Here is a 144,179-nt window from a genome sequence, read left to right on the forward strand (position 1 = left end):
AAAAAGAGTTAGGATTAAACATTTGGGAGAGGTTGAGTTCAATGCAAGTTGAGAGAAAAGTCTTTGAGGAGAAGAGAGTTAGTTATGCCTATCTTGAGAGAGGTATACTATATTCTCTATATAGGAGAGATGAGTTGACTTGTGAGAAGTCAATTGAAGTCTATGAGGAGAAACTCCCTAGGGTGATTGAGAAGAATGTATGCACTCATGCACTCTTGAGTGCCTTGCGTGCGTCCAATTGTCTGTGTGACATGTATGCACACATGCACTCCATCATCTAGCCCATAGAAAACCTATCTGCTGCGGTTAATACCGGAAACTCCTCATGCAAGGATGCTACAATGTAGTCCTTGCTCCCCTCTGGTATGTTCTTCCAATGATCCAAGATGTTGTGCCGAAAAACTTGTTGGCACAACTTTCTCATGCGAACCATCACCCTCCTCCCCTCATCATTCATGATGATGGCTCCTGATCTATCATCTATAAGGTAGGCATACCCCTTTGGGGTATGCCTAAGATGGGTCCTCTCCCACTTGTGACTATGCTCCTGGGCATATCTAGGAGACCCATGTACATCTAGTGTACCTACCGGGGTAGTATCTCTCGGAGTAGCACCTATAGGGATGCCACCTATACAGACGACTGAACAAAAGCCGAATTGACTGGAGTAGACGTCCCCACAGGTGTAACAAATCTCGGAGGTGATGCAACTCCAGCAGAACGACAAGACGGAGACACTGCGTCGGCACCTCCACAGGAACCACCTGAGCCATGCTCTCTCGAACTTCCACAAGAGTGAGAAGTAGCACCTGTATCTCGAGCCAACTGCGGGCTCACTGCATCATGATCTTCGCAACATCCCCCTGAACCACTCCCTCCATCTGGCCCAAGTCTGGAGCGTCGACCTCGTCTGCTGCAAACTGAAGCATCAGAGCCCGTTGAAGTAGATCTAATAGAGCGGCCTGATGGTGCCCGAGACACCTCCTAGTCCGCCATATCCCTGAATCTCGCCATCTGATCTGGAGACATACGCGCGAAGATCTCCTGTAGCTCCTCGTCGCTCATCTCTCGACTCATCGTGATGATCTAAATATCCACAAAGGTCACTTGCACAGACAAAAATTAATGTTAGCATAATCAATATAAATCATACAAAGCACGGTAATATAAATCTTTAAAAAAATGATCTTACTTAAAATGCATATCTTATGTACCCTTATAAGCGATTCGTCAAAAAATTGAGTAGGTGGATGCTCCAACTATGAAGCATCCTATGGTCCCATGTCAATCTCTTGACACAAGTCCACATACACTGAAAGGTCCATAGACATGTCGCCACAAAAGGATGAGTCCACCTCGTTCCAAAGAATTCTTGGACACCTGTATTTCCATCATTTTTACCCGATGCTGGCTCCTCTACATGCTCCAAGCTTTTGGTGGCCTCCAACCCTTGCAATATCGACCCCTTTATTTGCATATTGTCCTCATCTATGCTCAGAACATCACTTTGATCATATACTCTCGCACTTCGGGGAGCTGAAGGTATAACGTACCACCATTGAGGTTGTCGGGGGTATAAAAAATTACCCTGTAGGAAATCACGTACAAGAGAGATTTAACTATTGTGACATATACCATGTCATAATACAATTAAAAAACGCATGAGTTCGTGCACCTGCTCACAATGGGCCATCAACACAAACGTATCGCACAAATCGGTCCTTCTTTTTTTAATCTATTTCGAGAAATCTAGATGGACCTCGTCGAACTGTTGCTCCAACTCCCTCAAGTACCACTTTGAACCACTGCACATTGAATAGGATCATGGAGAAGTTATGGTAATCCACCATGACAATACTTTGCAAGTTCCCAAAATACTCCATCTCATTTATAATCGTGTTTAGATCTGTTGCTCGTCGTCGGCTCTCTTGCTCAAACCTTGCCATGATACCACAATCTGTTGTGGAGCACATTTTATCAATACGCTCCACATGGAAATGCCATCCACATGACCACACCACACTATATATTTTGTATTATACATTGAAACACTCAATTAGTTGTCGCACATAAAATATAGATACGACAAACCCTAAACACATCATCACCTTTGGACTACATCCCCTCGAGAATTTTCACTCCTCGGTTGAGACCTCCGCCCCTTCACGAGACGCTGATGTCAAAGCTCCATGCAACCATCATGTTGACCTAAACCTTGGCATCTTCTCCATGCCCTCGGGATATTGAATCAGTCGATAGCGCATACTACGTCAAAATTTAGATCGCGCTTCCTCTCGATCTTTCCTAGCTTGCTAATATCTAGTGAGCCACGTCTCCATAGAGGCATGGTGCAACATACAAAAGAGATTCACTTTCTCATCATTGCAGCATCCATTCTTTTTTCTACCCCGTTTCCAACCACCACATCTCTGGTCGGTCTATCATTGTCCTTCAGTGACCATAGCATACTGTTGTCTGAGTCCACCGTTGGTAGCCATTGTGAAATATGCACTAGCGCCTCAGCCACCAACCAACCTTCAGCCATGCTACGTTCTGGCCGAGCTCATTGTCACACAAAGTCTTTCAGGGTTTTCATGAAGCGCTCCAAGAAGAACATCCATCACATATGGATAGGTCCAGCAATCTCCACTTCATCTACAAGATGCAGAAGAACGTGAATTTGTATCGTGAGCATGTTGGTAGGTAGGTATTTCTCAAAGAGATAGACCATCTCCAATGCTCCCCGTCTTGCAGATTCAATAGAGGACATCTTAATCTCCTTCTATGAGATCCATTGCACTAAAGTTGACAACCTGTAAATCGCCCTGCATATTTCTGGAGTAAGGCATCCTGCGATCGCAATTAGTAGTACAAACCGCCACAAACGAGGAAGCATTATAAACAACGACTACACTCTAGATAGCAAAATACGCAGGCCACTTATAATCTATTCGTAGTACAAACCTGACATATCTTATGCTAATCATGGGATTTTAGCCCTAATAATTGGTCATCTTTAGAAAATGCAGACTTGAGAGAACGCATAATACCTATCAGAGTGTAGATAAACTTGACTGTTTGCTTCACAATGCGCTTTTCGTTAGTGGACAAAACCCAAGGAGTGCTAGGTAGCTGCAAGCGACCATCAACACTCGACTGTGGCCAAAGCACCTCCATCTTGCCTATCTCCTTTAAATCCTTTGAATACAAACTTGAACGAGCTATGATAGATATTACCAACGAAAAAAGAAGCCTACTTACCTAAGCACTCTCCGAATCCCAGAAAGTCATGCATGGTTCACATGAGAATGGCTCGAATATTGGCGAATCGTCGACCATCGCACTTGCTCATATCTTACACGGTGACCCCTTCCTCCCACAAAATCTTAAGCTCGTCGACTAATGGACGAAGATACACATCCATATTTTTTACTTTGTAGCGGCCAAGAACGAGCAAGCTAAGGATGAGATGTCCTTTCTTCGTAGAAAGCCATGGAGGGATATTGTAGTTGACAAGGACTATAGACTACACATTGTAGGAAGTTGAGCACAGACCGAATGGGTTCACACCATCCATAGCAAGACCGAGCCGATGATTCCTTGGCTCTCGAGCAAAGCCTGGGAAGGTAGAGTCAATGTGGCTTCATACGTGTGAATGCGCTGATATTCGTTGAACTCCATCTGTGGACCTATTCTCTTGCATGCCACGTTGTCAAGCTTGCCATGCCGGACGTACGAAACATGTGGTTTATGCAGGGGATAAGCGAAAAGTGTCTAAGAACTTTTTGAGGGATGGTTTGCCCTTGCAAGTCTTGTCGATACATGTGAGCACCACGCTTTGGACATGTCTCCATAGTCTCCTATTCTCCTTGAAGCAGTATACAATCGTTGATACATGCATGGATGTTGTTGTAGTCCATGCCAAGCTTTTGTAAAAGATGTCGCATATCATCACGAGACTCAGCCATGGTATTTACAAGTGGTAATATATGATACTTCAATAACCTGAAAAAAAATCATAAAACACATTGAAAAAGCACAAATATTTTTAATGATAATGCCAAAAAGAAATCAACGAAGCGTACGTATAGGGTACATGAACAACTCGGTCACACTCGCATCACTCCACCCATATTTTGCTTGCACACTTAGGAGTGCAAGCAGTGTCTTTAGGCGAGATACTCAATACCCATCATATAATGGTATGGATGCTCCTCTCTAAGCAGATCAGAAGTCTCGATATCCATGGGCATTAACGCATCGATCATTGCCTCCATCTTAGGCTCCAAGATTGTAGGTAAGTCTAGAAGACTGCCTGTCTCCTCTAGTATTGATGGTATAGATTGGGTAGTACCTTCCAAGTGGTGGATTGGCCCAGGCACTCCATCCATTGCACGCCCACGAACTCTTTTAACTAGCCGCAAAGGGTGCACTCCTCCTTGGGATGAGACGTCACCTCCTTGGATAGAAAATTTGCTAGCCACACCCAATGTTTTTGTATATGGTATTTAGTTAGCTTGCGAATATAATGCATGATTGATATACACTTTTCTTAGTGTTTGCTCAAAATCTGAGATCGCCTCATCAATGATCTCGGATTGAAACTCGCCGAAGTGTTGTATGTGTTCTATAGACAATCAACATTTTCATCTAATTGCCAGCTTACATTGAGAGCAAGGACGTGGAACACGCTGATTAAGATATGCCTCACGATCTTGAACATCACAACCTTCATCGTTTTCCATTTGGTCTACATTACGACAAATAATTTATTTTTGTTATCATTCTATTTTTCTTTCTTAAATTGTTTGAGAATGGATTTCTTCTCTTGTAACTCAGCAAAATTAACATATGTAAAGTCTCCACCCACCCACAAATTAACGTATGTCAGAGTATTTCCCGTCTCGTGGTATTGCACTGGACCTCGCCACCACTCTCTCTTTGTTTTTTATCCATTCATTCTCTTCTCTCCTTCCATGTCTTTCTCTTTTTCTCTTTCTTTATTATGTTGTATGTTTATTCCCTCTCTCTCATTCCTTCTTCCTTTTTCTCTTCCTCTCCCTCTCTTATTTCCTTTAACAAAACATCTCTCTCTCTCTACTACCAATTTTCTTTAACAAAACATCTCTCTCTCTCTACCACTACCACTACCACTACAATAAACAAGAAAAGAAGAAAAAACTACTACTACTGCTACTGCTACAAACAAGAAAACTAAACAACAATAAACAAGAAAAGAAAAACTACTACTACTACAAACAAGAAAACTACTATTACTACTACTAATACTACTACTACAATCACGACTATGACTACCACAACAACAACAAACAAGAAAAGAAGAAATTAAACAACTACTACTACTACTATCAATACCACTACCACTATTACGACTACGACTATCACAACAACAACAAACAAAAAATAAGAAATTAAACTCTTTCTCTCTTTCCCTATTATGTTTAATGTTTTCTCCTTCTCTCTCTTCTTCCCTCTTTCCTTTTCTCTCTTCCTCTCCCTCTCTCATTTCCTCTCTTTCTCTCTCAATACACATGGTTTTTAACAAAAAAAGTTTTAAAAAATGAGAAAAACAAAAACAAAGCAAGAGGGAACAATGCACTCACCGCAAAGGCCCGAGGATGGATTCGCTGGCTCCTCTTGGCGACGACGGCTCCTCTTCGCCCTCCGTACACTTCCTCCTCTTCTTCGCAAACGGTGACGGCGATGGTGAGAAGCTTTCATTCTCCCTCTTTCTTTCTCTCCCTCTCCCTCTCAAATGCAAGATGGAATTCACTCTCTCTTTCATTCATTTGCACAAAATAACGCGCTCGGGTTTCAGCATGCGTTTTTTCGTCTAAGTACCATCGCTATTTGCGTCGAAAAGCCACGTCGTTATTTTTTCATCTGCGATGCAAATAGCGACGTCATTATTTTGCGTCGAAAAGCGTCGTCACTATGCCTTCGCATCCTTATAGTGGTTTTTTAAAAACTGAAAAACCCCTTTCAAATTGTAATTATATTTGATTTTTGTTAGCTTAGTTGTTTGCATGACTATTTGTGTTGTCATTTCATAGTTGGATTTTCTGTCTTTTTCTAGCTTAGGATTTGTTTTTATCATTTAGTTTGGATTTTTGAGTGTGGAAACTTGATGGCCTTGGTTGAGTTTGGTATTTTTTTGGACACAGGTTGGAGCTAGAGTTTGATAGTAGCTACTAAACATTGTGGAATATGTATGTTTTCTTGCCAATACTCTTACGCATCAAGGGGATTATGGGTTCATGAGCACTTCATGTTGCACTTTTTTGGTACACTTCACTCAGGGGTCATCCCCTAATCTTCTCAAATACTTCCATGCCATGGGTTGGATTGAAGCACATTTTACACCATCATTGAGCACTAGCACAGCATGAGGTGCACTGCAACTATATGCGATAAATCTTAGTTGCATGTGCACATGAGAGAGCACATTTCATCAAGCACGCACTATTTCTTGCACGCAAAAGATCTGTGATCTTCATCACCGACTTAGGAACCTCTGGTTGAGTGGAAAATGTGGTTGGATGAGTAAAAATCCAACCTCGCAATGACATGAGTGGCATGGGCTATAGCATTAGTGCGTGTGGAAGACGGAAGTTGGCGAACAACTACCCACCAAGTTTTGCAAAATTCGGACTGCCAATATGATATAGCCGGAAGCCTGCTTGGAGAAAACTACACTATCATTTGAGGAGAATGAAGCAATTCGACTTGTTATATCATCGTTTGAAGGAAAAGAAGGATCAAGTTGGATTTCTCCTGCTACATCATGTAAATGAAGGAGAAACGAATATTGCAGAGATGGCATCCTGGAACGCAAAATCGACGAAGATCTAAAAAGCAATGACAGTGTTTTATAACACAAGCAACGACAGTGACTGCCATTGATGAAGGGCAAGGTGACAACCTATAGATTGATAGCAATTAGGAGTGATTCGATATGAAGAGTCAAAGGTCACCATTAATGTTGTATAGATGGCCACTATTGATATCGATGAGGGCCAGTAGTGTGATGTAGCAGTTAGGTTGTTGATGACGTAGGCATGACAGTGGCATAATCATGGACAATGATGATGGCTACTGATTTCGAAGGATGGTGACGTTTGAAAACGTGATGACAATGGTATTTTTAGAAAAGCATGTGTTTCTTACACTTGTTTTAAAGCCTTTATGACTTTACTCTTGGTTGAAACCCTTTAAGGATTTTAATTTTTGGTCTTATGATTGAGTTCTTTGAGCCTTAAAGAAAAACAAAAGCATTGAAAAGCTTCCATGCTTTTCAAAAAAGCCTAGAACACAAACGTGAGTACTTATGATCTATAAAAGAAAGGTGGAAGAAGGTCTAAGGGACTTCCCCCTTGAGTGCAATTTGATATCCTGTGAGAGGAGGGTCCCATATGCAAGTATGAAATTTTTTGTGGAAGATTGTTGAACATTGCGAGAGCTTTAGTCATTGCCAAGATGGTACTTGGTGTATCAAATGTTTACAAGGTATGAAGAAATAATTTCTTTGAACTCAAGATTTTCATGTTTAAATGTTGTTGATACTCTATTTTGGGGTTGATTTAAAACACATTTGAGCTACAAGAGGCATTATGTGGCATTTGGTTTTGTGTGTGGCTTATGTAGTGTTTGCGATAATTTTGAATTTCTCGTGTTTGTGTTGTTTCTAAACAAAGTCAATTACCCTAACCAGCACCCCTTAATGTCTCATTATTAGGATGTGAGTGAGGCTTGCTCTCAATCACTACTCATGTAACAACACCTAAGAGCTTGGAAAAAGGTCTATCCTTACCATATCATGGGGAACCTTTTTCTACTGCTCGATAATTGTTCTCCAATGAGGATATTTTGAAATTATTGTAGAAGTAGACTTGGGATATCTTGGATCCTAAGAGGGTTATCACTACTTCAGGCATTAGTGTATCCATGATCTCCAATGCAATCTGGAAGCAATTGTGCCAGTTCCTTCAGGATACGTTTATGCCTGCCAAAACCGCTTCTAACTACCTTTCGAAGGAGTTATTCATAACTTCCCAAATGGTATTAAAAGGAATTACCATTGATTGGAGTTTCTATCTCTTAACAAAGATGGATCGGCATTTTATTAGAGCCACGAGGGAAAATGTGACTAATGTCACATTTGGTTCTTACCTTTCTATTTTCTTGGCGTATGTTGCCCCTGCAAAGGAAGTCTCTACATTACTACTTGATCCTCCAAAGGTTTCTCCTCCTCCTACTAAAGATACTGGTGTTATCATTGAGGATATTGATCCCCTCCCTCCTCTAGTTGAGGATATTGATCCCCTCCCTCCTCTAGTCATTCAAAGGGAATGAGTCAAATGAGTGGTTGAATCCGTTCCAATTCCAATTCCTCTAGTTTCAATTCTTGTTCAGTCTAGCAGTCAACTGCATGCTTTCCTCACAATGCCCAATCTTTTTAGAGCAGAAAGAGATGGTACTCTGGAGATTTTAATTCCCTTTGTGCAATGCCTAGTGATAGTAGACGCAATTCCTTTGGCAAAGATATCCAGAGTCCTATTGAACTCTTAGTTATTGCCTATATCCAACGTCAGCTTTATTCTTCTTGTTATAAAGAGGTTCAGCAATCCAAGGAGGAGTTGAATAAAGTGAATAATGAGCTAGCCTCTACTCAAGAAAGATTTTTTGACCTTTGTACACAGATGGAGCAACAGACTAAGATCTTTGATGCCCAAAAAGAGGAGATTTCTAGTTTGCAAACTTAGTTGGCTGAGACTAAATCCCAAGTGATTATTGTAATTGAGGAGAGAGATAGGTTATTAAAGCAGTCTCAAGAGCTAAAACCTTTCATAGCTGTCTAAACAAAAGAGCTTACGTCAACTACTACCATCCTAGAACAAAGCAATACTCAGATTCAACAACTTAAGGAACAATTGACTCAGTCCCGTTCTACTTCACAAAGTCCTTCTATGCATCCAGTTTCTTCCTTATCCTGTGCGAATTTAGCAATCCTTCAAAGTAATGCCACATTACACCCTTTATTTCAAGCCAAGGTGGAAAGACTTTAGTCAAGAATAGATTTGTTGTGGTCTTCATTTGAGCAGTTTCAAGAGTTTGTTCCTCCCAACCACTCTTTCTTTGTTCATTATCAACAACACAAGCTGGCATTCTATATCAAGCTTTCATGGATGAATTTGCCTCTTCCAAAGTATCTTATTATCAACAGATGGCCCATAGATATGAATTTTATCTTTCCCTCTATAAATCTAACTCACAAGTTATTTTACCTCTTCTTTTTCAACACCAAGGTGCTCCTCAAATCCCTATTTTTACTCAGTGTTCTTTTATTAAGGATCAAGTATTTTTCCCTCCTCCGTCTTGTCCTTTCCCACCATCCATAACTATTCCTTTCACTTTTCCAACATATTTATTTATATCCTTTTTAGCGGATTTCCCTAAATTCTCAGCTAATCTCTCTTTAGGTCATTCTCCCTTTTTTATTTTCCTTATCCATCCCTTCATCCTCTTTCACTTGTTCCTCTTCCCTCTCCTACCACTTCTATCCCTCATCCCCCTCAGTTGGTTAGTGGTTATACATGCTTTGATCAGAAGATTCCCAAATTATAGGAATGGAGTTCAAGAGATTCACTTACAAGACCTCGAATCAATTGGCTGTTGATTCCAGGAGAATGGATGACTGTTAGCCAAGTTTTTTAGAACTATCTACATTTTTCTCAACAATATTCAAAGTCTTCGGATCCTTCAGTGAGATTGACTGCTCATTTTGCTTGTTATCTGGTGTATATGCACCGGCATTTGCATAATGATCAAAAGTCAATCCCAAAGCTGTGCATGAATGTGAATGTGTCTATTGATCCTCGACAACTGGATATCTTGTACTTTCATGCCCTTTCTTTGCCTAGTACATATCTTGTCTTAGTGGAGAAAATGTGTTGCTTGCAATTTTTTTGAAATCCTCCCAAGACTTTTGTAGATGAATCTTTATCTATGGATCGCTTCCATAATCACCAAGCCTTTAAGAGGAATCATCTTCATTGATATCCATAAATGTAAGTTTTTTATGATTCATAATGATGTCTCTCTTTTGGAGGTGCAATTCATATGGTTGTTTTGTGTTTTGTATGTGTGTGTGTGTATGTGATGGTTATTTTGTTCTATGATGGATTCATCGTGGTTGAAAATTCAACATTGCTCAAGAAGATATCTTTTTGAAGATTCGTGGTGGTGGTAATGATGGATGGATAGCTCAAAAAGAAAAAGATATGGAACCTCTTATATCCTTTAAAAGTTTGTCATGCTTTTCTATTTTTAACCTTTGATAATGGATAAAGGTGTTTTTCTTTCGTTGCATTCTTTATTAGATCCAAGTTATAAGTTGGGGTCGTGCTTGGATGGTGTTTCTTGAAGATGATGTGGAAGACCAAGTTGAGCTATATTTTGAACTTCTATTCTCTCTTTTCTAGGTCGCGAGGATGCTCCCTGATTAAGTGTGGAGATATGTTGAGGATTGAAATGCCTTGATTTTTTGGCTAATTTTTATTGTTTTTTAGGACAGAATGGTTGATTTTTTATAGATTTTGTATTATGATTAGTTATTTTGGGATTTTTTAAGAGTATTTTGGATGAGGTTGATTAGGTTTAAGAAGTTCATGATGTCTCTTAGTGAAGATATGATGTTTTGACATGTTTTGTTGATGTCTAGATAATGGGCCCACTATTCAAGTTGAGTATGCAAGGAAGAAGCATGATGACATCTTATTGGATGGGGGATCAAGAGTCAACATACTTCTTAAACATCCATATTTGGCCACTAAGCATGAGGACCTCCTATGAGTCCCATTTCAGGTTAGGATGGCACACCAAAGAGGTTACACCCATTGTATATTCTTAAGAATTAGCAAATCAAAGTGGCTAGCCAAAAGGCCTGAAGTTCAAGGTAAGTTTTGTTGTGCCAAAGATGTCAAAAATTAGGGATTCTTATAAAATGCTTTTGGGCATACCATGGTTTAAATTGGCCAAATTGAAGTAGGACTAGGGGAATGATTATGTATGTATGCCTAGAGGACTGAAGGAGATCAGATTATCAATAGTTAATAAGGTAATCTTGAAGAGTTCTTCTACTCCTGTGGTAGCTCAAACTATCAACCTTGTAGATGAAGTGGAAGATGATGAGGAAGAATTATTCTTGCAAGAAAATCCTTCTATAGTTCCAGTGTTTGAGATAGATGTTGATAGTATTATCAAGAGTATTAGGATTCTCCCATAAGTGATGGAAATGCAGTTCTAGAACATTAAACTATTCATTTTGTAGGTCTTGAAACTAGTCACAATAGCATTTAGGTAGCCTTCATGAAAATTAGGAGTAGCCTAACTTTCAAGAAATTATAGGGAATGAGGAGCTTAAATTAATTCACGACTCAAGAACTAGTCATCCTGAAAATGGACTAAAAGAGAAATCTAAAAATAAGTAGTTTGAGGATTCTAAGGCTATGGACAACCTTGATAGGCTGTAAGATGATGGACAGAAAGCCATTATTCAAGCTAAGTAGAGGTATGGAAGATATGCAAGAGTAGTTGAAGATGAAGTTCAAGACCTAAATGAGCAAGGAAAGAGTAAACCCATTAAGATGAGCATTTATGTGGAAGAAGCTTTCAAGAAGAATCTTATCAAATTATGTCAAGAGCTTTAGGATATCTTTGCTTGGGATCATACAAATATGAAGGGGTTTGATCCAACGTTGTGTCAACAAAAGATCAATTTGAAGAAGGATGCTAAGCCAATAATTCAAAAGAGATATAGGATGAATCCAAATTATGCCAAGTAGATAAAGAGGAAATTGACAAGTTGTTAAGGGTTGGGTTCATCAAGCCAGTAAATGAGGTGACATGGTTATCTTCTACTATGATAGTACCTAAGAAAAATGGTGAGTATGTGTGGATTATAGGAAATTAAATGTAGCTACAATCCTAGATCCTTTTCCTATATTGTTTATTGATTCCTTATTAGATGATGTAGCAGGACACGAGATGTATGGTTATCTCGATGGGTTTTCAAGATACTCGGATTAGGATGCATTTGGATGACATGGATAAGATTGCTTTTATTATAGCATGGGGAGCCTTTGTTAGTATCATAATGAATTTTGGCCTTAAGAATGGACCCCCAAAATTTCAAGGAGCTGCATATAAGACATTTGGTCCATACTTAACATCTTTTATGCAAGTCTTCATTGATGATTTTTGTGTATTTGGCAAGAGGCAAGAGCACTTGAAGCATCTTAGGCTTTGGTTTGAGTGGTGCAGGGAATTTGATATGTCATTAAATCCTTTCAAGTTAGTATTTGCAGCAAAAAGGGGAGTACTAATGGGCCACATATTATTTGAGGAAGGTATGGCAATAGATCCTAGGAAGATAGCATCAGGCTGGAAGGCTAAAGCTCCATCTAATGTGTAGGAGATTATGAGATTTGTGGGATAGATGAAGTGGCACAAAATATATTTGAGGTATTTATCTCATATTTGCTCACCTCTTACCATGTTAACCAGAAAGGGCATGTAGTTTGTTTGAAGGGAAGCTCTAGAAAAGGCTTTCAATGTTCTTAAGAAGATGTTAGTGATGACTCTAATCTTATAGCCCCCTGCATGGGACCTACACTTCCATGTATTTATGGATGCTTCTGATCTAGCTATGGGAGTTGTACTTATGCAGGATAAGGTATCTGGTTGGTATAGACTGATCTGTTATGCAAGTAGGAGGTTAAGTGGTGCTGAAAGGAATTATTTAGTCATAGAGAGAGAAGCACTTGGCATGGTTTATTCTGTGCAAAAAATTTAGCATTATTTGCTGGGCAATCAAGTGTTTTTCCATGTTGACCATCAAGCCCTATTATTCTTGATCAATAAACCTCACTTGACATGTATATTGGCTAGATGGATGTTGCTGCTACAAAAGTTTGACTTCAAGGTTATTCATACTCTAGGGAAATAGCATGTTGTGGCTGATTATCTCAGCAAATTAGAGAATGATGATGTAGAAGTAGGAGTTCTTGATCAGCTTCTTGATGTTGAACTCTTTGGAGTTCAGGTTGTAGACCCTAATTCATATTATGACAAATTGTTATATTTCCTACAAAAAGGGGTTATGCTGGTACACCTTATAGTTGACCAAAGAAGGAAGTTGGCATTGAAGAGTAGATCCTTTCAGGTTACTATAAATACTTTGTATAGGAGATGAGTTGATAATGTATTAAGAAGGTGTGTACTTGAGTATGAGTAGCCAACAATGCTTCATGAAGCCCATTCTGGATTGTTAAAGGTCATTTTTCTAGGGAGATTACAAGTTGGAAAATTTTGTAGGTAGGACTACGATGGCCTACTATTTTGAGGGATGCTCATCAGTATGCTAAAGAGTGCTATAATTTCTACATGAGGGTCAACCTCTTGATAGGGATAGGATGCAAGAACATTCTGTATTATCGCTTAAACCATTCCAAAAATGGGGGATAGATTTTATTGCATTAGGAAAAAAATGAACTCACAAATGGGCCTTTTAGTCCTCCCTCTCTCCTCCTTAAAACAAGGAAAAGGGGAGAGAAGAATAGTAAAATAATCCTCTTCTCTCTCCACTTTTGCAATCTCATTTTGCCTTTTTTATATTATCTACAAAGATATACTCAAATTCCTTCTCTCTCCTCATTTGAGAAGTCTTTTTCAACCAAATTTTATATTCAAAAAGGAGTTAGTTATGAGAGTGTGGTGCTTTGTTTTCAATGCAAAATGATTAGTAGATACGAGGTAATTGATTTTTTAATCGAGAACAAGGAAAATGAAATTTTAAAAGTTCCTTTTAAGATATTTTGGGGATTTTTTATATTCTAGCTTTTGGTCAAAAGACAAACCAATTTTTGGAGGTAAAATAGAAATGTCTAAAATATGAAAAAGTCTTGGGCATCCCTACCCTCTGAGCTATTTTCCCCCATACCTATACTCTCTCATAGCTCTATTGTGACCTCTTCTCTGTGTTTATGCAACCTTCATTAACAAACTTAATTACTTACACCCTCCTTTCCCTTAGCAATTTTTTGTGCCTCTCTGTGCATCTCCACTCTACCTCTTGTGACAACCAAATAGGCTCCCCGTTTCTACTAATAGTAAAATGAATACAAGAAAGAAGGAGCTGCATATTGAGGTAGAGATTGAATCCTCAAGTTTTACAGAGTTACATGCAAATGGGATTGAAACATGTGGACCTGTGGGTTGATGGGGGAATCTACCCAATTGACCCCTTAAACAATAGACCTCCAACTTTCTCAGGAATCACAAATTTGTTGATGTGTATGAGGGTGAAAATGGGTTGCTCGATTACACTAGGTGGCTCAATGATCAAACGTTCAAAGTATTTACAACTTGCCAAGCAACCATAAAAAATTATCATGATGTGATCGTTGCACATCAACTTCATATACAACAGCTCATAGGACAAGTGATATAGCTAAATGACACTATAACTCAACAAAACAATCAAATTATTTCAATGTAGGACACTATCCCTGACATTGGTATCTCATATAAGGAGGCAAAGGCACAATTGGACGACCTAAGAAAGATCAATAGCAAGCTAACACAGGAGCGTAAATAAAAGAAGAAGCCAATCAATGAGTTAATTGTGAACATCGGCCAATAGAAGCGACATATCAAAGCATGTAAGGTATCTCAGAATGAGTACCTAGGTGAGGGTGAGGTTGGATCGTGTATTAGCAAATTGTTGAAGGCAAGTACATTGGAAAATGCTTTGAGCAATCCTAAGTTTAAGGCTGTGAAGGAAAAGGTGATTGAGTGCACATTAAAAGATGTGTCAAATGAGTTCTCAGATGTGGATGCACAATCCATTTGTGACAAGGACAGTATTAGCACAATGGCTTACTCAAATATATTCAAAGGTGTGAAGGCTGGGTTTGGTCATATATTGAAGAGAAATAAAATCGTGTCTCTTCCTCAACCTTCAAAGTTAATAGAGGCCCAACGGCAACTTAATACAAAGGTTTTGGAGCTAATAGGAGATTCCATGCATGTTCAATGCATGGAAACACTAAAGGTTGGCACCAAAAATGCATATTAGGTGAAGTTCACCAAACTCAACAATTACTATTTAGATTTGTACAAGGTGCAGTCGACAATGGTAATGTACTACAACATGTCTATTGAGGAATGTAATGGTAAATTGTAGTTTGTCATAAAATTAGATGAAAGTGAGCATCAAAGGAGTAAAGCTTGAAAGAGTTAGTATAACTCAAATGAATAGAGCTTTGCAATTCGATAAGAACAACCCATGGAACTTTAGTATTCAGTGCCATGTGTGGTGGCTCACTACATTTGAAGTTCCCAAGGAAACATTTGAGGTGTTGCAATTGTTATTTATGCACACAAGCATTCCAAGCATCATCAATTGTCAGGAACATGGTGAGATGCTCTATGTTGAAGGGTATGGCCAATCCTTGGTTGAATGGCATCTTGTAGGAGACTTGAAAACTTTAAAATGCATGTGTGGAATCTCCAATGGTTCAAATACAAAGAATCTGTGCCTATATTGCTTGATAAAGAGGGTGGAAGGAAAGGACGGATAGAAGAACTAGCAAAGGGTGACAAGTGATGCACCAACGCACAATAAAGAAGATCCCACTTGAAACCCCATCTTCAAGATTCCATTGGATCGTAATTTGTTCATTACATGCTTTTGTCAGAATCATGGAGAAACTTGTATATGAATACATTTTCTTTGATTATAGGATGCAACCAAAAAAATAAGCCATTGCAACATGTAGGAATGTGGAGTGAGTGCTTTCAGAAATTGGGCTACACAAGCATCAAGTGACAATTGAAAAAGATGAGAAGAGATCAGGAAAATCTGGTAACTTACCAAAAAAGCCTTGCTGTGGAGGAGCAAAGGCTAGGAATTTTCTCTCAACACCCATCAATGAGGAAGAGAATGTCATGGTTCGTAGGCCGCAGGACTACGATGGGTGGAAAAAGTTACATTTTGCAGTTCCTGATTGAAGTAATGGAGGAAAAACAAGGTTGGCCAAAGCTAAGGTTTAGATAAGTCTTAACAAATTGGCTCTCTTGCTTCGCAAGATGGTGTTTAACAATGAAGATAAGCAAGAATTTATTGATGATGTGCATAGCCTCTATAAAAACATGGTGGAAGCGTGGGACAAAAGCTCTATTACATGGTGCGCACTAAGTTAATATTTTAAAATTGTATGAATTGTATAAACTATTGAGGATAGTTTTACTCATGTGTAATATATATCTTCGTAGCATATCCTTGAGGCATATGGGCCATACTTTGCAAAAAAGGGAAGGATCAAAATTTGATCCACACAAGGGATGGAAAATTCACATTGGATAGTGTGTGGTGCATACCAAAGAAAATTTGATCATGGTGGAGGGGTGAATGGTAGCAATCCAATGATCCAATTGCTATCTTGGTGATATAGAATTATAGTAGCAGATGAAGCTAAACTCTCGCAAAAGAGAGCAAATGAAAGTGCTGATGAATAGGCTATAGACATGATAGAATCACATCATGTCACTAAAAGAGCGCATTATGAAGCCTCAAGTGTGCCAAAGAAAACCATGCCAAGTGGCTAGAAACAAGGCTTTGATAGACAACAAATGGATTCAAAGAGAGCTAAGATAGTAAGATGAACAATGTATTTAGTGTAAATGCAATTCATAGTTTAAGAGAGAAAGAGAGAGTGTGCATTTATGTGAATGAGTCTGACAGTATAGGGTTATATAAAAGAGGATTTCACTTTCTATCTTATTCATTGAGTTCTCACATCTCTTATGTAGAAAAGATAGCTAGGTCTAAGATAGTTGCAAATAAGCTTTCGCTTAGAGTCCCATATCGTGTTCAGCCCTTTGGAGCATCTACTAGCTCAGATGCACCCCCTTCTCAACCTAACCCAGCTTCCTCAAGCCGCCGTCACAAGGATCCTCCTCAGTATCTCCACAAGAAACGCAAGTGGAAGCCAAGTACAATGGCCCTGAGAAAAATTAGGAGGTATCAATAGTTTTTTTATCTCATCATTCCGAAGGCGAGCTACTCGAGACTTGTTCACGAGATTGTGCAAGACCTCTACTACACAGAAAGCAGGAGGTGGTTTTTTGCACGAGGTTAGGATAGACCTGATCGCTTCACAAAAGAATATCTTTATGCTCTACAATGTGCTACAGAGGCCTTTTTAGTTGACTTGATGGACTGATGCTCAGCATTATGCAATACATGCAAAGCGCATCAATGTAACTCCCAAGGACTTCTAACTTGTAAGAAATCTTCAAGCAGTGAAGGATGCATTTGTTCCAATGGAATGAACACAGTTTGTAATGTTATCTTTTTTGGCATAGTATTCTCCTCATGCATTTGACATATGACTATGTCCCAGTGCAAAACTATGATACGCACCCTTAAAGTATGAATTAAATTTTTTCTCTTGTCCTTCACTCTCAACTTTGACTATGCATCTTCATTATATTTTCAATTCTTACTTACAGTTTTTGCTAGCACTGTCAATTTCAATAGGAAAAACATGCAAAATTTTACCATTTCTTATTGCAAACTTTACTCCTGATGCCTCTATATAGTTTATGTGGTGTGAAGTTTCTAAGGGCCAGTAATCACGATGTTGATTTCTCAATTATCAATCCATCCAGAATTTTGGTGTGTGATAATTTTTAAAATACTAAACTATATCAGAATGCAACGAAACTTCACACATGCACTCATTAGGTGGCCAAGAGCCCAAGTTTCTTTTTTTTTTTTTAAATACATGCAAACCCCTGGACTGAAGTCTGGCGTCTGGAGTTACTTTCTTTGCCTATTATTTTGCCATCTAGAGCCACTTTCCTGTCAAGAAAGTGGCTCCAGATGCCTGACTTTGGACCAAGGGTCTGGATGTATTTTTTTAATAAATAATTTGGGCTTTTGGCCACCTAACGAGTGCACGTGTGAAGTTGCGTCGCATTCTAATAAAAGGTTATGGATTTACGATCACACGATGGATAGTGCATATGAAGCTACATTAACCCTGTTATGGGGTTTAAACGGGTTAAAAGTTCATTATTCTTCTCATTTTCACATCTTGATTTCTTTGCTTCCTCCATTCTCACACCCCCAACCTCTATCTCTTCTCCATCTTGCCCTCCTCGAGCTTGCATGGCATGCATCAAGCAAGCATATCACCGTTTCGGCCCCAGGAAGACCTCATGCCAAGGCTCGCCACCTGGAGCATAAGGTGGAGCCTCCTCTAGTGCAGTAACAACAAGTGCTCCCCATAGAACACAACGACCACCACATAAAAAGAGGAGATGGAAACTGAGCGTTGTTGCCCTTCGAGAGATAAAGAGAATCTAACATGGATACGAGCTTCTCATCCCGAAAAGATCTTTTCATAAGGTTGTTCGGGAAGTCATGCAAGACTTGGAGTTGAAAGGGATGGGAAGATTTTAGGCACGAGTGCAAGATCACCCTCCAGTAGGAAGGTGGACTGCTACAACTATGAAGGCCCTACAAACAGCTGCATAGGGGTTTCTCATCGACTTGTTCGATGATACACAGCTAGCACCCATCCATGCAAAGTGTGTCACAATCATAGATAAAGACATGAACTTTATCGTGGCTTCGACATGATAAGGGGACTCCTCCATAGGTTATGAGATTAATGATGCAAGGTTTTGTAATGAGTGTTACAGCACCATAGCATCTTGGAAGGCCAAAATTTTTTGTATACTCTGCCACATTGGAATATTTATTTATATATACACAATATCTCATGTGATGTGTATTGAATTCAAATAATTGAGTAAAGTTGTTTTGTTTTGTTTCTTGAAACACACGACTCTTAATTTTTGTTTAGCGTACGAATGCATCAAAAGTAGTAATATATACGGATACGAGTTACGTTATTGCTTATGCACAATCACAAGTGCAGTACTATGCATTGCCATAATTAAGTTGGATTATGTTAACATATGCGAATGCGTCATTTACGTATGACACATTATCGTCACACTTATACGAACCACACATTTATTCAATAAATATTTATTTATAGTAATAAAGTAAAATATATTATATTCATCAAGAAAAATACATGTGATGGCAGATAGTGATGGCTGATACAAAAATTCGATAGTCAACAAGAACTCTCAATTGTTCCTTGGCTTTTTCATCGGTGGGAAGGAGGGGCCAGCTTCTGATGAAAATATAAGTTCTTTCTTTGCTTCAAAAATGATTTCCTCCCCCTTCAACTCTTTCTCTAAGAGAAGTGGATCTGACACTTTAGCAAGGTCACCTAATGTAGTAAGCACACACATTGCTCCACCACGCATTTGGTCAAACAAGTAAAGAAGCTTTGGCCGCTTGATTAACACTACCTTCTCCAAGCTAGATGTCACAAGTATCACTCGAAAAAGTCCAAACTTGGTCAAAGCTCGAATTTTCATGATTATTTCTTATCCTCATGATGACCACTTCTTATGGAAAACCACCAAGTTTGCAACAAGGTTGCCAATGTACTCCTTCAAAGCTGAATCCTTCAGTCGATCCACATGCCGAGCTCCTCCTTACCTTGATGCAAACTCATCTATATATAGTATGTCCTGAATGATAAAGTCAAATCAAACAATATATTTAGCAACTGACCTAGAGTTATCAGAAAGTGACGAAACTTGACGATAGGGTGTGTCAGGTCAGAAAGTGGCCCCAAACGCCAAGACTTCGGACAGGACAGCTGCAAGCATCATTTTTTGCCAAGATTTCACTAGTGGACTCGAGGACCCAACGCACCCTACCATCAAGTTTCGTCAAATAAAAATATATGGTAGTTAGAAATCTCACCTTCTCCAAATCATCTTGTATCTTCATTTCGTCATGTGTCACACTCTCACACTCCCTCTCTCAAGCACAAGGTCAAGCAAGCAAGAACAAGAAGAAGAAGAAGAGGAGAGCTACTTTTGGCCACACACAAGAATGAGCTTCTCATTCACTTTTCAACTTTATATACAAAACCCTAAATCCCTTTTGGGCGGTCATCCCCTTTTTTACATGGCCGGGCGTAGCCTAGGCCATTTTTCCCATTGTCCTTCTATCTTCCTAGATTCCTTTCCACCGCCCGTCTACATTTACAAATTGCACGGGTGAGAGCCCGGCGCTCTTTTACATGATTTTAGGGTGCGCCTTTTTATTTTAAAATGCGCCTTTCCCCTTCGACATTCGCCTTGGACTTTTAAGGTTGCCCTTGCGCTTTTGGTCTTTTTTCCTCTTCATCCTTCAGTCGAGCTACCTTTTTTCCCGCCTTTGCCCTACGTCTTTTCCGCTTTATTTTGCTTTCTTCGTGTTGGGGTTACATTACCCCCCTCCTAGACGAGTGCCAATCCCATGGCACTCACCGTCATAGGTAGCAGGCTGTAGCATGCACTGAAGACGTGGGTGACAAGGACGCCGGTGGTTTCCGTGGAGGAGTGTTGGTGGTGGTGTGGAAGAAGGTCCTGGGGGCCTGTTGGTGGCCAGAGTAGCTGGTGGAAGGTTGTTGGAGTTGGTGGTAGGGCTATTGTGTGTTGGGGATTGCATTGAGGGCTAGCATAAGTGGTGGTTTGTTGGGGATTATGCACATGACGATTCTTTGAGGACTTGTCGGATGGTAAGGGATAAGCATTCAGAGTTGGGTGTTGATGAAGAGCGAACGACACTTTCGTTGGAGTCTCCAATACCTGCAATTGAAAACCTCTCCTGTGGTCTCTTCCTAAGGGTAGTGTTAGTCTTCTCTATTGTGCACAAGATAGAGTGCAATTAGTTTGGGAGATAGGTCGAACTCTAAGCAAGCTGAGAGTATTGTCCTGCACTTGAGGACCCAAACTGTGTATATACTTTGGTGCAAATATTATGTGAGTGCTCGTGCATACTTAGATATTACGTAGTTAGAAGACTGTCGACCTGGTTCCTTGTATAGCAATGGGTTAGTGTAGCAAGGGGCTAAGTTGATGGAAAAATTTGTCGATGAAGACAGGAAAAGTACACTTGAAGATTGCTTGAGACATCCTTATGGTCTTATCAAGGCCATGTAGCATAATTGAGCTCCTTGATATCTAGCTCTTGGTAGGTAGTGACTACCTATAGTGCGTGAAAGGTATGGTGTACTTTTCCATTGTCTTTCATGCCTTGCTTGCCACTGTGGATTGTAATGGCATTGAGACTAGTGCAAAAAAATTGTGCAAGTGGTTCAGGGTGACAGGTCTAACCATAGGCGAGGCGAGCTCCCTAGGTATGTCCTGCCCTTAATGTGCCCTGAACAATTGTGGGGGATGTACAAAGGGCTAGGGGATTAGGGATGGAGCTAGCCGACCAAGGTCACTAAACGTACCTAATTTGAGGACCCCTAGATGCGGTGCTGTGATCGTGTGTGCTCTTTTTCTTTTCTTTTCTTTTCTTTTCTTTTTCTTTTTCTTTTCTTTTTCTTTTTTCTCCCCTTTTTTTGTTTGTTTCTTTCTTTCTTTCTCTTTTTTTTTTGGTGGGAAAAATGAATACAATCAATGCCACACATTGAGGTTGTTAGCCTTTCATTTGGATTGAGAAATGTTGGGGTTCAAAGGCTATGAAGAATTGATATTACAGAGATGATTGTGTCACTAGCCTTGATGCTAGAGGAACTATTGTTGAGGTGAAGAGAAACACTTGAGATTTTGCAAACCTCTTTGTAACATGTGAGATATCGAACAATTGAGGTAGCACTTGGAGTGAGCTGTGCATGGTCAAGGGCAGAGCATATTGCGAATTGAATCATGGATGATGAAGAGACGTTGGCCCTTATTGAGAGCGTGGCTCCTATCCGAACATAGAGTTTGGCCAAGAAGGAGGAGGTAATCGATGATTATACTTTGGCCATGCTCAGTCGCAATATGTGCTTTTTCTGCAGAGGTGTCCTTGGGTTCTCATCTAGTGGCGTTTCCATCATGGCTTTTGTTTCTTGGTATTCCTATCACTTCCTCCATGATGGTTCTTTGTGGGGTTGGTGGTCTTGTGGTGACTTGGATGTTAAACACTTCTAGACATTGAGGTGTGTCATTCTGCATCAACTTGTCACTTCGTGAGAGTACATGCTCGCTTGCGTTAAGTACATCGGACCAATGCAATCATGTTAAGACATAATTTTTTAGAATACTATGATGTCTATTGGGATGCCTATTTCATTGCATGTTAAGGTCACATACATTAACGAGAGGTAACGGGAATGTGTATAAGTGGGGATCTTGCCCCTTTACTCATCAAAAAACAAAATGTTCTGGCACGTTGACTTGTTGAGCTACTTGTACATCATAGGGGTTTAGTCGATAGGTACGAGGCGGGGTGAGTCCGGTTGGCTAGGCAACTGGGGCGGTGCTAGTGCGAGGCTCTCGTGAGGCTAGGCACGGAACATGTCGGCCGGGACATGAATGGTGTAGTCTCGGGCTGCTACCCTTTCTAGAATGTCTTGAAACAATTCATTGAATTGTTCCCTTTCCCAAGCTGCCTTTTTTGCCCTTGAGCATCTAGGGCCCGAGCGTGAGCTGGGGGTTCGTGCCACTAGTGCTGCCACCTGTTGCACGTTTTGTGTCTCGACTTTCTTGACTCGAGGATTCTTCGGCCTTTGCCCTGGACAGTGTCGCTTAGGGCCTCGCTTCTTGGCATACCTCTTGATGGTGGGCACATAGCGCTCCGGTGGAGGGGCGCATGCCACATGCTCCCGTCTTTTGCGAAGAGCGTCTTTGCATGCCAGATCTTCATGATTCTCCATGCGTTCTGCCAAAAAAGGAAACCTGCAAGACGCAATCCAAGGGTTAGACCTGGGTATAGGATACAACTGTTTGCATAAAAGGGATTTTAGTGTGGTCTATGAAGCGCATATGACAAGAAGCGAAGGGGTGAGACGTACGGTGTTTATTGTAGAGGAATGGCCCCCATGCTGATGTTCGCATCGCTTCCAGTCATTAGCGGGTATAAGTTTATGCTAAGTCGCGTGGATTGGTTGTCGTGGAGTGGGACAGGGCACATTCTCGAAAGGATAGACCAAGAAGGGAAGCAGGTGTATTGAAAGGGACTACACCCTGTCTACACCATTAGAGTTGTTGGTCAAGGCTTCCTATGGCGGCAAGGTGGGTTGCATGCCCTTCACTTGGAGGTGGGGCTGGTCACACGGTTTTTGAATGTGTGATGAGAGGAGGACTTGAGGAGCTTAGTTTATCTGACCCCACTCTTCTCTCTGCGTTTGACTATCATTGCTTGTGTGTGTTGACATTGTTTATACACGGTGACACAAAAAGCAGTGTTTATTTATATACATGTTTATGAATCCATGTCACTTCACGAGGATAGGAACCAAGTGTAGAACTCGGGGTTGTACCGGAGCGTGACACACACATCTAGTATTCGCGGTAGCTTACTTAATACTGATAGATATTTTGCCACGTCGAGTAGCATGGAACCTTGACCAAGTCTACTAGCAATACGTAACTCCTCCTCAGTGAGAACCTTATCAATCAAAGGGCCCTGTAGCCTAGTTCCAGCTAAGTCCGTACCCCAAATGTCAGTCAGCACTCGAAGGGAAGTTGGTGCCACATAGGTTGGGTCTCTTTGAGACCACCATTTAGCCAATCACTCTTTTGAGACCGTCATGATCTGAGCCCCTAGTTCAACCATTACAACGCGGCTTTCGCACCAACGCTGCTCAAATTGACTCTGGCCTGTTGATAGTTGCTTTAGTTGCTCTATGTCTACAAGATTCGGTCAGCAGAGCATTTCATTGAATGTGACGGTTAAGCGTAGTTCGTTAGCCTCCTCGTCAGGGATGAGTCGCATGCGTTCATGCAGGAGCCTGTCGTAGTGCCCGTTAAGATGTTCTTGTTCTTCCCATGATAGGGGAAAGATCAAGTAATCTCCAAGATGCTCCTTTGGGATTGTGCCCATGTCTGCAAGGATGTAGACACGTGCAACCACTTTGAGCTTAGCATCCAACTCAGCTAAGCATTCTGTGACACTTCTATGTTCAACGAGGGCTTGCTCGATTGCTATCTCATGCAAAGTTCTAAGAGCTTCCTTAGGCTTCAGCATGGCTGGGGGCTCAGGCCTAGATGAGCAAGATTGGTCAACGCTAGGATTTCTTATGCTCTTGGGGTTCTCACGTTTCTCCTGAGGTTTTGCTGCTATTTTGTCATGGTTCTTCTTAGATGTGACTGGTATAGATTTGTCACCCTGTTGTGACGACATTGTATCCACTCTTGATTGGTCAATGCGAGTTTCATTGTCAGTGGATAGAGTGTTGCAAGCAACTGTTGATGGCAACGGTTGCTTGGTTTTTCAAAACACACGGATGTGTCTGAGGTTTCACCTCTATTAGGAGAGGCATCAGTGGGTTCATTGGTGGATGGACTCGATGCTTTATTCATCAGCTCTCTAGCGCCCTTCGTCTCAATGTTCTTGGGGTCCACAACCACCTGCAACTGTTGTTGTTTTCTCTGCTTTCTCCTCTTTTTCTTGGTCAGTGAAGGTGCCTCTCTCAATGACTCAGGACCCTGGACTAGATCAACCGTTGATATGCTTGGTTGGGCCTCAGCCTTCTCTTCCTCTAGTGTGTCCTTACGGGACATGGCCGTGGCCTGCTGAATAGCCTTACTAGGTTGTGAGAGCCCAATTACCTCCTGTTTTGGAGGGTCTAGCTCTTCTGCCAACTCCCTTGAGTTTAACTCCTCTAGCCTAGGCTTTAGGCCCTTTGAAAGTGCTGGAGTTTTCGAGGAAGTTGGTTGCGACATCTCTTCCATAGGTAAACTACTAAGGACACGTTCCACATAGGGCATTGTCACGGCCAAGGGCTGTGACTGCTATGATCCCTGATTGGAAGTAGTAGCAGCTAGTTTAGTGGGTTGGCTACCCTTGGTGGATTGCAGTGCCAGGTCCTTAGGACGATCGGAAGTGGTCGCATCCTCTGTTGCCCTTTGAGCGTTTGTCTGTGTAGATCGGGCATGAGTTGATTTGGTCACATTGGGTTGCACAGGCATATCCTTGGACCAAGAGCTACAGATGGCGTCACGTCCCACCTCTTGGACATTTGGAAGCTTAGATGGCGATAGAAATTGGAATTGAGCAGTTTCCCTCGACAACCGTTGTTGTGCTTCCTATGTCCGTTTGGAAAAAGAGGATGTAGGAGATCTAGGACTCTTATGTGGACTTGGCACTGGCCGAATGATTTACTCAAGGCTATTAGGCGATCATGCCATTTGTTTTGTTGAGCAATTAGCCACCTTACAAGTAGCATGGTGCCCCTTATCCTCTTGGGGAATCAAAGGCTATTTGGGCACTAATGGCTTTTGTGCACGCTCAATGGCTACATATGTCATCTGCTTATTAAGCATGCTAGGTTGACGTTCTTTCTTTCAAACACTCATGTTTGCTTTCTTTCCTCAAGACCTAGAGTTTCTCTTAGATTTCCTCTTGTGCTTCGTTGCTTTTGATGCACTCTGGCCTTCAGTCGACCACGGAGGTTTAGCAAGGGGTTTTGGCACCCAAATCCATCGATTGCCTACAAAATACCCTTGAGCCTGAAGCAACGCCTTGGATATCCATTGTGGCATTGTGCTAGCTTTCCATCAATGCTTGCGTCTATAAGGCTTGGGCTTCTTTTGGGGTCTTCTACGATATTTGTAAGTCCAAAGCCTGTCCTTGGCATTGTCTCTTGACCATCTTGGTTCAGGCATGGCCTCACTCACTGGCTCTCGCTATTCGACCTATGCTTGCATCAGTTTTTTCAACGAGTCCTTGCTCTCGTTAGTAGGCTTGACTATTACGTCAGCACCTTCCTTGCCTTTCCCTTGAGGGTTGATGAGGTCACCCTTGCTAAAGGTTGTGACTATCCTCACACCCGGTAGTGTCAGGTATATCCTCTGTGCTACATAGTCGGCCTCACATTTGGTTGCCTTCTTGAAGGGTCTTCTTAGGAGGGTTTCTTTCCCGTAGCTAGCACTATTTGGAGGAACATGGAATAGGATAGGCAAGCTTTATGTTTCAATTATCGCAAGGATTTTGCACTTCCCTATGAGTACTTGTGGGTGTCCCCCATAAGGGCTAAGCGTTGTACTAGTCGGTGTGAGCTCTGGTTGGCCTAGTAGGGTCCATGATTCATAGGTCAAGATGTTAAAATCTGCTCCTTTATCAATCAGAGCATCAATAGTATGCTCTCTTTTCACGGTGAGTTTGACCCTAAGATAAGCAGGTGGTACTATGTCTTCATCTTCCGGATCCTAGCTTGTAAATTTAAGCCTTTTGACAAATGCCCTTGAGTCCCCACTTGCGTGACCAGACATGGATTCTCCACCAATGTCTTGGGTCATTTGTGCAGTGTTGCTCAAGGTACATCTCTTGTCAAGAGTGTCATGTCTAGTCATCTTGGCATTTGTAGCTTGCTGATGTCGCATTTTGCTTTGACTAGACATGGTCTAAACACAATGTCTTTGTGTTCTCATGGTGTGGCCTTTTTGCCCTTGATGGCTAGATGGGCCCATTCAGGTTCTAGGGTCTCTGTTTGTCTCTATTCGGGTACGGGCTTTTGGTTGCTCTTTTGCAAGTGAGAATCCATGCCCATGTAGGGCCATTACTTCACTAGGGTCCAATTTGGAGGGCATGTCACAGCGCGCGTTTTCTCTCCAACCTACTTGGGGGAGGTGCGGAGGGGGGCAGAGCCCCCTCTGCGGGGGTCGGGGGGCAGTCCCCCCCGGCCTGCAGGGCCGTTACGGTAAAATCCATGCACAATTTGGAGGACAATTTATAGCCAACTTTTGAACTATTTGCTCTACGTTTCAGCCTAGTGATCGATCTATGATATGGTTTTGGCTCTGTATGGTTTCTCAGTTGATTTCACTGTCTTCATGGAGTGAGTGTGTGAGGGTGAGGGACCGAGGAGGAGAAGCTCTCCATCTTCTCCTCTCTTCTTCTCTTCTCTTGCTCGCGGCAATGGAGCTTGGAGCTTGGAGCGGGAGGATCGAGCTTGCTTGAAGCTTGCACTTGGATCATGGAGCTACTGGAGTGTGCGGGAGAGGAGGTAACTCAAACGGCACGGAGGTAAGCTCACTACACCCGTAGGTATGGATGGCACGTCGGTTATGTGAGAGGTAGCCATTAGTGCTCGGCTTGGAACGCTTGAAAAAATAAGTGGTCTGTGGGTCTTGGCGGTTGAGTGAAAGCTCCCACATGCTTGGCTTCATAGAATTCAATATGTCTGCTAAAATTTTTGTGCTACACATGCAAAATGTTGCTACTACATAATGGCCATTCTATGCTATTGAGATTCGATATGTGCATAGACTCAAGGGTTCCATATTCTCGACCCCCCTTGGGCAATATGTACTTGGAGTCATAGAAAAAAACAAGGTTCTCTGTGAGATGCTTAGATGTACGTCCCTCAAAGAGCAATCTATCAATTTCGAGGTGGTAACACTTAAAAGAGCCTATGAAACTCTCAACATTTTGCCACTCACAGCAATCCGAAGGGTATATTTCTGTAAATACAAGACAAGTAGTTACATAGATATTATGAAATTTCTCATTCTCAATGAGTTGCAAATACTTACTGTTTGCAATGTTTCGTTGAAAGGGCACAATGGGCGTAATATGTATTTATTTTTGTATGAATACATGTTGTACAAACACCTCTGTTACAAGGTGAGAATCAACATTCCTTTGTTTGAGAGCTAAAATTTTATCATTCTAGTGCTTTGATATATCTGCAATTGCAGATGCTTTCACCTTGGAAGCTCCCTTTATACTTAGACGTTGTCGTGATGCTATGCAAATACAGTGTGAAAAAGCATGGAATGCATCATCATTTGACTTCTTATTAATCAAGAGAGTCAATATGATTTGAGTCATTAGTACTAGTGTGAGTTGCATGGATTATCCAAAAATACTAGATTTTTAGATAATTTTAGCCTATTTTTTAAATTATTTATTGTAAAAAATTCAAAAAAGTTAAAAAAGATTCTAGATTAGGATGTTATGCAAAAAGCAAGTTGCTTTTTTAGCCATTTATGGAATTTTCATAAAAAAGACAGATTGACGAAATCGCACGCGTCGCGATCGATGTAAGCAGGCTGAAAACTACAATTTGAACTGAAAAAAGAAGAAGAAGTGATCTGAGAGATCCGTGACTAAGTGTCCTTGGGTTTTACTCCCCTTTCAAAGTCAACGGAGCCATCAGATTTGGGTTCCGAGCAACAAAGAAGGAGCAATAATTTTGATGCACATTTTGTTCTATGAAGAAGCTCCAGGAGATCTAATGCCTGGAGATTGCTTCTAAGTAGTGCAAAGATTCGAGGTTCTTTCAATACATATTGATTCAATTCATTGTGCTTTGTCTTTGTCGTGTTTACCTCTTGTCTATTCTCTTCCATCTCCTATCTCTACTTCCTTCTACCTCTGACCCCTGGTGGATTTGACCTTTCGACAAAAACCCCTCTGACATTGGTGAACCCGACATGAAAGGTCATCAAAAGAAGGAAAGACAAGATGGGAGAACCTTCGAACACAATCTCCAGTGATGTTTTACAACAGTTGGTGCAAAATATGAATATGCTTATGCAGGTACAACAACAATAACATGTGATGCGAGCTTCTACTCGAACAGAAAGTGTTGTGATGAATGCTTTGCAAGCAGTTGAGCGTGAGGTGAAGTTATTCAATGGCAAGAATGTATCTGCATATGTACATGCATATGCTCAGAAGATGGAATTATTTGGAGGCTCAACTTGCATGGAGCCGGTATTTTGTACGTGTTACTGTACATGAACTGAAAACACGGATTGCTGAATTATACATGCAGGATGCTGACTGGGTAGTCTTCAAGAAGACACTTAGGGAAGAATTTTACATTGAAGATACTACTTTGATTATGCACAAGACTTTTTAGGAGTGGGTTTTACAACCCAATAAGGGTCTTGAGGCTACATAATTGTTAAGAGAATTTGAAAGTTGATTTGAGCAATTGGATCTTCCAGAACAGCAAGCTCTTGCAAGCCAGAAAATTGAATTGTTTCAACATGCAGCTGATCCTAAGCTTCAAGAGAAGCTTGATGATTTGTTGGAGGATCAGACTACAGAGACAGGTTTGAAAACAGAGTGGAGACATGTCAAGGAAGCTATTACTGCACTTGTGAAGAAGCATAGAAGAAGAGAAAGACTGCATGTCTCTAGCTTTGCCCACTATTACAGGCAAGACAGTTTTTGTATCCAATAAGCCACCTACTTCTGTGGCTAACCTTATGCCTGTACATGCTATTGTTCCCTTTGTTAGGGAATATGTCTTAGATGAATTGGTCAAAAGCATGCGGATCTTCAATTGAAGGTTACAAAATTGGATGAAAAAGGACAAGAGGAAAGGAGACATGTAGTAGCCTCTAAGCCTGGAAAAAGATGTATGTGGTGTGACAATTTGCAACGTGAGAGAAATGATTGTGCTACCTATCATGAGGCCTTAGCACAACAGCTCATCTTTTGGAAAGATGGTAAGATCCATGAACAAGAAACAGGATTGCCTCTTGCTTTGAATTTTGGAAAGGGAGGTATGGAGAAGTTGTTGGAAGACTTGGTTGTCCGAAATGCTTATGCAGCAGCACATACTTCTACTTTTGGTCTAAAGTTGGATAGAATGCATGGCCAAGTGATGGTTGGTCTAGAGACTGAAATATGGACACATGCTTTACATGCAGTTGAAAAGAGAAAGGTTACTGATTGTGAAATGTCTCATGTAGGGCAAGACATTCGTGGCATAACTGGTTGGGAATCACCGGTAGATGCATATTCAATGTATGCATATTTAGCAAAGGTACAAAACACGGATGTACTTGTGGAAGAAAAAAGAAAAAGAGATGAAGATATTGCAAGGACATCTAAAAGAATGACAAGAAGAAGTGTGGATCAGCCTAAAGCTGCAAATCAGCCACCTCTCGAGCATGTTATGGAAGAAGTTTTGCAAGAGCAGAAACATGATAGCAAGCAAGAGGACAAACGACAGGGATATAAGCTACAGTCTAATATTGAGACAGTTATGGATACCTTGGAAGATCCTACACTAGAAGATTTAGTCATTGCATCTATAGATTTTGTTAATGTATCTGAAGAGATTTACGAAGATCATGTTTTACTTGATGCAGGGAGTCAAATGGAGATTGATGACTTGTTGGATGCACATGATTTGCAGGATAAAGTTATTACGTATGAGACAGTTCATGAGCTTGAGGATATTCCTGTATTAGAGGATGTTAGATATGATGCTCCACAGTTGGAAGCGATGCTTTATCAAAGGCCTTGATAGACAAATCAAAGATGCTTCAAGGTATGGATTGTTTAACTATTTTCGGTGATGGTGAGAATGTGTTAAATCCAAGTGAGACTCAGTTTATGTTGGATGAGGAGCAAAAAGGTTCTCAGAAGCAACTTCCCATGCGATGGACTTTGAAAGAGCACGCATGTTGCTATGTATTCGTTGATGGGTGTATTGACAATATGTATATGGAGATTCAACAACCTCTAATCTATGATAAGCACCCAAAGCCTTATGACCCTTATGACCCTAGAGGGGGTACTAAGTATGGCTCAAGAGTTGTACAAATGCTGAGTATTTTGATCTATGATCTAGGGGGATGCTTTCTTATATGCACAATGAGCAACAAGTTGATGCTATGGGTGTTTGATCTGGGTGGTGCATTGGCGGCACATACCGGAGAATGTGCAGGTTCAAAGGGGGTGGATGTCATGATGTTATGTGGACACAGTGTGAAAAAGCATGGAATGCATCATCATCTAGCTTCTTATTAATCAAGAGAGTCAATGTGATCTAAGTCATTAGTACTAGTGTGAGTTGCATGGATTGTCCAAAAATACTAGATTTTTAGATAATTTTAGCCTATTTTTTATATTATTTATTGTAAAAAATCCAAAAAAGTTTAAAAAACTTCTAGATTAGGATGGCATGCAAAAAGCAAGTTGCTTTTTCAGCCAGTTATGGAATTTTTATAAAAAATACAGATTGACAAAATCGTGCGCGCCGCGATCGTTGTAAACAGACTGAAAACTACAATTTGAACTGAAAGAAGAAGATTGAGTGATCTAGGAGAGCCGTGACCAAGTGTCCTGGTGTTTTACCCCCCTTTTGGAGCCAACGAAGCCATCAGATTTGGGTTCCAAGCAGCAGAGAAGGAGCTGTAATTTTGATGCATGTTTTGTTCTAGGAAGAAGCTCCAGGATACCTAATGCCTGCAGATTGCTTTTGAGTAGTGCAAAGATTCCAGGTTCTTTCAATACATATTGATTCAGTTCATTATGCTTTGTCTTTGTCATGTTTATCTATTGTCTATTCTCTTTCTTCTCTTCTATCTCCTATCTCTATTTCCTTCTACCTTAGATTCCTGGTGGATTCGACGTTTTGACAAAACCCCTCCGACAACGCATATGTACCCAAGATGAGCAATGATACATATTAGTGATCCAATTCCCTTCTTCATCTTTTTTGTTACGTACTTCTATCGAGAGAATGCTTGTTCTTCTCTCAGGCATTATAACCTACGCATTAGATGTAAAGAAGTATGTATTAACCCCTAAATTATAAGCATTTTAAGTCTGTCTAGTAATCACCAATATGCCATACAAATCAACATGGCATTAAGAGATGTTTACACTTTTGTAAATAGACACAAATATCGATATCGAAATGCATGTGGATATGTACATCAACACAAAGTATAGATTTAATTTCAAGGCATCACTTTAATCATACCATTTACATGAAATATAATGAAAAGAATTGCACAAGAATACTCAGAGAATTTTGCCAAAGTAAATTTTATTATAATGAATATGAGTCCGATTTGACTCGATACATTATATTAAATGTGGGTATTATAGAGTAGTTGTTACAAGGATAGCAGCCACATGGCATGCAAATCTTCATAGGCACATTGGATTGACGCCTTAGATATCTTATGACTTTACACATTGTGCGTTATATGGATGATATGATAAAGAGTTTCATGGATCATTGCCAATTGGCATGGAGATCCGAATGGACACACAAGACTAATAAAATAGAGCATTTTTGAACCATCGACTTCCAGTAGATCCATATCATCGAGCACAAAGGAATCACTCACCACATCAAAATATTCTATCGAGAATTATGTGCTTCACCTAAACCTTGTACAATACATGCATGTATTTAAAAAAACATGCACGAATCCCTTTTAACAAAAATACTTGCATGAATCCCTTTTAACAAAAAACATCTAGCTAATTGCATGAATAGAAACAATACAAAATATGGCCAATTTACCTATAAGTTGATTTGCTGAAGATAAGATTGAATCGTTGTTGATCAAAACCCATTGCAAATGATGGACATAAGAAAACATCAATCCCATTAAACATAAAAGTCACTAATTAAATGAATAATTTTTGGGACCACAAAATATGGTAAATTTACCCGTAAATTGAGCTACAAAATCTCTGCTCTATCTTATGTTAAGTGCTGCAACAACAAGTGATCCTTAAGTTACAACTAGAATCAAACCCTATTGTAAAGATCGTAGAAAAGGGATAATGTAGAGAGGAAGAAAGAGAGAGTGTGGGAGTACTGGGACAGAGAAAAAAATGAGCACCTATCCAATCTTACCTAAATTAATCTCTGCAAAAGACAATAGCAAGAGTTAGTATTTACATGACGGTATACTGAAAAAACAATAGAAAAGAGGAAACATAGAGAGAGAAAGAGAGAGGAAGAGAGAGATGAGCACTTATGCAATGTCACCCAAAATGATCTCTGCAATAAAACAACAACAAGGGTTAGAACTAACATCATGTTGTATTGAAAAGATAGCAGCAAAAAAAAAAACCAAACAAAGAAAAAGAGATTAACACCTTTGTCACTTGCTCCAAATAAACTCTACAAGAAAACAACAATTACAACCAACATCAAATTCTATTGAAAACAGAACATAAAAGAGAAACAATACATAGAGAGAGGAGGGGGAAGAAAGGAGAGAGAGAGAGACAAGCACCTCCGCCTCCTGTTGTCCAAAACAACCTTTGCAATAAAACAACAATAACAGTAAGAAATGACATCAAACCCTATTGAAAAAATAACAAACAAGAGAAAATGCAAAGAGAGATGGGCACCTATGTTTTGCCCAAAATCTGGAGTTGCATGGAGAAGAAAGTGCAAAGGTAAGAAGAATGCTCAAAACCTTAATTACTCTCAGCAAGGAGCTTCAATGGAGATGAAAACTTAGGAGTATAGAGGAGAGAGGGAAAGTGGTCCGTTACTCAACTTTTGGGTCAAACTGATTTCGTGAGAGGGAAAAAAATTGAAATTGAAAATTCTCCAAAAAAGAGGGAAAATATGAGGTGAGAGAAACTCAAATTTTGTGCACTATTCATTCTCCCTTTTTTTAAAATCCCCCACTACCCCTTTTTAAAATAGAAAACCCAAGATTTGGAGAGAGAAGATTCACCATCCATGGATGTCAACATCTAGCCTTCCTATTGGAAAATCCAAAAGGCCCACATCTTAAACTATATTATTTTTAAGAGCCCATTTGTGAGTTCATTTTTTTCCTAATGGACATATCAAGCAACATCTGCTAACAAGATGGATAATCATTATATTTTGGTTTGCATTGACTATTGTATGAACTTGGTAGAAACTCAGGATTTAAAAGATAACGAGGTAGCCAATGTAGGAAAGTTTTTATATTCTAACATCATGACCAAGTTCGAATGCCCTATAGAGTTTGTCGTGATAAGGGTAATCAGTTCTTGGATCATGTTATTTAGGAGTTGATAGCTATACACATGATTCTACATAAGAAGTCTACTCCTTATCATCCCCATGCTAATGGACAAGCAGAGAGTTCCAACAAGATTTTGCTCCATATTCTGAAGAAAATAGTTGAGGATAACATGGAAGATTGTGATGCAAATGCTGGATTCTCCATTGTGGGCTTTCAAGTTTGCGTATAAGGTGACAATTGAGCTTACACCTTTTAGGCTAGTATATGGATTAGAGGCTGTGGTGCCTATGAAGTTTGTGGTCCTAGTCTCAAGGTTGTTGTAGAACATAAGCTGGATCTTGAAAAATCAATGCAGCATAGCATGGAACAGCTTCTAAAGTTAGAGGAAGATAGGGTGTTAGCTACCTATGTATCAGGAATTACATAGCAATGGAGACAAGCTCGAGTGAACAAACACATCAAAAAGAAAAATTTTGAAGAAGGGGACTGGGTTGTGGTTTACAATTCCCGACTTGGCAAATTTTCCAACAAGTTGAAGCTTTAGTATGCAGCGCCATTTATTATTCGGAAGGACCTTGGACAAGGTACATTTTTCTTAAAGTATTTGGAGGGTAATGTCTTGAAACCTGCACTCAATGGCTTTAGAATTAAAAGGCTTGTTCAACCTTATTATTCAGTTATTAATTTAATTGTGCCCACTTGGACAAAGGAATCTGTTAAGGATGCTTATGTGTGTGAAAGGTCACAAGCTCATGACCATGAAATGACACTTGGCAGAAAAGGGCATAAACTTAATGTGGACTTCGACTTGGACTTTTCTATTCGATGGAGCCTGACACTGGCTATTTTTCCTTATCACCATCATTTTATCAAGGTTGACCTATGACACTCACTATGATTCACACTAGGCACACTTCAGCACACAAACTCTCACTATCTAAGCGCACTTGGCAATACTAAAGCATGTTGGTCATGTCTCCAGCCTGAGTGTTGTAGGTACTCCTTCTGTTTATTTGACTTTGATTCTTGAGGTTGAAGAGGAGGTCCATCGCATGTGGATGGAGAAAATTGGCTTGTATACATATGCCTGATTGCCATGGGATAGATGGGGTTCAAACATTCATGCATTATTGCAATTGAATATTTTGAGGCAATCGAATGGCCAAATTGCAAGTTGGATAGATTTGACTACAACAGTGGTGTTTGCTCCCCTCATGAATGTCAATCCAACATCATGGCGGTGTTCGAAAGAACAAATGAGTTGTGCTTTTGGTAATTCTATAGGTACTAGGAATGTTTATGTTATGAAGAGCCTTGGTGTTGTTCATAAATTGCAAGTATGGTGGTTTATGGAGCACTTCATGATGTTCATAAAGACTGATAGCATTGCTAGAGAGACCCATGGCATTATTTATTATGTTGAAAATCTTGGAATTTTGAATTGGATCATTTTGGGTAAGATTTGGCTATGGAGTATGACTATGTTAGAAGAGAACCATCAGGGTGTTTCTCTTTATTCTTGAGTTCATATCAAGGATTCATTGGTTGATGATCATGTAGATACTCAAGGAGTTTATGCTCCATCTACTTTCAACAATTCTCAAATGGATGGTTTGACACTTGCTAGTGTCACTGATGTAGTGAATGTAATGTAGAAAGTGATGGCTTATTTCTAGTAGCATGGTTAGGATAGTATTCGGACTACAGCTATGGTAAAATAGTTGTAGGTTCAGCTTTGTATTCAACAAAAGAAATATGAAAGTTTTGCTAAATAGTTGCATGAAAAGCAAGCTAAATTTGATGCATTGGAATCACAGCATGTTGTCGAAATTGCAAAAATGCAACAGTTGATAGATAAGGGTAAAATATCTACTGCCTTATTAGAAAGATGGACACATGAGCTTCGAACTAAATGTATGGCATAGATGGAAAGTTTCATGGAAATGTATGTCCCAACCATAAACTTTTGTTTGAGAGATTTTAGCCTCTTCAAGAGGTGGAAAAGTGAATTCTATAAAAAGTTGGAAGTTGATGTGGATGCTTCTGTGGTCTTGAAATCTAAATTTTAGGATATTTGAAATGATTTAGTTGGTGATGTTAAAAATGTGTGGCAAATGGTGGTTGAAAAGCTTGATGGTGTTATATCTTGGTCATGTAACATGCTTAAAGATATCTTTTTTTTTGTAGAATACGATGCATTGGTGGAGGAGAAGAATGCATTGGCTCAAAAGGTGCATGATTTGGAGACTGGATGATTGGATTTGACTTCAAAGTTGGAAAATGCTTTGGAAGCAAAAAGACAAAGTGATGACTATGTGGCTTCTTTGTTACAACAAAAGGAATTTTAGTATGTTAACAAGAATGACGTGCTGTAAGAGATACTTCATGAAGTTAAGGTAGAGCTTAGAGCTATGGACCATGATTCTCCTATACTGGCTACTGCTCACACATCAATCAGTTATGGAACTTCCTTCATGCATGGCTATCATATCCTATGTATCTAGGCATAGTTTCTAGTTTGTAACAATTGTACTTCTTGTTTGGCTTTTGTCACAATTACTAGGTACATTTTGTTGGCACTTAGGACTAGTTACACAACTACATCAAAGGGATTTGAGTATCCTAGAGGGGCTCTATTCATCACTATTGCTTAGTGTGGCTTGTCATGAGGTAAAAAGCCTCTGGCAAGGTATAACTATGTTCTCTAGGTCAGCCTTCATGTCATTAGTTTTCATACTTCATAATCATTTAGTTGCACGTTGGTGGGTTCAGGTCCTAACTAACCCAGCCATCCACAGGGTTGTGCCTGGTATTAGGGCTCAGATTGCATCTTCTATTTAGTACTTTTATACTCTAGTACTTATATGTGTGTGCTCATAGGATCAACATGTGTAAAGTGACTTTAGATGTCATATGACCACCTGAAGTGAAGGCGCATGTCCTAGGTATTAGGAGTTGTAACCTTTCAAAAATTTTGTGATCATGAATGAGAAAAATCTTCAGGATAATGCTTGAATATAGTCCTAATGTCCAGTTCTATCTATATGTGTTGGTTTTCAAAAAACTAATGTTGTCAATTTCAAGTTATTCATTCAGGAATGGTCATGATGATAGTAAACTGAGATATATTTTTCAGGACTGTAGTTTTATATCAATGAATATAGCATGTATTTTGTTCTATATATCGTTCATGGATATTACATGCTTAAAATGAATGTAAATTGATTCAAGAAGTTATCTATAGTAACATGGTAATTTTAGGCAGCCTCGTAACTTGAAGAGCCAAGATTTGATACCAATTGAAAGGTGAGACGGATCAAGCAAGAGAGCATGGAGGTGAGAGCTATGGTGGCTGGAGCAAGAGCAAGAAAGAGAGAGACTCCAAATGTGGGAACTCCAATAGTAACAATGTGTGATTGGCCTTCCCTTTATTCAAATGTCATTGAAAGAATTATTGGTGCCCACTTGTAGTAGTAAAGAAACACGCTTCTTTTGGGGGTTGTTCTTTTACTAGCCCCCTTACCCTAGCCAAAGGCACAAGTGGGTGACTCTACTTCAATCAACACTAGAAGACCAGCTATCAACATGCTACTATCCCTCGTACCAACTTAGCTTTGGCACACTTTCTACAAGCCACATCTCGCCTAGTGCAAATAGGGACAAATGAAAAAAGGTGAGGTTTTCTAAGGATTCCAATTATAGAAGGGAGGCCAAACTTTGTGTTGTGGAGGATTATGACAAGGAGCTTCCTAACTAGGGAAAAGCTTTCTAAAGATCTAACTATTTCCCCTATGTGTGTTTTGTGTAACAAGAAAGAGCAGCCCATTTATCATCTTTTTTTGTGAATGCTATGGGGCTTTAATAAAAGGTTAAGAAGTGGGTCAATAAAGTAGACCTGAATGACAAATTGAATCTTAGGGCTCTTTTTTTAGTGAATCAAGTAATGTTGACAACGAATCAATCAAGGCTTAGCCATGATATTTCTGCATGTATGGTCCTTTAAAAATGTTAAACCCTTTAAGAAGCGCCCCCCCCCCCCCCCCCCCCCCCCATTTAGTAATCTTACTAACTCTTTTGAAAGTTGCAAAGTATTTTTATTCATTTTAATACCTACACTCTTGTCTCTTGGTAACCATAGCCACACCTTTCAAGCTTTCGATCGGTCTCATCCTTGGGCCTTCGTGGGCAACCTCAAGGCATTCATCTATAGGTATTGGAGCTCTCATTTCACTCCTTATTTCAATCCACAAGGTTTGGCATAGTGGAGTTTAGAATCTATTGCTATGAATGTAAAGAAAATCGATTTCAAGTTTAGGAATTGCTTCCCAATTGAGCAAAACACCACAGTCTCAATTCTATCCTCATCTTCTAAACTAGAGATGAGTTGCAATAATTAAAAATATTGAGAGCAAAACAATATGAGAAAACTGCTTAATGATGATGGTTGCAGACCAAAAACCTTGAGCCACTCGAGCGTACTTCACATTCTACCTCCCTTGTTCCATCAGCTGCTACACATACCTTCTCATGTTTCCCTTGGAAGCTCTTTTTCTGATGCTCCAAGACTTGAGTAGATGGAAAATAATTCGCATTTTTTAATGGATGCTTGAAAAGAACAAAAAAAAAATCAAATAGGAAAATTTTCCCAAGAAGGCATAACTAGATAGAGACAAGACATTGTTAAAGAAATATATTAGAGAAAAACAATCTCTAAGTAATTAAAGCCTACAAGATGTTGCTACTACATTGATTGGGACAAGTGTTCTGCTTGTTGCTATTGTTGCAGTGGTTGTAGTAGTTTTGTCTAGCATTGCCTTGCCATTCTCACCATGTGCATCCTTAGCTTGTTGTAAAAGTGTTCACAGAACATAACTACTTTGTGGAGCTCTCTTCCTTTTCTTCTTCTTAACACTTCCTTGGACATATCAAAAGCTTATCTAAAGCAATGCACGAAGAATATAGTAATTAATGTCCATGCTAAAGTTACCAAGGCAAGCTCGTTAAGTGGGAATGAAAATGCAAGAAGTCTTGAGTTCTTGACCCTAGTGAATGTTAGTTTGATATTGTAGATGCAATTGAAGATTGCATTACTTGACCCTACTGCATTTTAGATTGAGATTGTAGATGCAATTTCAAGGGCTACTCTTCTCTACTGTTGGGAAGGTACTCTTCAAAGCTAAAAGTGTCATCAATCGGTCCTCATGCTCCACTTCAAGACATGAGTGCTCCTCAACATCATCATATTCACCAAAAACAAAGTGCAATATTGCTCTTCTCCCTTTCTTTCCACATCATCATTGCTATGTTATCATGCTTAGCCCCCCTTGCATGTGGAAAGATCCTACATTTATGTTGTCTAATCTTTGCGCTCTATCAACAACATCAGTGGCATTTGTATGTAACAAGTTTCAAACTTCCTCCACCGCAACCTACAAACCCCTCAAAAAATTTGCATTTCTACAAGCTATGTTAACACTAGCTCTCTATAGCTCCCCTTGTGCCTCATGAACCCAAGCATCATCAAAACTATCACCATGTACAATACACATATTATGCGATACTAAGCATGTTGCAACCATATTGTGTACATTCTGCAAGTGCATATCACATCACCACACTACAAAAATTGAACTTTCTTGAACCATAATAGAAAATCCAATTTCATGGAGCAATAGAATGCAATTAGGTATATACTAATCCAAAGTTTTGTATGCTACTATCCTAGCTTACAAAATAATGATATTGATGAAAATTTTAGAGTCCTAATACAAGTATGGATGAAGAAGGACAATTTGATAAGAGCATTACATATTCTTTTCCATGACTTTTAAGAGAGTCGAGCAACCTAGACACTGTTGTTGGTTAGGTTTTCTAGCAAAGCAAGTTTTAATGACTCAAATCACTTTGTGATCAACATTGGAATCCTTTTGTTGTGTTGCCATATTATTTGCCATTGTAGTCATATCAAGCAAAGAATCTTCTAAAGGTCTATTCTTTCTGTGGCATTGCTATTGATTTTGCTGTGGTGAAGCCACTTTGGCTATTTCAGTTGAAGCTTTTGTAGCTTTTGAAACACTTGCATTTTCATGCAGTCCACTTGATAATTTTTGGGACACATTGTTAGTATCTTTGTTTGCATTGTCTTCTTCGGTTCCATCCACAGCTCTACAGTCTTTATAGGGTCACCATCATCCACTGTCACCCCTTCAATTGCTAAAGCATGGCATAAGAGTGAATGTACTCATCAACAATGTCAAATTAGTAGCAATTGAATTTTCTATCATTTCCTGATATGCTATTGTAAGACTTGTCCTTTTTGTAGCTATCATAAACATGCCCCCATCTATTCCTACAACTCTCACTATCCTTGTCAAAGTTTAGGAAAAGGGATGCCGATTGGGTTGCTACTTTGGACCACAAGTCTACCCCTTGCTTCACGGTCTTTCCAATTCATTATTCATAGAGCCTTGAATGTGGATCAATTGAACAACTCATGCATCCTTCCAGATCTCCCTCTTTTTATTTTTGTCACATGAATCATCCTTAAGAGTATTCTTAGTGGACTTTTTTTACTCTCGAGTCCTCTTCATCCTGGTAGCTAGAGTGGTCACTGCCTTCACAAGTTGATCACTTTGAGAGTTAGTCCTGCATTTGACATGCATTTTCTAATATTGTGGTGTAGCTGACTCAAATGATTTAGGTGTGGGTGTTCCTATAGTAGGTGTCAACTTGCTGCAACATGGGTTGCAAAAGGCCTTTGGTATGGCTTGAATGCACTTTGTGAAGGTACAACCAAGCATGGGGATATGGTTTGTTGAGAATATGATATTGGATGAATAGGAGGCATACTAATGTGGCCATTGGGGGTATCATGGATGGCCACAAGTGGACCTTGAATTTGTAGCATCTTAACAAAGAAAGGTAGTTGGGAGAATGCACCATACATTTGCAAAAGCTCATCATGTGGATTTTGGGAGTCTATTATGAAGTCCTACAACAATAACAAGCATTGCAAGTCATATAATGCCAATTGCAAGAGCTTATGTTAATCATGCAAACATAACTCACGAGAATTCAAAATGCATTACCTAGGTAATTTTGCAGGTGCAAATGCAATTTAGTCAATGTGAGCAAGAGCAAAATTTTAAAAGGTGCTCTACCAATCCCCCATTTGTAGCATAATGAGAACAACTTAGAATTATTTATTGTGCAAAAACAAAACTACAAATCATCAATACCAAAAAAATGTATCTTCCAGAAAATGCCTAATGCATTTCAACATGCATAGATGAGTGTGGTTCAACATGCATGGATGTTTAATGAAATCAGACAAAGTACTTTGCTTCAAAAAAATCATAGAACAGAGAATACATACATACATACATACATACATACAAACATTCACTTTGATTTATAGCACTCTTCACACACACACGCAGAGAGAGAGAGAGAGAGAGAGAGAGAGAGAGAGAGAGAGAGAGAGAGAGAGAGAGAGAGAGAGAGAGAGAGAGAGAGAGAGAGAGAGAGAGAGAGAGAGAGAGATGCTTTATAGAAAAATGTTGAAGAGTGCTATAAATCAAAGTGAATAAATTTTGTAAAGGATTGTAGGAAGGAGAGAGAGAGAGAGAGAGAGAGAGAGAGAGAGAGAGAGAGAGAGAGAGAGAGAGAGAGAGAGAGAGAGAGAGAGAGAGAGAGAGAGAGAGAGAGAGAGAGAGAGAGAGAGAGAGAGAGAGAGAGAGAGAGAGAGAGAGAGAGAGAGAGAGAGAGAGATTACTTAGATTTGAAGAAATAGCTTTCGCTCTTCAGAGCTTAGATTGTATTTACTAATATTCAAGAATGTAGCATTTGGTTATTGTAGTAAGCAATAGAAATTTAATTACCTTCATCAAGTAATCGAAGTATCTATGATTCAATAGTCACACAAACTACATGCATTAGAAAATTTGTAGAACAAAGTACGTTGAGAGAGAGAAAAAGGGATTAAAGGGACTAGATCATTACAATTTTGTTGGGAATATAGGAACGAACACACACACACACACACACACACACACACACATAGAGATTACTATCAAGAAGTGTTTAATGACTCTGACGTGATCGTATTTGCCTCTAATAGTGAGAATGTTCAACTTGGTTCTCGCAACAATGGAATTGAAAGTTAGTTGCTTCCAATCAAGCAATAGAAGTAGAAATATTAAATGCATGAATGAAAGAGGGAGTGACGAGAAGGACTCAGAAGAATTGTGAGGACATGGTAGTAGAAATGGTGCTTGTCCTCTCTTTATGGAGGCCATAGAGTTTTCCCACCATCTTTGCCTCCATCAGTGCATAATCACAGTGATGAAGGTAGAAAGAGGGGCTTTGATATGATTGGCTCTTCTTCCCTTGCCAAAGAAAGACTATAGCCCAAAAAACTGTCGGGAAAGACCATAACATGGAGATTTTCCCCCTAATTTTTATTTTGATAGACCTTTGCTTGTAAAGAATCGTGTCCATGATGTGATATTTATCACTTCTGATTGGTTGTAGGGGTTATTCACCTTTTTCGTGTTCCCCCGTCTATAAGGGGCATAAGTGCATATTTCGCTGCTAGGACGCTTCAGAAGCCCCCGTTGATCGTGTCAAATAGGAGCAATGCAGGCCACTATGTAAGCACCGTAGAAAAACTTTAGGTTAACCAAGGGCCAATCCGACCACATAAGTCTCACTTTGCCTGGTGAGTGCCACTCACGACGAGGGCGACATGCTGGGAGAGGAGAGCGAAACTCTATCGAGGGAAGAAGAGGAGGAGGAGGAGGAAGAAGAAAAAGACGACGACGACGAGGAAGAGGAAAGGCAGGAGCTGCAACGTGAGGACAAAGAGAAGGTTTCCCAGAAGCAGGAGAGCTCTCGGAAGAGGAAGAAGCATAGGAACGAAGAGGACAAGCATGAAGAGAGACCTTCCAAGCAGCGCAAGCCGAAGTCTCGAGACGTGTCGTTCAGACTCCTGGTGCCTTCTAAAATGATCGGGAAAGTCATTGGCAAGGATGGAAGTCGCATCAAGCAGCTCAGAGAGGAGACCAGTGCTCACATCAAGATTACTGATCAGGTAAGTTACAGTGAGGGACATCATCATCATATTTAATGATTTATTTGAACAATCAGTTTTGTAGTTCAAACGTCTGTATTCACGTAACAGACCTCATACCTCATATAATCTAAAACATGAGATCCCTAGTCAATTTTCTGCACGATATGCAGGAAATGTTAATCACTGCTAGCCATCAGCATATGTTGGCAAAATGCAGCTCTGCACAGAAGAAAGGGTGTTTTGGAAAGTCGCACACACATTCATATCCAAATCCTGGAAACCACAAGCTCAAGGAAGCAAAACATATGGCTCAAACCAGTATTTCCTAAGTGGAACACACAACCCAAATTTTGGAAGGGAGGCAAATATATTAACACGAGTCTTTTCTCTCAGCACTGACTTAGAATGATGCAACTTCTCTTTATAGGCCTACAATTTTGTGAAGTGCACGCTGATATTCAACAATGACATGTAAGTGGAATGTAGGTGAGGACATATGTAATAAAGGAGGCCTAGCTAGCCTAACTAAGGGAGAGAAGAGAGAGATTGCAGGAGAAGAAGAGGAGAGAGAAAGACAAGGAGAAGAGAGAGAGAGGAAGGAGAAGCCATGAGAGCTGAAGAGAGGTGAAAGAGAGATTTCTTGATAATTCCGTGATGCCCGAGGAAACCCTCTTATATCTTTTATACCGTCAGTGTAACTGGTATTTTCCCATATGCCCTATTCATTACAAACCATTCCGTCTCATGAAGTTTTTGTCCTCCAAAACAAGGAAGGAAGAGGGAGGGGAGGCTACAGAGTACTACTCTGCGCGTGATACAAGGGCAATAAGCAAGGGCATCCATGTCATGAAAACAAGGCTCTAGATGGAGTGGATAGTGTGGAGTCCAAGCAGTCCAAGATGGGTATGCTGTAAGAAGTCAGCCATAACTTTGGGTAGAAGACTCCGAACGGAATGAGTGAGGTGTTGTTGCGGAGTCCGCAAGATATACTTTCAGCCCATGTGGGACCTGGGTAAGGTGGGGTTGAAAATAATTCAGGATCAAAACTGTTGCAAAACAGATGGCTGTCCACAAGTAGACGGGGTATGCTGTCCAAGACAGGACTGTGTAGGAGAACAGCCATAACTTCCTATAGGAAGCTCCGATCGGGATAAGTGAGGTGTCATTGCGGATCTCTTAAGGTGTACTTTCAGTCCGTGTAGGTTAGGTGGGGCTGAGAATAGCTCAGGACCAAAATTGGTGCAAAACAGATGGCTGTCTAGAAGTAGCCTGTGGTCCAAACAGGGGCCAAGTGTGGTCAAGATCCAGCCAATGCAGTCTCCTTGAGGTAGGGAAACTCATCCAAAATAGAGGCCGGGTGCCAAGAAGCTTCCTCTAGAGTTAGACCTTGCCATTTGATCAAGTACTCATGAATGGACCTAGTACAAAGTTGCTTTTTATGTTGTCCTATGACCGTTTCAGACACATACTGTATAAGGTCCTCTTCATCCATAGGGGTAGTTCCTCCACATAATCTTTGGGAGTGCCTATGAATGGCTTCAATTGGCTCACATGAAATACATTATGTATCTTAGTGTGAGGGGGGAGTTGGAGGCAGTAGGCTAAGTCTACGACTTTCTTAAGGATTGTGTAGGGCCCGTAGTAACGATGTGCCAACTTGTTGCAAGAGCCATCTTTAAGTGTAGCATAACAGGACTTGGGGACCTTGAGGAGTACCAATTCGCCTTCTTGTGGGAGTCAAGAGGGCACCTCTTTGCATCCACATGGAGTTTCATGTGCTCTTGAGCCTTTTTGAGATTGACCTTGCATTGTTGAAGTAAGGCTTACATGCGGTGTCACACAGAATTCGTGCGGGGGTTCGTGAAGTCGCTCGTCGCAGGGACGCTAAGTGAACTGGAGAGAACTCAAGATAAATTCATGAATATATTCATTTGTTGTTGATTGGGAGCAAGTAAGGCAAAGAGTTCACCTGTATGTCATCATAGATATGGAGCTAAACGAAGGAGTTAAGCTTCATCATGTTATGAGATTCCAAAGAGTTAAAGTATGTCAAAGCATGATCATATTGAGTACAAAGAGGTCAAGGTTAAATAACAAGGGAAGCAAAGCTGGGAGGCTTCGTATTATGCATCAAAGAGTTTCATCAAACATATGATCCTTTATGAAGTAGGGCAATTAGAAATCCTTTCTTGTTGTCTTCGCTTCCTTGCAATTGGGCTTTAGCTTCGACATCTTCATGTTGATTTCTTCAATACCAAAGATCAAAGTAGAAGTCATTTGTTTTTGGTCGTTTGGCGATGTTCTCCACCCGAAGTAGGCTTTCATGCCATTCCCATTCTTCGTTTGCAGCACATCGTGTCTGTTAGCAGAGTATTTGTCAGCTCATGTGTGAGTCTGAGCTTGATCTGAGCTGGGCATTTTTATTAGGTATTTTAGGTATTTTTCTGGTGTGGCATTTTATGCCATTGGGCCATTTTATGCACCAGTCGGCCAGCATTAAATGCTGTCCGACCAGCATTATTGCTCCCCACTTTTTCAGCCTATTTATACTCAGTGGCTCCTCCTCAGTCAATCACTTCATTTCACCATCTGCAGACTCTGTGGAGAGAGGAGCCAGTGCCAGTGCCCACGCAGCCAGTGACTCACTGTTGTATGCGACTGTCTCGTGTTCAGATATATGGATTCCATTTCCCGTGCATACATCTGAGTTCTCATTTGTATCGTGTTCTTTTCTTTTCTCTTTTTGTCTTGTGTTTCAGCAGTTTATTTCAGCACATGTTTATGCTTCCACTGCTGCTCCACTTCTGACATGGTATCAGTTTTCAGGATTTGTGTTTCTGCTGTGTTTTCTTGCTGATTTCAGGACTGTTTTGTACCCCTGCTGATTAGACGACTGCTGTCGCAGCCAGGCGACCTATTTTGGGGCTGTTTTCAGCCTGCGTTTTTTGCAGTTTTGCCATCGCTTGCTGCCTCCGCACCCTCTGCTGCCTACGCACCCTCTGCTGCCTGCGTTTTTCATCTGCAGCTGCTGGCGACAGTTTTCTACCTGTTTTTCTCCAGTTTACAGCCTGCGTTTTGCTGATTCAGCATCTTTCGTGGCTGGGTGACTGTTACTTCAGGCCGTTTTCTCTGTTTTTGGCAGTTTTTGACTGATTTTTTGACTTTCTACAGCAGATTTTGTCTTCTATTGATCAGCTTTTGGGTTATATTGCATGTGAACTCTCTTTTTCTGTAGTCTGTGCTTGTGTTTTGGCTGTGTTTCCTCTCTAAATTCCATCTCTTCTCTACTTCTCTTCTTCTCCTCTCCATATGGCTCCTCCATGCACTTCCCCTGATGATAAGTTGCATGAGACATCCTTGAGATTACAGGGGCGGCTTCCGGCACATTATGGAGGTGAGGCTTATGTAGCTTCAGAGAGGGGTGACGGGAAGAAGAAGTCGAAGGCCCAGTGTTACCACTGTGGCAAGAAGGGACATTTGCGGAAGGACTGCAAGAAGTTAGCGGCTTCCAGGAAAAAGGAGCAGAAGACGAAGCGGGATGCTGACTCTATCGATGAGTCCTCTCCTTCATCAGACTCCGACTCCGCTCCTCCGACCAAGGTGAAGTCCAAGGTGCGGAAGGGCTCCTCTTCTTCGGATCACGGGAAGGGCTTGGTGGCCCCTTCCTCGGCTGCTTTCTAGTGGTGGTGATGAGGTCATCCCTCACGACTCTCTTGTGCCAGAGAGGGAGTGTGAGCGGGTGTTCAGATGGGGCAGCCGCGCCTCATCTATATTTTTATACAGGTGCACAGGTTCCAGAGAGGGACGTCCCTGACGCATCGACTTCAGTCTGGCGGAATCAAATCCTGGAGCTGGGATTGACATCCGGGTTCATGATGAGCTGGTCATCTGACAGAGAGCGGGAGGCTTTCGTTTGGAGCTCACATGAGGGGACACTTTGGCGGTTTGGCCAAAGGCGGGGAATCTGTGGTCACCTATGTTCAGGGGCATTTTTGACAGGATGGTCTTGTATGCTACTGCGAGACATTAGTGATGGACACAGAGACATGCTATGATCTTCTCTATTTTTCAGGTGTTTGGTACAATCGACATCGACATCAAGTTCTCTCCGAGGCACCTTGGTGGTGGCTTGATCACCCACTGCTTGGGTATCCATGGTTCTACTTGGTGGTTCTATGTTATATAGTTTCTGATCCCTTTTCATTGTACTATTGTATTGTATCAGATCACTCATGATTTGAGAGAGGGTGTTAGCAGAGTATTTGTCAGCTCATGTGTGAGTCTGAGCTTGATCTGAGCTGGGCATTTTTATTAGGTATTTTAGGTATTTTTCTGGTGTGGCATTTTATGCCATTGGGGCATTTTATGCACCAGTCGGCCAGCATTAAATGCTGTCCGACCAGCATTATTGCTCCCCACTTTTTCAGCCTATTTATACTCAGTGGCTCCTCCTCAGTCAGTCACTTCATTTCACCATCTGCAGACTTTGTGGAGAGAGGAGCCAGTGCCAGTGCCCACGCAGCCAGTGACTCACTGTTGTATGCGACTGTCTCGTGTTCAGATATATGGATTCCATTTCCCGTGCATACATCTGAGTTCTCATTTGTATCGTGTTCTTTTCTTTTCTCTTTTTGTCTTGTGTTTCAGCAGTTTATTTCAGCACATGTTTATGCTTCCACTGCTGCTCCACTTCTGACAGTGTCTTGTTGATTAGGCTTCTCCTGCTTTTTCAGCCATCAAATCTTCAGTTGTGGTCATTTTAATCTTCACCAAGCTTCCTTTCCATATATATAAGAATCGCAACTCCATGCATCTTGCCGTTTAGCCGGTTTCATTCCATGTCGACTCCCTCATCACAATTCTCCTCATAAATCCATCACTTGCGGCATTGTAGTTCCAGCTTCACATTGTTATTACCACCCCAAATTCTAAATATTTAGCTTCACAATTCAATCCTCTTCTCATAAAATATTTCAATTCAGCTTCCCCCTGTTTCGGAATTGAGTGAAACGATCCGTTATTTGACGACGATCGATGTCCTTCCGAAGTTGTCTCTTTAGTTTGGCAGCTTCTAATTCTTGCTTCCATCTTGATTCATGACTGCCGTTTTCGCCACAAATTCTCATCACAACATATTAAGGCTTTGATTTTGAAAGGACAATTTCCGTGGCATTGATCAAGGCAGTGCAGTCAGGAACACAAAGCTCTCCATGGAAAACAGTTTGATGCGTAATGTCTCCGCCAAGAACGTTGTCTTCCACCCCTGCATACTCAAGGCATGCTATGGTGCGGTGCTTCCAAGCCAGGGCGCCATGCTTCCATGTACATGCTGATGTGCAACCCGAAGATGGCCTCGGTGCTCGAGCACTTCAATTAGCAGGCGACACTCTTTTTAGCTCGCTTGTTTATTGTAGAACCCTTCAGTCCTCCCCTGCGGTTTTGCAACCACCGTCCTCCTTCTCTGTCTTGTAGAGCTTCGCCGGTCCTTCTTCCAACGCTTTGTTATCCCACGTTCGTCTTCTGTTGCTGTCTTGTTCCTGTTATCATCTTCTGCAGTTTCTTTTGTTGCAGGTCTTCATCGTTCCACCATGCGAGCTTTTGGGATGCGGCCTTCAGCATCTAGTTTCGTTGTTAGGACGTCTTTTTTCTCTGCCGGTCCCCCGATCCCTTTGCCACCCAGTCCTTATATAATCAGCGCCATCACCCCGAATAAAAGCTCGTGGCTTTTTGTTTAAAAAAAACTTCAAAAAAGCTTTGATTGACGTCCATGCATATGTCAACTTTGTCACCTTTAAAAAAACATTCAATAATTTGCCTCCTTTCATCCTAAGCATGCTATTGTGACCAAGCTCGTAATTAATACTTGCTTCTTTATTATCGTCCTCTTCTCAAGCCAATATTATAGTTAACGGGCTGCCACTCAATCTTGTGGAATACGTCGCTATGTCTGTCTTAATCCATTGCGTATGCCATTTTTGTCCCGCGTAATATAAACTACTATGCATGTGTTTCAGTGTGTAATTCCCTTCCAAAATCAACAGCAGCTGCCAAATCTTCAAATGTTGGCACCTTCATCATTGTTAAGCCACTTAATAGGCCATCAACCGAATCAAACACCGCCACAATACCTTCCTTCTTGACAACTTCATATGTCAAAGAGGCAGTAGTAGGCTCATTTTTTTATATCCTAATTACCTCAAGATATGCAATTCTTCCTGTGTCCTTGGTGGCTTGATGCTACGATGTGCTAGCTTTCCTAATCACAAATCTTAAAACGACTAAGCACATCACCCTTGAAGAAGAAGTTACTTTGAAATTGTCCTATCTTCACAATTGATTGTCTTCATGATATGATAGTGATAGTTAATGTGCTGGCTCCCAAAATCTTGGTTGACTGCTACAATCCTTCACATGCACTGAACGATGCCCGCCTCCTATTGCTATTTTTGTGGCACGTCTGCCTTTCTCAATCAGACTATGTCGGATTCACACGGTATCGTAATGTATTTCACAGCCCTCCCAAGGCAATACGCCGTAAGTATCCCAATGATGCTAGTTCCGCAATAATCATTGGTTGGTTAATGATGTTGACTATAGAGTCAATGACAATCCTATCATCCACCAACTCTTGTTTGAGTGGCAACTTGAGATGCTGTAAACTGAGATTTTGTAGGGATGAAATGGACTGCTTTAGTGAGGTGGTCAACTACCACATAGATACTGTTCCTGCTCTTCTTGGTTGTAGGCAACCCGGTGATGAAGTCCATCGTAATGTGGGTCCATTTGCCCTCGGGTATAGGCAAAGGTCGCAGTAATCCACCCGGTTTAAGAGTGCTGTCCTTATTTTGTTGACAAGGCATACATCTAGACGCGAAGTCTTTAACATCCCGCCATAGGCCTTTCCAATGGAAGCTTTTTGCAATGCGGTCATACGTCTTAAACACCCCTAAGTGACCAGCAATCGGAGAAGAATGCATCTCTTCAAGTATTCGTTGAGTAAAAGGGGAAGCATGGGGAATCACAATACGGCTATGTGTCCAAATAAGACCATTGTGGAGTTGATATTGGGAGCTGGCATCCATAACACCTTGCTGTAATTTCTGAAAAAGAGGGCTGAATTCAGCATCAAGCAAGCAAGCCTCTTGGAGTTCTATCCAATCATGACGGAGTTCTGTGTGCTAGATGAGACCTTACATGCCCACATGCGAGAGAGTGCATAAGCCACTACATTATCCTTGCCATGGGGGTGAGTAATCTTAAAGTCATAGTTTCGTAAGGTGGCTACCCATCTAGGTTGCTTGGGAGTTAAGTTGGGCTGAGTCAAGAAGTATTTGAGCACATGGTGGTGACTTTTCACTTTAAATTTACTGCCATACAAGTAGTAATGCCACTTTTTGATAGCATGAATGACTGCCAACATCTCCTGATCATGGACATGCAACTCTCTCTCTTTATCATTCAATTTGCAGCTCTCAAAGGTTATCACACCATGTTCTTGCAGCAAGACAACACCAATACCCCGTCCACTAGCATCACACTGAATGGTAAATTCTTTCAAGAAGTCAGGGCACACAAGAATGGGGGTTGAGGTAAGCAATTCCTTCAGCTGGTGAAAACTGCGACCAGCCAAGGCATCCCAAAAGGTGGTTTCTTTTTTCAGCCTATTAGTCAATGGTGCTGCAATTGTAGCATAATGGTGGATAAATCTCCGATAAAAGGAGAGACCAAGAAAACCGTGCAATGAGGTGGTGTTAGTGGGGTGGGCCAGTCCCGAACACACTGTACTTTCTTAGGGTCAGCTTGGATGCTTTTCTCACTAATGATGAGTCTCAATGATGTGTCCCAAGTACTCAACCTCAGTTTGCATTAAAACGCACTTGCTTTCCTTGGAAAACAATCTATGCTCTCTTAGTATATCAAAAACTTGCTTGACATGGTGTAAATGCTTATGCAATGACTTGCTGTAAATGAGTATATCATCAAAGAATACCAACACAAACTGGAAAAGCCATGGCTGCAATATCTTATTCATGAGGCTTTGAAACGTGGGGGGGGCATCAGTGAGCCCAAATGGCATGACAAGGAAGTGGTACAAGCCATGATTAGTCCGGAAAGCTGTCTTAACTTCATTACCCTCTCTCATTCGTATTTGGTGGTAGCCGGATCTCAAATCAATCTTGGTGAAGTAGCAGGCTCCCTTGAGCTCATCAAGCAAGTTATCAATTCTAGGGATAGGATACCTGTTTTTGACTGCGATCTTATTGAGATTATGATAGTCAATGCACATTCGAAAGGACCCATCCTTTTTCTTGACCAATAGAACCGGGGAGGCATAAGGGGAAGAGCTAGGCTCGATGAATCCCATCTCAATGAGCTCCTTGACTTGCTCTCGCTCACATTTAGAGAGTCGATAGGGGGGTTTATTGTCTGGTTTGGCATGGGGCTCCAAGTCAATCGGGTGGTCTACTTGTCTCTTAGGTGGGAGGGTGATGGGGGGTTGAAAGAGATCTCGATATTCAGCCAAGAGTGCCTTTAATGCTGCATCTTTCTTCCAAGAACCGTGTTGGTCCTCAACATCCTTATTCAAATGCAAAACAAAGATCTGTGAGCGCTTCTTAAATTCCTTTTTCAGTTGTCTTGCTGTTATAAGCTGAAAATCCGCATTTTCTTTGATGCCTTCCAAATATACAAGCTGCCCATGCACCACGTATTGAGCTAAAATATGCATTACTTGCTGATTAGCCTCTTAAAGAGCTCCAAAACACACTAAAAATGCTCTTTTAGAGTAAAACCCTAAAACGGGGAGCGGTTTGAGAGAGTTCAGTGGAAACCCTAAAACGGGGAGCGGTTTGAAAGAGTTGAGTGGAAACCCTAATTTTTGGGGCGCCCTTCCACATCTATAAATAGACAGGTTGCCCCCATTCAGCCATCATCCTTGTTTGCGGGTTACACTAGTCCACACACCCTCTGCTGCTGTTAGCGCCCAGTTTTCAGCCTGCAGCCCGTCTACATCTGTTGTCTAGCCATCATTGACTGCAGCCACATTATCTTCAGCATGTCCATTGCTGTAGGTGACATCTTTCAGCTGTTGGCGACTACTCTAGACTGTCCTAGACTGCTGTTCAGCCTGCTGTCCATCATCTCTAGGGTCAGCCAGCCTGGGTTTTCAGCATTGTAGGCCCTGACACTCTCAGACATTGTTTCAGCCTGCTGTTTACAGCAGACTATGCACAGTTTCCGGCCTATGATTGGTGGTACACTACTGCGTTTACCAATTTCGAGCCTTCAGACTATTGCGTTTTGGTGACCAGCCTGCTGCCATTCACTATTCAGCACTCCTACACTCCGACTGGTGGTCACAGACTTGGGATCCGTCTTCGGTGGATGTCGCACTTCGACATTGCTCTGCTCTTGAGCACACTGTACACTCTTACATTCATTTATAGCATTCATTCACTTCAGAGTTGTGTTCTCTCTCTCCCTTCTTCTGTTTGTGTTTGAGTTTTTGAGTTTTGTGTTTAGGGTTTGAGTTTTGCCCTCTGTGTCTAAGTTTGTCTCTTTGTGTTTCTATCGTGGTCGTACACTCCGTGTGTCCTCAGTGCGAACTCTAGCAGTTTCCTTCACACCACAAACTCCATGTACATCTGAGAGAAGTCCATAGAAATCTTTCCCAACTGCTTTAGCCAATTACAGCCTAAGACAACATCCATGGGGTCCATACCAAGTGTAATTAGGTCCATCACTGTTGCATAATTTCCAGCCAATCTGAGAGGCACTTGTGTGCAGACATGGGTGCTTATCTCTTCACTCCTGTTAGCCATTTGGATTTTTAGAGGTTGCTGTAATTCAGTAGGAATACATGTGAGATGGGCAAGGGTGGATTTGTTCACAATATTGTGTGTGTTGCCACTATCTATGATGATATATACATTCTTGTTATTAATGTTTCCATGTACCTGGAGAGTGCTCGGGCTCCTAGAACTTGCTGTTCAGGGCCATATATCTATTTGATGCAGGCGTGTTTAATGGTTTTCTATTTATTAGTGATTGTATCACATAAGTTGACAAAGTCACTGGAGGGAGGCCTTTGCTGTGGAGGAGCTTCTTGTGGCCATTCCAGGTGGTCTCGTCCCCTTTTTGAGTTTTCTTTCCTTAAGCAAATAATGTTATATGGGTATGCAAGGGTTATTTTCTTTTTGTTGTTGAGGATCGATGATCAAGGCATGAAGTCCTAGGGTTTGGTTAGGTATATTTGGGGGAGATTTGAGTAGTTGTCTCACTCCTGATATGGGGGTAAGTTGGGGGGGGGGGGGTAAAGTATCAGTTCCAGCTAAGCCAAATGTGGGGCAGTCACCGGGGTCAAAAGGGAACCCATCCGGAGAATCATAAAACTGATCGGGGTCAAGATCCTCTTCAAATTCTGCATCTTCAGCATGTGTCATCATCGGTGGTGTGTCATGTGGGTCCTCATCCACTCTATCACAATCTTCCAACACATACATGCTATTAAACCTAACAATGGCATTCTTAAATGGGCATTGGGACGCATGATCGGTCGTGTATTTATCCCCACACTTAAAGCATAGACCCTTAGTCTTTGAGTCCTTGACAACATCCGGGAAAATTAATCTTTGGCCATTCAAACCTAAGGCATTCCGAGTCTTACTTTCAGCATACTTTGTGTCACCTTTGGGCGGAGGTGCTGTCCCAAAACTGCCACGTTTTCTCTCAGCATGAAGAGTGGGATAAATCGGTAGCTTGGGGCTGCCATTCAATGCACTGTTGCTGCGATAATTTCCAGCATATGGGGGCTGCCTAGTGGGGTATCTTTGCTGTCCTGAAATGGGTTGCATGCCCTCATTGTGGCAATATTTCCTGCCATACCATTCAGCCAACTCTATGTTGTGAAACAAGATGATTGGCTTTTGAGCCATTACATCAGTTGAGAGATTCGAATCCAGCCCATAAATGTATTTATGCAGTTTGGCCTTATCATTGACAGCTTCCACATACATTGATAGGTTCATAAATTGGTTAGTATACTCCCGCATGGTGAGATTACACAGGTCAACGATATCATTGCCTTGCCAAACGTTCCTTCTCTATTGGGGAGACAAAAACTTGAACCATGTGCATCTTGAATTCTTTCCAATCACGAAACTGATGTGTGACATTAAAGTGACATTAAGGTAAATCTAGGGGAACACGCACGAGGATGACCGTCCGGGCTCTTGGGCGCCCGAACGGGGTTAAGGGAAGCCTAGAGAGTAAGAGAGTCCAAGAATAGTAGGACTCACGAAAAGTGGACGACTGGCAGAGGAAATGGGGAGAGAGGTGCCAGCACTTATCTAGGCGTGGTTGGGAGGAGAAACGGATCACTCGTGCTCACGGAGGAGAACTATTTTCTCTTAAACTATTTCTCTTTTGGCTTCATCGTTTTCTGTCTGGTCCTGAGTCATCTTACATTGGTATCAGAGCCGACAGGTAGTGTCGTGTGGAATTGTGGAGTTCTTCATCGATGGTCTCGTGGTTCGTTTCAATTGACGAGTTGCCAGCCAGGATGCCAGTCGCGTGAGGCTCGCCCACCAGCGTTTCAGTCGACGGGTTTTGTTTTTTTCGTCGACCTGTCACGAATCCGTGAGGTCGCTGGTCAAAGATGTTGGGCGACACGTCACGTAAAGTTTAACGTGACGTCTATGTCACGTCACTTATCGAGGGGGCAGCTACGTTTTCACGCCTGTCCGTGAACGCTGTAGGCTGATTGTGGGCCACCGAATCCTGGTCACGCCTGTCCGTGAACGCCCCTCCATGAACACACCAACGAAACACGCATTCTTCTCCTTTTCACGGGCTGAAGTTGAAGTTATTTTCTGATACGTGTTTGATCAGTCGACTGCGTGTTCGGAATTCTTCTTTTCAGCCTCGACTGCATATACATCACAAGTACAAGCTCAGCAGAGACCAAATTCAGGAAAGGGGCATTGAATTGATGGCCTGCGAGATTATTAAAGAAAGGGGCTGAATACTAGTCGTTTCTGCAAAGAAGCTTCATTTCCTGCGTAACCGACTTTGTTCGGGCGATAAAATTTGTTTTTTACTCTTCGGGTTTTTTTTCTAAACCAGCAACAACTAACTGCCTGCCATTAAAATTAGGGAAGTACTTTACTTTGTATGCAAATTTCTTATCTTTGCTTTCCAATTCCAGTGTATTAATGGCAGAAAAAGGGAAAGAGAGAGTAATGGAAGGTTCTAGTTCTGGGGATCACCCTATGGTAGATCCCCAGGAACCAAAAAATGCAAGAAGAACAGTGGGAAGAATTTTTTGCTACATGAGAGCAATTTGATGATCTTACTGCTCGTGTGCAAGCAGAGGGGGTTCAAATGGAATTTTAAACCCAAAAACACTCATTGAAATAAAATCTCAAGTAACTTTATTGTTAGAAAGAGATAAAAATAAAATAGAAACCTCAAATGTCCCATCTTCATCGAAAGATTTAGATGTGACTATGCGAGATCCTAAGGAACCCCACCATAAATTGAGGGATAATCTAGTTTTAAAGGATATGAAACCACCTCAATTTCACGGGGGGGGGGAAAAAGATAGGAATAAAGATACAATCTTTAATTTCCTCCAAAAATGGGAAGATTTACATAAACTAAAAAATACCCTACCACATCTCCAAGCACTGGAGGCTAGTTTAACTTTGGGGCCCAAAACATATAAGTGGTGGCGAACTTTAAAGGAGGCAAATAAAATACCTGAAACTTGGGCTCAATTTGAATCCGTCTTTTTGAAAGAATTCCTTCTTGAAAATGAAATGGAAAGAAATTGGGAGGATTGGGATTATGTCAGACAAAAGGGAAGACCCCTGCTGACATATCTGGAGGAATATCGTGAGATAATCCTCAAATTGGAAGGAATAGATGAATTCCAAAAAACAAGAGGATTCATTAGGGGACTAGATAAAGCCTGTAAAAAGGAAGTAAAAAGGAGTTTACCTAAGACGTTGGAAGAGGCAATTAAATTTGCATTAATTCATGAAGATAGTATGCGTCCAGGTACACTCACTAGTCTCACTGATACGGAGCCCAAGTCTAAGGAATTGGAAACCTTAAAATTTGTGGGCAAATTTAAAAGGAAAATGCCATTCTTTAAGGGTAAAAAACAACCTTTTGAAAAGAAACCATATATGAGGCCAAAGTTAAGTCTTGATGACTTTGATAAGGCCAAAAAAGAAAAGTTGTGTTTCAATTGCCTATCCCCTAACATGCTGCTTGGAATTGCCCTCAAAAGAAAAAGGGGGAAGACAAAGGAAAGGATAAGGACAAGGGCAAAGGAAAAGAAAAACAAATCCATGTAGTGCAGACCTTAGAATTAAAGGGCCATGAAAAGTACAAATCTTTAGAGGTCTTGCACATGGATGTACAACATAAGTGTTGTATGTCAACTTCTATGTGGCAGCCTACTTTTGGGCCACATGATTTACTTAGAGTACATGGATTGATAGCTGGAAAGAGGGTTAGAGTCATGATTGATGACTCTGCCACACATAATTTTATAAATTATGCACTTGTCAAAAAATTGAAACTTCCCCAACAAAAGAGTAGGCATCAATATGTTATTCGTATGATGCAAGGTCAAGACAATAAAATATGGGATACAATGGTATCCAATTTGGAAATTGAGATTCAAGGATATAAAGATAAACCTGATTTCCAAATTATGAACATGAAAAGAGCTGATATTGCTCTAGGGAGGGAGTGGCTATGGGGATTGGAACCATCCTTAAAACGTAGTTATCACCATAATACACTAGAATTTGAAAGGGATGGTAAGACTTTTGTCATTCAAGGTGAACATGAAGTATCTGATAATCCTTTGTTGTGTTATACTGAAGTTCAGAAGCTGATAAAGAAGGAAGTTTGTGAGGTATATATGTTATGGTCTTTTCCTGTACAGAACACTTTTACTTTCTGTCATATAAAGCAACAATTTTCTTATGTTTGTGAGTTGAATGTTAATAATGAATTAAGTAGTTTGTTAGATGATTTTAAAGATGTGTTTCCTTCTGATTTACCAAGTGGCTTTCCACTAGATAGGGGTGATATAAATCACCCAATTGACATAAATAAGGATAGACACCCTATTTCTAAACCACCGTATAGGTTAAGTGAAACACAACATCAAAAAGTTGAAAGACAAATTAAGGATTACCTGGATAAAGGGTTTATTCAACCCAGTAATTCATCTTGGGCTTCACCAATTTTATTGGTAAAGAAAAAAGACGGTTCTATGCGACTTTGTGTTGATTATAGAGCACTTAATAAAATAACGGCGAAGAATAAATTTCCTATGCCCAGAATGGAAGATCTTTTTGATCAATTGCAAGGGGCAAAATTCTTCACAAAGATAGATTTAAGATCAGGTTATCACCAAGTAAGAATTAAGGCACAAGATGTTCCTAAGACAACATTTCGTACTAGATACGGGCATTATGATTTTTTGGTGATGCCTTTTGGCCTCACTAATGCACCAGCTACCTTTATGAAGCTGATGAATAGTGTTTTACGGCCCTATCTAGGACATTTTGTAGTAGTCTTCTTGGATGATATCTTGATCTTTAGTAAATCAAGAGAAAAACATTTGGAACACTTACAATTAGTATTCCAATTGTTAAGAACACATTCCCTTTATGCAAAGAAAACTAAATGTGAATTCTTTGCACAAGAGATCAAATATTTGGGACATATTATCTCGAAAGAGGGAATCAACATGGATCCACAAGTAAGGGCAATTATTGAATGGCCACCTCCAAGGAACCTGGAAGAGCTGCAGATCTTCCTAGGTTTATCTGGATTTTATCGTAGATTCATTCGAGATTATGCCAAACTAGCTGTTCCAATGACAGACCAACTTAAAGGGAAAGGAAAAAGTTTTAATTGGGGAACAAACCAAAATGAAAGTTTTCAAAAACTTAAGGTAGCTATTGCTACAGCTCCAGTATTATTAATAGTGGATCCCAATAAACCATTTGTGGTTGAAGCTGATGCCAGTGATAAGGCAATAGGCGCGGTCTTATTACAAGAAGGTCGACCAGTTGCTTTTGAAAGCAAGAAATTAGACCGTGCAAAACAGAATTATTCTGTTTATGAGAGGGAGCTGTATGCAATAGTACATGCAATGAAGAAATGGAGGCACTATCTGTACGGTGCCAAACTTTTGATTTTATCGGATCATGAAAGTATTAAGTGGCTTAATGATCAACCGGATTTACACGGGCGTAAAGCCAGATGGGCCGAACTCCTCCAAGAGTTCGACTATGAGATAAGATATAGAAAAGGAAAGTATAATATAGTAGCTGATGCACTCAGCAGAATGCCCATCATTAATGAATTGAGTTTTACTCAATTCACTTCCAACTTGGTTGAATCTTTAAAAGGGAAATGCCAGCTTGATCCGGCATATTCCAACATATGGGAATCAATAAAAAATGGGGATCCAAATGAAAGTGCTTCTATTGAGGAAGGAATATCTGAGAATGTTCAACAAGGAAATGGAGCATCGGGGGTTGCTCAAACTCGATTCAAGTGGAAGAATTTTACCATTGATAATGGTTATTTACTCTACAAGGGTAGGGTATGTGTCCCGAAAGATACAGAAATAAGGTGCCAGATACTCTTTGAGTGTCATGATACCCCTAGCGCGGGACATCCAGGAGTTAATAAGACTTATAGTCTTATTAAACGGCAGTTCTATTGGCCTGGAATGAATAAGGACGTCCTTGACTATGTGGTCAAATGTAATAAATGCAAGGTTAATAAAGCTGAAAGACTGAAATTGGGAGGACTTTTCCATCCACTAGAAATTCCTTCGAGAAAATGGGAGAGTATCTCCATGGACTTTATTGTTGCTTTACCTAGAACACAGAGGGGGCACGACTCTGTGTGGGTGATTGTGGATAGGTTAACCAAAATGGCTAGGTTCATTCCAACTTCAACTGATGTTAAAACACCAGAATTGGCTAGATTGTTCGTAGAGAACATATACCGATTGTATGGCCTTCCGGCAAATATAGTTTCTGATCGGGGTAGAAAATTTGATAGCCATTTTTGGCGTGCGGTATTTAGGAAATTGGATATCAAACTTAGCATGAGTACGGCGGATCATCCGCAAACAGATGGGCAAACTGAAAGGGTTAACCAAATTCTTGAAGATATGCTTAGGGCATATGTAAGTAAAAGGCAAACTAATTGGGAAGAGTATTTACCGATAGCAGAGTTTGCATATAACAGTGCCAAGCACTCTTCCACTGGATATAGTCCATTTATATTAATATATGGGTTTCAGCCCAGAGCTCCTTTTGCAGTAGGACTGCATAAGGAAAAGGTTCAGGCAGCCAAAGACTTTTTGGAGGAATACTATTTATCAAGAATGTTTGGTTAAGTGGAAAGATTGTTCAGAAGAAAGCTCAACATGGGAGCGAGTAAGTACTTTAAAGAAAAGGTTTTCCGATTTACAGTTAAACCTTCCAAGTATCGTTTTCGAGGACGAAACCGATTCTTAAGGGGAAGGAAATGTGACATTAATGTGACATTAAAAGTGATATTTAATGTAACATTAAGGTCACAAATATTGAATGTGACATTAAAGTGACATTAAGGTAAATCTAGGGGAACACGCATGAGGATGACCGTCCGGGCTCTTGGGCGCCCGAACGGGGTTAAGGGGAGCCTAGAGAGTAAGAGAGTCCAAGAATAGTAGGACTCACCAAAAGTGGACGGCTGGCAGAGGAAACGGGGAGAGAGGTGCCAGCACTTATCTAGGCGTGGTTGGGAGGAGAAACGGATCACTTGTGCTCACGGAGGAGAACTATTTTCTCTTGAACTATTTCTCTTCTGGCTTCATCATTTTCTGTCTGGTCCTAAGTCATCTTACATGATGGTTTTCCCTTTGAATGTACCTCCACCATGTGTGGGCAAAGCCCTCCAAGTGAAGGGAGGGGAAGACAATTTTGGCCTCATCGGTACGGGGGTAAATGAGAAAGTAGGCTTTGAGTTTAGAGGTCCATTCCTCTAACTCAACCGGGGATGAGGATTGCCCATTAAATTTAGTAAAGACAATCTTGTCACGTAATTCATTTGGGCCCTGCTGTTCATGCATGCCATGTGCTGCATGCTGCCCATACATGCCTTGCTGACCAAAATGTCCTTGGGTGCCATGATGCCCATGCATTACATGTGGGCCAAACTGATTATTAGGGCCTTGTTGCCCTGAATTTTCATGCTGCCCATGTGCACTTGCATTAGGGCCTTGCTGCCCAAAATTTCCATGCTGCCTATGCAATACATGCGAACCAAACTGAACATTGGGGCCTTGTTGCCCAAAATTGCCATGTGCATGCTACCCATTACCATGTGCATGCTGCCCATGTACACCCTACATACTATGCTACCCAAAATTTGCATTTTGCCCTTGCTTATAGCTTCCACTACAGGGAAGTTGCTGTCCCAAGGATGGGTTGGAAGGGTTCGTCACGGGTGAGGGGAGGATGGGCTCATCATGTCACATAGAGGGCTCGCCCAGCTCATAGGTGCTATGGGGAAAACCATGGGCGCTACCAAAACCTTGTTGGCCATGTCCCGTCTCCAAGGGGGGAGGGCGGTTGGTCTCATGGGTAGGACCATGCTCCTTGGGTTGAGCCGAGGAGGGTGAGAGGGTGGAGATAAGGGTGCCCATGTGCTCTACGAGCAAGTCCATCTTGTCAGAGTGCAGCGGTGCAGAAGCATAGGACTGAGAGAGAGAGAATGTAGAGAGAGAGAGACAATGGAAGATGAAGATCTGCTGTATAAAGTGTGCTGAATACAAAGATATGCAGATATATACACGGGCGCAGTGCGCTGGACTGCGTGTCTCCACCTCGACGATGCAACCTGCTGTTCACCTCGAAGTCCGCTGCAGTCTGCACTGTCTCCTGTCTAAAATCTGCGAACAGAGACGAAATCTGCGCGTGTCACCGGTCTGTAATCTGCGAGCAGAGAAGTGTAGGAGACTGTGGAAATCTTCGGCTATTTATAGCCAGAAAAACAGAGCGCAAACAGGATAGGTCACGTGGCAGTCCGACTGCACAGTCCAACTGTGTAGCCGACTGCCTGCTTGCCTGGCTGTGATCTCTAACACCCCCTCTCAGAGCCGGGGCAGGGCAGAAGCCTGAGGGATCTGGAATGTCTCCGAAGTAGAGCCTAGGGAAGTGCCTTCGTAAACAAATCTGCTGTCTTGCAGTACTTCACAGTGATGATCTCATCCAGAAGCTTCTCTCGGATGAAGTGGTACTGGATCTCTATGTGCTTTGTCCGGGCATGAAAAACAGGGTTCCGTGCCAAGGCAATGCAACTCTCATTGTCACATTGCAGCAAAGTAGGACGAGTCTGGGGGCACCCAAGCTCCTCCAATAATCTCCGAAGCCACACAGCCTCACATGTGGTGGAAGACGCGGCCCGATACTCCGCCTTAGTAGACGAAAGGGCTACTGTGGGCTGCTTCTTGCTACTCCATGAAATAACACCTGCACCCAAGGTAAAACAACAACCTGTAGTAGACCGCTTGTGGTTCACATCACCGGCCCAATCCGAGTCGCTCCAACCTGCAAGTACAAGATCTGAACCATCTGTCCCTGCGGGGTAATGAATCCCTAAATCAGACGTCCCCCTCAAATACCGAAGTATCCTCTGAGCAGCTTGCCAATGCATCGTCTTAGGTTCACTCATGAACCCTGCCAAGAGCCCAACAGCAAAACATAGATCAACCCTAGTGTTGAGAAGCCAAATCAAGGACCCAATCAACTGACGATAGCGGGAAGCATCCGCCAAAGGAGAAGTTGAATGGGAAGTGGCCTTCCAGTTCGGATCCATAGGAGTAGAAAGGGCTCGACAATCCTCCATCTCAAAAGACGCCAAGAGCTACTGTACATATCTTTGTTGAGAGATGAAGATCCCCCTCTGAGACTGATAAATCTCATGGCCCAAAAAGAAATGGAGTAGACCCAAGTCCGTCATCTCGAACGTCTGATGTAAAGCTGACTTCGTCTCTTGGACCTGCTGTGCATCATCACCTGTGACAATCAAATCATCAACATATAAGACAAAAAGCACACAACCATCCTCGGAAGTGTGAACATTAAGCTACGGATCGGCCTTGGAATGCCGATATCCCAACTGAGACTGGAGGAACGAATCGGTCTTCTCGTTCCATGCACGCGGGGCCCGTTTGAGGCCATACAAGGCCTTCTTCAACTTGTAGACTTTTTCATCTGAAGATCCAAAGCCAGGAGGCTGCTCAACATAGATCTCCTCCTTCAAATCACCATTGAGGAAGGCCGACTTCACATCCAACTGGTAAACAAGCCATCTCCTATGGCCAGCCAAAGCAAGAACAGCTCTAATGGTTGCCATACGAGCTGTGGGGGCAAAAGTATCATGACAGTCAATCCCTGGGCGCTGTGCAAAACCTTTAGCAACAAGGCGAGCCTTGTGCTTATCCAAAGAACCATCGCTAAGGTATTTGGTCTTGAAGACCCACTTGACGCCAATCACCTTCTTATTCAAGGGGCGGGGCACGAGTGACCAAGTGCCATTCCTCTCAATAGCCTCCAACTCGGCTTCCATAACTTTCTGCCATGGTGCGGACTGTAAAGCCTCCTTCACGGAGGTGGGCTCTCGATCCTGCATAACACGGGTCATCAAACAATAGTTAGAGCAAACAAGCTCCGTAGAATGTGCCTGGTGCTGCCGTGACTGCCGCGGACCATCTTGCGGTCCCCACTCCTCAGGAACCCCCTCGATCCCTGAAGCATGGAGTGTGTCACGGGCCCAGCGAGGAGGAGGCCGAACCTCCCCTCGTCTCTCTCCATCAGCAGAGGACTCTGGAATATCCACCGGTGGTAACTCCTCTGAGGGGACCGGTGGAACAGTAGACTCTGTGTCAGAAACAGAATCATAATCAAAAGGCACGGGCTCCAGTGGAACTGTAGAAGGAGCCCAACTCTCCCTTGGATCTCCAAGAACGGGAAGCTCCTCACCTGTTGAGATAGCCGGAACCTCCACAAACCGCACATTGCGGCTAGTGTACACATCCCGCTTGACGGGATCATACAATCAATAGCCTTGGGACTGGGAGCTGTAGCCAACAAATATCTGTCTTCGGGAAGCTGCTTCAAATTTATCACGGTGAGCCTTGGGAATGTGAACATAGACATCACACCCAAAGACCCGGAAGTAAGAAACATATGGCTTCGTCCCAAAATAAGCCTCAAACGGGGTCATCCCTTCCACGGCCGAAGTAGGGGATCGATTAAGGATGTGGACTGCAGTAGCCACAGCCTCGGCCCACAGAACCTGAGGGGGTCTGTCGGTGCTCCATCATGGTGCGTGCCATCTCGATCACACTGCGGTTTTTCTGTTCAAGAATGCCATTTTCTTGAGGAGTGTTGGTATTGGCAAACTCCTGGTGAATTCCTTTATCTGCACAAAACCAAGGAAACTCATTAGAAACAAATTCACCGCCCTTGTCGGATCGCAAAATCTTCAACTTCCGGCCCAATCGGTTCTCCTCAAAGAGAAGCCAATCCTTGAAGTGTGAGAAAGCTTCTGACTTTAATGCCAAAAAGTAGGCCCATGTCATCCTGCTGTAGTCATCCACGATCAGCATGAAGTGCGAGCTCCCACGCAAGGACTCATTCCTCATAGGGCCACATAGATCCGTAGATACAAGCTCCATCGGTGAAGTAGACTGCTGCGAAGCTGTGTGGGGAATGGCATCCCTATGCTGCTTTCCCCGAATGCAGGAGACACATGGCTGTTGGCTCACCACTATATCCGGCAACCCTCGAACAAGCTGTCCACGTGACGCCCTCCAAAGATAATCATAGTTAAGGTGACCAAACCGAGCATGCCATAACTCTGACTGTGACTGAGAGGTAAGAAGAAGAGTAGAGAGGGCGGTGGAAGACTTCAGTTTATAAATGCCGTTCTCCTCATATCCGGATGAGAGAACCTTCCTCGATCCACGATCAAGGACTCGCACCGTAGTACTGTCAAACTCCACCAAAAGGCCAAGGGAGCAAAGCTTATGAACTGAAAGGAGATGGTACCCTAAGCCTGGTACATTCAAAACCTTTGAGGTATGGGTACCACCTCGTCCATCGGGAATAAGCTGCATCTTACCCCGACCTGCAATAGATACTGAAGAGCTGTCTCCAATGAGAATCTGCCCACGCGAGGGTCGCAACTGGGCGACACCATCTGATGATGGAGTCATGTGCCGTGAGGCACCACTATCAATGATCCACTCTCGAGCCTGGGGAGCCGTCATCGCAGCATCAGAAGCATTCGGTGAAGCGTCCTCAATGACAGCTAGATGAAGAAATACAGTTGATGAGGGTGCAGCCACCGCTCCAGAATCCTTGGTGTCCTTGTCTTTGTCAGGGCAATCCTTCTTCCAATGGCCAGTCTTTCCACAAATATGGCATGTGGAGTCTTTGTCCTTGTCCTTCTCCTTGTCCTTCTTGGACTTGTTATCCCCCTTCTTCTTCTTTTGGTCCTTCCCCTTTTTCTGAGAGGCTTGACCTGTCAGCGCCTCCGACTTGGAAGCATTCTGTCCCTTTAACTGTTCCTCTTGGTCCAAGACCATAGGAACCAACTCTTTCCACCGAAGAGTAGACTCTCGCCCCGAAGCAATAAGGGCAGAGTAAAATGTACCGAATCGTGGCGGCAACTAGGACAAAAGTGTGATCGCCATGTCTTCGGAGAAAATCGGCTTCCCCGCATTCTGAACCTGCATCTGAAGTTGCCGTAGCTTGTTAATGTGCTCCCGTAGCGAAGAAGACTTGTTTACGGACAAGGTCCGCATCTGTACCTCCAAAGAAACCCGCTTCATAAGGGTCATCCGATTGTACATCTGATCAAGCTCCAACCATATCTCCCAAGCCACCGTCAAGTGCTCGATGTGAGCAATCACGGCTGTAGTACATGATAGAAAGAGAAAGGAATGAATCTTGGCATTCAGTTTGTCCCAATGAGACTGAGCCTTGGCCAACTCCACACGAGCATCGGAAGAGAGTTTGGACTCATCTCTTACCGAGGGCCGGTCGATCTCCTCCTGTACCAGCTCCGCCAAATCATAGGACTCAAGGATGGCCAACATCATGATGCGCCAAATGCGGTAGTTGTCGCCGTCAAGTTTCTGATCTGCAGGAAGAGCCGGTAAGACAGGCACCTTCCGGTCCATAATCGACTGGAACTCCAAGTCAATCTCTGTAGACATCTTCACCTGTAATGCCTTCACAAACGCAAAAGCAGCCCCCTCTGACTGGGAAAACTCAGCGTGCTAAGGCTCTTCTGCGTCTTGAACCTTCTTCACCCGCCGGAGGCGATGAAAAAGCAAAACCTGCACTTGTAGGCTGAAAACTCAAACTTCCTCCGCGTCAAACAGCAGTAAACAGCAGCAAATCCACCACCTGGACTCCTTTCCTGTGCGCCCACACTTGCTTCAGCCTTGTTTCAAGGCGTAGCCCTCTTGTCTGCCCTTAAACGCAAAAAACGCAAATTTGTGTCGCAATGGAAACTCCTCTTTAGGTTGATTTTGCGCTCAGTCAGCCCTCTAACACTGCTCTGATACCATGTCAGAGTGCAGCGGTGCGGAAGCGTAGGACTGAGAGAGAGAGAACGCAGAGAGGGAAGAGAGAGAAAGAGATAGTGGAAGATGAAGATCTGCTGTATAAAGTGTGCTGAATACAAAGATATGCAGATATATACACGGGCGCAATGCGCTGGACTGCGTGTCTCCACCTCGACGATGCAACCTGCTGTTCACCTCGAAGTCTGCTGCAGTCTGCACTGTCTCCTGTCTGAAATCTGCGAATAGAGACGGAATCTGCGCGTGTCACCAGTCTGTAATCTGCGAGCAGAGAAGTGTAGGAGACTGTGGAAATCTTCGGCTATTTATAGCCAGAAAAACAGGGCGCAAACAGGACAGGTCGGCTGCATTAAATGCAGCCGACTGGGCTGTAGGCAGTCGGACTGCCACGTGGCAGTCCGACTGCACAGTCCGACTGTGCAGCCGACTGCCTACCTGCCTGGCTGTGATCTCTAACACATCTTAGCCATCATCTCGCTATGACGTTGATCTTGGCAGTTTTCCTTCTCCTTATGGTGGTGTTCCAGCTCTCGATGCCGCTCAGCATGATGGGTCTCATGTTGGCATAGTGCGTGGTTAAGCATAGCAAAACGGTCCGTCTCGAGGGCACCTTCTTCAAGCATGTCTTCACGATTCTCTTGGGCGGAGCTAGGATCATTCATAGATGCAGGGGAATCTTTGATCTCTCACTGGAAGTCCTCCTGGGCCTTGGCTTTACCCTTATGACGTGCCATACTAGGTGTAGTCCACCGGATCCCCTGTCACAAAAAATTGCAATATCTCGAGCTAGGGACCTCCAATCGCCAAGTAGTTGCTTGGATGTCAATGATTGGGGCTCGGCCCACCAATTTAGAGTACTTGTACTTGCAAATAAATTTTGGGCTTCGGATCATAGGGAGTGGGCAAAGTTTCCCTCGGGCCGAGTTGTGCACTTCTTCAGGGTCTTTGATGGCAAGGGGAGGTCACCCCTCTTTTATCTTGCCACCTTGCTTGGCATCGGGCTTTTCCTCACCTGGAATATACATGGCAGACATTTATTATTAAGCAACCAGCATGATATGCATTTACAAATTGAGGATTGGGCCTTTCATGATATGCATGATCAATAAGAAAAATGGGATGGGGAAAGGGGTTACCTCTGCAAATTAGTGACTCACTGATTGCATCACTTACTCTTTCTTACAATTTTTTGCTTAATGATCAAGAATCAAGACCAAGCATGGTTATGGGTTAGGAGTTAAATTGTCAGGCAATAGGAAATAAATTTGAAGTGTGCTCAGTCATGCATGCATTTCAAGAAGTGCATAATGGAAGAAGGCAATCAATAGGTGATCCATAGCTTCAGGTTAGACAAGAATTCATGTAATTCTTTAATCTCTCCAAGCAAGAGGTTGGGCTCAGCAAGTGGTTGGAGAAGAGAGACCAAGAACCATGAGACATACCTTGCTTAAGCTTGGGGAAGAGGTAGTGGCTGCCCACTCCAAGAAATTCATGGTTGTCCTCCAAGAAATTCATGCTCATCTTTCCTCTGGGCAAGCATATCGTGCTCTTGGGCTGCCTTCAAGAAAACTTTTGGTTCTTGATTATGCAATCACTTTTGTGAGAGGTCGCTCATCCAAGCCATTTGGTCGGCTATGGTGGGATAAAATTGTGCCTACTGTAGTAACAAGGGTAGAGCCCCACAATCAGATCATTCTTCAGCCACTTCAAGATCGTGTCTTGACAATATGAGAAAATGCCCGTTTGCAAGGCTTCCCGGATTATTACAAGCTTTTTGGAGACCTGTCAAGGAAAGGTACATTCAAGTTGGGAATGTAGTTGCAGTCCTTGTGGGTAGGCTACAGCTTGGGACTGGCAATTCAACACCAGGCTCCTGGCACTACAATGATAGAGCTCCCCAATAAATTCCCTCAAGGTCTGATGTCTTCAAGCCAATAGATCAACTACATGTCTCTTGTAGTCGATGAATAACCTATAGAAATTTCCCCTTAATCTTCCTTGGGGTCTTTCCCTGCTTGATGACGAGTCAAGGAAAGGTACATTCAAGTTGGGAATGCGGTTGTAGTCCTTGTGGGCAAAGTGTTAGGCTTACAAGTATGTCGAGGAGTTATGGCGCAAGAAGCGACTGGTCGGATGTGATGTGTTTCCTCCTTTGCGTTCACTGTTGGGAGTACCGGCAGTTGCCTGGTATTGTGCGCATCACTCGTCCCACTCGTCCCGACAAAGCCCACCGTCTCAGTTACAAGGCTAAACAAGGCTATGTAGTGTATCGAGTGCAAGTGAGGTGTGGAGGAAGAAAGAGACCAGTTTTTAAGGGTATTGTGTTTGGTAAACCTAAGAACCAGGGTATCACACAGTTGAAGTTCCAACGCAACCTGCTTTCAGTTGTTGAGAAGAGAGCAGGAAAAGTGCTTGTCAGATCCACAAAGTCATGTTACGGGGGCAGCCTTGGGTGCTTCAGCAAGGTATGGGGTGGCACTTAGGTACTCCAGGGTGAGCCCAAGGTCTCAAAAAAGTGGGTGGAGGTGCCATGCAAGCCCTAGAAGAAGGGAGAGAGAGATCTTGCAAGATTTTGGGCTGGAGCTTCCATGGCAGCTTGAGGGTCCAGAGAGAGAAGGGGGAAAAGTCACATTTGTAAAAGATAGTCACAATTAGTCTTTTCCCCAAGTCTAGAGGGGTCTTCTTGGAAGAGGCACCCCTAAAATTGCTCTGTGAAGTAAAGACGAATTTCCATTCTTGCCCTTCTGCCTCTAGGTGCTATCAAACCTCCATTGAGCTCCCCAAGAAAGGTTGCCATAGTCTTGAAGAGGGCTGACAACTTGTTTGAGTACTCCCTGTGTACTTGTGGGAACTGTGTAACTAGGGTTTTCTAATTGTGAAGAACTGTAAGGAACCTAAATCTAAGGGAAGAAGAAGGATCAAGGACAAGGCTCTGATACCAACTGTAATGAAGGAGACCTAGCTAGCCTAACTAAGGGAGAGGAGAGGAGAGAGAGAAAGATAGGAAGGAGAGAGAGAGAGAGAGAGAGAGAGGGAGAAGGAGAAGCCATGAGAGCTGAAGAGAGGTGGAAGAGAGATTTTTTGATAATTTCGTGATGCCTGACCTCTTACACCTTTTATACCATCAGTGTGCCTGGTATTTTCCCGTATGCCCTGTTCATTACAACATATGGTGCACTATAATAAACAACTAACACTCTCTTCCATGTCAAGCAAGAACAAAGTATCACCCAAAATGCATCATGGATACCTAGTGTGCCCTAAGTTCCCTCCCCATGAAGAAAAGGCCTAGAAACTCCATCTAATCTATTTCCTTAATGGACTTCCAGGTAACACATGCACATTAGGTATTTTTCATGGATGAAAGCAATATGGTTCAAGAGCCTATAAGACATTACTATCCCAATAGAAGTAGAAATAAATCCACATAGTCTATCACACCACAACATGAGAGCATTAGCATGCCCTCACACTTGCTCATGTATTGTGTTGTGGTAGAATCTATGTAAGGTGCGATTATAGCATCGCTACATGTAGAATAATATGTTCATCAGCCACAAGTAGGCTTGAAATATAGATAGATTCTAATTTTGTATTTCACCGACTAGGACTATCATTGCTAGTGTAGTAACAAAATGCTTTTCATGTCTCTATCATTTTTAGATGTGATGTTAAGATACACCGTCAATATCTTACGGAAACTATTGAGCTAAAATAAGCATTACATGCTGAATTAGCTTCTTGAACAGCCCCAAAGATGTTTAATTAATGAAAACCCTAAAATGGTGTGGGGTTTGAGAGAGCTTAAAACAGTGCGAGGTCCCAAAACTTTCTGAAAGTAGGTAGGTTGCCTTCCATTCATCCCAATCTTGTTTTGGTAGGTTTTAAGTGATCTAGCTTCATTGCCCATACCTTGTTCGTGAAGGACATTTCAGCCGAGGCTGCCCAACATTGTCTCTATCCGTTTGACACTTGTTTGTAGCCTCCATTGCGTAGTCTACATAAATTTTTCCTTCGTTTGCTGATTAGCCATATTGTCTACAACTTGTGACTTGTTGAATTGCCGAGTTTGTGATTTGTGGCTATTGTATAGATTGCCATATCATCATACTTGCGTTTTATTGTTGTTAGCTTGCCATCTCATCATACTTGCGTTTTGTTGTTGTTGGCTTGCCATGTCATCATTAGCTTGTTGTGTTTATAGTTTTCTCTCTCCTTTGTGTGTTCGACATTGATTCGGCATTACCTTTGCTGCATTTATTGCTGTCAGACATCTTGGAGATTGCCTTGTTGTGATTTGGGATTCGTCAAGAGTACAACACACTCTCCCATTCATTCCTTTTGCCTCGGTCCTTGAGAGAGACATGAGAGTTTGGGGTACAATTTTCATTTCTTGCACGGTTTGTTTAGTGCATGAGCATTGTATATTCAGTATTTAGTCATTCATTTGCCTCAGTCCTGGAGACATGAGAGTTTGAAGTACAAATTTCATTTCTTGCACAGTTTGTTTGCTGCATGGGCATTGTATATTTAGTATTTAATCATTCATTTAGATTTCCACTGAGCTCATTGTCTTTGAGCTATCCTAACCCTAATCGTATTTTGTTGAGTTTATACTTTGCTGTATGCTTTTATTTATATTTTTGCCTGAGGGTATTTCTTGACATGGTATTAGATTAAGGTTCTCTTTGATGAAACCTTGGCCTTTGATCTAAAAGTCTTTCACAAGAAGTAGAAACAATAGAAGGGCAAGATGACTTTGAACACATCTTCACCGCATCATCATGATGCTCTCAAGCCCAGCACATCGAGATAGGAGACGGATTGGACTTCACAGCTTGCTCCTTCTTCCGACATGATTGGAGAGTCTTCGGACTACTATGGAGTCCATACACCATATGAGATCTCATGAGTTGAATACGATCTATTCCTCATGTATCATGCTCAACTACAGATTGAAGGTAAATTTGAGTTTTTCTCCTTTAGATTTAGTGCACCGGTCTAATGATTTTGTAGGAAGGATGGAAGCTCCACAAAAGATTGATTACCTTGATGTGGAAACTGTCATGGAGGACAAACCATTTTTCTCTCTATCACAATCATCTCCATCTCTCTCTCTTTCCTATTTTCCATGCACTTATCCACCTTCATTCACTTGTATGTGAGATACATATATTAATACTTCTCAATCTTTTAAATTGATTTTCTATTTTTGCAAGATATTGGTGATGCTCAGAATGGAGGAACCTCTCATACTAAGTATTGGTTCATAAGCCCCAAAGAGGATAGATTCTTCCATTATTGGCCAGTTAGATTATTTTTTAGATAGCAAAATAATAATTAGATTAATTTTCAGTATTTAAAGACTGAAAACTAATATTTAATTATGGATAATGCTAGAAAAACCATTTGGGAAGGTTGCCCCTTGTAAAAAATGCCCATGCAAGACTGAAAAACGTATTTAGAGGCTGAAGAGAGGCATTTTTAGTATATTCAATCTGCAAGAGAGAGGGAGGAGATGTTACTGGTTTGATTTGCAGCCCATTGGAGGACCTTCTCAGGTAGCCAAGGGCAAGAGAGGACCAATCAATAGTAGGTGACAGTATCTACAGGCTGTTAAGCAAGGCAGCAGCAGTAAATGACTGATTTTCTTTAGTTCTTTGCATCTACAAGCTGTTGAGACATGGCAGCAGCAGTAAATGACAGATTTTCTTCAGATCTTTGTGAAGAAAGTTTGAAATTTCCTCTCCTCAGCATTCTCTCTCATCTCCAAGCCGTTCTACAGCCTTGCTTCAAAGATTACAACATTGAGATTACCAGAGGTTGAGAAATTTCAGATTTCTATGTTGTAAACTCTAATATGGAGTAGAAATTAGGGTTTATCAACAGCCTTGGGAAGCGTATTAGAAATTGGAAGTTCCAAGACATATTTAATAGGGTTGAAGCTATTTTTAGCCTATTTAAGTGGAGGGACCAACAAATCATTGAATTTGGGAAATTTTCATCTCCATCAAAGAGAGTGAAGGCCAATTGATTGTCCAAATCAAGGGGTAAATTAGATTGAAGACTTGCTAGTCATTTTGGATAGCAAGAGGAGTTGGAATACCGAAAGGGATTGGGAGAATCCCATTGTACATAAACTTCTTCTTAAAATTAAGTTAAAAAAATACTGAAAGGAGTGCTAGTTTTGGGGCCAACAGGGTGTCCAATGTCCAAGATTATATGGTAAAGTGTGTATTGTTAATTGTTGTAAATAGTGCTTAATTAGGTTTTTTATGGCCCTATCGAAGGAGGAAGACCGGTTACAACGTCGGCATCCACTTACTTGGTTTCAACGCTTCTTTTTCAAGCAATGGTTCTCCTTGTGTTTGGTTGCTTTGCCTTGGAGGTCCAACACTCTCTAGCGTCTGCATCAGTAGTTGGAGTCACCCTTTTTTGGCTCCATATCTTTGCGTTTTGGGTTATTGGCCACTCCCTAGTCATTAGGCATTATCTTTCTTGGTTGTTGGAGTTTACGTTTGCAGCATTTGGTGGGTGCTCCACCATCTAGCGTCACATCACAGTTGGTGTTTTCATTATTAGAGGTTGCTACATTTGCTTCTTACGTTTCTGACTCTTACGTCTTCTTCGGCGTTACTCCCTAGTAGCTGGCGTCACTATTTCAGGCTTGCGATTGTAGACTTAGAGGCTCCTCATCCTCCGATGGCAGTCTCTCTGTTTCAAGCATCACCTCTTCATCCCTACATTGTAGATTTAGAGGCTTCTTTTCGACGGTAGTCTCCTTGCTCCAGGCAACACTTCATCATCCTTGTATTTGTAGACTCAGAGGCTTCTTTGGTAGTCTCCTTGCTCCATAGTATCCTTTGTGCTACGGCACCCTTGTATCAGATTCACTTTATTATTCCATTTCATGAATACGAGAGTTTAGGGTACAGTTTTCATTCCTTGCACAATTTGTTTGCTACATGAGCATTGTATGACTCTATGTTCTATTCAGTTTATATTTGTCATATGCTTTCATTTATGTTTTTGCGTGAGGGTATTTCTTCATAGAAACATCATCAAGCACAATACTACGTCTTTGCCATGTCATCATGCCACATTAGCTCTACCATGTCGTCATGATGGAAGATGGTCATATTTATAGTCAACTATTGGAGTGTTTTTTTTTATTTGTGGAATTGTTATGTATAAATTTTCTTTTTTCCTTTGAAATCTCGATCTCATAAGTTCATCATTGCACAAAATTGTTAATTACATGGTTTATAATATAATCCTATGTACACACTAATCTCTTTATGTAATGTCTTCATTACTTAGTTTATTTTAATGTGCGTATACGTGGTATTGTACATCCACACATGGAAAAATTGCAGAATCTCTACAGGATTTACAAGAAGTAGGACTGGTTTACTAGAATAGTCTGAAATCTCTAATATCATATTTAGATGACTTAATTCCCACTTTAGATGGATCCAAATATATATTGTGACTTATTTTGAAGGGAATAAGTCATCCAGGATAAAAGATGGATAAAAAAATTACGATTTATGAAAATCATCATTTTTGCCTATTTTTGATGGATTTTTGCAATTCTGTCCACGTTGGCTTGTCAACCATATACGTTGCGATTGTTTTGAGTACCCGGACGACTATATTTGGAGTTCATATGACGAAGTTATGACCCAAATAAGTTGCGAATAGACACAAGGCAGAAAAAACGAAAATATTGAAAAAAGCATAAGCTTTAAAGCTAAGCACCTTAAGCTTTTATGAAAAAAGCAAAGAAAAAAAAACACATGAGAGGGAGTGGAGAAAAACTATAAAAGGGAGGACAAGGAGGGGAGAAGAGCCATAACAATCACAAGTGTGTGTAAGGCTTGAGGTTGAGATTTTATTCCCCATCGCCTTCTTCGATCTTGCCATTGAATTTTGGAGAGAGGGACGTGGTTACCTACATCAAGGTTCCAATATCGCGAGTTGCTATGGAGGTTGGCTTGAGTTGAGCTTAAAGCTTCTCGCCTATATTTGAAGATCGACAATAAATTTCCATCCCTACAGCGAGTGACTTTACGAATCCCCGTATGAATTCCGTGCGACATTTGGCTCCATACCAAGAAAGAGCGACACGAGTAATCTTAACGAGGACGAGACGTCGATCGAGAAGGAGGAGACTCTATTCCGAGAGACGAAGAGACATCATTCTGTTCAACCCAAGGAAGGGGATATGCTGAAGGTCTCTCATCCTCTTCTACTTTGATTTGAGAAGAGAAGACATTGAATAACTCTATTCTATTCTATCATATCTCTACTCTCATCTCTATTGCGTCTACTAGAGAGAGTGAAGTATTGCTCTCCACGAGGCAAGAAGAATCATCCACGAGGCCTACATCATTGAATGCCTCAATATTCATCATCATTGAGAGTCTTACACCCTTGTCAACCCGTATTACTGCCATGTTCTACTTCTTGTTCTACTAATCATATTTCTGTCATGGCCTTGAAGAAAAAGTAGAAATCGCGAATGACCCTACTAACGTGGAAGCAACAGTTGGAGTTGCGAGCACGGGAGTCACTAATGGAGTCACGGGCGTGGATAACAAACCTTTACCAATTGCGACACGCAAGTTTTTCTAAAAAAGTTCTATTAAAATAAGATATGTCTCTTGAGAAATATTGACTTAAGGCCAAGAAACTTGGTTATAAGAACTGGGAAGTTAGAGACCCCAAAAATCTAGATACCCCTAGTTAAATTCCAAGGAGAAGATTTTATTATGTGAAACTCAAGTGTCGATTGCTACTAAAATTAAGCATCACTTGAAAGCTACATGATTGATTGAAGTCATGATTGCTTGCAGACATCAATCTTGTTTGTGATTTTCTAGATTAGATCTTGATTGAATTAAGAATTGGAAAAAATAAGAATCGAGGAGCCCTATATCTCCCTCAAGGATAGGTGCTGAATCCCCATACCAAGAGGAGATGTTTTTACCTCCACGGAAGCATGTATCAGCTCCGATGGCGAGAGGTCTCGTAGCAGGGATCGTATTAAGTAGGAGGTGGATAGGGTGCCAGGAGGGCTCTGGCTAGTAAATCCCTTTTCACACCTAGGAACTACTTGGTTCCCTGTATGGCCCGAGTTCTACTTGGGACATCTATAAACACTAGCTATAGGTGGATTTGATCTTAGTGACGTGCAGATGCGTCGGATGAGGCAGTATGCGAAATTGTAATTTTTCTCTTGTATGGGCGGGAGAATACACATTATAGAATATAATCAATGAAATTATTTTATTTTGAATGTATGTTTGTGAGTAAATTACGTAAATGAACAACTATGTATAAAAGGATTTTAATTAATGAAACTAGTTTTATATGTTTCACGTAATGTGGTAGGTAATTAGATAACTAAGAACTTCCATAGAGGGAAGTGGATGGATGGATTCTCGATGAATCTAGTCCTATGGCAAGGTGGTCTTTGTTAGCCGAGAGGTTTTCCCAAAAAGAAACGCTAGGAAGAAACTCCAGGAAGGTCCGATTCGTTGACTTACCTAGGGTTTGGTCTTAGAACTTGAAATGTAAATTAACATGAACTGTAAATTATCTTAGGGGAAAGGTACGGCGGCTATGCTAGAGCATTGCGAAGGATTTCATAAATCCTTAGTCTGCTATTTGAAAAAAGCGTAGTACTCTATGAACCGAGGGTAATGGCAGTAGCTCCTTCCGGACAAGAAGCCTCTCAAAGGATACCTCCGCATGTGAGCTAGTTGTTGATAGACGATTGTTAGGTCAATTAGGAACCTTCAAGTCAGTCCTCCGTGGGTACTAGTAGGATGCTTCCCTTGCGGGGTAGACCAAGGGTTAACTAGCCGGACAATATCCGATTATTGTGGTTAGTGTACGGATGGCGACGGCTAGAAGGTAAAACTTTGGGCGACTACTAAAAACGTTATCCGTCACATAATCAAGGTGGGTACGTTACAAGTGGTATCAGAGCAAAAAGAAATATAAAAAAACTTGGTATTGTAGCTTGAGATATGAGTTGTTTTTGATGGCCATGGCAAAAACGTCGAGGTTGAAGCAGAAATATTGGTCGAGTCCATGGAAGATTATTTCATTGCTGTTGGAATTAGCCTAGCTAATCAAGCAATGATCGGCAAGTTAAAGCTAACAGGAGAAGCCCGAATTTGGTGGAAACAATGGTATAAAGACCAAGGAATCTCCGAAGCGTTTGTTAGTTGGGACGTATCAAAGGATGCAGTGCGAGGCTAATATCTTCCAACAGCATACAACACACAAAAGATGAATGAATTCTTTGGTCTAAAGCAACTTGGAGTGACACTGGAAGCCTATTACTCGAAGTTTGTAACACTTCTCAAGTATGCACCGTCTATGGTCATTGCATAGCAAGTATTCAAATTTTTCCACGGATTGGACGATCCCTTGAACACACGGCTTGAAGCAATGGGTCCCTTCGACCTCCAAGATGCATTGATAAGAGCAAGACCGACTGTACAGGAACTCCAGTTCAAACCAAGAAATAATAAGCCTTGGAATAATAAGTTGTAAAACAGAAATATAACTAGGGGCTATGCAAAAAGAGCCCAAGGTCAATTTCAATCCACTAATAGCAAGAAAGCTGAGACGTCGGCGGTGGAGGACTTTATCGGTGGTAATAAGGATACTTTCAGGTGCCATTATTGTAACGAACCTGGCCACATCCAAAGGCGATGCCCAAAACTCGAATAGAATGAATGCAAAGCAAGTTCTGTAACAACGAGAGCCAGACAACCACAGCTAGAGGAAGAGTTGCCAGCATAACCCTTAAGAAAGTGGAAGATGATGAAGGTCCCACTTTGGAAACCGATATGGAGAGAGCGAGAATTCACGCCTCTCTCAACAAGAAATAACAAAATCGATAATTCTTAGTGATTCAAATACCATCAATCCATAACGGTAAACCCTAAAAAATTTGATTGATTGTGGAAGCTCACATTCATTCATATCACCAAGGTGTGCTAGAAAACTAGACATAGACACAATGCATGCTCTTGGGCTGATAGTTGAGTTAATTCATGGAAAAGAAGTTTCCTCAATACAACAGACAAGTAAGGTGGAGTTTAATTTGGGTGGAAATTAGACCAACATGAAATTCAGAGTGATGAATCTAGGAACCTATGAGTGCCTGTTAGGAATGGACTGGTTAATTTCCAATGATGCTCATATTCATTGTGAAAAGGGCCAAGTCACATTCTTGAATCTTATAGGACAAGTGACCACGCAAGGAGAATTAGGAAAACCGAAGATTTAATTAGCGAAAGCTTCTCGAATCGCTAAAGGTTTAAGAAAAAGCTTACCTGAATACCTAATCAAATTAAATAAGACTGAATAGGATAAAGAAGCCGAAGATGAACCGTCGTGGCTTACGGAATATGCTGACGTATTTTGTGAAAAATTAACTAAACTTTCACCACAGAGTGAAGTCGACCATGAAATCAAGCTAGTACCAGGAGTTGTACCTGTTGCAAAATGACTATATCGAGTGTCCATTCCGAAAGCCATAAAACTAAAGAAACAACTCAAATCGCTCTTAGATCAGGGGTACATTAGACCCAGTAACTCACCTTGGGAAGCTCCGGTGTTATTTCAAAAAAAGAAGAATGGGACTCTTCGTCTCTGCATTGATTATCGAGGGCTAAATCAGGTAACAATCAAGAATAAGTATCCGATTCCAAGGATTGATGAGCTACTTGATCAACTATAAGGAACGAAGATTTTCTCCAAGATTGATCTCAGATTAGGGTATTACCAGATTAGAATCAAGCAAGAAGATATCCCAAAAACCGCTTTTAGCACAAGGTACGGTCATATTTGGATTAACCAACGCCCCTACTATCTTCAACAGATTAATGCAAGATATATTGAGACCTTATCTCGATGATTTTATCCTTGTATTCTTTGACCACATCTTAACATATTCCGAGGGTGAAGGAAGTCACGAGTCACAACTGTGGACAGTCCTTGAGACAATGCGGACTCACAAGCTGTATGCTATGAAGAAGAAGTGTGCGTTCTTCAAGAAGCAAATCGAGTATTTAGGGATTATAGTTTCAACAGAGAGAATTTCAGTAGATCTGGTCAAGGTCAAGGATGTACAAGATTGGCCACCTCCAACCACTGTAAGCAATGTTTGTAGCTTTTTGGGTTTAACAGAATGGTATGGGGTCTTTATTAAAAATTATGCCTTGATTGTTGCATCCCCACCGACCTACTCAAGAAGCAAGTTGCCATTAAATGGATCCAAGATGAACAGTCTAACTTTGACAGGCTCAAGCTAAGTTTAGTCATAGTCCCGATCCTCAAACTACCCGATCTTAGCAAAGAATTCGAAGTGGTGACCGATGCGAGCTCTCTTGCTTTGGGATGCGTACTCATGTAGGAAGGACATCCAGTAGCATATTTCTCTAGAAAATTGGAGACCCACGAGAGAAACTATACTACTCATGACTTTGAATTACTTGTAATTATCCACGCTCTTAAGTTATGGAGACATTATCTACTCGAGAAGAAATTTTCACTAGTAATCGACCATAAAAGTCTTAAATGGATCTTCACTCAACTAGATCTAAATATAAGGCAATATCAGTGGATCGAAGTCTTGGAAGAGTATGAATTTGAGATCAAATATAGACCGGGCAAAGAGAATGTAATTGCAGATGCTTTAAGTTGCATTTATTTCTCAATGCACTTATCTTAGAAGAACCTATTAGAGCTCAAACACTAACTACAATGATATCAATGCCTAGCAATCCCATCATTGAGCTAGCCAAGGAGAAGGTGAATACTGATCCCAAATATCAACAAATGCTGAAGGAAATTCAGAATGAAGAACAAAATTCTAAGCTTAAGACAAAGTATCTTAACTTCTCTGTTGACGAAGGGCTTGTCTACTTCAGGACAAGATTATGTATTCCTTTAAGTCAAGATGTTAAGAAGAAGATACTATGGAAAGCTCATGATTTCGTATTTTCAGGACATCATGGCTATGCTAAAACCCTCAATATCATTGGGAAAAGCTATCATTGGGAAAAGCTCAAAAGTGACGTACTTAAATATGTAATCGAATACTTGAGTTGCCAACGAGAAAGTTAAGTTGCTAGGAAAGCTAAAACCACTTGATATTCCTCAGATGAAACGTGAATTCATTAATATGGATTACCCTCAGTTTGAGGAGGATACAACTCGATCATGGTTATTGTGGACATGTTGACTAAGGTTACGCACCTTATTCCGGTCAAAACTAGTTATAAAGCCTCAGATATTGCCATGTTATTTGTCAAATAAATATTTAGACTTCATGGATTACCAAAGAGAATTATTAGCGATCGTGATTCTCTATTCACTTCACATTTTTGGAAGGGATTATTTGAAGCTCTCGGTACACAACTTTGTTTTAGTACAGCTTATCACCCTTAAACCGATGGGCAGACAGAGCGTGTGAATCAGGTCATTGAAGACATACTTAGGGTATATTGTTGCAAAGAATCTAGACGGTGGATACAATATCTACCTTTGGTGAAAATTGCTTACAATGCGTTCTATCATCAGAGCATTCAAATGACCCCATTTCAAGCTCTATATGGGCAAAAATGCCTAACCCTACTAAACTTCTCTGACCCTACCTTGAAGGTTGAAGCTTCTAAGAAGATGCTTGAAGAGATGGACGAACAAGTTAAAACCATCAAGCAAGATATACAAGTTGCCAAGGATCGGCAGAAAGCCTATTCTGACCTAGGGAGAAAAGAGTGAATCTTCCAAGAAGGGGACAGGGTTTTTATCCGTGTACGTCCAAAGAGGAGTTCTTTATCCTTGGGAAAATTCAAGAAGTTAAGCCTAAGATACTGTGGACCTTACAAAGTCATAAAAGCTCTTGGACCTGATGCTTATAAGCTGCAACTTCTTGAAACCTTAAAAGTTCATGATGTATTTCATGTCAGTCTCTTGAAGCCCTATGTATCTAATCTTGATCATATTCTTGATTATCGACAAGTTGTAATGCTGAGCCGAGGTTTACTTAAACTTCAACTTGATAAAATCTTGGATGTAAAAGAAAGAATCCTAAGGAATAGGACCCTTAGAGAATATCTCATCCAGTGGAAGGATTATCCTAAAGAGGATGCCACTTGGGTTGATGAGGTAGCCCTTATGAAAGAATACCCCCAGTTTCTCTCGAGATGAGGACATCTCGATTTCTCTAAGGAGGGAAGAATGTAATGTCCCCATTACTTAGTTTATTTTAATGTGCGTATATGTGGTGTTGTATATCCATACATGGAAAAAATTGCAGAATCTCTACAGGATTTATAAGAAGCAGGATTGGTTTACTAGAATATTCTGAAATCTCTAATATCATATTTAGATGAATTAATTCCCACTTTGGATGGATCCAAATATATATTGTGATTTATTTTGAAGGGAATAAGTCGTCCAAGATAAAAGATGGATGAAAAAAAAAGTGATTTATGAAAATAATCATTTTCGCCTATTTTTGATGGATTTTTGCAATTCTGTCCACGTTGGCTTGTTAACCATATATGTTGCGATTGTTTTAAGTACCCGGATGACTATATTTGGAGTTCATATGACGAAGTTATGACCCAAATAAGTTGCGAATAGACACAAGGCAGAAAAAACGAAAATAGTGAAAAAAGCTTAGGCTTTAAAGCTAAGCACCTTAAGCTTTTATGAAAAAAAGCAAAGAAAAAAAACACATGAGAGGGAGTGGAGAAAAACTATAAAAGGAAGGACAAGGAGGGGAGAAGAGGCATAAAAATCACAAGTGTGTGTAAGGCTTGAGGTTGAGATTTTATTCCCCATCGCCTTCTTCGATCTTGCCATTGAATTTTGGAGAGAAGGACGTGGACACCTACATCGAGGTTCCAATATCGCGAGTTGCTATGGAGGTTGGCTTGAGTTGAGCTTAAAGCTTCTCGCCTATATTTGAAGATCGACAACAAATTTCCATCCCTGCAGCAAGTGACTTCACGAATCTCTGCACGAATTCCGTGCGACATCTGGCTCCATACCAAGAAAGAGCGACACGAGCAATCTTGACAAGGACGAGACGTTGATCGAGAAGGAGGAGACTCTATTCCGGGAGACGAAGAGACATCATTCTGTTCAACCCAAGGAAGGGGATACGTTGAAGGTTTCTCATCCTCTTCTACTCTGATTTGAGAAGAGAAGACACTGAAGAACTCTATCCTATTCTATCATACTTCTACTCTCATCTCTATTGCGTCTGCTAGAGAGAGTGAAGTTTTTGCTCTCCACGAGGCAAGAAGAATCATCGGTGAGGCCTACATCATTGAATCCCGCAATATTCATCATCATCATTGAGAGTCTTACACCCTTGCCAACGCGTATTACTGCCGTGTTCTACTTCTTGTTCTACGAATCATATTTCTGTCATGGCCTTGAAGAAAAAGTAGAAATCGCGAATGACCCTACTAACGTGGAAGCAAGAGTTGGAGTTGCGAGCATGGGAGTCACTAATGGAGTTTCGGGCGTGGATAACAAACCTTTATCAATTGCGACACGGAGGTTTTTCTAAAAAAGTTCTATTCAAATAAGATAAGTCTCTTGAGAAATATTGACTTAAGGCCAAGAAACTTGGTTACAAGAACTGGGAAGTTAGAGACCCCAAAAATCTAGATACCCCTAGTTAAATTCTAAGGAAAAGATTTTATTCTGTGAAACTCAAGTGTCGATTGTTGCTATAATTAAGCATCACTTGAAAGTTACATGATTGATTGAAGTCATAACTGCTTGCAGATATCAATCTTGTTTGTGATTTTCTAGATTAGATCTTGATTAAATTAAGAATTGGAACAGATAAGAATTGAGGAGCCCTATACCTCCCCCAAGGATAGGTGCTGAATCCCCATACCAAGAGGGGATGTTTTTACCTCCACGGAAGCATGGACCGGCTCCGATGGCGAGAGGTCTCGTAGCAGGGATCGTATTAAGTAGGAGGTGGATAGGGTGTCAGGGGGGCTCTGGCTAGTAAATCCCTTTTCGTACCTAGGAACTACTTGGTTCCCTGTATGGCCCAAGTTCTACTTGGGACATCTATAAACACTAGCTATAGGTGGATTTGATCTTGGTGACGTGCAGATGCAGCGGATGAGGCAGCACACGAAATTGTAATTTTTCTCCTGTATGGGCGGGAGAACACACATTATAGAATATAATCAATGAAATTGTTTTATTCTGATTGTATGTTCGTAAGTAAATTACGTAAACAAACATCTGTATATAAAAGGATTTTTATTAATGAAACTATTTTTATATGTTTCACGTAATGTGGTAGGTAATTAGATAACTAAGAACTTTCATAGAGGGAAGTGGGTGGATGGATTCCCAACGAATCTAGTCCTATGGCAGGGTGGTCTCAGTTAGTGGAGAGGTTTTTTCAAAAACAAATGCTTGGAAGAAACTCTAGGAAGGGTTGATTCATTGACTTACCTAGGGTTTGGTTTCAGAACCTGAACTATAAATTGTCTCAAGGGAAAGGTACAACGGCTGTGCCAGAGCATTGTGAAGGATTTCATAAATCCTTAGTTTGCTATTGGAAAAAAGTGTTGTACTCTATGAACCAAGGGTAATGGCAGTCGCTCCTTCCGGATAAGAAGCTTGAAGGACACCTTCGGATGTGAGCTAGTTGTTGATATGCGGCTGTTAGGTCAATTAGGAACCTTCTTGTTGGTCCTCCGTGGGTACCGGTAGGACGCTTCCCCTGCGGGGTAGACCTAGGGTTAACTAGTTGGACAAAATCTGATTATTCTGGTTAGAGTACGGATGGCGACGGCTAGAAGGTAGAACTCTGGGGGACTACTAAAACGTTATCCGTCACGTAATCAAGGCGGGTACGTTACACTTTACTTCACTGTTGATGTTGTGCTGTGAAGTCTGATACATTAGGTTTGGGGTTCATATGTAGAGACAATGTACAACAACAATTTGCTAGAATCACTCAAAGTTGCAACACAGATACACCATTAAACAGCTTTTTTCTTTTTTTGGGGGGGGGGTACATGGATAGAGTTTGAACGACAAAGACCAGTGCATACAGCCTTCTAATTGCCCACTAACTCTTATTCAATGCTTTCCAAGTTATAAAGCTGTTTGAAAGCTTTCCCAAAATATGCTGGTTTCCAGAAGCTGATCCAACTATTTACTTTGGGCAGCATATGTCCACCTGGGATCCAATTTGCAGATGAGGCACAACCCAAGTCATACTCATGAAGAATAAAATGTAAATAGAGCTAAAGAGGCTCATTCTTGAGTCTGGAACCAGCAGCATAATCGGCAATGCTCATGTCACAATGGTTGGCAACTTATACCACCAATCCACACCATCGTTGTACGCTATTCCTGTTCCTGCCACCTTAGATCATGAATTCAAAGAAATTAGTCTCCCTAAGTCCACTTATTGTCTCTCTATCTTACATTACAACTTAAAGTGAAGTACTTGGTTGGTTGATTCAGAAAATCTAATCTAATCTTATGTTCAAGAAGGAAAAGAGAGAGGGCAGAGTAAGATTGTGCTAGGTGGAGGCAAAGAAGGGGGGGCATGGCAGAGGAGAGGGTCTTGATATCTCTGCTTGTCAGTATGGAGGGAAGGAGAAGCAGAGATGTAGGGAGCTGCAACTTCATTCATGTTTGCTTGTGCTATGTATGGCTACCTTTCTAGTACATTGAAGTAAGCTGCAGCATAGCTTTGTTACTTTTGTGTTTGGTCTATATTTACTAGCACAATTATATGCCGGTTCTTAAGAGTCTGCTTGTACTAATGTCAAGTTTTAAACCTGATTTCTCAGAAAGAAAAGGAACGGGTAGTGTTGATATCATGTAAAGATGAAGCGGATCAACGTCAGTGTATTGCAGAAAAGGCACTCATTCGTGTTGCAACTCTAATTCTTGAGGTTTGCTGTTCCTCTTACATTGTCACAAATTGCTTGGTGCTATAAATGTGAGATCATACTCAACTGCTTTATGTTGGATGGATCCAGTCAAACATTGAAAGGGAGGATGGTGCTGAAGTCGAAACTTGCCTATTAGTGACAGATTTTCAGGCAGGCAGTGTTATTGGAAAAGCTGGTTCCATCATAAAAGAAATTCGGGAGACTTCTGGAGCCAATATTCGTATTATGACAAAAGAAAGTTTTCGCAACTGTGCAGCTGTATCTATGACTGACAGACTTGTGGTGGTATGCTAATCAACTGTTTGGACTCAATGAAAGGCATCCATTAGTACTGTATTAGCTGCAGGTCCTTAATTTTTACACAACGATTTTGGCAGGTTCTTGGTGAAGTCCCAAAAGTACAAAAGGCTTTGAAACTGATTGCAGCCAAGCTGCGGTAAGAGAATGTGTTTATGTTGCAATTTAGATTCTTTGACTACCTTCCCATTCTCGGAAGGACAAAACAGTGTTTCATTCGCAAGTCTTCTGCATACTATTAGAAAATGTGATTGAATAAGAGCACCTTCTTGATTAATTTGTTCTCCACAAAGTGTTCAGCCGTTGCTCTATTTTGATCAAGGCCCATGTCATAAATTTGGTTACTAACATAAAGAGTGTTTCATACTTTCAGGATCATAGGGTTATAGTGCTTTAAACAAAGATCGTTAGATGAGCCTTTTGCCTACTTTCAATTCTTTGCATATATTTGCTTCGTATTAGCCTTCCCTTCTACTAGTTTCTAACCTTATTCTCTCTACACAGCCTACTTTCAGGCAGCCTCTGAAGGTGTTTGGCAGCAGCAAACGCAGCAGAGTGGAGCTCAATCAGTGTTAGACAAGTAGAAACTTTAAATGCAAATGGTGATGATGTGGCAGCCTGGGGAGTTTCGAAAATGCAAAACACAGCAACAGAATGCAGCATCCAGGTTGGGCGGCAGCAAAAAGATCAAAATGCAGGCTTAGATGTGGTTGCTTAAGGTGGGTGACAACTGAACAGCACTAAATGCAAGGTTTTCAGTGAAGATCAGCAGTAAACGCAAGCTCTAGTGGGTAGGCTGCAGCTGCTTAAATGAGCAGCAAGGTGAGGTGGAAGGCTGCGCAGCAGACGCCAGTTGATGGATGATGATGGTGGACAGCGCTGGCTGCGATATCCTCTGCGTGGTTGCATATGGGACACAAACACTATCTAGGATTGTGTTTCTTTTAATAAAGTTTGGTAGTATTCATCAATTAAGCATGTTCTGGGGCTGTTTTAAAGAAGCTAATGCAATTCCAAAACCTCACACCTCCTATGTGTGTGCACATTCTCTCTCTCACATTATTGCAAGGAGGAGTTTTTGGCTGGGTCGCAAGATCCAGCATTCACTTCACTGATCCTGCCAGGGGTCGAATTTAGTGTGCCACCATTACCACCAATCTCCAATGCCTAGAATGGCTGTGCAAAGGAGGGTACTGCATGTTGAGTCTCGAGCAGCAGTCCAGTAGCAGCCCTGGTCATCTAATAGTTGGAGCTGATCATTGTTAGCTAGTGTATCCTCATTGTTCACTGGACTTGCTTTTGTTCAATATTTATGCCATGCTGTCAGCTGACTCCATCATGCACCAGCCAGTGCCTTCCACTACTTGTTCACCCTATCAGCCAGCATAGGCAGCCGCCTGTTTCTCCTATCAATGATGTAAGCTCCCTGTCCAACCCATTAGCCATGCCATCACTTGTGCTGCCCGGACAAATAAATCTCAAATGATCATCCACTATAAAAAAGTACAGTCTACCATTCAAGGCAACAGTGGATGTAAGCCCACAAAGATCAACGTAAATTAATCTAAGAGGCGCCTCAGCTCTATGTATAGATTGCTGAGGAAATGGAGTATGGTACTACTTCCAGAGCTGACATGCTTTATAGATATCTCGAGCTAGCTTCAGGCAAGGAAGGCCCTCAACCATCTCACGGCGAGACAACTCATAAAGAGAGTCATAGCCAAGATGTCCTAGGTGTAAATACCAAAGATGCTCATTGTTCGTAGGCTCCCAAGATATAGCTAATGCTTGGAAGCTATGGAACACAGAGCCCTCAACTATCGGCTAGATAAGAAAATGGGTCATGTTGTATAGACCATTAGACTGTGCCTCACCGCGAGCAATCACTAAACCAGTATGAGAGTCAAGCACCTCAACTATGGCCGGTGATAAGAAAACTACTCGCCCCAACCGGCAAAGCTACTGAATAGATAACAAGTTTACTCCAAGTTGAGAGACATAGTATACATCGTCCAATGAAGCCAGATTCGGATCCTTGTAAGTGGCAAAACTGACGTAACCTTGAGCCTGGATCTTAACTGATATTTTCTACGTGAACCCACTCGGCTGCAAGGGCTGGAGTATGAAAGATGTCCTCTATAGGCATCATGTAATATGTAGCTTCACTGTTCACAATCCAAACACGTGTTGATGTGCTCAACTGTGACTAGTGGGCCTTTGCAATAACCTTGTCGAGAGGCAGCTCACGAATACAAATTCATCCTAGTCAGTCTTAGTAGTATAATTATTTTTGAGACAAAGAAAATACATGTATACACATAAACACATTTTATCAATATAATCAGTACACTAATCGGACATGTCTTTGTGTATTGAGAAATCAAATAGGTCCATCTTCATATCTAATCAGCCTAGGATTCACTTCAGTGATCTTGTCAGGGGTCATCTATATTATGCCCGGTGGCGCAAGGATCGAGACACGCACTGCTTGCCCACTCTTTAGGTTTTTAGATATATATATATATATATATATATATATATATATATATACATATACATATGTATGTATGTATGTATGTATGTATGTATGTATGTATACATACATACATATGCATATATGTATATATATACATATGTGTATATATATATATATATATATGTGTGTGTGTGTGTGTGTGTGTGTGTGTGTATGTATACATACATATGCATATATGTATATATATACATATATATATATATATATATGTATATATATACATATATGCATATGTATGTATACATACATACATACATTATATATATATATATATATATATATATATATATACATATATATACATATATATATATATATATATATACATATATATACATATATATATATATACATACATATATATATATATACATACATATATATATATATATACATACATATATATATATATATACATACATATATATATATATATATACATACATATATATATATATATATACATACATATATATATATATATATACATACATATATATATATATATATACATACATATATATATATATATACATACATATATATATATATACATATATATATATATATATATATACATATATGCATATGTATGTATACATACATACATACATACATACATACATACATACATACATATGTATGTATGTATGTATGTATGTATGTATGTATGTATGTATGCATGTATGTATTATACATACATATATATGTATGTATATATATATATATTATATATATATATATATACATATATATATATGTATGTATGTATATATACACATATATATATATATATATATGTATGTATATATATATATATATATATATATATATATATATATATATTATATATATATATGTATGTAAATATATATATATATTATATATATATGTATATGTACATACATACATATATATATATGTATGTATGTATATATGAAAGTACAAATGTGCTAAGGGTGTGTTCACACCCGTGCACATATAAAAGGCATGATGGCCCTTTATTCCTAACAACCTCCTACCTAAAGGCAATGTGCCTTAAGGGGAGAAAAGAATCAGTTGTACAAAGTTGAAATACATATATCTATCCAACTCCCATCATCTGTCAGGAATGAGCAAACCGCTTTGCTGGAAGACCCTTCGTGAGAAAATCTGTAGGATTATCATCTGTATGCACTTTGGCAAGCTCAATGCTCTTGCTGTCAAGTACATCTCTAATGAAGTGATATTTTACTTGTATGTGCTTCGTCTTTGCATGAAAGACGGGATTCCGTGCTAGCATGATAGCACTCTGACTATCACAATGGAGAATATGTAACTCTGTAATGCCAAGCTCTCCCACCAGCCGTGAAAGCCATAAAGCCTCCTTGCATGCCTCAGTGGTGGCCACATACTCTGCCTCTGTAGTAGACAATGCAACACACTTTTGTAGCCCGGAGATCCAAGAGACTGCTCCTCCTGTGAAGGTAAACATATATCTAGAAGTGGTCTTTCTGCAGTCCACATGACGAGTATAGTCTGTATCCATAAAGCCAACGATAAATGCGTTCTGCTTTCCAAAGGAGATGCACAACTTCTTTGTATCTTTGAGGTATCTCATAATACCTTTCACTGCTTTTCAATGCTTTATACAAAGGTTTGCCATGTATCTGCTAACCACTCCCATTGCAAAGGCAATGTCAGGATGTGTAGCAACCATAGCATACATCAAATTGCCAACAGCTGAAGCATATGGTATCTTGGCCATTTGAGCCTTCTCATCATCAGATGTAGGATTGTTCTCTGCACTGAGTTTCACATATAGAGGCAATGAAACCCCAATTGTTTTTTCCCCCTCTGTATTGAAACACTGCAAAACCTTGGAGATATACTCCTGCTGAGATAGATAGAGTAATGCTTTTGACCTATCTATTAGTATTCACATGCTAAGAATGTGATTTGTACCACCAAGATCCTTCATGTTAAAGCTGCCATGAAGACTTTGCTTCAGTGAGTCCAAGGCATGAGTATCCCTATCAACAATCAACATGTCATCAACATACAAAACCAAGATAATCAGGCTGCCATGTGCAGCCTTCTTGGTGTACAAGGAGTGATCCACTCGACTTCTATGAAAAGCTTGAGACTGCATAAATGTATCAAACTTATGATACCATTTTCTTGGTGCTTGTTTTAACCCATACAAACTTCTTTTGAGTTTACATACCATTTTTTCGTTCCCTTGTTCGACAAACCCTTCGGACTGCTGCATATATATTTCTTCATGCAGATCACCATGTAAAAACACAGTCTTTACATCCATTTGTACGAGCTCCATATCGTCAACTGCTACCGAGTTCAAAATGGTTCTCAATGTAGTCATCTTGACTACAGGAGAGAAAATCTCATCAAAGTTAATTCCATGCTCTTGCTTGTACCCTTTTGTAACCAATCTTGCTTTATACTTTGGTGAGGAACCAGAAGTGACCTTCATCTTGTAAACCTATTTGCATGGAAGGGGTTCTTTGCCCTTTAGGCATTTGCACCAAGTCCCAAGTGCGATTTTTCTCAAGAGATTCCATCTCTAACAACATGGCTTTATACCATTTCTTGTTGTCCTATCTGTCTATTGCTTCCTTAAAGCAAGACGGCTCACCACAGTTTGTCAACATGATAGAATCAGCCACATTGTTTGCACTAGGAACAAATCTATTAGGTTGTCTAGTAGCCCTAGACGATCTTCTAACCCAATGATCATTGTTTGCTGGCTGTTGAGCATTTTCAGCTTGCTGTCTTGGCATTTTAGCATGCAAATCATCATTAATAGCTTGTTGTCTTGGCTGTTATTGCACATCCAGTGGCTTATTATTATGGGCAATAGCTGGTTGATCATTTCCAATATTATTTTGTACATTTATAGGTCCATTTACAGCCTTGCTACTGTACAACAGGCACATTTTGCTGTCCAAAAGGTATCTCTTTCCGGAATACAACCCAACGGACCTCCTCAGTCCTTTCGGGCTGTTTATGCATGTGATCTTCCTGGAAGATAACATCATTGCTGCGTACTACTTTTCTTTTCTCGGGATCTATATCCCATTTCACCCTCGTCACTGTTGGGAATAAAAGGCCTTGTGCCTTTTAAATGTGCTTGGGTGCGTGCCGATGGCTTGAAAGGGATAGGTCCAAAATTTAGAGGTGATAAATGAGTCTCTATCTCACTGACGATCCTTTCTGGAAATCCATATAGCCTCAAAATGTCCTTGACGAACAACATTGCAATGTCGGATGCTTTGAAGGTAGTATTCACAAGAATGATATGAGTGGCCTTCGTCAGTGGTACACTCATCATTGTACCCAAGAAATTGTGTTCACTCTCTCTACTACTCTGCTTGCTCTCACTCTCTCTGCTGCTAGGAAGCACTGAGTGTCTCGATCTTCACGTCCTCTAATCCCAACAAACTGGTATCAGAGCATTGGTTACAACGTTCACATTTCCTAGGAGTGTCAGGTTGCAACACTTGACAAGTGAGCCAGAAGAGTGCACGCTTCTGTTGGAGAAGCATAGGCAGGAGTAAGTCAGCAGGCAGTTGAATGACTGGGCGAGTAGGGAATTGCTTGACGAGTAGTTAACAAGCGTGTGACGGGCTGGGTGAGTAGGCAATTGCCTTACGAGCTATTGACGAGGCTGGGCCAACAAGCAACGGCCTGGCGATTAGGTGACGAGTTGGACGACCAGTCACGGGACCAAGGGGGCGCACCCACGTGATAACCACGCGATTGCACGGTGACTCCAGCGCGGCAGCTGATGGGACCCTTGTGCGCGAACGAGCGGTGTCAGCCCTGACGGGTCAACAGACGTACCATCCAACTTTTTTTTCTCTTAAGTTTTTTTTTTTTTGAAATTCCTCTTTCATTACCAGCGTTTGCGTGCTTAAGCACAAAAGGTCAGATATGTGTAATATTGGCCCAAAAATTTGGGGCTTCTTTAAACTGAGTACCGTTCATGCAAAATTGAGGCATTTGCGCCAGAAATTGCATACATTGTGGGCATTTCAATTGGGGATTTCACCAAAATTGTTGAAATTTTGCTCATTTGAGTGAAATTTCTCAACATTGGACCCATAAAATTTGGGGCTTTTATTGTACTGGTGAAATTCTTCTCAGCTAAGTCAGATTGGCTGACATTGGTGCACATTTGGACGTGAGAAATTTGGGGCTTTTGCAAAATCTTGTGAAATTTTGCTAATTTTGCCAGTTTTATGTTTTCAGGAACATGTAATAATGCAATTGGGATAGATCGGTCAATGATTTTTGGGGGTTTTGCTGAAATCGCTCTATTTTGGCAAAATTGGCCTGTTCTATGCATGTCAAAGACAATGCAGATGTATGCTTGATGCTGCGAGCACAGAAATTTTGGGGCTTTTGACCATGCATGTCAAATTTTATGCTGGGTACATGTACAACAGAAATTGCAGCTAAAATTTGGCATTTCTCATGTAATGTGATGCATTTGCCCTTGGAACAGCTGTAATCAATTGGGAATGCTGTAGCACATGGTTTGGTGCTTCTGAAAATTTACTTACAGATCTGAAGTCTCTGCTTCTACGTGGTCATTTATTGCTGGTTGGCACTTTTTGTAGCTTGGTCACTTGTGTGACAGTTTGGGCCTGCATTTGCTGAATTTTTGTCACATTTCAGCTGAAAATCATGGCTGGCAGCAGTGAGCAGTAATCTCATGCACATTAAGAAGCTTGAAGGAGCACATAACTTTGCAGTCTGGGAAAAACAGTGCTATAATATCCTATTGCAAAAGAAGCAGGCAAAGTCAATTAAGACCAAAGGGGCAAAGCCCGCATATATGGAACATGAAGATTAGGATGAGTTAAATGAGATTGCACGCTCAACCATCGAGCTATCGATTTCTGATGCCTTGTTGTTTAGCATTGAAGGTTTGGATTCTGTATATGCTATTTGGACTCGATTGGAAGAACTGTATGCACAGAAGAGTGCCACAAGCAAAGTGTGTTGGCTGAAAAAGCTTATGGATTTGCGTATGGAAGAGGGTACAACAATGTCTACTCACTTGAGTGAGTTTAACTCCATTTTCAGCCAGTTGGTTACCTTGAAGTTTATGATTGATGAAGAATTTAAGGCTACAGTCTTGCTTAGCACTCTGCCAGAGAGTTGGGATACATTCAGGACTGCTATGAGAAATTTTAATGCGATCCTTTTGTCTGCTAATGTAGAGAGTGTTCTACTCATGGAAGAAATGAATCGGTAGAATAATGCATCTAGTAAGTCTTCCAGTGCTTTGCATACTAGGGGCAGATCAAAGCAGAAAGGCAAATCTGATAGCAAGGGACGCAATAAATCACGTGGCAAAGATGTTGAATGGCATCATTGTGGCAAGAAGGGTCACTTTAAATGTGACTGCTATAAATGGAAGAAAGAGAAAGGAAAGGGCAAGAAGATAGATGATAGCAAGGAAGAGAAGAAAGAGAGTTAGCTTATGAAGAGCAGTGTCAAAATTGATGAGGTGAATGTAGTCAATCATGACAGTGACAGTGGAAATGACATGCTCTTTGTCTCTTCACACTTTGGTGCACATGCTTTACTTGCAAATACAGATGATGACATGAATACTTGGATTCTCGATTTAGGTGCTTCCTTTCATGTCACCCCTCATCGGAGTAGTTCTTTGCCTATACAGGGGGTCAACATGGTGTTGTCCATCTTGGGGACAACTATGCATGTGACATTGTAGGTATTGGTAGAGTGCAGTTGCAGTTTCTGCATGGTTTAGTCTTTACACTTCAGCATGTACGTGAAACCGGCTTGTTCACTGGGAAGGGCGGTAGTGTACAACCAAAATATATAAATGCTTTCACCCAATTTAACAGTCCCCACTTTACCTGAACTTATAGACACAGAATCAAGAAGACATACAGGAAGCTAGAATGCTCTTGTTGCAACACATACACCCTGGTGGCCCCTAAGTTAGGCGTCCCTTGCGGTATTTCTTTATTTTTAAAAAGAGAAAGTACAATGGGCTGTCTTTCACCTATTCTGGGTGAAACTTGACAGCATAACAGTACAATTACTGACCCAAATCAAGTTGACCAGGAGGGGAAACTCTGCCCAAGTCTGAATCTTCTGGTTGGAGTGCAGAATTGATCATTTCAACCTGCTGTATTTACTGGTTCAGACCTGTTCTAAAACCTGTTTACAACTCATACTGTTCCCTGTACTGTTCAGCCCACTGTAATTACTGGTTCAGACCTGTTCTGACACCTGTTCTCAGCACATATTGTTCTCTGCACTGTCCTGCATCATCTGGCCCAAGTGCCCCTTGATTCTGACATCAATTGGGCTCTGAAATAACCTCTGAACAGTCCAGAATCAGAACTGATTTAATGCTGTTTCAGACACTTGCTTGGTGAGGTTACCACCCTCACCTGTTCCTGCTTGTGGGCAGCAAAAAACTGCTCCTGTTCCTGGAGAAAAGAGGCTCTTGCCTCCTGCAAAAACAGCATATTCCACACAGCTGTACCTGAATCAGAAGAAAGGCCCTTGATTCTGCAGCGTAACCATATTGTCAGGGAGAGAGAGAGAGAGAGTAGGAAGCAAGCTCAGCCCTCTGTGCATCATAGACAAGGTAGACCAGCTCTCAAGAGCTCTCCATCTGCAGCATTCCATCTCTCCCTTTCACAAATATGAGCCTCCCATGTATTGAAACTCGTTTTTGTGCTGCCCTCTCTCTCTCTTTTGGGAATTTATGCCCAAATTGTGACACATGGCATACATGTAACAATTTTCCTGTTTAAACCTTTCGGTCTAAAATTCTCCATCCTCGGTTTAAAATTTGACCTCGGCACAGACCAGAAGATTAATCCTCGTACAAAAACGAAGATAATGACGCGAATAGATTCTGGGGTCCAAGTAACTCCCTAAATTTTAGGAGTTGCTTCCATTGCATCCCACTAGTCTTCTAACCATCTTTGCAGACTATGGCTACATCCAAATTTGCAATGTAGCTCAACTGAAAGTGAATTTCCACTGATGACCCCACATGGACTAATCTCTTGCAGATTTGTCCATCTTCACTTTGAACTAGTCTCTTCGAGGCTAGTTCTTCAACACACTTGTCCATATACACTTTCACAAGTCTCTTCCAGGCTTGTCAATCTACAGTGCCATCAGTCTCTTCCAGACTTATACTAGACCTTAACTGTCCAGTCTTGACTCACTAGACATTTCTGTCGGTTTCACAAACTGGCCATGCAACTCAGGGGTTTAGATTTCAAGAGGGATCCTTCCAAAAAGAAAAACGACATACCTCCCTCTCGAAATCGCAAATGTTCTCGTTTGCATGAATGTCATACATGCTTCCAGCTAACCCAGTGAACTTACAATTGGCAGCACATGTACAACACATACATGCTATCAGTCAACATTGTGAACTGAACACACTGTTAACACATGTACGTTCTAATTGTGAAACATGGCAGACTATCATCATGTGACTCCACATCACTGTTTTCAGATATAGTGGTTGGTACATCACAATGATATCCCCATAGTGGCAGATTCTCATTTGATGACTCCACATCACCCTGACTAGAGATGTAGTGACCGGTTCATCAAAATGATATCCCCACTGAGTCAATTCACAAAATACATGCCCGATCGAGTAACCATTGTTACAACATGTATTCAATTCAATAGAAGTAAAAACTGTATTCTTGCAAGCAATACTTACTTCTTTAGCACTGAGAAAACCATATGGACATAATAAGTGTTAACCTGTACAAAATCTATTTCTGTACATAATTTCTTTCTCAAGCAATTGTCACTTTGACAATCTATTTCAGCTTAGAGATACAAGGGGTCAAGGTAGGTTGCAAGCGAAATGCTTCAAGGTAAAGTTCCAACACATTAGGTGACTCTGCAAGTTCACCTTCATCCATCCACTTAGCATCTATAGCTGGATAGTTCTTGAACTTAACCAAATACCTTCTAGCAACTTTGCCTTTCACTTTCCTTTCCTTGTGTGCCAATACCTGTTCTGGAACAAGAATTTCATCAAGTTCCTCAACCTCGGGCTGTTCCTCATCTAGCATATCTTCAGGCACATCACCCACATAGGGTCTAAGAATACTTACATGGAAAGCATTATGAATCTTCCAATTGTCAGGTAGTTTCAGCCTATAGCTGACATCACTAATCTTCTCTGTTACTTGAAAAGGCCCATAGTATCGCATACTAAGCTTAGTGAAAAGACTTTCCTTGCCTTTCCGCTTCTTTAAGCGTGCCTTTTCAAACTGCAACAGTACCCAATCACCAAGGTGAAAATATCAATTCACGATGGTGATGATCAACAACTTTCTTTTGCTTTGCTTGAGTCCTTTCAAGGGCATGCTTAACTTTCTGATACGTTTCACCCATACTTTGCACATACTGATTTGCTTGAAAGATCTTATCCTTTGTATGCAAATTGGGAGGAACCTTTTTACCACCTTCAATAATTTCAAAAGGGGCTTTGCCTGTTGACGTACGCACAATATTATTGTATGCATACTCGACCAAAGGCAGATATTACTTCCACTTTGACTTGTGTTCTGACACATAGCACTTAAGCAGATCCAAGACAGTAGAATTTGCCTCTTCTGACTGTCCATTAGTCTGTGGATGAAATGACGATGAGAACTTAAGCGTTGTGCCCATGTTCTCAAATATGCCTCTCCAGAATAGACTTGTCATCCGTGGATCACGGTCACTGACAATAGACTGTGGCATACCATGATACTTGAAGACATTGCACATAAACAAACGTGCCATCTGATTTGGTTTTATCTTCTTCCTGACAGGAATGAAATGAGCATGTTTGCTAAACTTGCAAATAATAGTCCATATCCCATCATTTCTTGTCTGTGTCCTTGGAAGATCAAATATAAAATCCATAGCTATGCTTTCCCATGGTTTATCTGGAATAGGCAATGGCTGTAAAAGCCCTGGTGCTTTTTGCTTGTCAAACTTGACCTTCTGGCAAATCAAACACTGCCGCACAAAAGCATCCACATCTCTTCTCAAAGTAGGGCAATAAAAGAATGTCTCTACTGCTTTGATTGTTGCATCAATACCACGATGCCCTGCATACGGTGGAGAATGACTCTCTGTCATAACTTTCCGTCTCAATGGCATAGTCACACATAGTCTACCATGCATCAACATGAAACCATCCTTGAGAAGATAATGCTCATGATGTTATCCATTGACAAGCTGATCAAAGATTCTTGCAAAATCTTCATCATCAGCATACTGTTCCTTCATATCATCAAGCTCATGATGATAAGGAATTGACACAGCTGAAATTTGTGGCTTCCTTGACAAAGCATCAGCTACAACATTCTTTTTGCCTTCCACATGCACAATCTAAAAATGGAACATTGACAAAAAGTTTGCCCAACGCATATGCTTTTCTGACAGCTTAGTCTGAGTTAAGAAATAACGCAATGTCTGATGATCTGTTTGGACAACAAAATCTGCCCCAAGTAGGTAGTGTTTCCAACAAGAAAGCGCATGAATCACACAGCCAACAATTCTTTCTCATAGACCTGCATAGTCTTCTCTGGCCCTCGCAAGATTCTGCTTTCATAAGCCACTACCTGGCCATCTTGCATTAACACTGCACCAATGCTATTGCCACAGGCATCACATTGGACAACAAATGACTTCCTAAGATCTGGCAGAATGATCACTGGACTAGAAGTCATCTTTTCTTTAAGAAGATTAAGAGTTGAAATCTCTTTGTGTCCACTGGAAAGAGACTCCTTTCTTTTGTAAAGCATATAAAGGTGAAGCTATCTCTGCAAAATTGCGAATGAACCTCCTGTAATAAGAACACAAACCCAAGAAGCTTCTAACATCATGGACAGTCTTCAAATCTGGCCATGTTCTAATTGCTTCAACCTTAGCAGGATCCATTCGGACACCATCCTTTGACATTATGTGCCCTAGGAACTGGATTTCTTCCAAGAAAAACTCACTCTTCTTGCCATTGATAAGCAACCTATTACTGCAAAGCTCATTAAAAACTGCTTTCAAGTGTTCTCTATGCTCCTGTTCATTCTTTGAAAAGACAATCATGTCATCAAAGAATGTACCAACAAACTGTCTGTATGGATGAAAAATCCTGTCCATCATTTGATTAAACGTAGTAGGAGCATTAGTAAGTCCAAATGGCATTACCAAGAACTCATAGAGACCAAACGTGGTCCTAAATGCAGTCTTATGCACATCCTCTTGCTTAATCCTGATCTGGTGGTATCCACTCTTCAAATCTATCCTGCTGAAAATTGATGCTCCTTCCAAAAGGATGTCGTCAATTCTTGGAATGGGGAACCTGTTCTTGATGGTACTCTTGTTCAACGCTCGGTAATCTATGCACATGCGCCAAGAGCCATCCTTCTTTTGCACTAGGAGCACTGGTGAGCAAAAGGGAGATGAACTTGGCTGAATCAGCCCTTTTTCCAACAGCTCATTCACTTGGCTCAATATCTCTTTCTGTTGGGCTGCACTAACCCTATATGGAGGTCTATTTGGTGGGCTACTGCCTGGCATCAAATCTATTGCATGATCCTCAGACGTCTCTGGTGGCAACTGTGATGGTAATGAGTCAGAAAAACAATCACTGAACTGAGACAAGAAAGTAGACCTGTCTCTTTCTAACATAGAAAAATTTGACTCATCATTATCCTTGATATCACGTGCAAAAATCAAGTATGCAGAAAGATGATTCTTTATTACAGATGTAATGGCAGAAGCCGATACAACAGGTACAGACTCTCCTTTAAGCTTCACATCAAGCACATGAGTCTTTCCCCTATGTTCCAAAGTCAATGTCTTGTTAAAGGCATTCATCACACCATGCTTTCTGAACATCCATGGCATTCCCAACAAGACATCACAGCCTTCAAGTGGCATGATATAAAATTCTTCTGCATCAACATAAGACTGTATATGAAGACGCAGCTTCCCAAGAATGGGTGTCACAGACTTTGAGTGGCCAGGACATGCCAACCCTGCCTCTGCTGTGTAGCCCATCTCATTTGCTCTGATGCCCAAAGTAGAAGCCAACTCTGGTGAGATAAAGTTTGCCTTAGCTCCAGGATCAAAGAAAATAAGTACATGTTGATCCCTAAGTTTACCCCAAGCTCTGCAAAGCTCATTAGCATCCGAGTGTGGCTTGTCTCCGAGCATACTTGGCACTAAACCTGTTGAAGGTTTGGGCTTCTTTCCTTTCTTGTCCTCTTTATCATCATCATCTGATCTCTTATTCTTGTCCGGACAATTAGACGCAATACGACCAGTCTGCTCACAGATAAAGCACTTCCTCTCAGCCATTAAAGCCTTTCTCTCTTCAAGAGACTTGCGCACAAAAGGTTTCTTCTGGTCCTTTGACTGCTGTCCAGAGGACTTGGTAATTTCTTCTTGAACTGCCAAGGTTTACCTGTGCTTTGAGAATTCTGATAAACCTGTTTACCAAATGGCTTATTTGCTAAAAAATTTTCAGATTTGTCTTGTTTAATGCTGCCCCCAAAACCACTTGACTATCCCAACAACAATGCATTTCCTGTAGTGGCATTCTCAATTAACTGAGTCAAAGTGGTGACCTTTGTCTTTGGACAATAATTCCAAAGTTCCTTGGGCAGCCCACAGCAATATTTATCTATCTGCTCGGTCAATGGCACAACCCTGTAAGAAGTGACTGGAAGCAAAGCCTTCCAAAACTTCTTGTTATAGTCTTCCAGATCCTTGCATTTAGATGCATCCAAATTGTGCCAAGTTGACATAACATCGATCTCAAATTCATTGGTCAACCAAGCAGAAGCAAATACTTGCTTAAAGTAAGTCCAAGTGGTAGGAGCTTGTCCTTGCATCAACAGTGTACTCCACCACTGACTAGCATTGTCCTTAAGAAAAGTGGCAGCTTTTTGAACCTTAGAAGGCTTTGTAAAGTTTCCCCCTGCAAATGCGGCATCAAACTGCTGTAAGAAAGAGAGAGCCTTAGTCCTATCTTCAAATCCTCGAAAGATGTCAAATTGTACGGCTGCACCACCTTCCTTGTATGGCTTTGGCTTCTCATGAGCCATCAAAGGATCCGTAGGATATGCCTGTAACATAGGAACACTAACAGGTGGCATAGGAGTTGGCTGACCACTGACTACAGGGCTTGTAGACACAATACTTGCTTGCTGGTTTTGATAACCAGCCATACCAAAAGTGCCCTGTGGCATGCCAAAACTGCCCTGAACACCTTGAAATCCAGGCTTCATGCCTATATTACCATACATGGGGTTTGGCATAAAACCCTGTGTACCCCCAAACATTGTTCTTGGTACATAAATTTGGTTTCCAGGCGCATAACCAGCCATACTCTGAAATACAGATCCACCTTCAAAGTACCCAAGATGTACAGAAGTTGGTGGGAAAACCTGTGGTAAAGCCTAAAAACTGTTTCCCTGTCCATTTATGCCAATATTTGGCTGTTGTAATCTTTTCTCCTCTTATGGCACATTGCCTTTAGGTGGGAGGTTGTTGGGAATAAAGGCCCTCTTGCCTTTTAAATGTGCTCAGGTGTGAACACACCCTTAGCACTTGTACTTTCATGTATATATATCTATCTATAAACCTAAAGTGGTATACTTGTCATTGTACCCAAAACATCGTGTTCACTCTCTCCACTACTTTGCTCATTCTCACTCTCTCTGTTACTAGCAAGCATTGAGTGTCTCGATCTTCGCGCCCTCTGATTACGTTAGTCACCATATCCTAGAAAAATGCATTCATTGGAGTTTGGCTGAAGTTTGTTCCGTTTTTCTTTATGAATGTGCACAGATGCTTTGCAACCAAATATTTTCAAGTGTGCATACGAAGGTGGCTTGCCCGACCACACTTCTTGGGGAACTCCATCCCCCCTCCCCTTGCAAATACCTGTTTGGTGGCCGATTAATCAAGTGTACGGCTGTCATAATAGCCTCCGCCCAAAAACCATGGGGCAATGCAGCATGAGACAACATTGCATAGACCTTATCCTGTATGGTCACATTCATACGCTTTGCAACTCCATTTTGGGGTGGATTATGAGGGGCAATGAGCTTTCTCTTTATCCCTTTGCTGTCACAAAATGCCTGAAAGGCCTTGGGCACATATTTCCCACCATTGTTATGTAGGAATTGATTAGGCACAAAGATTGAGGCAAACTGTCGTATATGCAGTGAGAGATAGAGAGAAAGAGTGAGAGTAAGCTGTGTAGAGTGTGAGCACGTTTTTGGTACAATGATGAGTGTACTTTTAGGTTTTTAGATAGATATATATATATGCAAGTACAATGTGCTAAGGGTGTGTTCACACCCGTGCACATATAAAAGGCACGATGGCCCTTTATTCCCAACAACTTTCCACCTAAAGGCAATGTGCCTTAAGAGGAGAAAAGAATCAGCTAAGTCTAGGTATGTACAAAGCTGAAATAAATATGTCTATCCAACTCTCATCATCTGTCGGCAATGAGCAAACCGCTCTGCTGGAAGACCCTTTGTGAGAAGGTCTGCAAGATTATCATTTGTATGCACTTTGACAAGCTCAATGCTCTTGCTGTCAAGTACATCTCTAATGAAGTGGTACTTCACCTATATGTCTTTTGTCTTTGCATGAAAGATAGGATTCCGTGCTAGCATGATAGCACTTTGACTATCACAATGGAGAACATGTAACTCTCTGATGCCAAGCTCTTCCACTAGACGTAAAAGCCATAAAGCCTCCTTGTATGTCTCAGTGGTAGCCACATACTTTGCCTTTGTAGTAGACAATGCAACACACTTTTGTAGCCTGGAGATCCAAGAGATTGCTCCTCCTGTGAAAGTAAACACATACCCAGAAGTGGACTTCTTACAGTCCGCATGACCAGCATAGTCTGCATCCGTAAAGCCAACAATAGATGCCTTCTGCTTTCCAAAGTAGATGCACAACTCCTTTGTGCCTTTGAGGTATCTCATAATACCTTTCATTGCATCCCAATGCTTCTTGCCAGGGGTTGCCATGCATCTGCTAACCACTCCCATTGCAATGGCAATGTCAAGACGTGTAGCAACCATAGTATATATCAAACTGCAAATAGCTGAAGCATATGGTATCTTGGCCATTTCAGCCTTCTCATCATTAGATGTAGGGCTGTTCTCTGCACTGAGTTTCACATATGGAGGCAATGGAACCCCAATTGTTTTTTCCCCCTCCATATTGAAACGTTGCAAAACTTTGGAGATGTACTGCTGAGATAGATAGAGTAAGCCTTTCGATCTATCTCTGAGTATTCGCATACCAAGAATGTGATTTGCATCACCAAGATCCTTCATGTCAAAGCTGCCATGAAGACTTTGCTTTAGTGAATCCAAGGCATTAGTATTCCTGCCAACAATCAGCATGTCATCTACATACAAAACCAAGATAATCAGGCTGCCATGTGCTGCCTTCTTGGTGTACAAGCAGTGATCCACTTGACTTCTATGAAAACCTTGGGACTGCATGAATGCATCAAACTTATGATACCATTCTCTTGGTACTTGTTTCAGCCCATACAAACTCCTTTTGAGTTTACATACGATTTTTTCCTTCCCTTGTTTAACAAACCCTTTAGGCTGCTGCATATATATGTCTTCATGTAGATCACCATGTAAAAACAAAGTTTTTACATCCATTTGTATGAGCTCCATATCCTCAACTGCTACCAAGCCCAAAACGGTTCTCAACGTAGTCATCTTGACTACATGAGAGAAAATCTCATCAAAGTCAATTCCATGCTCTTGCTTGTATCCTTTTGCAACCAATCTTGCTTTGTACTTTGGTGAGGAACCAGAAGTGACCATCTTGTAAACCCATTTGCATGGAAGGGTTTTCTACCCTTTAGGCAACTGCACCAAGTCCCAAGTGCCATTTTTTTCAACAGATTCCATCTCTGACAGCATGGATTTATACCATTTCTTACTGTCTTGTCTGTCCATTGCTTCCTTGAAGCAAGACGGTTATCCATAGTCCATCAACATGACATAATCAGCCACATTAATTGCACAAGGAACAAACCTGTCAGGTTGTCTAGTAGCCCTAGACGATCTTCTAACCCAATGGTCATTGTTTGCTGGCTGTTCCTGCAAATTTCGATTTTCAGCATGCTATCTTGGCATTTCAGCCTGCAAATCAGCATTAACAGCTTGCTGTCCTGGCTGTTCCTACACATGTAATGGCTCATTTTCATGGGCAATAGCTGGTTGATCATTTCCAGCATCATTTCCTGCATTTACAGGTTCATTTACAGCAGGTATTTGGTGTTGTACAGCGGGCACATTTTGCTGTTCAAAAGGTATTTCTTCCCGGAATACAACCCTACGGACCTCCTCAGTTTTTTTGGGCTGTTTGTACATGCGATCTTTCCGGAAGATAACGTCATTGCTGCGTACTACTTTCCTTTTCTCGGGATCCCACAATTTATACCCCATTTCACTCTCGTCACCATATCCTAGGAAAATGCATATACAGGACTTTGGCTCAAGTTTATTGCGTTTTTCTTTACGAATGTGCACAAAAGCCTCGCAGTCAAACACTTTCAGATGAGCATATGAAGGTGGCTTGCCCGACCACGCTTCTTGGGAACACACCCCTCCCCCCCCCCCCCCAAAAAAGAAAAAGAAAAAAAAAAGACATGTTTGGTGACCGATTAATCAAGTGAACAAGTGCCATAACAGCCTCTGTCCAAAAATCATGGAATAATGTAGCATGAGACAGCATCGTACGGACCTTATCTTGTATGGTCCGATTCATACGCTCTGCAACTCCATTTTGGGGCAGATTATGAGGGGCAGTGAGGTCTCTCTTTATCCCTTTGCTATCACAAAATGCCTGAAAGGCCTTGGACACATTCCCTACCATTGTCAGAGCGAAGACACTTAAGTATCTTATGTGTGTGATTTTCAGCCAATGCCAAGAATTTTTTAAACTTATCAAGCATTTCATCCTTGCTACAAATAGGGTAAACCCATACTTTCCGTGTAGCATCATCGACAAAGGTGACAATATTTCTTTCCCCCTAAAGATAATCTTGGCATTTGACATATATCCGAATGTACTAACTCTAGAGGAGAAGATTTCAAAGAAAGAGTTTCTTTATGTGACGTTTGTGCATGTTTGCCTTAAATGCAATGATCACAATGCTCAAGATCAACATAACGAAGACAAGGCAAGTAACCCAAATGAGAAAACACTTTCATTCTTGTTTGACTCATGTGTCCCAACCGGCCATGCCACCAAAAAACGCTTGGCTGCTCGGACACGGCAACAACATGGTCACGCATACTAGATACATGAGGTGGATACAAAGTATTACTCTTGCAGCCTTTGGCAATAACCCTAGATCCCTTACAGATCTTCAAATTTCCATCACCAAAGGTGGTATGAAAACCATCATCATGTAGCTGCCCTGTGCTAATCACGCTTTTCTTAAGCTGAGGTACATGCCGTATATGCTGAAGTGTAAAGACAGAGCCATGCTGAAACTGTAACTGCACACTGCCAATACTTGCAATCTCACATGCATAGCTGTCCCTAAGATGGACAATACCATGTCGACCCCTTGTATAGGTGGAAAACCACTTACGATGAGGGGTGACATGAAAGGAAGCACCTGAATCAAGAATCCAGGTATGCATGTCATCATCTGTATCTGCAAGTAAAGCCATGTGCACCAAAATGTGAAGAGACAAAGAGTACATCACTCCCACTGTCACTGTCATGAGTGACTACATTCATCTCTTCAATTTTTAGACTGCTCTTCTTAGACTGACTGTTCTTCTTCTCTTCCTTGCTATCATCTGTCTTCTTGCCCTTTCCTTTCTCTTTCTTCCATTTGTAGCAGTCACGTTTAAAGTGACCCTTATTGCCACAATGATGGCATTCAACATCTTTGCCACGTGATTTACTACGTCCCTTGCCATCATATTTGCTCTTTTGCTGTGATCTGCCCTTAGTATGCAAAGCACTAGAAGACTTACTGGATGCATTGTTCTGCTGATTCATCTCTTCCATAAGTAGAGCACTCTCTACATCAGCATACAAAAGGATCGCATTAGAATTGGTTATAGCAGTCCTGAATGTATCCCAACTCTCTGGTAGAGTGCAAAGCAAGAAAGTAGCCTTAAATTCCTCATCAATCATGAACTTCAAGGCAACCAGCTGGCTGAAAATGGAGTTAAACTCACTCAACTGAGTAGACATTGTCGTACCTTCTTTCATACGCAAATCCATAAGCTTTTTCAGCCAATACACTTTGCTTGCAGCAATGTTTTGTGCATTCAATTCTTCCAGTCTAGTCCATATAGCATATGCAGATTCCAAACCTTCAATGTTGAAAAGCAAGGCATCAGAAATCGATAGCTCTATGGTTGAGCGTGCAAGCTCATTCAATTCATTCCAATCGTCCTGACCCATGTCTGCAGGCTTTGCCCCTTTGGTTTTGATCAGCTTTGCCTGCTTCTTTTATAACAGGATATTGTAGCACTATTTTTGCCACACTGTAAAATTATGTGCGCCTTCAAGCTTCTTTATATGCATAAAATTACTACTATCATTGTTGCCAGCCATGGTTTTCAGCCCAAATGTGACAAAAAAACCAGCAAATGCAGGCCCAATCTGTCACCCAAGTGACCAAGGTACAAACAAGTACCAATCAGCAATAAATGACCACGCAGAAGTACAGATTTCAGATCTGTATAGTTTTCAGAAGCACCAAATCAAGTGCTACAGCATTATCGAACTGATTACAGGTGTTCCAAAGGGCATGTGAATCACATTACTTGAGAAATCCCAAAATTTCAGCTACAATTTCTGTTGTACATGTATCCACGGGCATAAAATTTGACAAGATCGGTCAAAAGCCCCAAAATTTTGTGCTCAAAAGCATCAAACACACATCTGCATTTCCTCTGTCATGCATAGGACTATCCAATTTTGCCAAAATAAAGCAATTTCAACAAAACCCCCAAATTTTAGTAAGTGTTGACGTCCAAATTGTGCGGAATTCAACTTGCATGTACATAAAATGACCAAATGCTACACAAATTTTGCCTAAATTGCAAAAGCCCGAAATTGCACAAGGTCCAATGTGCCTCAATGTCGAGAAATTGGGTTAATTTCAGCCCAATTTGTGCATGTACATTAAAAGCCCCAAATGTCGGGGACAAAATGTCACAAATTCTTACAATTTCTGAGACAAATATCACTGTTGCATCTTGCTCGCACCAAATCTAGACAAATCTCCAAATTTTCCAAGTCATGTGTGCACTAATTTCAGTGAAATTGAAAGAATTTCACTAAAATGTGAAAAGCCCCAAAATTCCGAAGCAAATGTGCACTGACTTTGCAATTTTTGAGTCAGATTGTCCAATTCTGTGTTGAGATTCCCAGATTTGAGTAAAGCCCCATATTTTTGAGCTGATTTTGCACAGGTCTGAGATTTTGTGCTTATGCGCGCGAAACCTCGTCAGTGGGTAAAAGAAATTAAAAAAAAGATCAAAATTTTTGGAAAGTTCTGACGGGTCCGTTGACACGTTAGTCGGGCGTTGTAAGCCCCGTTGCCGGTTCCGTCCTTGCTGATCGCGATCGTCGCCCGTGTAGCCTGGCAAGCCCCGTTCCCGTTGTGTGTGAGCTTGTTGTCTCGTCGCGTGCGAGTCTGTCGTCCATGCTTCACGCTTGCTGCCTGTTGTCCGTGCTTCACTCTTGCTGTCTGTCGTCCGTGCTTCACGCCTGCTGTCCCGTCACATGCTGCAGTCGACTGTCATTGCCGCAGCTCACACCTGTGACTCTCCTGCTTGCCTATGATCTCTCGTCACCACGCTGGTCTTTTGCCTCAGCATGGCAATCGTCTGTAGCACCTTGCGCTTTGATACCAGTTTGTAGGAATTGATTAGGCACGAAGATCGAGGCAGACTCTCGTATACACAGTGAGAGACAGAGAGAAAGATCGAGAGCAAGCTGTGTAGAGTGTAAGGACGTTTTTGGTACAATGACGAGTGTACCTGTAGGTTTATATATATATATATATATATATATATATATATATATATATATATATATATATATATATATATATATATATTCTAGTCCGGAAAGAGTCTTGGTTGTATTGAATATATTTATCCAACAATTTGTTAACAAATTCCAAGAGATGTTCCTAGTCCAACTCTTGGGATTCATCAATGGCCAAGGTAACCTATGCACAAGATTGAGTGCAATGCTTTGATTGTGGAGGAGTTTTAGAATTTGCCATTACATCATCAGGGGCGTGCTTGGTACGTTTCATCATGGCATTGGAGACATGTTTGTTGCATTTAACGGCAGGATGCACATCAGAATTGGAGTTGAACGCCGAGACAAGGGGCAATCATCTTTATACATGGAACCATTTCTTCGCACTCCTCTTCGTTCAAATTAGACTCCAAGGCTTCCACGACCTGATCTATGAAGACTGTGTTCAGCTCTGGCATGGTGTGGTACTTGTGTGTTCAAAATAGTCTAGTGTCGATTGCACGAGTGCTCGACAAGAAGGCTGCACCGATTTTATCTTTGCTGTCCATTGGAAGGGTAGGGCATGCATGGAGTAGACAGAACTACTTAGAGCAGAGACGCTGACTCTCTCTCTCTCTCATGCCCCCCCCCCCCCCCCCCCCCCTCCCCCCTCTCTCTCTCTCGCTGTTAGGTAGCTTGTGTCTGTAGCGTGCAGAAACAGAGCGGCAGGTAGATTATGTGGCAGGAGGGTGGCGTTGCAAGTCCCTAGCGATGTCCAGGAGGCATGCGGGTCCTTTTTGGATCTCTCTCTCTCTCTTTCTCTCACTCACTCAGGCTGATAGCCTGCATAGGAGGATGTAAAAACATAACAGGTATACTCTAATACCATATCAAAAAAAGTGACAATGCACAGAGATAGTAGGGTTTGCGGGAGTAACACAGAGTGTGTACGGCAAACATTGAGAGAGAAAAGAAACTCAGAAACACAAGAACACGGTGATGATGCATTGAATCATGCTATGAGAAGAAAAGCTTATACGATAGAACCAAAGCTCAGAAGATAACTGCACTGTCCTGTCTGAATTAGGCGGCAGTACTAGTGGGAAATCTGCACAGTGAAGAGAGCAAAACACAGTTCTCCGGGGAGTGGGCTATCAAAGTAATCACTAGAAGGTGAAAAACAGCTGTTGAGGTAGTGAATCGCAGTCCTTTGATGCCATTGGAGATGTGGAAGATGATCACTAGCTGTTGAGGGAGCAAAGTGCAATTCTTTGATGTTGAGGAGTGACTTGGGCAGAAAAACGCAAATCCGAGAGTGTTGGAGCTGTCAAATGTAGGGAGAGCAGCCAAATATTGATGCCACGTGGATAATGATGACATCAGATGATGAAAGATGAGCCGGGTTGCAAAAATGCAGGTCCCAACAGCCTTGGTGACAAAAGACTTACACTAGGTGATGGAGGAGGAGCCATGGTGCAAAAACGCAAGTTGCCGTAGCCCTTGTGATAGACAAATGATGCCAAGTGACGGAGGAGGAGCTAGGCTGCAAAAACGCAAGTCCGAGCAGCCCCTGTGATTGATAAATGATGGTAGGTGATGAAGGAGGAGCTAGGCTGCAAAAATGCAAGTCAGGGCAGCCCCTGTGATAAATGAGTGACACCAGATGATGGAAGAGGAGCTAGGTTGCAAAAACGTAGGTCTCAACAGACCCCAGGCAAGGAGAAGTCCTCTAACTTGAAAAACGTAGGTGAAGTGGGAGCATGATGGAGAAGGGTGCTGATGCCAAGTAGATGATGGTGATGCTAGGTGGAAGATGCTCCAAATGCAAGGCTGATGTTGAAATAGGGCATCTGAAGCAGAAGAGGAAGGGTGAAAGCAGTCAGGAGCCATGAACTGCAATGTCCTCTTGAAGGGGTGTGAGGGTAGTGGAAGAGGTTGGTGAGAGAAGGATGTGTGATGATGGAGGAAGAGGGGTGAAGAATGATTGAAGAGTGGTAGAAGTGTAAAGTTTGAATGAAGTGACTGCCTATTTATAGGCATAAGATGTCTAGGGTGGCGCTCCATTGTGTGGGCGCCCACTAAAAAAGTGGCCAAAATGTGGACACCAGCCCTTTTTGGGGCTATCAGTGCAAAACCCTAAATAAAGTGTGTGAACTGAAGGAGTGGTTTCTCAACACTCCCTCAGGCCCAAAAAGGGAGAGCAAAGAGAGAGACAATGAAGAAGAGGATCTCTAAGATCCAAGATTTCCCGTGAAAGGTAACCTGTAGTAAGGAATAGTGGATGGGATGAACTGTAGAACCCGACTCCGCCTCGGGAGAGAAGCCACTCGCTTAGTAACTCTATGCTCAAAGGAATTCGAAGCTCCAAGGCTCCGATCTAGGTGGTCTCTGAAGATCCTGAGTATTAGGAGGAGAAATGACTGCTCAAGGACAGCCATCCCAAAGGAGTAAAGGGTGGGTGATGAACGCCACGATGAGGTGTCCCCTTTGAGGGTGGTTGGGGAGGGCCCCCCTCTAAAGCCCAAGAAGTAGGAGCCTCCTTAGAGGGAAAAAACAGGTTAGCTGAAGGGTCATCAAGCGATAATTTTCTACATAATGGTAGCCTACACTTGTAGTTGTTAGGATTGTAAGTATCAGCATAGTTAGTTGTTTTTCATTTTCATTGTGGTTCTCGGGTTGAGACAACATGGCTAGATGTACTCATTTCTTTGTCTCATAGGCCATTCTAGCTTCTTGGAGATGTAAATACATCTTTCTTTCTCTCTCTATGCATCTTGCCTCCTCTCTTTGCTCACACATGCACACCCCTTTTTCTTCTCTCCCTCTGTCCTTTCTTCTTCTTCTTTATTTCCTTTCTTCTCTCTTGCTGTTCTCTTCATTTGTTCTCCAGTCCACCCCCAATTCTTGAATCAAAAAGCCATGATAAGTGGTTTTCAAAAATTGTACTCAGGTTTTGTTAAAATTCAACATGCGTGCCTGTGATAAATCAGCTGCATTGGTTTTATGCAATGGATTTAAATAAGCTAACTATGTCTTTAAGCTTTATCTTTGCATACTTTCACCCCCCTAATGTGCAAGTCATGTGCATTTTTTGTTGGCATATAGGTGATATTTGGTGAATGTAACATGTATTCATAGTTGTTCTTCTTTTTTTTTTTTGTTTTTAGGGGAAATCCTCCACGCAAGGTGGTTTTAGATGTGAAGCCACCATTACTTTCGCTTGTGACGAGTAAGTTTGCGCAAGAGACTTCGATTGAGATGAATGTTCCGAATGATTGTATTGGCAAGGTTATTGGAAAGCGTGGGACTGTCATCAAACGGATAAGAGCCAAAACAGGTGCAAGACTTAAGGTATGCAAGTGCCCTTAGGTAATGGCAGTGAATTTGTTTGCAGTCTGTTGCAAGGAATTGTAAAAATAAGCATCATCAGACTCGAGAAAACGATGTGAGCACTAGAGGACTTTATCTTTGCAAATTAAACATGACTTTATGAGATGGAGAGAAGAAATAAAATTACTTGAACTTATAAATTGCAAAGCTAAAATTTGATTCTTTTATCCTGCAAGTGACATGCAACCCATAAAGTTTATTTATTCCATTGTTGCTTAGGTAGCTTTTACATAAATGTGAATTGTTGTGGAATCTTATTGTATCACGTATCCAGTCTGTGGTATAAAACCTATTATAAAAGGTAGTCTGCTCATAAGTTTTGCCCATCTGAACTTGAATGTGATGTCAATGAACAAGATTGTGCCCAAGTCCTTAACATCCGATGTATGGCATGATCAGGATCTCACATGAGTTCTCCACTCTCAAAATGATAATGGCTTTATTGAAGGAGAGGACTGGGATGAAAAGGAGATAAGTTGATGGCAATGTGTTCAATATTTCAGTTTTTTAAAATCTCAGCTAGCAAAGAAAAGGAAAAAAAAGATAAAGATACTGTTCACTAGTTCTCCCAAATTTACAAATATGCAGATGACTTTACTTTAAAAGGGGCAAGGAGAGGAACCTATTAGCCAATCTTTGAGAAGGGTGATAAAGTGTGAAATTTCCTGTCTCAATTTGAAGGTTTCTTAAACTATGAAGCTCTACTAGCACTCTAGCAATGCATCTAGAGAAAAGGTCAGCCAGACTGGCCGACTGCACTGCCACATCACATGCTGCATAGTCAGACTGCAGTTGACCTGCTCGACTGCCGGCCAGTGTCCCATCACTGCCTGAAATCTGCCTGTGCCTGACTAGACCGCCTTGCTGCTTGAAAACGGTCTTCTTGCTCACTGCCCTTGTCTGGCTGCCGGAAGGCCCTTTACCTACCCACTGTCTGTCCACTAGATGATCCTCTAATATCATGTAGTAGTAGATGCTGCTCTATATTTTGCCTCTATATAACAAAGGGGCCACTGTTGGTTGCTTCATACTACTTCACAAAACAACACTTGGACCATGTAAGAAGCAATAGCCCGTAGTTGGTTGGTGATGATCAACATATTCGGCTAAATTTGTTGATCCACACAAGACTAGGGTGGGGTCACTTGAACCTACAGGATAGAATAGGCCATGGTTGCATGTGCTCTTGAGGAATCTCAAAATCCACATAGCATCTTGTCAATGAGGGTTTTTGGGTTCACTCATAACCTTGCAAGAATAAGATCAAGATGAGTGCTAATCAACCAAATCAAAGATCCTATGAGCCTTGGACACCTATAAGTTGTGAGCAGTCATGTTTGTCATGCCTTGTCATCTGCTGCTTGTGAGCCTCAGTCTAAGTCAGATGAGGACTTTAGGAGCTCTGATGTGTCTGTCACTTGTTTTGACGGAGGAGGTGGCTCATTCTAGAGCAATGAGTGTATTGCCTTTCAATGCATTTTTTCCTCTAGGATTTTGTGTGCATTTCCAAGCAAATTTTATATACAATAGTTTACCTACACTTGCCGGACATTGTTGACTCTTTTCGGGATTTTTTTGAGCATTTTTGACATGTTTACCAATGTTGATTGGTCATATTTTTGGCCCCAAATTTTAGATCGGTTAGATTTGGGGATATTTGGCTATTTGTAGCCTCCCCCACTCAGTTGGCAAATCATTCATCTCATCTTCCTCCTTCCTTGGCATGTGCACACTCCGGCTCCGTCGTCTTCCTTCCTCCGTCTTCAGTGTTGCCATTATTATCAACTTGATTTGGTGCCTTCACTGATGCTTTGGGCAAAAGGATTGATCAATCTCTTTTTTCTTTCCCGTTTGTATCAGCATTCTTTCTTGTTCACTGTAGATTTCATTATTCTTTTCTTGCAGTTTCTCTTTGTTCCTTTGTCTTTGTATTTCTGTTCCTTTCCATTACACTCTCTCACATGGTATTAGAGCATGGTATCATTGTCTGAGAGATAGAGAATCATTGATTCTTGTAGAGGAGGCCATTCACATCTATGTTTTGTTGAAAACACAACTTTCTTATTGAAGGTGACAACTTCTTTGTGCAGGTGACAATATTTCTCCCCCAGGTAGATCCTCAACATCGGCTTTCTTGTGATTGTGTTTCCTCTTGTTTCGGGGCTGTCTACCACTAAAATGTAAATTTCTTATGGGTGAGGGTGTCTTACCACCAATTTGTGGCTTTGATGATACAGACGAGGAGCTTTCTTAGCACTCCTCTAAAGGACGGTGAGATTATTGCGCAGATCATGAAGAACGGAGGTTAGTAGCCCGTTTGTTCGAGAACCCTCTCCTCCTTGTGTTCTTCATGTCTCATAGAAGGTCCCTTCTACTGGCCTTCATATGCCATTTGTGGCACCCTCTATAGAGGTGCCTAGACTTCCTTCTTTACCCAAAGAGGACCTACTTGATGGTTCAAACTACTCGCTTTGGTCATGTAAGGTGGAGTGTATCCTTGATACCTTTAATCTTTGGGAGTTTTTAACCCACCCTATTCCCCACTCAGTAGAGGATCCCATCGTTGGATCATCGATGGATTGTGCGGTTGTATGGGATCGGCTTAACTCTAGAGCTTGATCTTTCCTCTTTATGAGCTTATAGGATTCTGTCCTAATGCATGTGTTTAGGGTGCGGAAAACAGTGGAAGTGTAGACAAAGCTTGCTTCTTTGTACCATCAGAAGACATTTGTCCAATGGAACCATGAAACTAGCCTTCCTTCGATGGATGGGTGGTAAATCCCTGATTTTAACTTAATTACGGCAGCAAACAATAAATGCAAATCTGAAAATACAAATTTACCTACTGATCTTGGACAATGCACACTCGATTGGCCCCAAAATTGGCGCCCCTTTCGGTATTTTTTTAGATTTATCGAAGAAGAAGTTGATTTACAATGGAATTCTCTCGATCCCCTTCACAATTCAAACTCCCCTTGCTGCCCAAAGTGACCAGCAAGTTTTCAATCTGATTCGCCCCTTGATTTGGGTACTTAATTGGCCTTCACCCACTTCATAGACGATGGAAATGCCCCAAATTCAATGGGTGGCTAGTCATCCACCTGAATCTTGCTGAAATTCAACTTCAGCTTTGAAAAATCCAAGTCTTGGAGCTTTCAATTTTGGCACGCTTTTTTGAGGCTGCTGCTAAACCCTAATTTGTGCTGTAAACTGCTGTAAATTAGGGTTTATAGCAGAGAAAATTGCAATTTCTCAGCCTTCAAGGGTCTAAATGGTGAGATCTTCCGAACAAGGTTGTGAAATGACTGGGAGATGAGAGAGAGAGCTATAGAGAGAAAATTTAGAGTTTTGTCGCGAAGAATGACTAAAAATTAGTCAAATGTGGCTGCTGCCTTGCCACAACAGCATTAAATGGTGTCGCCTATATCTGAGACATCCAAATCAGCTATCACCTTGTACTTGGATGCAATTGCTCACTTGTGGAGGGTCTGAATTTACAATCACCTCTTGAAAACTCACTCGTGGCTGGTTGCAATGGCTGAAAATAGGTTGTTCATGGCTGCTCACAGCTCTTCCACATTTGCTACAATCAGAATGATCTCGTTTTTCCACTTCTTTAGCCTTTTACTAGCTTGTATGGGCAAGTTTGCTAAGTGGCAACCTTTTCAAATGGTTTTTTCAACATTATCTATCATTAAATATTAAGTTATAGCCTTTAATTATTGAAAATTAATCTAATAATTATTTTGGTGTCCGGAAAAATAATTTGATTGACCAATACATGCATATTTCACTCCCGAGTCTCTCTGTGCCATCTTTGACCATTAGATCGGCGTTATGTACTATTAAACGCCACATCTCTAGTGTCACTAACTAACACTCATGGCCAAATGAATGAGCTAGGCCAACAATTGACACCAGATGCCACCAACTACCTGTGCAACATAACTTATAGCAACTTCTGCCTTTGACATCTGATGATTTTCTTGGGTCTGGGGCTAATCATGTGATTAAAAATTAATCCATATATTAAGTGAGGTTTCAAAAATACATGTCCTCATGACAGGATTACTCTTGAGAAGAAGTTCCAGATGGATCATATTAACAAGTTGGAGGATATGAAGAAATGAGCGTGCATCCCTTGGTAGGATGATCACTTCAGAGGATATGGCTATGATTCTTTTGACTCAACAGCCATCTCTTTGAGTTTGATGCCTTCTATACCAGCCTTTTTACATTGAGGACACATGAAAAGGTTCTATGGGAGGAGCTTTGTCCCACATGTTTTGGAGCATGATAAGCAAGCCAAAGAGATGATCGGTCTGCTTTCGCTTTTCTATTTGTATCAGCATTATTTCTTATTCAATGTAGATTTCATTATTCTTTTCTTGCAATCTCTCTTTGTTCCTTTGTCTTTGTGTTTCTGTTCCTTTTCGTTGCGCATTCTCATAGAAGTATCAACAACCTTTGAATCTCTAGAAGCTGAAACCTTCTAGTTTGGATCTATCAGAGTAGAAATGGGATGGGAGTGACGTGAAAGGAGGCACCGCTGTCCACTATCCATGTTTGAGACAGCCCATCATGGGCTGAAAGTAAGGCATCAATCACCTCCTTTTTAGTGATGTGCATATCACCTACTGTTGCCATAATATCTACATCATTACATGAGGCTGCAACAAGTATTTCTCCAGTGTCAGAGAGTTCTTCAATAACCACACTAGATGCAACATTTGCTTTTGCAACTTCTTTCGAGGGAGAGTTGTCATCATCTTTCTTGTCATCCTTCTTTTTCTTTCGTTGCTGTTTCTTTCTTTCTTGTAGTAGCAACAATTGGGCTTTTTATGCCCTTTACATTCACATTGATAGCAAGTGACATCTTGTTGTTTGCCCTTGCTTTTACTCTTGCTTTTGCCTTTATTTCTTGCATTACCTCTCTTTTTTGACTTGCCTCTCAGATGATAAACTGAACCATTGCTTTCTCCACTGGATTTTCTTCTAATCTCCTCATTGAGAATAGAGCCCCTAACACCATCAAAGGTTAAAGCAAGATTGTTGCTCAATGAAACAACCAAAGACTCCCAGCTATCAGGCAGAGTCATCATCAAGAAAATGGCCTTAAATTTATCATTGAAGGGCTGCAAACCAGAGTCGTGTAAGTGGCTCAAAATCCCTGTGAAAGCAGTTAGATTCTCCGATGCGGGCTCAGACTCATCCGACTCCATGTTTAGAAGCTTGTGCATAAGGTGAACTTGATTTATTGGAGTTGTATTTTCATAAGTGTCCATCAACTCTTTCCATATTGCATAAGTTGTATCAAGACGTTTAATCTCCGTAAGTACATCATCAGATACAACTATTTTAATGTATGCAATGGCCTTCTTGTTGAGTCTAGCCCAATCCTCATTTGTCATAGCTGCAGGCTTGACTTCCAAGAGAGCATCATCACAATCTTTGAGAAACAAAATGCCTTGCATCTTGTCCTTCCACAAATCAAAACCAGTGCCATCAAATCTCTTGATTTTAAAAAGGGATTTTGTGTCACTATTGCTTGAAGCATTTGCAGCCATTGTTCAGCAATGTATCCAAAAAAAAACTGCAATTAATAACAGCAGACAATGAGCTGAATATTCAGGCAATGAGAGTAAGGTTTAATCCAAGTACATGTACAGCAGTAGGACTGTTGACTTTCAGCAGTATAATTGAAATTTCAGCACATACTCAAAGCATACATCACTACCAAGTGACTCCCACTTCAACATTATCACCAAAAGTACATTTGCAATAATCCCAGATCTGCAAATGATCACTAAGACTGCTGCAAAATGACTGTTCAGCAATACATCAACTCAATGGAAGGTGCCCAACATATGTACGGCATACATATGTAACCAAGTACTTCTGATACACAAAAGAAACCAAGATTCTTTGCAATTTCTTTAATATTTCACAAGTGGGAAATGAATGTCATTGCTTACAGCACCAAGATTGCATTAGTAATGTTTCCAATGTACATTTTAGATATCATTTTTGCCAAAACTCTCAAATTTCAGTAAAACCCCCAAAACTTTACTGAAAAATCTGAACCGATTGCATCATTACATAAACCTGAGACCATAAAATGGGCAAAATTGGCAAAGTTAGCCAAAATTTTGCAAAAGCCCCAAATTTTGAGGTCCAGGAGTGCACAAATTTCCAAGAAATTGGCTTAGTCAAGCAAAAATTTCACTTGCATTTGAAATTTCCAAAAATCTCCGAAACCCCTGCACTCAATGTCTGCAATTTGTGGATCTGGAATCATAGAAATATGTGTCAGGAACCAAATCTGGAAAAAGCCCCAAATTTTATGGAGCAAATTGGCACAGATTTGTGCTTTGTGCTTGCTCGGATGAACACCCGTATGAGGGGAAACAAATCAGACTAGAAAGTTTCTAATTTTAAGAAAAATGTATTGGGCCGTTGACTTTCCCGTCGTCCGTGTAGCCACGTTGCGTGACGGCTTGTTGACTCGTGCAGCACCCTGTCGCCCATCACGCAGCAGTCCGGTCGTCTCGCCCCTTGTGAAGTCTCTGGTCCTGTCGCGCAGCAGTTAGTTGCCTGGCTAGCTACGCCTGGCACCCGCCACACTGGTCCCTGTCGATTGGCTGCCTCACATTGTGAGCAATCCTTGCCACGGGCAGCCTTAGTCTCTTGTTGCACACCTCGTGGACTTGCCTGCTTCTCGCCTGTTCGCTCGCCTGCTTCTCGCCGGTGGCTCCCCTGCTTCTCACCTGTGGCTCGGTCACGCTCGTGTGTGTTGACTGCATGAGTCACCTTAGTCTCCTCTGTCTGTGTGCCACCTGGGTCCAACAATTGTCGCTGCCCCGTTGAGCTTGCAATTGACGACTATTGCCTGTGGCTTGCGTGAACCATTTAGCTCTAATACCAGTTTGTTGCACTTGAGTGCTAACCAGAATGCGAGCTTGAAGTGAGCAGAGATAGAGTAGAGAGCTCGGAGAATCATGTTAGAGTGTACGAGTGTGTTGCAGGGTACAGAAAGAATAAAAATGTATTTATATGTTAGGGTACAAGTGAAGGGTGTGTTCACACCCGTAAGTTTATACACGCATGAGTTTACACCCAAAGGGGCTTTACACCCAACAATATTTCAAAGGAAATCGAAATGCTGCAAATTTGATGGAGAAATTTTGATAAAATTCGAAATGTCATAATCTTCATGTGATCAGCTCCTAAAGAAAAATGTTTACTTTGATTGACTAAGGTTTCACGAAATAACCTTATCTCTATAGGTTGATGATGGGTCGACAAATAATATGATGGGCAATACACATGGAATTTGATGGAGAAATTTTGATAAAATTCAGAATGTCCCAATCTACATGTGATTTGCCATTGAAGAAGAATTCTTACTTTGATTAACTAAGGTTTCATGAAATAACCTTATCTTGATAGGTTAATGATAAGTCAACAAATAATCTGATAGGCAACACACATGGCTAGGTTGTAGGTGGGGATAGGCATGTGGAAGTCAATAGGCAGATGATAGCCATGCAAGGTTGGTGGCTCAATGTATATGAAGATGTGTCGTTGCACAAGTAGGGCAGGTTGATTGGTGATGTGGATGGCACAACAGGTAAAAAGCAGTGGGCACACATGTGGTGCAAGATGATAGAGGCTCAAAATGATTGAGTGAAGAGGGACGGGCAGATGCAGACTTGTCACAAGGAGGTAGGTGATACTAGGCAATAAACGTAGTAGACAACGTAACAATAGTACGAGAGCCCGAGCGGCATCAATGTCTTTCAGGGTGGGGCTCATGACACAATGATGTGCAGCACTGGAAACATGGCAAAAGGCTTGGGCACTGGCCAGGAGGAGCCAGCAAGGGTGGGCATTTCCACTTGTTTCTTCTTCTTCTTCTTTTTCTTATTTGTTATCTTCTTGTTGTCCTTCTTCTTCTAGGTATTGAAGGCAGCGGCCACAAGTCTGTAGCAGTAGGATAGAGGGTGTGGGATGCAGAAGAATCAAACAACACCTTTCATAGCTGACAATACTCGACAGACAGCACAAGAACACCACTCGACAAAAAAAATGGAGTGTTACAATTGGTAGCTCAGGCTGAGTTGGATGTGCTAGAACAACAAAGGTGGCATGAACTGGTAGACTAGACTTAGAGGCTCATGGTGGAGGTAGTTGCAATGTCATTGGCTCTGATACCACTGTTGGGTTTGGTAGCGGAGAGAGAGAGAGAGAGAGAGAGAGAGAGAGAGAGAGAGGGGGGGGGGGGGTTTGCTTGTATACAATGCATGCATATAAATTGATTGGAAGAAGTAGATTGATAATGATAAGTGAGATAGAGCTAACCCTTTGATCCTTATTTAATACTAAGTGGTATAAAGGTGTTAACACCTAAACATAGTTTTACACACAATAATGTGTATTCACACATGAGAATGAATAATAAGTAACATGTGCTTTGGCATCTGACTGTGTGAACCCAAGAGGTTGCTCAACATAGGTTTCCTTCAAGTCTCAATTATAAAATGTAGACTTCACATCCAATTGATAAAACTAGTCATCTCCTATCGCTAGCAAGCATAGTTGCCAAGGGTTTTCGAAAACGCAAAAGTCACATACAGTTGATTAACTAGGCATATTCTGTGGCTAGCAAGCATAGTTGCCAAGGGTTTTTGAAACGAGAGGTATGAAACGGCTTTCATAGGTTTCATATGAATTTCGTAAAATTTTAGAAACAGGTCTCATTCAAGATGGAAAATAACCACGTAACTTGAGCATTCAACATAATATTTATGTTTATATGCATCATGGGCCATAACATTAAATTTAAATCTAGAAGCATCATAGATGGACAACAACTTAAACAAAATCCTTATAATCAATACCAATGATTGATAATAATCCATGTTAGCATATAAAATGGATCCATGATGAGTGCTTAATATAAAAGCTCACAAACTTCTTTAGGGGAGAGTTTTCTTTTTTAGAAAATTCCAAATAGGTGTTTCATACATTTACGAAACACCAAGGTATGACATGAGTTTCATGATCTTATAAAATGGGTTTCTTGGCAACTATGCTAGCAAGTGCAAGAATTGTTTGAATAGTTGTGATCCATGTGGTAGGGGTGAAAATGTTATCAAAATCTACGCAAGGCTTTTGAGCTAAATCCTTAGCCACAAATTTGGCTTTGTGATTGTAATCACTATGACATTTGGTCTGAAAGGCCCTCTTCACTACAATAGCTTTCCATTTGGCTTGTCAAGGCACCAACTCCCATGTTCCATTTTGCTCAATGGCTTCAAGTTTGTGCTCCATGGCTCTCTACCAATGGTCATGTTGTAACACTTCTCCAATAGATGTGGGCATCCATGTCCACCATAGCACGGGGTCATCAACTTGTAGGTGGTGTGAAAAAACTTTCATGAAGAGGATATAATTTATGAGTTTGATCCAAGAGTTCAAAAAGTCTGCTTAACAGGGCAGATTGATGAGAGCAGAATTATCTTTGTATTCGATCTAGGTACCTGAAAAATCTTCATTGTTGGTCATCATGATGAGAGTCAGATTATTTTCATGTTTGCTCTAGGTAAACCACTGCACATAAATATTTGTAGACTCATGGTAGGGCTACATATGTCAAGCGTTTTTTGTGAAAACTCGATTCGGCTCAAACATGTTGGAAAATTTTCCCTAGTGGATGGTCCAAGGTGATAGTGGCATGGCTTCAGAGCTTTAGCCAGCATGATATGTAATTCGGAATATGGTGGGCATTACACGAAAAGTACTGAATGTTGGATTGATCTTGACAAAGATAAACTCTGAGGTCACGAAGCTTATTGGACACAAGGAAGAACTCTAAGTAGTGAAGAAAATGTGCAAGAAAAACACTTTAATAAATAAGTTTAGATGAAGGCTTAGAGCCTTAGAGAGTATTATTTTACTTTTAGAGGGGCCGCTTTTTGTTATAAAAAACCTTGAAGGGTAAAAGCATTGTTTTCAAATGTTAAGGCTTTTAAGCCTTAGAAAAGCTGAAAAAAGGACATCTGAGCGGAAGCCACAAAAAAGAGGAGGCCGTTATGAGGATGGGGGGAGATGATGGAAGAGGAAATCGATGTTTTAAGAGGGGCTGGCCTTCTTGTTTTCTGAATTTCATATGATTGATCGCTGTTAGGAATGATGTCATAGAGGAAGCATTCAAAAGCCTAGAAATCAATCATCTGCCCCAACTGAGTGGGGTATTCGAACTCTCTAGGATTGCGCTTGTGATGATCCAAGCATCGAAGCATACACAGCAAGGTGAAAGGCTTGAGTGTTGATCATGATGTTAAAATCGAAACCACCATTTGTAGTATTCTTTGGTGCTTTCTGACCCATCAATCATAGCAATTCACCCATCAATCATAGCTTTGAATTGCTTCTTTCTTTGACAAGCACAGATTCAAGGGTGTTGTAGTTCTTTGGCGGAGGCATAGCAGTCATACTCCAACAAGGACCCCTTCTGGCACTTTAACGTAGCACTCTTAAGGCTACTAGCAGCATTTGATTTGAATGGATATGTAGGTCGGATGAGCTCTTTGGGTGCCTTCGATATTGGCACATTTGGCCTTCGAATCATCTATTTCAAAAGATCTTGAGAAAAAGGAGGCCTGACCTCACACTCTTTGAGAAAAAGGAAGTACATGACCACGGAGGCTGGGCTGTATGAACAGGCTGCAGGAAGAAAAGAAAAGGAGGTTAGCCAGACTGAAACTGGCCAACTGCACTGCCATGTCGCATGCTGGCTGGTCAGACTGCAGTGACCTGCCTGACTTCTTGCTAGTCTGCCCAGGCTGCAACTGCCCATGCCTGCTCAGACTGCATGCGCTTCCTGAAAACTATCCACCTGCCCTTCGCCCCTGTCTGTCTGCCTGAAGGCCCCTCCACCTGCCGGCCCACTGCCCGTCCAGGGGATGATCCTCCAACACAATCATTTCCTCTTGGTAAAAGAAATGGAGCCATAGAAGCTTTGATGTATGGGGCATGAGTTCTACTAATATGTGGAAAGGCATTAGACCTCCGTCACTATTATAGGGATAGAGAACTGGTCGTTATTCACCCTTTGGAGTGCTTTTGGCTGTGCCTCAGCCTTTTTGTGGTACTTAATGATGAGCTCTGATTGCAAAATTGTCAGTTACTAGTTTTTAGATGTGCCACCCATCAGTTGAACAGCTGAAAATGAACTTTTTGTGTGCATGGTTGAGATAAGGTAGAGGAGTGATCAAAATAATGGGTTTCTTGGATGTGACAAGGATATACTTGCTGATATGGAATAAAAATTGAGGGGTCCTCATAGGGAAAGTCTCTTCTAAAATAGTGAATTTGTGGTAAGTAGAAGCTGTGAGTTATTGCTGTATCGTTACTTTATATTTGAGAAAAGCAGGGAAAGCGGGTATATGTTTGATGCACATGGGCAGCCATGATTTAATGCTTGCACTTGCTGTTGGACCATTTGTCTCAGCTTTTAGATAGCTTGTAAAACAGCTTTTGCAGAAGAATGTAAAGCTGTTTTCTTGATGATATCAAATGAAAGTTCTTCTCATGCATAGTGAGATGATGATGTTCAGTAGGCATCAAGTTGATAATCTATATCTTTCTTGAAAGGAACTCCAGTTGGAGAGGATTTGAAAGTCGACCTTTGTGTGTAGATTAATGAGCTAGAAGATGGTGGAACAGAGCGGGTGATTGTCTTGAAGGGGACATCAGCTCAAGTGAGGTTTCTCTTTGATATCCTTTGCTTTGATGTAGAGTTTTTAAACCAATCTTTGAAAAACCTTTCTGGTACTTGTATCTTCTCACAGGTTGCAGCAGCTCAAAAGCTTGTGCAAGCCTCCTTGGGTGGAGACAAATAGATGGGGAATTAAGGGTGATCCCCCTACTACTATTTCACCCATGTTATCATTCAGTTTATGGCATGTTTCTGTATTCCGGATTCAGCAGGGTCTAGTATTCTTGTCACCATTTGGAACATCTTCAAGATGAAAAGGTCTCACAACGAAGAGTTTTGAAGAGGTGATGTTTGTTGATCTAACTTATATTGTAAATGTTATCATATATCTCTGTTGTGGAAGCTTAAATGTAATGCTTAAGCTACTGAAGTGCTAAAGTTCCAAGCTCATGCTTTAGTAGCTATGGCTGTTGGCATAGTGGGTCTCCCCACCCCAAATACACACACCCCCATGCGTAAGCTGCTGAAGCTCTGAAGTTCCAAGGTCATGCTTTAGTATGATGTGATGTAACTTTTACCCTATCTCAAGGACCTTAAGAGTGGGAAGAAAGATCTGACCATATCAAGGAATCAATTTATTTCCCAAGACGTATGTACCACACAAAAACAGTAGTCCAACTATGCCAAGATGTATGATTAGCTAGAATGTCCCATGTAGAGATGGGACTTGAAGCATGTCCAGCAGGTTGAGCAACTAACAGTGTGGGAATTGAGTCTCAAGGTTTGGGCAGGGATGAAGTAATGATTATGGAAGATGAAGATGGGAGTGTGTTGGCCCTTATTAGCCTGACTTATTTAAGTCTATTATCTCCTGGTTGTGAGCCCTGGTTAGAGTCTGTCAGGGACATAGGAGCTCTAACTGTGTCCATTGTATTCACTCATTTTAGTGTGCATTTCAGTGTTTATCAGGCATTTCACAGCCTGTGCTGCCTTGCTAGATTCTGTCCAGCCTTCAGAGTGCTGCGATCTTCTCCAGGAACTGCCATGTCTCATTTTGCTGCAGCCATGCTGCATTTGCTGCAGTCGGACTGACTGTGCAGGTCATCCAGATCAGCAGTCTGCCAGTTTTCCAGATTTTCTGCTATTTATAGCAGATGCCATAGCTGGGCAGACCATTGTCTTCTGTCTCTTGCAGGTGCTCTGACAGTTTGCAGCAGACTTCTCCACCTCTGTCAAGGACTGCAGGCTGCGCACTCTCCGGCTCCATCATTGTCATTGTTTGCATCACCTTCACAGGTGCTGTCATCATTATTCAGCCTGATCTGGTGCCCTCATTGACACTTTGGGCTGCGTGCAGCGACCGAGTAGTCCTCATTGTATTCAGCTTTCCTTCATTGTTCAGTGCAGATTTCTGCTCTTCTTGCTATATCTTTTCTCCTTTTCTCTCCATGTTCGTGATTCTCTTCCATTGTGCACTCTCACATGGTATCATCACGTATGCAAGGACATGGAGTTTCCAGCCAAAGAGGAGACCATATGATTGATGAAAACTCAAATTTCAGCCTGATATTTGTTGCTACAAAAGCAAATTCAGCTTGCTATTCATTGCTGCAAATGCAAATTTTCTACGGTAATCTAGTGCTTTTTAACCAAGATGGGACATCAGCTGCTCTCTTCTTGTAGGTGTTGCTGATTTTCCCTCCATTTGGGTCCTCCTACAGCAAAACACAGTAGTGTTTTTGTGCTTGCAAGTTATTCAAAGATGTCTTATCACCATTTCAAGGCTTTGATGACTTAGATGAGGAGGTTTCCTATCACTCCTTCAAACGGCGGCGTGACTATTGTAAAGAATGGAGGTCACTGAGCCCTTTTATATGGTCTCATCATTCGGAAGCAGCCTTCTCCTTCCCCTTGTCTCCATGTTTCACACAAAGCTTTCTATATTGGTTTTAAAATGCCGAACATGGCACCTCACGTATGGGTGCATGTTCTTCCTCTTTACCTTAAGAGGACTAGCTAGATGGTTTCAACTGTTTGCTTTGGTCATGTAAGGTGGAATACATCCTTGACACCTTCAATCTTTGGGAGCTTGTTACCCTATCTATAATCCGTCTTGTGGACAATTGGCTCAACTCCCAAGCTCAATCCTTCATTTTCATGAGCTTCTAGGATTATGCCCTAGTGCATGTTTATAGGTCAAAAATAGCAATAGAAGTGTGAAAGAAGCTTGCATCTCTATACCATTAGAAGATATTTATCCACACGATCTCTCTTGAGAAGAAGCTTCGAATGCTCAGTGTGGATGACTCTTCTTCCATGAAGGATCACATCAACAAATTGGAAGATACAAGGGATGAGCTTGGTGTGCAGCTAAAAATGCATCAGCCTGACTTAAACAGCTCCAAAACATGCTTAATTAATTTTAGGAGCCTCTCGTTACTATACATTTAGCTAGATAGCTTGTAGCAAGTGCTACTCGAGTAGCCCATAACTATGATATTAGATATGATGTACATGTTCCACAACCTTTTTGCAACAATCTACTAGAGATATATATCAACTTGATTGGTTTGTGCTCTCCATGGATTATGTTATGGTGATAGATGTTGGTGAGCCTTTTACTTATGATGAGGCCATACACAAAGGTGATTGTCTCTCTAAGGAGAGGGTCATTGCGGTCAAGGTTTAACTCATTGCAAAAAAAAATCATACATAGGGTTTGGTTTCTTTGCCTAATAGAAAGCGTGCTATGCTATGCAAATAGGTATAGAGGTTGAAGAGTACCCATGGGCATCCCAAGTTAGTGTATAAGGCGAGATTGGTTGCTAAGGGTTTTAAGTAGGAGCATAGTGTTAGACTTCGATGAAGTCATCTCTCTTGTAGTCAAGATGATTGCCCTATGCTTAGTATCAGCCTTGGTTGCGTTGTTAGATTTGTACCTTTATTAGATGGATGTCAAAATGGTTTTCTTACGTGGGGACTTGCATGATGAAATTTATATATAGTAGCCCAAGGGCTTTGAGAAAATAGGTAGAGAACACCTAGTGCATATGTTGAGAAAGAGACTTTATGGTCTTATGAAGGTACTTAGGGAATGGTTTCACAAGTTTGATGCTTTTATGCATTCATAGGGATATATTTGGAGTGATATGGATGCGTGTTTATACACAAAGAAGGTTCGTGATAACAACCTTATGATTTTGGTACTCTATGTGAATGATATGTTGATTGTTGGGAGAACTCATGATGAGTTGGATGCCTTGAAAAGTCAGCTCAAGAAAAGCTTTGAGATGAAGAACATGGGACATGGTTCACATATTCTTGGGATGCGCATCACACACGAACGCTCTAAGGGGCTCCTTTATTTGTTAGAAAAGGAATGTATCTTGAAGATTATCGAGTGGTTTTATATGCAGGACGTTAAGCATATTGGATATCCTTTACCTTAGGTTAATCAGGTCGATTGTTCATAATCCAATGAGTAGAAGGTGGAGGTGGCCAAGATCCCTTGTGCGTTTGTTAGTAGTGGGCAGTTTTATGTATGCCATGATAGCCACATGTATTGACATAGCATTTGCAATGGGAGTTGTGGCATGCTATATGGCTAAACCTAGCATGTGGTCACAAGAGTACGTCTTGAAGGTCCTTGAGCGGTTTCATATGCAGGACGTTAAGCCTATTGGCTCTCCTTTATCTTCTTAGGTTAGTCATGTCAATTGCTTGTAGCTTGATGAGTAGAAGGTTAAGGTGGCCAAGATCCCTTACTTATCCTTAGTGGGTAGTTTGATGTATGCCCATGATAATCACGTGTCTTGACATAACATTTGCAATGGGAGATGTGGTACATTGTATGGTTACACTTGTCATGAGGCATTGGGTTATTATGAAGTGTATCATGAGGTAGCTTAAGGGCATTGCAGATATGTGCACATGTTATGGTGGCCAAGATAGATTCGTGGGGTACATTGACTCTAATTATGGAGGACTTGCAAAGAGTAGGACGTCCACCGTTGGGTATGTCTTGACCTTTGTTGTTGGTGTTGTTTCTTGGATGTACAAGGTGCATAAATGCACGACCCTATCTACTATAGAGGCCGATTATGTTGCAATCATTGAGGCTTTAGGCTAGCAGATCTTGGTATTCTTGATGTGGTTCCTCCATTGCATTCAGATTCTATGAGTGCTATTCAATTGGCAAAGAATTCAGTCTTCCACGCGAAGACAAAGCACATTGAGGTGCGTTACCACTTTATTGGAGAGGTCGTTGAGGACAAGTCCATTGAGCTTGTTAAGATCTCAATTAATCAAAATCTTGTAGATCTGCTCACTAACAGTTTCTCAATGAAACGTTTTGCCTCACGAAAATGATAGGTATAGGATGACATAATGTCCTTCCTTATCTTGTTATACCATATGTATATTTGGACTCTGTCACTTTTTTCTTGTTCTCTCCTCACTAGACACACATTCACCTTTAAGTGGGAGGTTGTTGGGGATAAAGGCGCATGTGCTTACACCACTCATGTATTCACTATATTAATAATACCCACACACTTGTATGTTGTAGATAGCGGGCACCTATCACTGTCACTTCATTTTTAATTCTTTTAGTGACTAATGAATAAGGGAAGGCTAGTCACACATTGTGACTGTTGAAGTTGCTACATCTTGAGTCTCCCTCTCCCTCTCCCTCTCTCTCTTGCCATCTTGCTCCATTCGCCATAGCTCACACCTCCTTTGCTTCCACTTGTGCTCCCACTTGTGCTTCTCACTTCAAGATCCTATATTTCTTGCTTGGCTTGGAGATCTTTGAGATGACACATGGGATCTCTATATTCCATCATACGTATATCTCCAAGTTACTTTCGAAGTTTAGCATGGCCTAGTATCAACCTATTTCTTGCCCTATGGACCTAGAGTCCAAGCTTTGAACTATAGGAGATCCCCTCCTAGATGCTAACCATTACCAGTGCCTTGTTAGTTCTTTGCTCTAGTTTATTTGCACTTGATCTGATATTTTCTTTGCGGTGGCATTGTTGTCTTTTGCTATGAAGACTCCTACATGGGCTCACTAGAGAGCCGCTTTGTGTGTTGTGCACTATTTACATGGGACTCTATCCTACGGGATTATGTACAAAGAGGGGGCCACTCTTCTTGATGGAGTGACTCAGATTGGGCAAGTGATGTGAATTCGAGAGGATGCACTACATGTTATATTTTCTTCCTTGGATCGAGAGCTATCTCGTGGAGCAGTAAAAAGCATCCTACCATAGAACTTTCTTCTATGGCGGTAAAGTATTGTGTCCTTTGTTCTACAATTTTGAAGGCAGTTTGGCTCCATTGGATATGGTAGAGATTGGCTTTTGACAAATTGGTGGACCCATTTTACTTTGCGTGGTTAACTAGAGTTCCTTAGCTTTAGCAAAGAACCCCATGTTTCATACTGACACGGAGCACATAGAATTGATGGCACACTCTCATAGCCCCATGGAAAAGAGTTTCCAAGCATGGAGTCCAAGTTCTTTTTCTATGTGGGTAAAGCTCCAAATTATGAAGAGAGGAATATGTAAAAGATAAATATAGATATGAAGGTGCATTTAAGGAAGAGAAGGAAGACCAAAACAAGGGAGATTAGACGCCTTGACAAAGGTAAAGACTTTGAAGGTGAGATGGTAAGAACAAAGTGAAGAAGAATGACCATGGGGATGGCATATAAGTTCAAGAGAGTGCTTTAGTTCATCTTATCACTTGGTATGTCCATAATTAGATTCTAGTGGCGTGTCTTCTTCTTGAGGTAGAGTCTTCAAGTTTTCAAATGGATATATATACCCTTAGTGGATGAACATATTGTAGTGTGTAAGACTTCGTGTGTGGATTTGAGCACCTTTTGTGTTATCTTGCAAATGATGGTCAAGAGTTTAGATAAAACCTTTGATCTCTATGACATTGCCCCAACATGTATTTCCATTATATCAAGCTAAGCTCTCTTTGTATCTCTCAAAAAAATAAAAAGAAAAAGACAAAAGAATAATACCCATGGAATTCCATCTATTATTGTTAGTTGCCTTCGTGCTTTGAAAGCCAATATTTGGTATCCAAGCCAACCTTGCGTGTGTGCCAGCTTGTGAAACTTCATAAATCTTGGCCTTGACTCAACATTTTCAATGTCACATTTGTCAATCTCATGGGATCACTTGTGTTTTCTATATTATGAAGGGGGATTGTTTTCTAGTAGATGATGAGTTGAACACATCGTAGTGTGTAAGGCTTCATGTGTGGATTTGAGCACCTTTTGTGTTATCTTGCAAATGATGGTCAAGAGATTAGATGAAACCTTTGATCTCTATGACATTGCCCCAACATGTATTCCCATGATATCAAGCTAAGCTCTCTCTCTCTCCCTCCCTCTAAAAAAGAAAAAGAAAAAGATAAAAGAATCACCATGGAATTCCATCTGTTATTGTCGGTTGCCTTCGTGCTTTGAAAGCCAATATTTGGTATCCAAGCCAACCTTGCCTTGCGTGTGTACCGTTTTGTGAAACTTCATACATCTTGGCCATGACTCGACGTTCTCAACATCACATTTGTCAATTGCATGGGACCACTTGTGTTTTTCTATATTATTGTGGGGGGATTGTTTTTTAGTAGATGATGAGTTGATTTTCATATTCTCTATTCTCTTTGTCAAGTGACCATACTTGCAACTTCAGGGTTTGAATAGATGCAACTTCAGGATTTGAATACTTGCAACTTTAGTTGCTTGAAGAAAGGAATGTCATGACACTTTTCAACCAAAGTAATTAGGGACTTGGACACCAACTTGGAGCCCATTTATGGATTGCTTGCTAAGATAAAGAAAACCAATACAATTAAATTGAGAGAAGACCCTCAAGTAATGTATATAGGAGCAAACATTCAACCCTTGCTCAAACAAGCCTTACTTGGGTTGCTTAAGAGATTTTGATATATCCTAGCTTGGAGCTACACTTTCCCCTCTTCTTGAAAAGGCCTTACTCTATGCAGTGTAGGTCAAGGAAGAGATTGAGAAACTAAAGAGTATATGACTCATCTATGAAATTGAATATGCAAACTAGGTATTGCTAATATTTGTGGTACTCAATAAAAATGATATAATTGGAGTGTGGGTTATAAGAAATGGAATGCAACAACAAAAAACGATCTTTCCCTACATAGAACAAATGCCTACCAGAGTAGTAGGGGTTGAAACTTACTTTTTGGATGGATTCTTTGGTTGGAGCCAAGTCCAAGTCCAATAGATTATTAGAATCAGTTTGCATTGCTATAGAATGGGCTATATTGACCTACGCAGCCATGTTGTTTGGCTTGATTGTAGAGATGTAATTTTCCAATGCCGAATGTCACTACTTTCACCAATATGCTAGGAAGTTTGTTGAGATGTCTGTGAAAGACGTGTGGTGTTAGAGTAAATGTCACGAGGATCTTCAAAGTTTGAGACAAGTGTCTTCGCACTGCCATAAGATTTGGGTATTACTCAATCCCCTAAAGTTACAAATTCTATATACACTATGGAGTGATCCAATGATATATAATTTTGAGGAGTGTGATACCCATTATTATGTCAAACTTAAGGGTCGTCCATTAATATATCAATAGCTCAGTCAAACCATAAATAAGTTCATTATTTCTTTGGACACATTAGTTACTATGGAAGATGTATCATAAACTTGGCTTTCATAGTTTGTTCATTGTACCAAATAGTCATCAACTTTGAACATATTATAAATGCTAATAAGCCTATGGGCAATTTGAAGCTATCTCATCAAGTGCACTTATCCTAAAGAGCCCTTACTATAGGATTCTCTTTCATGTACATATTAATGCATCCAAATTTGTAATGGGGATAATCCTTTCGGTGCTAGTGAACTTAAAGTCGACTTTCCCATTAGGCTCACTAAAATAAGAAGTTGATGGATGTTAAAAGCAATTACACTACCTTTGAATAAGATATTCTTGCCATGTGCATGTTGTTAAGGGATCTTGCCATTGTATCTTGGACACCTTTCATGTTTGTGTTGACCATCAGACACCTATATCTAGTCAACAATGTTTGCAACATTGGTTGTATAATGCCATGGCTTCTTCACTTCCATTTGATTTCGAAGCACATTTTTTTGGAAGGCCAAGCAACACTGCATGGTTGACCACCTATCTCTTCTCCTCCATTGAGAACTAGCCATATCAAGTGACAATGATGAAGCTATTCCTATCTAATCTTGACATTATCCATGATTTGACAATCCCATTTGGTTGAAAAGGGTTGGTTGAATAGTTGAAATCTAACTTAAATTTACGGAGCCTCTTGATCAAATTTTTGATGTACGAATTGCTAGCCACCCATAGCAACAAGGCCAAGATGGAATTCTTTAGCGATGTGTATGTGAGTTTGACTATCTATTAGGCATCTATGAGGCACACGCAAGCATTATTGACATATAATTGAATGTTGTCATCACAACCCACAAAGAACAAGCGCAAGTCATATTGCCCATCCATTTTAGAGACATAGTCTTACATATCTAGCATTGTAACGATTGCCAATAGTTTAAGGTCCCTCAAACTAAGGATTGGATGGCACTCTTGCCCTTTATTACTAGATAACCTTCCATCAAATGGAAAATAGACTTTAATTGTTGGACATATCAACATTGATGTTAAGGGGACTTAGTTATGATCCATTATTCCTAATAACCATTGATTACTGCAAAGGCCAAAGCTTGTCGGATGGCTAATGAAAAAACTATTGCTAACTTCCTTTTTATAAAAAAATGGTTTTTGATTTTGGATGCGCATTAGAGTTAGTTGGTGATCAAATTTCTCATTTCCTAAGTGAAGTGATCGAGCATCTTATTGGTAGTTTTGTGGTATCCTTTGTATACTATTCATAAGCTAATGTCTACGTCAAGTCCATCAATAAAATACTATTGTGTGAACCAAGGTTGTCAAACCTCCTACTCAAAATAGGGACATAAGCTCAACACCATGCTTTGGGCTTATTGAGCTCCATATAAAAATAGTGTCTTATAGCATCCACAAGTTAATGTCTAGGTCGAGTCCATAATCAAAGTCCTCACCATTGTGTTAACCAAGATTATCAGAATTTGTTATGTAGATTGGCAACACAAGCTCAACACCATGGTTTAGGCTTGTTACATTGCATATAAAAAGCAATGTGTCTTACCTCTTTTGCACTTGTTTATGGCACCAACCCAATTATATTTATTCCCAAGCCTCAGGAAAGTTCCAAATGTTGGGATGACACGCTCAAATAGACCATACCAAAGTTGCATCACCTCAACAAATTTGGGCTCCTTGCCACTCACGCAATAGTTATTGATAAGATTGAAAACTCACGCAATCATTGTTGATAAGAATGAAAGTAAGTAATGTTTTGAATGGCATGTCCAAATTGACACAATTCTATATCAATGACCTTGTTTTGCTCAACTTTAACGAGGGGCATAAGTTTAAGCTCAAATATTGTGGCATTGGTCTCACATAGTTATCTCTGAGACGGGCAAGTTAAACAAGGGGCATGAGTTTAAGCTCAAATATTATGACCTTGGCCTCACGAAGTTATATGTGATACGGGTAATGTGAAGATGGCCACATTTTATGGGGCACATGTAGGCTTTTATGATGACTTCTAGTTCACAAGATATATGTGCATCCCCATATCCCCTATGCTCGACCCGTGACCAAAAAACTACTGACACGTGCACACATGCACACCACGAACAGGCACACGTCAACCAACTGAGTAGACACAATGAAAACCTCAAACACCTCCATCACCAAATAGTTCCATGTTCATTCTATTATGAGCATTTTCATGATGGCTCTTAATGATGATAATGTTCTTCTGAGCTTCTTCCCCCATCGTACTTCAATATCAATATTATTGGTCTGCCATCTCCTTGCCTAGTGATGTTTTCAACATTGGTTGATGAGAAGAGTGCCTTAACCCTCCTTTCATACTAGATTTAGAACTACTCTACATTGACTTAGCTTGCCTAGTCTTAGATCTATTTCCCAATCCAACAATATATATGCTTTGCATGAGAAGACTAGCACTACCTATGTGAAGGGATTGTATGTGAGGTTTAATTTGGAGGTATCAAAGGTCTTGGAGAACTCCAACTCTTCATCTTTACTCTTTACAAGTTCTTCATTTTTCACCTTGCAATCACTACTTTCCAATACTTAAGACTCCCATCCATCATGGAAAAACTCATTAAATCAAGAGTTATGGTATCAATACCAACATTCTCTTAAAAAAGACTCATAATGTTGCATACTTCACCAGCTTCTAATAATTTGGAAGACGAACCACTACAATAATATTCTACTTCAAGAAAACTTACACTAGTGTCCATGTAACTTGAACATTAACATATGCTCTTTGCATCCCTAACAATCGTTGCTCATTCGGTTATCTTATCAACCAAGCCTTAATATTTGATGTTTATGTTACACACTTTTGGATGTTACCTTTGATATAGATTGTCAAGGGAGTGGAACTCATATGCAAGGGGAACATAATTATGTAATTATTTTTTGTGTCTTGTGAACTCCAACAATGTTTTTAAATAATGCCACAATAGTTGAAAAAGATTCGATGTAAAATAAAAGCATTGGGCACACTTCCTTTCAAATTATGGTAGTATATGGGCAAAGTCTAATCTCTTGCATGTAAGCCACAAATACTTGTGTAATATTTGTAAAAATACATGCAAATTTATAAATGTGATCAAGATAGCTATGCAATCTAAATCTAAATCCTAGTAAGTTGCAAAAACTTGCAAGTATTATAATGGTTAGGGAAAGAGAAAAGTTGGATATATGGATTCACTTGTGCAATTTTTGTACTTATGAAGTTTAGAAAATGAAAAGGGATTCATTGTTATTTGTCAATTTTGTGTGTGTGTGTGCGTGTGTGTAGAGAGAGAGAGAGAGAGAGAGAGAGAGAGAGAGAGAGAGAGAGAGAGAGAGAGAGAGAGAGAGAGAGAGAGAGAGAGAGAGAGAGAGAGAGAGAGAGAGAGAGAGAGAGAGAGAGAGAGAGAGAGAGAGAGAGAGCGAGCATGCTATACTTTCTCATCAATACTAGTATTTCGTTAATGTTTGACCATTGAGCTCATAGAGTAGGAAAAAAGTTGTCACGGCGATGACTCAATTGTTGTTTTAGACATCCCTATCTCAATCTCCTTTGTATACTAGTTAGTAGCCCTTATTGTGACAAAGTATGATAATTCAGAGAAAGTCAAGTTCAAGGAAAGTGACAAAGTTTTTATGGAGGAAAGAGACTTTCTTAAAGGTCTTGGAGCTTCAACATAAACATAGTGGAATGCGAAGTTCATTAGAACTAGCCTCCAATCACCACCCAAACATTAGGAGATTTCAAAGTCATTTGGAGGGCCTTGTAAGAAATATACGATTTCTCTTTCACTCTAGAAAGATATAAAAATTTTTATAAGAAAACACAATTTAAAGGAGAGATAAAAATGATAAAAGTATACTCCTACATGGATTATCTTCAAGATGACAATTCATTCATGTGCTTTAGAATACAGTCTTTTTACAATGTTAAAATGGTTAAGAAAATGTTTATTCGAGGTATTTGCATAGTCATTATTCTATGACTTCTTGCATTCATGGATGTAATGGCGTGGAGAGAATTAGCCCTCAAGCTACACGTTTTTAAAATTTTCAATATAAGCATTGCTTCATAATTTCCTAGATGATTGGTTACAACACCACAAACAACATAATGAATGCAAGAACCTTGGGTTAGAATTTCCTAAATTTGGTTATATTGTGGAGGCAAAGAAAGAGAATGAGGTGGCTGCTTATATTGGCATTTTGAAGAGTGGATTTGATAGTTCTTGTAAGTAATGAGCATACAAGTTGATGATTGTCGATATTATGTATTGGGGTTTGAATATATATTATGTGAGCCCATTTGATCCTTACAATGTGCACATAACTTAAGAGGCGATAACATGTATTCAAATTTTGGTGAGGTGTGTGTAGGTAAAGCTCATACTCATTCGGCAAGACCCATGGATCGCTTATTGCTTTAAGCGTTTCAAGCGTGCTCTAATGGTTATCTCTCACCTAGCCGACACATCTTTGATCTTACAGGGGTGTAATGAGCTTACCTTGATGCATGAATGAGTTTGCTTCCTCCCTCAAGCAAATTGGTAGCTCCACGATTTGAGATGCGAACTCAAGCAATCTCAAAGCCTCCTTCTTTGAGCTCCATCCTCCATAGCGGTGCGCGAGACAAGAGAAGAGAAGAGGAAGAGAGGAGATGATGGAGAGCTTTTCCACCACGGTCCCTCACCCTTGCACACTCACTTTCTCACTCTCTCACACTCCCTCTCTCAAGCTCATAGAAGCAAGCAAGGAGAGAAGAAAAGACCACTTTAGCCACACACCAAAGAATGAGCTTGTGATTCACTTTTTGAGTTTATATACAAGCCATAAATCCTTGGGGTATCCATCTCCTTTTTTACATGGCAGTGCATCTTGCCAAGGTTCTCTTTATCTATTTTCTTTTAGTTACCTTATCCCTTCACCTATGCCCGTCTATATTTTACAATTCGCATAGGAGAGAGCTTGGTACTCTTTTACAAAATTTTAGTGGTGCCTTTGCATTTTACAATGCGCCTTTGCGTTTGTATTGATTGTTGCGGTCTTGAGTTATATCAGAGGTTGTAGCATCATTCGTAGTGTCTTTAGTTGTATGCTAAGAAGGATTGTTGGAAGAAATTAATTCTGTTGTTGACTCATTTGATCCAATATATTTATATGATTCTGAAGATTCTTTGTTAGATGAGTCATTATAAGAATAACAACTTTCTGTAGCTAAAGAGTATTATGAGAGGTCAGAAGAGTAGTCTGAGAGATCTCTTGAAGAGTCAATCTGATAGTAGTACATGTTCACTTTAGCAGAATTGTTCTACTCTTTACCCTTTTTGGAACACTTGTTCGCCAGATGTGAAGCACTTCTGAAAATAAAGCATTTGAGTTCTTTCTTTTTTGAAACTTTTTGATTCTCCATATTTGCCAAACTTGTGTTGATATTTTCATTTTCTATATTTATGTGATTTTCTTGAGTTTCTTGAAATCATGTGATTGTTTTTGTGTCTATTGAATTAAGACCTCAAATGAGAAGAGTTTCTATGATACATGGATGAATGCCGATGTCTCTGGTTGGAGTGACCATATTTGTAGCTATTGTCACAATTGCACTTCTCACATCCAAAGTCGGCATCAAACTTGGAAGCAGGCTTGCAGATAGACTATGGAACTTCTGATTTAATTGTGTCATCTTTTGGTGATGACAGGCTTCTTTTATAGTTTGCTCAATGGTTTGGATTATTTGACCAATGCTGTCGATGAAGTCTCTATTCTCCTTCATTTTTTGCTTGCATCAGAAAGGTATGGGCTCAGGGAAAGAACATGCTAAGTGTTCTTTCATGGAGTTATCATGGGCACCAAGACCTTCATATAAAAGGTCTCTCACACAGATTAGGTACTCTTTATATATTCTTGGGTCACAAAGATTTGACTTAAAAAAGGCTTCTCTTGCATCTAAAACATCATCTAATTTATTACCTACTAGTTCTAGTAGTAGCTCAATAAATATTTGTATAGGATCAACATGTTGTAATATAGCCATTTTCACCTGTGGATGGATTGAAACCCACCACTGCTTTAGACCGCGAACAAAGCCATGTGTCATGGCATTTAGGATATCAATCATGTTTGTTTGTGGTTTCTTGACCATCTTTTGGACGACATATGCATACATCATATAGATCAATAGCTTGATCTCCTCTGGTATAAATCAATGGTGGGTTTTAATCCATCCACATGTGAAAATGACTTTAGTACAACTTGGTGCATAGATATTTTTTGAGCTACTACTAGAACTAATATGTACTAAATTAGATGATGTTTTAAAGGCAAGAGAAGCCTTTTTAAAGTCAAAACTTTGTGATCCAAGAATGTATAAAGAGTAGCTAATCTATATGAGAGACATTTTATATGAAGGTCTTGGCGCCCATCTATCCATGTGCTCAGAAAGTTATCCACAACCATGATGTTGTATTTCATGAGAAAAAGATGCATATGAGAATAGAGAAAGTGATTAAGATACGCAATGTGATATTCTAGGAGGAGCCTTTTGTTACAATATAGCTTGCCCCAATTGGGCAGTCTATTGCAGATGATGATGATGTAGTGGCTGAAGATCCACCTCTTGTGTAGGATCATGATGTTGGAAAGAGAGAACATGCTCTACAAGCCCCACAACTAGTCTTGAGATGCTCTACTAGAGCTTCACATCCTCCTAATCATTTTGAGCCGTCTATGCATTATGTCACAATGATAGATGTTGCTAAGTCTCTCACTTATGAGGAGGTTATGCATAGAGGTGATAGCCATGCAGTCTGAGTATGATTCACTGTAGAAAAAACATACATGGGATTTAATTTATTTTCCCAATAAGAAACATGCATTGCCATACAAGTGGATATATAAGTTAAAGAGTACCTTAGTCACTCCAAGCTAGCATATAAGGCAAAAATGGTTGTTAAGATTTTAGATTGGAGAAGGGAGTTGATTTTAATGAGATATTCTCTCATGTAGTCAAGATGGCTATCCTAAGCTTGGTATTGGCCTTGGTTGCATAGGTGGATCTAGACTTGTACCAAATGGATATTTAAATTTTTTTTTACATAAGGACTTCCATGAATATATTTATATGTAGCAACCAAAGGGCTTTGAGGAAAAGGGTAGGGAACACCCAGTGTGCAAGTTAAGGAAGAGTCTTTATGGACTCAAGCAAACACCTTGGAAATTGTATTATAAGGTTCATGTCTTAATGCATTCACAATGTCACTGCTATGGTGATATTGATCTATATCTTTACAAAAGAAGTCCCATGATGGTAGCCTTATCATCTTGCTGCTATATGTTGATGATATGTTGATCGATAAGAGTGATAATGATAAGTTGGATGCTTTGAAGACTTCGCTCAAGAAGAGCTTTGAGACGAAGGACATGAGACATGTCTCTCATATACTTTGTATATGTATTATACATAATTACTCTAAGGGACTTCTCTACTTATCACAAAAGGAGTATATTCATAAAGTCCTTGAGTGGTTCCATATGGAGAGTGGCAAGTCTATTGGCTACCCATTGCCTTCTTATGTGAAGGTTAGTTAGGAAGATGATGAGAAGGTAGAGATGGCAAAGATCCCATATGCATTTACGATGGGCAGCTTGATGTATGCCATGATAGCCACCACTAGGCCTAACCTAGAATTTGCAGTGGGAGTTGTTGCTTGTTATATGGTGACATATGGCAAGGTGACATTGGGTTGCCGTGAAGAATATCACTAGATACCTTAAGGACACTGCAAACACAAGATACCTTAAGGACATTGCAAATATGTGCATTTGTTATAGTAGCCAATATACTAGAGTTGTGGGCTACATAGACTTTGATTATGTAGGACATGTAGATAATAGGAAGTCCAACTTTGGCTATATCTTCATCTTTGCTAGAGATGTTATTTCCAGGATATCCAGGGTGCAAAAATGCACAACCTGGCCTACTCTACCAAGGCCAAGTACATTGGAACCACTACTGATTCTTATAAGGAGGCCCTATGGCTAGGCCGTCTAGTGGTGGCAAACCTTAGTATAGCTGTGATTCCTATCTTGTATTTCAGAATCTATGAGTACTATCTAGTTAGCACGTAAGTCAATCTTTCATGGAAAGACCAAGCACATTGAGGTCCACTATTACTTCATTAGAGAGGTGATTGAGAACAAGTAGATAGAGCTTGTCAATATCTCAATATACAAGAATCTTGTATATTTGCTCAGTAAAGTCTTGTAATGGAACGTTATATCTTTTGCAAGAAGATAATGAACATACAATAAGATGGTATATATTTCGACAGGGTGTAAAAATGCATGGCCTTGTCTAATACTGCAACCACCAAAGAGTCTTACATGGAGGCCTTATGGTTAGGTTGTTTGGTGGCAGACCTTGGTATGACTATGACTCCTACCTTGCATTCAAACTTTGAGTATTATTCAATTGGCACGTAATCTAGTCTCTCATGAGAAGACCACACACATTGAGTTCCATTTTGACTTCATCAAAGAGGTGATCGAGGATAAGCAGATAGAGCTCATGAAGATCACGACTGATGAGAATCCTACAGATGTGCTCATTAAAAGTCTCATAGTGGAATGTTATGCCTTCCTTAAGAAGATGATGGCTATATAATGAGATGGCATCTATTCCTCATCATGTTGTATTTTTATGTACACTTTTTACTTTGTCAAAATTTTATTGTTTGATCTACATTTGGACACATTCTCCCTTAAGTGGAAGTTATTGAGGGTTAAAGGCCACATGTGCCTAGCCACCTATATTTACTTGTACTTACCACCTGTACACCTATATACTACAAGTGGCAACGGCCCATTACTATCACTTTACTCTTTATTCTTGTTATGGCAATAGAGTAAGGAAAAGCAAGTCACACATAATGACTATTGGAGTTTCCACACACTAGTCTCTCTTTTCTTTGCTTGAACCTTTATAGCTCTTACTTTCCTCTTACTTTTGCTCGTGCTTCCACTCTTGCTCCACCTTTAAAAATCATTGAAAAGCATCCCCTTTTTGGGCTCTTACTTTCATTGCATGAATGCCTTGCTTTCATTAAGATCTCCAAGTAAATAATTTGTGTGCATGTGCATACGATATCCTTGAATTAGAAAGCACCCAAAAAAACAATAATTCCATGCTATGAAGCATTCAACCATGGATAATTTCTATACATTAAAATGTGCTTTCTTAAAAATATCTATTCCACATAACTCTATCTAGTAATCTGCTCACTTGAACACAAAACACAATAGTATTCTTTTAACTATCTACTATGCATAATGTGACTAGTATCATATGCGTGTACACATGCAATAAGTCAAACTATATGAAAAATAGACTAATTTCACATACATGTATACATAATAAGCCAAATTAAATTAAAAAAATAAAATGTACAAAATAAAATAAAAATCAACTTATTTTCATAGTAAATTCCATAACATTGCCTGGGGGTTAAAAGCCAACTATCCTAATGTACATCTATGTGTGTATGTGTGTGTGTGTGCGTGTGTGTGTGCACACTACCTCATGTGAGAAATCAAGATTGGTAGGATATTAATGTGACTAAGAGTAGTAGGTAGCTATGAGACGATCATAAGTTAAAATTGGCATTGTCTTTTGAATTCGTTGTGATTCTTCATCATAATGGTTTCTATATTTTACTAGATACATATTATATTGATTTTTGAGTCTAGGTGTAGTTTGATCATTATCAAGAATAACTTTAGCTATAAAGAATTAATGTGTCTTCCTTTAACAATAGAGGACCTAGAGTCACATGATTTTCTCACGAAGGGTTTCAATAAACTAATATGGAATTACCTAATCTGAATATAAATATTTGAAAAGTGAAGGTTGAGCAATAAAAATGAGAGTAGATGCAGAAAAAGAAAGCAAGAGCTATGGAGGTTAGAGCAAGACGCGAGTGTCATATCAAGAGTGAAGAATGAAGTGGTAGTGATGGTAGATGGTCGCCACACCTGTAGTATATACGTGTATGGGCACTAAGTATAAAGTTAAAGTGGGCAACTAGGCATAAGTAGCGTTTTACCCCCAAGAATCTTTTACTTAAAGGCGAATGTGTCTAAATGAGAAGAAACTTTTTTAAAAAGTGAAGTACAATGTGTACATATAAGTATAACTAGACAAGGAATACATGTCATCTCATCTTATGCCCATAATTTTTCTAAGAAACGCATAATATTCCATAAGAGACTTTTAGTGAGTAGATCAATAGAATTTTCAAATGTAAAGATCTTGCCAAGCTCTATCTACTTGTCCTCAACCACCAGGGGGACAATCTGGCGGCGATGGGGGTGGAAAAAAAATCTTCCGGCGGCAGATGATGGCGCTGTGAGGAGAGAGGCTAGAGGTGATAGGTGGCAGTGGCAGCTCGGCAGCACCAGGCCGCTTCACCTCGTCTTCGTTCTCCCTCGATAGCAGCACTAGCAGCGCCAAAGCTTCTTCCCACTCTCTCCCGGCCTCCTTGTCTCGGGGTAGTCCGAATAGGGTGCAGCACACATCAATACAAAGCTCTCAATAAGTGCTTTCGCTGTGTGCAAGTGGCACTTTGCTAAAAATATGACAAAATATAATAGACTACTATTTGGGTGCAACCTGCAACATAATTGGGCCAATTGTAACTATGCATTAGCCACTATAGCATCCCCTATCTACTTGTTCTCGAGCACCTCTTTGATAAAGTGGTAACGAACCTCAATATGCTTGGACTTCACATAAAAGTTCAAATTACATGCTAATTAGATGGTACTCATAAAGTCTAAATGCAATGTAATAGTCATATTAGTAATACCAAGGTCTATAACCAAGCGGCCTAACCATAGGGCCTCCTTGCTAGCCTCAGTGGATAGAATGTACTCAGCCTTGGTCGTATAAAGTAGTGCATTTGTGCACCCTAGATATCCAAGAAATGGTACCTCCAACAAAGATAAGGATATAACAAAAGGTGGAATTCCTACTATTTGCATGTCTTGCATAATTTGAGTTTGTGCCATCCACGAGTCCAACGTTTTAGCTACCATAGCAAAGGCACAAGTCTACAATGCCCTTAAGGTATTTTATGATACTATTCATGACATCCTAATGTTGGGAGGAACCACAACTCCTACAAATGTGATATCCGGTCTAGTGGCTATCATGGCATATATCAAGCTGCCCACCATCGATGCATATGGCATCTTGGCCATCTTGACTCTCTTATCATTTGACATGGGATAATTTATATGACTTACCTTCACATGAGCAAAGGGGTGCTCATTGGCTGACCACTGCATATGGAGCTATCTAAGTTCTTTGTGAAGGTACTCCTTTTTGATAAGTAGAGGAGTTTCTTAGAGCGATTATACATAATATGCATACCAAGTATGTAAGCAACATACCCCATATCCTTCATCTCAAAGCTCTTCTTGAGCTAAGTCTTGAAAGCATCTAACTCGTCATGAGCACTCTCATCAATCAGCATGCCATCAATATATAATACTAAAATAATAAGGCTACCATCATATACCTTCTTCATGTAAGGATACAAATCCATATCACTGCATGAATATGATCGTGAATGCATGAAATCATCAAACTTGTGATACCATTCCCGAGGTACCTACTTAAGTCCATAAAAACTCGTCCTCGACTTACACACTAGGTGTTCACTACTCTTTTCCACAAAGCCCTTAGGCTACTTCATATGCATCTCCTTATGCAGGTTCCCATGTAAGAAAGTTGTTTTCACATCCATCTGGTACATCTATGTAACCAAGGCCAAAACCCAACGAAGGGTAGTCACCTTGATCACAAGGAAGAATATCTCATCAAAATTAACTCCATTTTCCAGTTTAAAACACTTTTCAGTCGAATGGACCTTATATTTTGGCCTAGGGTGAGCATGGATGCTTTTCAACTTATACAACCACTTGCATGGCAATGCATGTTTTCTATTGGGCAATGAAACCGAATCCAACATATGATTATTGGCAATGAATCAACCTTAGACTCCATGGCCCTCTCCCAAGAGTGACTATTACGTCTATGTATAGCTTTCTCATACGTAGGGGCCTCACGAAATCTGTCACCAATGATATAATGCATAGAGAGCTTATAACAATCAAGAGGATACGATACTTTAGTGGAGTGTCTCAAGACTAGCTAGGGGACTTATATATCATGTCCTCTTTGTCCAACATCATGATCATGTGAATTAGGTTGATCCTGAGTTACTATATCATCAATAACTACATGCCATCTAACTGGGGCTAGCTATACAGTAATAGGAGGCTTCCACTAAAAGATCACACTATGCACCTTGATCACTAGCTTTGATTTCTTATACATCTTGACCTCATGAAAGATAACATCATGGTTGCAGATAACCTTTCGAGCCTACACATCCTAAAGGTAATACCCAATCTCACGTATATCACAAATTCTAAGATAAATGCATTTACTAACTTTGGATCTAGCTTGTTGCGTTTATCTTTTTGGGGATATGGTAGAATACATCACATGCAAAGACTCTCAAATCAACATACAAGGGAGGTTTACCAAACCATAACTCCTCTATAATTCTACTACCAAGACCAATGCACGGGGACCTTTTAATCAAGTGAAATGCATTAGTAACTATATCAACCCAAAATCTATATACTAAGCTTGCTTGACTAAGCATATATTGTGGACTTTTTAAAAAAATAGTCCTATTCATATGCTTTGCAACACCATTCTAGGGTGGGTGTAAGGGGTGGTCAACTAACGCTTAATACCTCTCATATCACCAAACTACTCAAAAGCACATGAGATATTCACCCCATTGTTTAATCTTAAGCATTTTAGCCTATCCTAGATTGGTTCACAAACATAGCAAGAAAGCACTGAAAAGTAGGTAAAACTTTAAACTTTTGCTTTATAGGATACACGCAAAATTTATGTGAATAATCATCAATGAATGTAATAAAATACTTGGCACACCCAAGGTTCGGTAGGGCATGTGACCACAAATATCCAAATTAATAAGAGCCAATTGCTCACTGATGCTTGTAGAGCCAAACTTTTTTGTGTGTTATGAGTCTACTTGCCATATAAACAATAATCACATGAATCAAAACATGCAAAGTCCAAGGGTAGGAGATACTATGAAGAGTTAAGACCTTCATTTCTTTGAGGGACATATGACCAAGACATTGATACCAAAGAGATACATATAGAAGACCAGTCACAACCAAAACATGATCAGTAGTACTAGATATGAATAAGAGATAAAGACTGCCAGTCTTGGCACCTCTAGCCAAAATGAGGTTGCTCCCATGAGTGATTTTCCATGCAAAATCGCCAGAGAAAACATGATACCTAGCATCATCCAATTGTCTTGTAGAGATAAGGCTTTTAATCAAAGTCAACATATGGTACATATCATGTAAAACAAATGAAGTACTAGTAGTAAATTATAAACAAACATTCATTATGTAAGAGATGACTTGGGCCCATAGGGATTTACTACAACCTTGTCAACCAGATCTAAAGTTGAACCTGCGCTACTATTCATCCCTACAATGACGATCGTTACCATACTTGCCATCATCATAGCCTCTAATAGTGAGTGCATGAGAGGCATATGTTGGAAAATTTTTCTTTCTATTTACTTTCTTTGTGAGCAAGGCATCCTCTACATCTTTGAGTTTTAAACCATCTAGCATTAGTACTCATGTTAGTGCAAAAAGTATCCCATAACTCATGAAGAGTGACAAGTAAGAATATAGCCTCGATATTCTCCTTAAAGTAATTCCTTGTGAAGTAAGCTAGTTGGAAATAGAATAAAGCTCAAATGAGAAGACATAGTAGTGTTGTCTTTCATATAAAGATCCATGTCTTTCTTAAGCCAATACAATCTTAAAGCAAGGCTTCACTTATCATAAAGATTACATATTTTCTTCCATAACTCTCGAGCACCACCTCAGTCTCAATAACATTAAAGTAAACATGCTTTAACAAATAAAATGATAGTGCATTTGCATCTCATTAAGATTAGCCCAAGCCCCTATATCATACTCTTTGGCCTTTATCCCTCTACTCTTCAATGGTCTCTTTTGAACCAAAACTTGCAATATCTGGGTTTTCCAATAGTTAACAATATTGCCATCCAAGTTGTGTGTTGAAAATGACACTATTCTCAAAAGCACTTGAAATAGATGCCATTATGATTGCAAATAAAAGAGACAATGGGTTGTAATAATAGCAAATCATCCCAAAACTGAATGCAAGAGGTAGGGTTCAATAAAATGTACGGCTGTCCACAAAATGAATGCACATAAGTGCTCAAATCAAGTTGTTTGCTCTCAATAAAATGACTTGAAATTGATTTTCAACATTGTTGTCCATAAAACTCTAGTAAAAAAGTATGCAACTATAGGCAAAAGTCCAAAATGACAAGCTCCCATTGCCAGAGAAATTTGGGCAGCACCTAGGATGTACAATGCAACTAACAGTATTAAGAAAGAGCATAAACCACCAAGTACTAAATACTGTTAAACATCGAAAGGTGTTAGGTACATAGATGCATATCAAAGTGCTTAACAAGCATGTATCCACCACTAACAACCTACTAATAGGAATAAGTATTGGGTATCCAAAGTAGAAGTAGATTAGTCCATAATAGGCAATGTTTGCAAAGATAGTATATGCATAAATCAACTAAGCATCCACATAACTAAGAGAGGCCCACTTTCTAGTGAACCGAGATCTGTAAGAAAATGCCAAGGTACTTCCATTGAAGCAACAAGAGCATAACCATGCATCTACATTAGTGGCAAGCATCCATATGTTCATCTAGCGTCTTTGAGTAGCATGGAGGTATTAAATACATAAGCATTCAAGTTCTATGCTTGATGTGCTTGATGTCCATAATATATTATGGCAATAAATCTTCTAATGGCTAAGCAAACCAAGCTTTAATTGATCCATAAAGCCTTTTTAAGTATTAATACATCATCCTAGCATCGTATCTTCAGTGTGCGCACATCAAATAAGCATTTATCTTAAAGAGTTTGCTACCTCAAACTGTGAATATTAGGTCTATCCACAATAGTAAGCTAATCGCTAATCACCTTTTTTGAAAATAATGCCCAAGATGGAGTGCAAAGTGCTAGGAAGAACCTCTAAGTGCTAGACAATGATCATCGAGACTTGGAAGAGCCAATGGCCGAGGCAAGGGATGCAAAGAATAGCCCCTAAATTTGTGTAGAAAAATGCAAACTATTCCCCGGGTCTTCTCTTGCATCTCTTGACCCTTTGGGGTCACTTGGCACTAAAAAGAGGTGCTCTAGATGCTAGAAAACAAGCTACGAAGAAAGGAAAGCTATTGCCCATATCAATTAGATGAAGAGATGGCTATCGTGAAAGCTTGGTTGAAGCTCTCTTTCTGAGGACGCTAAAGAAGAATGGATGAAGCTCCATGAATGCTCGCTTCAATACCAATTAAAAGGTGGAATGGTTAATGAAGAATGATAGTACAAGGAGGGGAAGGAAGCAAGAGCTATGGAGGTTGAAGTAAGAAGAGATAGCAAGGCCATATGTGAGAACTCCAATAGTCATAATTCATGACCTTCCTTTCCTTATTTTATCATCATAGTAAGAATGAAGAATAAAGTGACAATGATGGGCGACTGCCACCTAAAGTGTACAAGTGTGTGGGCATTGAGTACAAAGTAAATGTGGGCTACTAGGCATAGACGACCTTTAATCCCCGACA

At 40.8% G+C, this 144,179-nt stretch overlaps 1 protein-coding gene and 2 pseudogenes across 1 annotated transcript; 1 reads left to right on the forward strand and 2 right to left on the reverse strand.

Annotated features, from left to right (window-relative positions):
• Positions 1-42,482: 42,482 nt before the first annotated feature.
• Positions 42,483-121,304, forward strand: LOC148031672 (uncharacterized). The gene is made up of 7 exons (XM_087685253.1): positions 42,483-42,991; positions 83,546-83,650; positions 83,738-83,935; positions 84,028-84,086; positions 108,740-108,923; positions 120,665-120,727; positions 120,818-121,304. Exons 1-7 carry the CDS (start codon positions 42,647-42,649, stop codon positions 120,866-120,868), a joined length of 1,005 nt encoding a protein of 334 aa, XP_087541379.1. The 5' UTR covers positions 42,483-42,646; the 3' UTR covers positions 120,869-121,304.
• LOC148031673 (uncharacterized) lies at positions 94,320-94,910 on the reverse strand (annotated as a pseudogene).
• On the reverse strand, positions 95,029-98,899 carry LOC148031674 (uncharacterized; annotated as a pseudogene).
• Positions 121,305-144,179: the final 22,875 nt, after the last annotated feature.

Source organism: Lygodium microphyllum, chromosome 9 (genome assembly GCF_053477565.2).
Source record: "Lygodium microphyllum isolate KBCC chromosome 9, Lygodium_microphyllum_v1.1.10, whole genome shotgun sequence".
NCBI lineage: Eukaryota > Viridiplantae > Streptophyta > Polypodiopsida > Schizaeales > Lygodiaceae > Lygodium > Lygodium microphyllum.

Bases quoted from the DNA above. Each gene is read 5' to 3' on its own strand.
- LOC148031672 (XM_087685253.1), top strand. From the start codon at position 42,647: ATGCTGGGAGAGGAGAGCGAAACTCTATCGAGGGAAGAAGAGGAGGAG. The intron at 83,651-83,737 runs GTTTGCTGTTCC...GGATGGATCCAG, and splicing joins TTGCAACTCTAATTCTTGAG to TCAAACATTGAAAGGGAGGA. The intron at 108,924-120,664 runs GTATGCAAGTGC...CTTTGTGTGTAG, and splicing joins AAACAGGTGCAAGACTTAAG to ATTAATGAGCTAGAAGATGG.